This window comes from Alligator mississippiensis, chromosome 2, assembly GCF_030867095.1.
Source record: "Alligator mississippiensis isolate rAllMis1 chromosome 2, rAllMis1, whole genome shotgun sequence".
NCBI lineage: Eukaryota > Metazoa > Chordata > Crocodylia > Alligatoridae > Alligator > Alligator mississippiensis.
In genome coordinates this window covers 287,284,464-287,390,160 of record NC_081825.1, presented here as the reverse complement: position 1 = coordinate 287,390,160, position 105,697 = coordinate 287,284,464, and the positions used below count along the sequence as shown (strand labels likewise).

The window sequence follows — 105,697 nt, the reverse complement described above, 5'->3', positions numbered from 1 at the left end:
CTAGGACCCATGACTTGTGAAGAGAGGCTTCAGGAACTGGGATTTATTTAAATCTGGAGAAGAGAAGACAGAGGGAATTTAATAGCCTCCAACTACCTGAAGGGGAGTTGCAAAGAGGATGGAGCTGGGCTGTTCTCAGTGGTGGCAGATGACAGAACAAGGAGCAATGGTCTCAAGTTGCAGCAAGAGAAGTTATGGTTAGATATTAGGAAAGACTTTCTCATGAGGAGGGCAGTAAAGCACTGGAACAGGTTGCCCAGGGAGGTTGTGGACTCTCCACCCTTGGAGATTTTTAAAGACCTGGCTAAACAAAGCCTTGGCTAGGATGATATCGTTTGGGATGGTCCCGCTTTGAGCAGGGGGTTGAGTTGAGGTAGATGACTTCCTGATGTCCCTTTCAACACTAATTTTCTCTGAGTCAGTGATTTAGTCGACCCATCTTGGACTATTTTTGTATCTACATTATTTTGATCTCAGCAACTTTGACAGAATATTTCTAGGTAATAAAGAGGAAAAAATAGAGGGAGCATGATTATAAAGCTTCACCCAAATTAATGACCTTTCTCTAAAGTCTGACAGGATTCAGGACTTATTTTATAAAGATCTCCTTCCTTGGTACATGCACAGGGTTTAAAGTACAATAAAAAATTGGACACCACTCTGCTGCATTTAAACCCACGGACCATACTTCAATAGTTGGAAATCTATGTACAACTCCACATACTATTGATAGAGTTTTATTTCGCCAATTGGCTAATGTAAGTGGCTTTTCTACAATCTGCTTCATTGCACAGTGGGGTCCCGTGGGGCACAGTGCTTGGATCAGCATTGCACTGTCTGTGCTATTTGGACTTCACTTTGGTGCTATTATTTAGATATATATAAACAGCATTACTCTTTTCTGTAAGCCTTGTGTTGAAGCTTGTAATACATCTCAGCTGTGTCACACAATCTTTGTTTGTAGACCATGTTGACCATTTACTTGGCAGGTTACAACTTGTATACAAATTTTGCAAGTAGGATGCTACCTCTCACAAGGTGCACCTAACCTATCACACCAGCAGTACAGGGCTATTGGGTTTTATTTGGTTTTGATGTACTTCTCTTCATTTACAAAGCAATATTATCTTTATCCTCACCATAGCAAGCAAGTGCTCGCTCCACCTACATGATTGAAATCACTACATTCTAGCTTCAAGTGTTCTCTGAAGTTCTTGGAATTAAAAGACTTTCCTTACAACATCATATTTCTAAACCACTTGTCTATTCTTATAATCATAGAAAGGTAGGGTTGGAAGTGACCTCAGGAAGTCATCTAGCCCAACCCCCTTAGTACACCGATTTCAAGAGACTAGCGGCCACTCACATGCCTGAAAGATTGGTCCCAAACATTTAAAAATTGAGATTTCTTTGCCTGGTTTATGAGAAGGAAGTTAGTATGTTGACTTTTTCCCAATTTTTGAAGTTTATTTTAACATTATCTTTAGATCTTATCAGCTTAATTCAGTATTGGTTTAACATACTATTAACATGAGATCTATATTTACTTTCTGAGTAACCTCAGCAATTTAACACTTTTTTAATGCAATGGGTCAAGATGGTAGCTTAGTAAGAGAACTTACTAATAAACCAATACTGTTTAATCCAACTCATATCAAACTAGGCTTGTAAACTATTAATGACATGCATTAAAACTTTTTTCTGTAACTATAAGAATGTCAGTGAATTGGCACACTAAATTATGTATAAACCAAGATAATGCAATTCTAAGTTTGTGAACTAAGTCACATATTCAACATAGAGTATTAAAGTGAAAAGTCTTTGCATTTGGAAGAGAAAATGGTGGTTTCAACTTGTGTGAATCAAGATCAGATTCCTAGTAAAGTCTGATATATAATGTAGCCTGGGAATGTTCCAACACTAAAGGGCTCAGAAAAGGATCAATGGCACATTGGCTGCATGAGAAGAATGGCAGTAGGAAACAGGAAAATAAGGAGAGATGCTATCTGATGCTTCTGCAAAGACCTTCTGGGTGGCAGAATAACAACCAAAATTAGATAAATACAGCTTTTTTACCTTAGCAGAATTTCTGCATCACACAAATGCACAGTGGGTGTATATATATCCGACATGGTAACTACAATTTGCAAATATAGAGTGTATTTTTGGCATGTGTGCACACACACACTAAAAGTACACCCTGTATTTGCAAATTCTAGTTAGCATGTTGGATACAAGATATTACAAAGCTTTCATATCTAGAAGAGTTATTGCTTTGAACCAGAAAACTATTCATTCCTTAGCTACTGAAAATGAGCAGATCTCCAACCTGTGGTCATTCTGATTGAGTCTTGATAAAACGTGTCATTCATACAAAAGCTCAGTTTACCTAAAGAGTCCCTTAAATGCTCCAGGCAGCAGGCCTAACAGTGAAATTTGAAATGACATATTGGTAAAGAGTAGTACAGAACTGTAAGTAGAAGGCTTTGACTGACAATTTATTGCACTGACACACAACTGCTGTAATTATTACCAAGATGATCAAAAGTATTGCAAAAAAATGCAAAGTGACACAAACATTTTTCCCCCAGAAATTTTATTAGTTTAAACCCAGAAAAGTACAATTAAGTACGAACATTTCCCTTAACAGATTCAGTGCAACAGGAAGCAGTCTGCATGAAGCATGTCCCTCACTGATTCAGTAAGTTATAAATTAACACTCCCCTACCCAACCCTTCCCCTGTTCCAAATTACAACAATAAAGAGGCTTTCCATCCTGGCAGTCCATGTTTATACAAATCAGCCCCTTAGCACTGGAAAGCAAACTATACTGAGATGTGACATGCTAATAGAGGTGTTCATGTTTAAAGTTAGTGCTAAAATAAAAATACTACATATAAAGTTAAATATTTCCAAATCTGTTGTAGGTTTATAATGCACCCCAGCACACCCCTCTTTTTATTAACTGTTCAACTTCTAGTTGTTCAAAACCGGTACTCAGAACGGGCATACTCATCTTCTCTGACCTATGGAGACAACATATAAAAGGAAAGATTAGTTTTTAACTGTGCCACATTTCCATGTAATGGCTGTAGCCTTTCTAAGAGCTTCAGCTGCAGCATCTGGAGTGAGCTTTGACCCAACAGTCAAGACCCTTCTTGTCTAGAGGTGGTTCTGCGCATAAGAATCAAGAGAAAGGTGCTGCATGGTAGAGAGTTAAGGTTATGAGCATCTCTTCAAATCTCAAATATTTTATTTGAAAGCCCTCCCCCCCACCCCCACTACTGACTTCTGAAAAATTAAGTTCTTTTATGTATCATTACCTGCATTGTGAAGATATTAAAAAATACTTGAAAATATTCCATCATGACTACAGGAAAACCTTAAAGGCTTCAAATTTAGATCAAGACTGTCATTCCTCCCACATCCACTCCTTTTATTTTAAAAACTAAGGACACCTATACACATGCTGGACATCTGCTTGCGTTGAAGCAGACTCGATTAATGGAGTCTGCTGGAGCATGTTAATTAATGCACTCCAGCAGCCTCTGGTGTCACATGTATTCAGCATCCCAATGCCTCAAAATGGTGGTGGGAGTGCTTGAAATAAAGCTCACTGAATGAAGTTAAGTTCAAACGTCCCCACCACCATTTTGAAGCGCAGGAGGCTGAATACACATAATGCTGCGGGCACTTTAATTAGAGCAGCTGTCAGAGTCACTCTAATTAAAGTGCCCCCCCACTCCTCCCCACCACGGAGCACATGTATAGACGCCCTAAAGGACAGAAGGTCAGACTCTTCACTGCCCAGAAGCTGGTGTACTCATTTATACCAGCGTGTAAAGCAACCATCTCCAACCTTTTTACGTCAGAGATCACTTTTGGAATTTAAAAGGAACCAAAGATATACCCCCTACCTCTGCCCAGCAGGTAAGTCTGTGGGGAGGGGAAAGGGCTGGGGGACAAATCAAGCCCTAGCCCCCAGCCCTAGCCCCACTCCCTCCTTCACTGCTGGAGCCTTGATCTGCCACCCACTCAACAGGGGTGAGGGAGGAGCAAGCCCTGCGCAGTCGGGGCAGCGCAAGGGATGAAGACACAAGCAGCTCATCCAAGGGGCAGGGGGAGAGGGGAGCGCGCATTCCAGGAGGACCGGGGGGGGGGTGTCCCCAGATCTGCACGCACAGCGGGCTGGGGCCAGAGTGGCACCGGGCTGTTCCCGGCCAGGGTGCTCAAGCCAGGCAGCTGCAGTGGTAGCACTAGGAGCAGGGCCCCGGGGTGGGGGGATGTAGCCCTGGGAACCCCCGGTCCCAGCGCCACCACCAAGCACAGCATGGGCCAGGCCTGGCAGGAACAGCCCAGCACAGCCTTCCAGTCAGCAGCGGCAGCTCGCCCTCCCCATGCCTGCCAGCCCTCCATGTCTTCGGGGGGTGGGGAGGAAGAAGAGGGGAAGGCTGCTCTGGGCTGTTCCTGCCAGGCCTGGCCCATGCTGTGCTCGGTGGTGGTGCTGGGAGTGGAGGTTTGAAGGGGCTAGAGTTCCCTCCCTCCCTGTGGCCCCTCTCCCAGTGCAGCCTGGCTGGGTACAGCCTGGTGCTGCCGCTGCCCTGGCCCTGGCCCCAGCCCTGGCCCACCCCACCCCACATGCAGATCCAGGGGCACAGGCCCCGCCATGCCCTCCCGATGAGCCTGGATGAGCCACTTGCAGCTCCATCCCCCACCCCATCCTGGCCACAACTGTGGGCTGGGCTTTGAGCCCCAAGCCCACTGCACATGCCCCCTGGGCCTCTCCCCCTTCCTTCCCCCACCAACTGACCTGCTGGGCTTGGGGGCAAGGGAGGTGGCGCACGTGCATGCTCAGCCCCCATAGCCCAGGATTCACTTTAAGAGGCTCCAGGATCCACCAGTTGATCCCTATCGACCAGTTGGTGACCACTGATTTAAAAGGGTGTCAACTTCTGCCAGTCCAATGAAATTTCCCACTCACATCCACCAGCAGCCCCGTTCTACATTTGCAGGGGAGTAGAAATCTATCCCAAAACAATGAATTAGGTTTCTGGAGTGGGTGCTTTAATTTTTCACCTCTCTGATCTGGAAGAGAGAGGTCTATTTTGCAGCAGGAGCACACTGTATTGGAGGTGAGAAATAACTGAAGGCATTTTAAACATATTTCTATAATTGGATACCAAACCTCTAAGCATCTGGACAATGCACAGGGTTTTGTTGACTGTTCCTTGGGGAAGATATGCCCAATTTGCTAATTTTGTGAATTAGTGCTAATAGTTTAGAATTCAGATACAGTTTCTGGAAAGCTCATCTTCCACTCACCCATGTCAGCATCTACCATGATAAAGTGATTTTGTGAGGCCATTTACATTTGGGTCTTTTATTATCTAATTGCCAATTTCTAACCAATTTAGAGATAGTCTTCACTTTAAAAAGAGACTTGTAAGTTACATTATTAGCCACAAGAGTTTGGATACCATCAGGGAAGCTTCTCAACTGGTTAAAATGCTACAACACAGATACCGTATTTCTCCAGATCCAAGATGACCCTGAATTTAAGATGACCCCACAATACTTAGATTTTATACATGCAAAATTTATAAAATGTGTTATGAATGATGTGCTCAGGGTCATATAGAAAGTTTGTGTTTCAATAGAAGATTGAATCCAGAATTCCAGAGTACTGTTCAGTGCTTTAAGTATAAAACTTTCTAACAAAAAATATAAAGGCTGATCTAGATGGGTTCCAGAAACCTCAAGCCTTTAAAATACCCTTACCTTCTTTGTCTTCCACTGATCAAAGAAGTTTAGGAGTTCTGAATTGCCTTTAGTCTCTGCCTGTAAATAGAAATATAAAGAGTAAATGCTGTCATGGTGTATGTGCGTGCCCGCATGTGCATGTGTGCGCACACACACTCTTATGAGAAATCAAAAAACTAACACAAACTATTGAAAGCCTGAATGGAATGCTTATTCCTGAATGATGATGCTGGACAACTTTACTTGACAGCAGTTCTGGGAGTGTCAACTTTGAAGCAAAGATTTGCTTTTTTTAAATCAAATACATTTAATTTCATTTAACTTCCCCAACCAAATGCTGTCCGACATTCCAGATGGCTGTGCCACAGCATATATGGCTAGAACTCCACATGCAACATAGCACAGGGCACACTTACAACTTGTAAGGGAGTTCGGCCATCATAACCAGTTTCTTCCATGTCTGCACCAGCCAGATACCAGGCATACAGCCCTTCCACATCGCCATTAGCAGCAAGTCTAGAAAAGGAATGATTAAAGTTAATCTTAAGGATATTCACTATAATGATGCATTCTGTTACCTGAAGGGGAAATTACTGTGAATACTGAAACAAACAACAGGCTCAGCATGGCTTCCAGGGTGGTAGGGAGAGGGAGGGAGATTACAAAAGCTATGAACAGCTGAGCAAACAACATTACTTGATGAATCAGTTCCTTAAATTAATAGGGCTGTACTACAAGCAACTTACACCAGGCTAGTTTCACCCAGTGGGTGTGACTATGACCAAAGGGGAAAGAGACCTGCAGTTTCATATTTCACAACATATTTATCTCATTAAATGAAGTTTAAAGGGGGTTTAGCCCACAGTTGTGTGTCAGGCTTCCATCTGTTCAATACCAGTTTGAGGATCAATGTAGAGAAGAGCAGAGCAGACATACTACCAAAACACTGCACCTTACTGAAGAAGGCTCCAAAGGCTATAGCTAACGTATGTGAAAAAACATTTCCTTTAGCATCAATGTAGCTACACATGATCAGAAATTATGGTGCACTGTTTGTGGTGCTTTTTGGATAGTTTTAAGACAGCTATGTTATTTGGATCTTTGTTAAAGGGTTAGTTATAAAACTCATTGCCACCCCAGCCACCCTGCCCCAGCCATTTTACACGTTCTGAGAATAAAACCTCTGCTAAGGATGGTCTGCATCCACATTTATAGCAAACACCATACAACACAATGAATCAAAAGACAAAGAAGTGGATTAAAACTCTACAGTGTGACCCACTCCAAGAAGTTTCCTGCTGCCTTTTGGTGACCTATCAGGATCTGGGATCTGTAAGCTTTCAGTTTGGACAGCCTTTCTAGTTCTTGTGGTACAAATAAAAAAACCTGGATGAATCCCAGTATCTTGAGTCTGCAGACAGGTTGAAATAGCAGCCGAGCAGCCCAGCCACCTCAAGGGGAGGTCAGTTCTGAAGCCTGACAGTCACCTAGTTGTTGATAGTTTTCACAGAAGAAAAAGGTAGGAAAGGGAGAAGGAAAAGGCTGGTTTATTTAGGTCAGGCTGTGGTACCCTGCCTGTTGCCCTGAATATCACTCTTTGTGAACGTGCAAAGTATGGATGATAGGAAGCACTTTATGCAGTGGAGCTGTTCTGACTGGGAGTGGGGTGGAGAAATGAAGGTGAAATGTCAAGGGCAGGCAGCCAAGAAAGCTTACGGCATGTCAATCCACAGCTGAGTCTGAAACCACTTCATAGAGATTGATAAAATATTTCCAGATACTTATAAAAACATAGCGAAGGCCTCCGACTGCCACAACTGAAAGACGAGTGGGAAGAAAGCTGGAGCAAGGCCATTCTTAACTACAACACATGCTAGTGAGGAGAGTAAGAAGGGGAATGAAGCAAAGGCCTTCCTTGTGTCTATGACTTGTAGGATAGTGTGGGACAGGGTAGAAGAAGAGTCCAGGCCTGTGTTGTGTGTGAGAGTTTAACAGCGGAGCAGGCTGGCATTTTTGAGACTGCAGTTCTACAGAAAGCTCCTTCCCCTTGACAGCTGATCAAGGGGCAGGGCATTTAATATGGAGCTAAGAGAAGAGCCCTTAAATAAAATGCATGAGTCAGCAAAGCAATAGGAAAGTAGGGAAACTAAGTGCTCCAGAAGTGATCCCTCAACAAATGAAAGGTATTTTGTTTAGGAAGACTAGCTTCTTGCCAAACATACAAGGGGAAGCTCCTGGGCTTAAAAACAAAAGCTAGTATATAGGATTTGGTAGTGTAAGAATGATGTTGTAGCTGTGATGGTCCAGAAATTGTGTGAGAGGCAAGTATTTCTTAGGGTGATCTCTTCTATTGGACTAACTTTATCCCAACTACATAGTTGACCCAATAAATTATATCACTCTTAAGAAATTGCTGCCTCTTGCACAGATTCCAAAGCTTCTCAACACCTAGACAAAGTATTGTGTAGCCAGAAGTGGGTTTGTCATTCAGGCACTTGCAAAGTGAAAACCTCTTTCCCCAGGCAGGAGAGCATTCAGAAGTGTAGCCAGAACATCCAGGCAAGTCAGCCAATTCAACGTAGCAACACAAGCAAGAACTGCCGTGCTTGGATACTGTCTGCTTGACATCACCTATTCAGAAAGGGCAGTTCAAAGTTACAATGCCAGGGAGGTTTGAACTATGAAACTGCTTTGAAGTCAGCAAACAAACAAAAATAATGATCTTCAATAACAAATCAGTAATTAAAGTTTGCTGCACATTAGGAAAATATGCATTCTCAGTTTACTCAGTTAAATTGAATTTGAACAATTACCTGCCAAAGAATAAACAGATTTAGCTCATTATAGAAAATTTGCATGTTTGACTACTTACAGTTCACAAATTTTGTTGTTATAAATAATATCAACATGAAAAAAAATTCTCCTTTCAGTTCCAAAAATCACATTAACCAAGTCACAGGATATATACTTGAATGCTTTCATCATAAGCACTAATTATGTGTTTCACATAGTTGAATATATACATATGTTACTGACAGATCTGTTGAAAGACTTTAAAAGTATATCGTATTTCTTTTCATTGTAATATTTGCTTTGTATTTTGTACACAGATTTTAGTATTTATGGCAGCAACCTTAAGTATACATTTAAAAGTCTTGAGGGGTAGTTACTAAAGAACAAATGGATAATTTTCATAGTTCTTTTCACATCAAAGATCAAGGAGTAAAACTAAAAATACAACAATTAAAGTCATAATATAAACAAACCATCCTTCAGCAGTGAGGGTTAAACACATGCCAGCAATGTGCACATGGACATCTTTGCTAAGCTACTGGGACACCTGATACACCTTGCTGGAGGCAGGGAGAACACATGAGAATGGTCATTACATTTTTGCCATTTGGGAAGGAAGAGTAGGGAACAGTTAGGTATTACCAGAATAGCCGTTATCGGAAAAAAAATACTGTGATGACGGAAGAGAAATCGAAGATAGCAGAATAGCGATACAAGTAGGAATGTTAAGTAATATGTGCAGGTTGCACACTAATAGACAAGCATAAACACAGCCCGCCAATCCTGGGGTTTTTCACTGTTTCAAAACACACATTGTGATGACATCAAAATCAGAATGAAGACCATCACATTTCAGCTTGTAAACGCATCAGTGGTTGCAAACAACATTTCCCATGGAGGTGCTGCTGACTTGTCCTGCATAGTGTGGGAAGGCTGAACAGCCTTCAGGCAATTCCTTCCAAACTGTAGGTGATGTTAGGACTTCATTGTTCTCAAGGACTCGCACAGCTCCATCTAGTAACCAGGCCTGTTCACTGTGTGTGCAAAACTACTTGAGTAAAGCAAGATGCTGTAATAACTACTGTATTATCCAGGCAGTGAAGAGATTATGCTTCTCTGTTGGTGAAAAATCTTGATATAAGTTAATAGTTCTGTGCACTACTCAAATAATTCTGTCTAGACTAAATATGATCAATAGGCCTGAATAAAGTCAGTCCCTACATACCTTTTATCTAGGTTTTGTAACCAAGATAACAGATTAAGGCCATAAGAATCTGTGCCATACTGTATTTTTTTTTAAAGATAATCAGGTATTCAGAGCTATGTGTCCACAACAACCATGACCGCAGTTAAAATCTTTGCTCTCCTGAATGTGTTTATAAAAACAAACTTTGAGAGCATCCTTGGATTTCACAATACCTGTGAGAGAGTGAACTTGCTTGCTTGCTCTCCTGCCTTTACTTCAGTTTTGCAGTATGACAACTTATAAACAGTTCACATTTCACTTCAATTTCTAGTGTTGTTTTCTATTTTAGCTTTCTGGTTAAAATCAAACTCCTGACTAAACCAGATCTTGATCAGCAGTTTGCAGAACGAAATCCAAGAATACACCATTATACCTAGCCTCAGCTTTGTTTTCCATAAAGCTAATAATACCTCTGTAGGATAAAAACAGATTCTGAAGATGTTAATAGATAACTGGCAAGATCACATTTCGAAGTGGGAGAATCCACCATTTCAATAATGAAACTTTCTTGCTACACTTTCTAAAATAAAATGAAATATCAAACCTTTAAAAAGGTTGGCTATAAGGCTGAATAATGTCATAGAAATTTACTTGCAAGTAAATTTCTCTCTTCCTGCATAAGAAAATTCTAGTTGATATTCTGCAGCCAAATCCTCCAAGCACTGTCATATCCCAGAGTTAACTAACCGTAAACCTTTTAGCATTTTGACTCATGCCCCATGGGGAAAAGCTAGCTAAGTACAAAGGGTGATAGAAGAAGCCTTGAGCAGCATAAGTAAAGTGCTTCTCTTGTGAAGCAATGGGCTGCTGATCAGGGCGTTTTGACACTTGGTATGTTGTGGAACTGGACTCCATCCCAGCTCCATAAAGGACAGTCGAAGGGACTGGTCACTTAATTCCAGCGTATATTTCTATAGTAATCACAGGCTCTAGATCAGGGTTGGGCTCTAGCCCATGACTATGCTATTTCAGAGCTGCTTCATGCTCTGCTCATATTAGACCATGAATTTTATTCCCCCACCCACCCCTCATTTCTTATGTAGTAACCACACACAAACCCACTCATTCAGCCCCTGCACACATGTACATTACCTTTCAAAAATGTATTGCTGCCATTTGCCTAGCACTATTAAAGCAAATTTAAGATCTCTCAGAAAGCCTTAGGGGTTTATTCAACAGCATATTTAGTAGACATTCAACAGCATATTTAATAGACAGGATATCATGTGATCCAGGGCCAGTTCATATGATATTCCCTAAGCAGTGTGACAAATTGCATGACATTCAGTTTTTGTTTGAGACCGTATGCTCATTTTCTGGAGTTCTGCTCTCAGGCTAGCTAACGAAACAGGTTCTGCAGATGATAGAAAGCTCTAAAAGCAGGGGCAGATTTATTTTTGAAAGAATGTAATTTTCTGAGCCACTTCTAATATTCTTGAAAGGTGAGTTAAAACTAAAAAGCTCTCAATTTGGAAAGTCTTTCTATTCTTTCCATCCCTTGCAGTTCTCTGGGAGGTATGCAGTATAAGCCTATATTGTACGTTTCATCTGTATATTTGTCATGGCAGTAGAGATACTCCACCTAAGTAAAACTCTGTATATAGATGTCCATGAACTGGTAGCTACATGTTGTCAGTGAAGGGCCCTTGATTATGGAATCCACTTCCTCCGTGGGTCTAGAAGAGGCTTAACCTGTAGGCCTTGATGTGCAATGTTTTCTCTTGGGGTTTTGTTGGGTGAGAGCTGAGTTTTTTAATTTGGAGATTGTAGGGAAAGTGGGAAAGAAAGACATGTTACTTTAATAGCAGTAGGTCACAACAGTTCTCAGAGGAACCTACCTGCACATGACCATGTAGGCCCCATGACTTCTTTAGATGATCTATATATGCCTTGAGTTTTATAGGTGTTTTAGAAATGGAACAATAGCATGAAGGAGCAGTGTCTGGGAAGTGTCGATTTGAAGAGGACTTTACATGCTGAAGTTAAGCATGCAGTAAAGTACTATCAGGGATTTGAGCCAGAGTGTTCGAGTTGCAAGACAGAACCCAAATACTTACAGGATCTTGCTGTTCTTCAGAGAAATGCTGTTCTTTCTGTAGTCAAGGATTAAACTGCTCCTCCGTAATATGGAAATTTAAATATAATTCTATTGCTAAGAATATACCTTGTTCCTGTGGATCTAATCTCAAAAAAAAAAAAATCTGCATGCTTTAAAAATACAAACTCACTACAGCCTAATAGAAATGACAATGAATTAGAAAGAGGAAAGATTTTTTTTCAAATCTTACAATTTCTATGATGCTTCCTACTGTACTTGTGGATCTGTGCTGCACTACTACTGTTGTGTCACACAGTCAAGAGTCAGTTTTGTTACTTCACTTTCCTTTTATAATTATTAAATTAAGCACAAACAGAATACAGAATCTGGCTGGCATATACTAACATAGACAAGGCCTGTAACTACAGGATATTAGTCTAAGTGACCTGCTTCTATGAGTGTCACTTCTGAATTCAAGTCAGGTTTACCTGCAAAGCTCTGTTCCAACGTCCTGCAGGTCTTGATTGGAAAGATGAGCTCCAGTGTCGCGCAGTAGCTGAATCACTTTCATATGTCTTTATAAAAGAAGCAAGCAAGTGAAAAAGAAAGAATCATTTTACTGGATATTTTGGAAGAAAACAACAGATCAAAACAAGCAATCTACAACCACTGTCAATCACACAGCAGTTCTCACTTTTGCCCCAAACTAGAACCCTCCTCCCAGCCAGCCAACCACCACCACAAAAATAGAAAGTGAGCCTAATGAATAGACCCCCCAGTTGAAGATGGCAAGCAAGAAGAGACATAAGCTTTTCACTTCATTTAATCATCTTGCATGCAGGTTTTATGAGGATGTAAGACTGTTCCCAAATCCAATACTAACAGACACAAGTTCTTTCAAATCTGTTCTTATACTTCTGCTCCTTATTGCTTCCATTACAGTCTCTTCGCTCTTTGTCAAGACAGCTTTAAGCTACGTTTGCCAGAGGAAGGAGGCCTGAGCCCTGAGGTAAGTGGGAAGCGAGTGGCCTGGAGGCAGCATAAGCAAGAAGGGCAACAGGGGAGGCCTTCTCATTCTTCCTGAGAAAGTATGGCAATTGGCTAGTTACTGCAAATGTCTCTACACAAATGCATGGATCCTGGAAAACAAGCAGGAAGAACTGGAAGTCCTCTCACAGTCACAGAACTATGATACACTTGGAATAACAGACTTGGCGGGATAGCACGTATGACTATTGTTATGGATGGGTATAAAACTGTTCAGGATGGACAGGCAGGATAGAAGAAGAGGAGGAGTTGCTCTGTATGTAAAAGAGCTGTATGATTGCTCAGAATATCAGATGAAGCTGGGGATAGGCCTGCTGAAAGTCACTGAGTTAAGGGACAGCAACAAGGGTGATGTCATGGTGGGCATCTGCTATAAGCCACCACACCAAGAATATCTGATACATGAGGCTTTCTTCAAATAGCTAGCACAAGTTTCCAAATCATGGACCCTGGTACTCATGCAGTGCACAGGCAATCCAGGAAGTTTTTGGAGAGTGTGTCTGAGAGGCCAACTAAGAACCATGCTCTTCTTGACCTGCTGCTCACAAACAGGGAAGAATTGGTGGGGAATGTAGAAGTGAATGGCAACATGTGCAGTAGCAATCATGACGTTACTGAGTTCAGGATCCTAAGGAAAGGAAGGAAGGAGAGCAGCAGCTTGGCTTTGCAGGGGACTCTTAATGAGCTAAAACACAAAAATGAACCTCACAACAAGTCGAAGCTTGGAGAAATGACTAGGGAGGGGTACAAGAGTATTGCTCGGTCATGCAGGGATGAAATCAGAAAAGCCAAAGCACAATTGGACTTGCAGCTAGCAAAGGACATGAAGCATAACAAGAAGGGTTTCTACAGAGATGTCAGCAACAAGAGGAAGACAAGGGAAAGTGTGGGTCCCTTACTGAAAGGGGAACACAACCTAGTGACAAAGGATATGGAAAAGGCTGAAGTATTCAATGTCTTTTTCACCTCAGTCTTCACAGGCAAGGTCAGCTCCCGGACAACTGCACCTGGCAGCACACTTTGGGGAGACGGTAAGCAGCCAGTGGCGAAAGAACAGGTTAAGGACTATTTAGAAAAGGTGGAGGTGTACAGGTACAGATACAATGCACCTGTGGGAAGTAATAATTCCCTTCTATTCGGCACTGGTGAGGCCACATCTGGAGTCCTGTGTCCAGTTCTGGGCCCCCCACTATAGAAAGGATGTGGACAAATTGGAGAGAGTCCAGTGGAGAGCAACAGAAATGGTTTGGGGGCTGGGGGACATGACTTCTGAGGAGAGGCTGAGGGAACTGGGCTTATTTAGTCTGGAGAAGAGAAGACTGGAGAGGGATTTAATAACTGCCTTCCATTACCTGAAGGATGGTTACAAAGACTGTTCTCAGGGGTGGCAGACAACAGAACAAGGAGCAAGGATCTCAAGTTGCAGCAAGGGAAATTTAGGTCAGATATTAGGAAAAACTCTCTCACTGAGAGTGTGGTAAAGAACTCAAACAGGTTACCCAGAGAGCTGTGAAATCTCCATCTTTGAAAGTTTTTAAGCCCTGCATAGACAAAGCCTTGGCTGGGATGATCTAGTTGGGGGTGGCCCTGCTTTGAGGTCCTGAGGTCCCTTCCAAACCTTATTTTCTATTATTCTATGCAAGCACCAACATGCAGAAATGAATAAATAAATCCATCAAACCATTTACTAAAACAACAACAACAACAACAACGGTATTTTTGAGGTATATTTACCAAAACATAGTAATTAGGTTAACATTTTGGTTTTTTCAAGCCTAAATTTTCTCTTACTTTTAAAGTTAGTAATAAGACTTAATGGACTAAAACAAAGGGAAAAGGGAAATGGTCAGACTTCTGAAGTTTCATGAAATTCCATTTATTTTAAATTTGTATTTGAACTGTGGAGAAGCTAAGTGCCAACCTGGGTTCTTCCAAACTGAATGATATCTTCTTTATGACCTCCTACTTCACCTGTGGTGCTTTAGGATGCCTGCATGGTCCTTCCCTTTGAGTGTACTCTTTGGACACTGTCCAATAGATTTCAGATGACCAAACCAGCTCTGTCCCTCAGCCACAGACATGGTTTAACTGAGGCTACTGCAGTGGTTTCTTAAAACATCATTGTTTACACTAGAAAGCTGTGGCAAGGATGCAAAATGTGCTAATGGAGCATGGGTAGGTAATAATAAAAAAAGACTACATCAAAGCGTGTGGAAAAGGTATAACTGTTGGAATATTTCACCCAGTAATGCCTTTCACTTGTGACCTGCAAGATTTGGAACCAAGTTTAAAAACGATGAAAGGGTGTTAATCCACTCTGCCGCCTAACCCCCAGGCCCCAAAGCAGAATTTAAATTTCAGTCAGAGCATGGAGATACCAGTTATACAGAGACAGCTTTACAATGACTATTTCAAGTGGAATTGCTGATACTGTTACTTTCTTGTGTGTGTGTGTGAAGAGGTGGACATAGCAGTGATAGTCTGGAATAAACAAACATGACACTACTCATTAAATACACTGGATTAAAAAAGCAAAAGACTTAGGTATGAAAGTCAGCCCCCTTCAACATTCATTCATCAGCAAAATTACAAGCAAGTTCAAACGTACGTAACATTTCTATCATTTCCATATATTATGTTTTTCTAGGAGATCCCAATATTACTTTCTTGGTTTGGAACTGAACAAGAGGTTAATAAGCTTATCTTCAACTGGAGGAATCAGACCTACTTTATGTTTGGCAAGATGAAGCCCATTTAAAAACATAAACCTCAGAAGGCCTTGATTTCTTGACTTCCTATCCAACACATACATGATGGGATTGTGGTTTGTCTTGGTTTTTTTCCCCAAACCAATTTTGCCTTTCAAAAGATTAAATTCTTCAAGCTTCTCAATGGGGAGTTTGCATTTTTTGCTCTGGAGCAAACAGAAACCTTCATTCCTTTTGTTTCACAGCAGCAAAGCCAGCATAGTCCCTTACTGTAAGTGCATAGTAAGTTTGTTTAGTTATCTCAAATATCTCACTAAGTGAGTCCCTTGAGACATGGCAGGTTACCACCAAGGGTCTCTTGGAAACAGAAAGCATGAAGCAGTGCTGCATTTACTTTTAATTCTATAATGCAATTCATGTCAGAACTATTTAGCCAGTATACAAAGCAATTTGGTAATCATTTAAAATACAATGTTGACATAAGCAAATAAGTGATTAAAGCAGATCTCTTCCACTTACTCAAACCTGAGTTTTGTACAGAACTAAACATAAATAGCATTTATGCCTCCTTTTTGTGACGGCTGCTTTAGAGTATTTTCCATTTCTAACACTCCTAAAAATGGAGTTCTCCACTTGGTATTCAGCATAATGGCATGAAGACCAATGCTCCACTGTGGCATTTTTGCAGTATTAAAAATAACTTAATATAGTGCACATTGGGGAAAATAACCCTAGACCCATGGAGAATTCCTCCCAATAACAGGAACCCAAAGCAGGGTCAGACCATTCCTGCCAATCTCTATGGCTTCTTACTCTCAGTGCTTGCAAAACTCCACCAGACCCATGTGACTTTGCATCTGGATCCTAACAGCACTCTACAAGCAAGTTTGAAAGCACAATTGGAAATGGCTATCAATGGGATCCGCATTCCCCATGCAGCAGAAAGCATTTCCCCGCAAAAACCCACAAACAGGCTCCAGCTTCCCTTCCTTTGGCAGATTTTTAGCCACTTGAGCAGATTCTCTTCTCTAGCCACCTCCTCCTCTAGTGGTAAAAATACAGAGGAATGATCAGCTCCCCTTAGTCTTCTGGGATTTGTGTGTAGTCAACAGTTGCTGCAAGAGGAAATCCCAGCTACCATGCTTTTTTCAGTAGCCTTGGAAGAGTCAGGCAACAGCTGCCAGGGTGTCTGTATAGACTGCCTCAGATCCATATGTATTTCCATATGTATTTCCCGTATCTTGTTCAGAATTTGTAAATGTCTATAACGTCACTAAAACAGTCAGAAACACAAATGTTATGTGTAAAAATGGACTATGGGAAAAAAACTGTTGGAAATGCAAACTTTTATTTCATTGGCTAGCTTTGTTTGGCCAAGTACTTATCAAAGGATTTAAGTGAAGACCCAATTGTTTAAAAAGTTGTTTTTCTACCTTTTCAACAGCTTCATCCCTGGAAATTAATTCTCTTTCATTATCTTTCAAAATTGTAATGCAGTTGCAAGGTAGTTTTAATCAGGAATGAGGGTTTGAAGTTAAATAAAAGGGGGGAAATAAATCAAATACATAATATTATTTTCCCTCCCGGGGACTTCTGGAATAATGCCACTGCTCTTATAAAAGAGGTAGTTTCCCACCAATGAGCACTGTTCACATATTGGCTGAGTATCCTATTTGATAAAAAGAAAAAAATATTAAGGAGAAACAGTCATGTATAATTATTGTATATAATTATAGGAGCAGCATGATACAGTTCACACTTGAGGGCTAATCTGCCTAAAAAAGCAAACTGAGCACCTCGCACATTCCAGTCACTGGACATGAGCAAAATATGTAGGTGCAGCCGGTAAGTCACATATGTTGTTATTCTCATGAAGTCTTAGTACAGTATTGGTTTCTTAAATGTTAAGAAACTTAAACTGTACCCATATTACCACAATTTATGATACTACATGCTTATCTGCATTAACATGATTAAACATTCCAAGAGACTGGTTTCAAGCTCTAAGATACTTAGTGTATATTTTTATCCACATGAAAGACACTTGGTATTTGTTTTTAAAAGTTCAAGTTCAAGGAAATGACTGAATATTTACTCCTCCAGGGCTATTATTAGAGGCTTAATTGATTGGACATTCTTTGTTGCTTAACATTAAGAGACTGAATTTGTTGTGTCATGCAACTATGAAGACACATGTAAAAAGCAAGGGTTTGGGGGTAGGGTTTGGGGGTTTTTTGGTGATATATTTTATTGGACCAACTGTATAGCTGGAGAGATGTTAGACAAGTTTTCGGGCAATAACATGCCCTTCCTCAGGTCACTCTTGTGTCTAAAAGCTTGTCTAAAATTTCTCCTAACTATACAATTGATAAAAAAAAAAGATATGTATAAATAACCCATTTTCTCTCTCACCTATTCCCTAGATCGTCCCAACTACAACAACACTCCAACCCTACTAAAACTTTTCAGCATTTTCAAATTTTTTTTCCCTGAATGACAACAGTACTAGCACCAATAATATGATATGAATATGCAGCAAATACATGCCAGGCATTTCAGCAGGAATATAAATTAATTAATGGACAATAACACTTAAAGAACTGAATTCATAATCTTTCAGACTCAACCCTAGGAGGGGCAGACTCCCACAATTTCCATCAACACCAACTCTGCAGGACGTGGTTTGCAAGTCAGCAACACCTTGTTTAGATGCAGTCGTTATTTCCAAGATTCTGTGTTGCTTTATAGACTCAGGCCCTGACACCATAGACATTTATGCAAATGCACTGACATCAAAGAAATGAATTACACATGCAAAATTAAGGATATGTATAAGTGTTTGCAGGATTGGGGCCTTGGGCTGCACATGTTTCACCACCCATTTAAAAAGACGCAGATACAATGTATATCTCAGCTTGACTGGCTTTCATTTTTTATCCTTGCTTCCTTAGCAACTAAGAAAACTATGATACGATTGGCTGGATTTCTCTCGTTTAGCCTTCACATTGTTGAATCATTATTAATTTCAAGTTCTGAAGTTCTGCACAGCAAACAAATGTCAATGTGATTTAAAGAGCCAAGATCATATTTTAATTTGTGCTTTACCTCAAATCTTAAGGAACCTTTCAAATATCGAGTATTTAAAGACATAGACATAAGAGGTATCTTTCCCCTACTGTAGCCTCAGATATTCTCACATCAGCAAGCTAATATGGTATGTATCCAACTCTTCCTTTGTGATCCATAAACTCAAGATAAAAAGGAAGAGTTTCACACACACACAATATATATGAAACTTTGATTTGAAACATTTTTCATGCCTAGAAAAGGTTTTATTTTTATTAAAAGTATTTTGTTGTTGTTATAAAAGAGCAATCCATAGAGGGCCTAGGAAAATGAAAGACATGCTAATTTTGTTAAAATAATTGTTCTACGTTAATAAAGGTCTCATTACTCCTTACCTAAAATGAGTGAAACTTCAGGTGAGTTGTACAGTATAAGGAAATGTGCATGTATTAGAAGACAGAAAATGGGCATGCAGCAATCTACTTTTCATTGTAAAGCAGCTCAACATTTTAATGTCTATAAAGGACACATTTTAAAAGTTAAGAAAAAATTATTTATGGCAAGAGATTAGTCAAGATACTACTGTGAAGGCAGACTGTTTTGTTTGTCTATGAATATGCTTTTGGCAGAAAATGTGAGCCTTAACCATTTTATTCATGTTAAAAGGGAGAGAGAAAACAACAATTACTATTCTGACATGCATGTTAGGTTAAAAACGTGGAATCAAAGCAATAAGTGATCACTTAAGAGAAGTGATTACCGTACTATGATCATATTCCTATTAAACTAAAACACGTTTCCAGGAAGTGAGATCAATCAATGCAGGGTTCTGTTAAGTTAAAAAAAATCCATTAAAAAAACCCTTGTATTTTGCTATTCTGACCGCAATTTAAAGCAGTGAATAGCTATTTATTTTTAAGGCAGGTCCTTTCTTTTCCCTCTACAACTTAAAACAAAATGTGCCAATTTATGTAGAGTTTTTCTTCACCTTCAGCTGGCAGTTGTTTTATGATCTGAATTAAAGTGTTTTGCAGTACAGAAATCTTTTGGCACATATATAACTCTACACACACACACACACACACACACACACACATCAGTATTAGAGGTAAACTAGCTCAATTAGATTTCTAACATCCAGTGCCAATTAAAACTCAGTATCAAGTGTAAAACATTCACACCAAAGGCCAGAAGCCAACTTTAGAGAGATGATGAAGTGGCATATTTAGCTTTTCCTCTCATTCTCACAAAGGCACAAACTTAAACAAAACCTAACGCTGGCCACCAACCCCTTTTCAGACAGTACAAGGAGCAACAGTCTCAAGCTGCAGCAAGGGAAGTCTAGGTTAGATATTCGGAAAAACTCTCACTAGGAGGGTAGCAAAGCACCGGACCAGGTCACCCAGTGGGGTGGTGGAAGCTCCATCCTTGGAGGTTTTTAAGACCCAGCTAGGCAAAGCTTTGGCTGGGATGAGATAGTTGGGGATGGTCTTGCTTTGAGCAGGGGCTTGGACTAGATGTGACCTCCTGCAGTCCCTTCCAACCCTCATTTTCTATGATTCTAAAAATAGTTAGGATTCAGTTTCCTTTCGTGACTCCCCATTTCAGAATGGGCGTACAGGTTTAAAGCGCTTACAAGTCACAGTAGGAGTCTATCATAGGAGTGGCAATGCAAAGGAATCCAAACAACAAGTTCATGTGAAATTCCTCAGGCAGTAGTTGGGTGTGGTTAAAATGTGCGCGCACGTGTGTGTGTGTGTGTGTGTGTGTGTGTGTGTGTGTGTGTGTGTGTGTGTGTGTGTGTGTGTGTGTGTGTGTGTGATGCAGGTGCCTGATTCACAGAAACATCTAATAGTAGCGTAATAGTCTCTCTGTCGAGCTAGAGCCACTTTTGATTTGCCTTTTTATAAGGTTCTTAAAATGTTTTTTATATCAAAAGGGGAGGGAGAAGTTTTCATAGCTCTAAGATATGGCCAAATATTTAGATGTAGGAACTGTTTAAATGTAACAGTATCATAGTAAATGGCCATGCAGGATACTGAGTCCCAAGTTAGCAGAGAACAGGGTCACTACTGAGCTATGACGCACAGCTCTTGGGGAGACAAAAAGCCTGGAGCCTTTTTGTAGATGTTTTTCCACTGGACTCAGAACAGTCAGAATCTGGGGGTAGCTACAACCAAGCCTGACAGAAGGTCAGGGGGTTGGGGGGAAAACAGACATTCCCTCTCTCTATGAACAGGAATATTTGGGGTGAAAGACAGATTGTTGGCTAGCACTATGGAAAAAAGAGACTTGGGGGTCATCATTGACCACAAGATGAACATGAGCCTGCAATGCGATGTGGCGGCTAGTAAAGCGACCAAAATGCTGGCTTGCATCCATAGATGCTTCTCAAGCAAATCCCGGGACGTCATTCTTCCCCTTGTACTTGGCCTTAGTGAGGCCGCAGCTGGAGTACTGTGTCCAGTTTTGGGCTCCACAATTCAAAAAGGATGTGGAGAAGCTTGAGAGAGTCCAGAGAAGAGCCACGCACATGATCAGGGGTCAGGGAAGCAGACCCTACGATGACAGGCTGAGAGCCCTGGGGCTCTTTAGCCTGGAAAAGCGCAGGCTCAGGGGTGATCTGATGGCCACCTACAAGTTTATCAGGGGTGACCACCAGTATCTGGGGGAACGTTTGTTCACCAGAGCGCCTCAAGGGATGACGAGGTCGAATGGTCACAAACTACTTCAAGACCATTTCAGGCTGGACATAAGGAAGAATTTCTTTACTGTCCAAGCCCCCAAGGTCTGGAACAGCCTGCCACCGGAGGTGGTTCAAGCGCCCACATTGAACACCTTCAAGACAAAACTGGATGCTTATCTTGCTGGGATCCTATGACCCCAGCTGACTTCCTGCCCTTTGGGCAGGGGGCTGGACTCGATGATCTTCCGAGGTCCCTTCCAGCCCTAATGTCTATGAAATCTATGAAATCTATTAAATCTATGAGATGTGCACTTTAAGTGCACTAAAACTCACTGGACTCAAGCAATTTTTTGGGTTTTGCTTTTTAGGGCCAGATTGAAAAATGACAGACTGTCCCTCCAACTCATGCTGCTTTTTAAGCCTCACCTAGGTATGTAGACGAGACACTTGGTACCAACCCTATTGGCGTAGTCTGTTCCTTTGTTCTTGATGGGGATGGGAGGTTAGATACACTCTGCTCCCTACTGCTCTAATTCCTGACTCTGCTTCCTGCCAAAAGAAATATAGCACCTCACCAATTTGGCCAAGATGCACTTTGGTTTTAAAACAAAATAAAAACTTCATTGCCAAAAATGGAGTTCCAAATGAAGCGGCAGATACAAAACAAAAAACAAAACCAAAAAAACCTTACATTACATACCTCCAAAATTCTGTTTTCTGTAGATAAAATCAAATTAGGCAAATCATTTACTTGTCCTTAGAAATAATGGTAATTGCTGTCATTTACACAACTGACCCCTCCTTAAGAATATGGACCCAAACCATTAGCTAGAAGCGACTGAAATCTGAAGCAATATATAAGGTTAGTTCTTTCATACAGATTTGTGTAAAATATTTCCTATACCTGAATTTAACTGCATTCATCAGTGGGGTAGCGCCATATCTGTCTTTAGCATAAACGGTGGCCCCAGACTTCAGTAAATACTCAACTAGTGGCAAGTGACCTTCGCTTGATGCAACGTGAAGTGGAGTTCGGCCATCGTAATCTTCACAGCTCAAGTTTCCATCCTGCAACACAGACATTGCTTGTGCTGATGAAGAGGTAACAGCAACACAATAGAAGCTGGCTGGTTCAGTAGAGAAGAGCAAGTCTTTCTTTTCTCAAGTTTGATAAAAACCACAGTTTCAGCAGGACCAAAACCATTCGTGAATTTGGGATCAACTGGGGCAATTCTGACTGTCTCATTTTGACTATCTCAAAATTAAACATTCTGGGCACTTCTATACTGACTGGACCATGACAGTGGGGAACACCATTGTGAATATACATCCAGCCACTTACTCTCACCCTGCATGTACTGAGTGCACTAATGAGGATACCCAAGGCTGAGAGTGGCAGCAGGCAGGAGTCTCAAAGGGACATCACACCTTTTTCAGCATATGGCATATCTGAAGTAGAGGAAGGTGGGCGGGATGCATTCTCTTAGCAGTTCTCTAGCATTCCCTAGCCCAGCCCAATGCAATGCAGACAGACCTGGCAGTTTTTGTTTTAAGTGTTTTCATTTTGAACTTAACCTACTTTTCAAAATCAAACCACTCAAACTGAACAAAATGTTTCAACTCACCTAAAAAAAAATCCATTCCAAACTGTATATTGTGCTAAAAATAATGGAAAAAAAGTATATAGGTGGGGGGGTTCACTTCCAGCCAACTGCCTTCCCCTCCCTATTACATTTGGGCCAAGCAAGACAAAAATCCATTACTGGCACAACTCTGCATGCAAAATCATGATGGAGTGATGTCCAGTAGTTAGAGAGGAATACAAGCACTTAAAAGATTTATGGACAAGCAACAGCTTTGTAGATCAACATTTTCCAACTCTGGAACTTCTAGAAGGGCTAACAATATCTTACCCTACACTTTCATCAAGAGACATTGATTGTTTCTAATCACTTTCAAGTGCACCTATTAATGCAGTTTGTATTTGATACTTTAAAATAGCTTCTTTAAAAAATGTCAATGTTACCTTTCCTCCTATGGCTTTAAAAGCATCTATGTCACCAATATTAGCTGCAGCACAGGCTAAAGAGGGAATTAATGCATCTCTAATGGCTTCCAACTCCTGAGCAACAAAATAAAATGCAGGTAGCGTCAGTAACTTGTATATCTTGTAATACAACATTAGCATCTCTCCTACTATTAATGTCTACATCACAACAATAGTACACCCAGGTTTACATGTAATTTCTCCATAATAAATGGGAAGCACACTAGTTATTAAGATGATGTTCATGTTCTTTAAGGAAAGGAGTGGTATACACATTTTCCCCAATTTATAAAATCCAATTTATCTACAACTACTTAGGAAATTGCTCCCTTTCCAGTAACACTGGAATAAAATTAACTATCCTACACTATTTGGGACACACATGTTAATTACAGTTTAAATACCTGCAGAATTACATGCCAGTAACTATATCTGAATTCCATACAGTAATTTCCATCCTGTTATCAAGATGTGCTCATTTTAAAACCAAATATTAGTTCCTTGGGAACCATTTCTGGCCTCATTGACTTCAGCAGGATCAAGATTTGGCCAATAAATAACAGGCAATTCTTTCAACACCTTCTAAAATGTTTGCTTTTCAGAGCAATAAGCATATCAAGTCTTAGAAGTTGTGTTTACATAGCACAATGCAGTGGCATGTAGAGATCCTCAAGCTACCTCTGAATGAGCTAGCTCAGGGCTGTCCAACTTGTAGCCAGCAGGGTCCACATGCCCCATGGGTCACACAGATGCCCCCCATCACTGCTGCAATGATACCGGATAGACCCCTGCCCCCCGCTTCTACTACTGCACCATGCACCACGTAGCCATGGCTTCATCCAGAGCTCCCTCTGCTCTGCTACACAACTCCCCCAGGGCAGGCCCAGAATGAAGAAGCCAAAAGAGGGAAGGGGAGCCCAGAGACTCCAGATGCTATAACAGCTGGAGCAACAGGGTAAGCAGGGACTGGATGGGTGCCAAGGGGGTCACATGCAGTTTGCAGGCTACTAGTTGAATAGCCTTGAACTTGCTCATCCACTGGAAGCAGCAGAGCCATAGCTGAGCAATTCTGTACTTTGGGTGATGACAGAACATGGGAAAGTGGCAGCAGCTGGGCTGCCAGCAGTGATGAACATAATTTTCATAATGCAAGAATATACTACATAGACAGAAAAACTGGATTACATTTTTAAAGTTGTTGAGCCACACTTTTGTACAAATAACATTACTAAACTTCTGGTGCATCCTAACCTTGCATCAATGCATTTATAATGCCAATATTGTCTGCATTATTCTAGATCTAGTATGCATTAGAATACTCTGTGGGGCCTTCTAAAACATGATAAGGCGAAAGAGAAACCATAGTTTCTCGCCATGGTGTACACTTGCCAGTTTGGTCTACGAAGTGACAGAAATGCTGTTACAGCTAAAGAGAACTGCACCTTAACATTACAACAAAAGAAAAGGATTGTGTCTCTCACAAATCTAGTGCTTTTCTAAGAAAGAATGAACTAGCTCAGGGCTGTCCAACTTCTAACCAGGTGAGCCCACTTGTCTTGTGGGCCACACTAGCAGGGTCCACATGCCCTATCAAATATCTCCCTGAACTCAGCCTTTGAGAGCACAAGTTAAACATAATAATAAAACCCCAAAAATCTGCAGCATGAAAATATTTCGCTTTGTTCCACTTAGACTTGGGGATAGAGGACAAAACAAAAATTTACAACCTGTGCCGCTCCCTGCTCTCCCTTCCCCTTCCCCCTAAGCGTCAGACTATCAATGCCTCACTTGTCCAATACAGTTCTTGCTCATCTCTGGCAGCATGGTCAGGAAATAAGTATTGCAATCAAAGATGAAAAGAGCCAGAGATCAATGGTTTTGCTCTGTAACCTCTCTTAGGTCTGGGCTACACACAGTTTTTGCATCACTTAAATATTTTGGGAATTGGTTACTTCCTTTCAAAATAATTAAGCCAGTATAATCCCTACTGCATTTAATTATATGCTACACTGCTAATTTAAGCCTTTTAAATAGATGTAATTTCATCCTCAAAAAAACAGTGTAAAAAGTATGTTTAGATGAGCAATAGAATCTTCTCTGGGGCTATCAATCCTTGATTAATCATTCTGAAGATCTTTTCTGTATGACAGCAAAGAGTTTACTAACTCATGTTGTAAAATTATTTTGTCACCAAGAGAACTGTCTTAAACACCTACAGCCAATTTTCTCTGTTATAAATCAACTCTTCTTCAATGCTGGTGTTTTTGAAACCCGACTGCAGAATGATTCCTGTTCCACAAATTCAGAGTGACAGCCTCGAATTTGTCATCAGCTTGTTTTATATCTGACTAACTCCATGTTGCACCCAATCCCCGGTCCTTTTTGTCTTCTTCCCATCCCCATGCATCCTAAGTTGGCCGCATTTTATTATGACCTATATTTATTCACCCTTGAGTACACTGAACCTTCCCTGAGACCAAGCCAAGAGAAGGTCAGAATACTTTGTCTTGTAAGACTCTCCACCAAGTCACGTAATACCATCCTACCTGTGCAATCAGTAGTGACACCTCACGTTTATCAGCGTACAGAATACCCCCCCTCATGCCAGTCATCTGCACCTGTGTATACAATTATGGAATTTTCCTAGTTGTCTCAAACTTTTCAAAGTGTTAGTATATTTGGGCATAGAACATGCACGCAAATTTGATCTTATTTTCTTTCACTTCACAAGAATCAAGCGTGACTTAGTCAGCCTTTTAGACTTTGTGATTGCCTAGAAGTGTGAACCAGGAAATCAAGAGGATGATTTTATAGAAATAAAAAAGAAAAAAAAAGTTAGGGATTTGATTGTGAAATTTTGTACTTCTTGTATTAAAATTTATGTTCCTTTTCATTTTTGCTTTGCAGTGTACCTTGAAGCTGTGCTGTTTGAGTTGAATTTTCTGCTTTGTGAGAGTTCAGTTTAAGCCCTTACCTCTTTGCAGCTTGTAGCTAGAAATTTTGCAAGTACTTGAATAAATTTGCTATTTGTGAGAGAGATCTTGGCTCCTGTGGGTACTACAGTCATTTCTCCTCTCAGATTCTCACCCAGCTTCTGCAAAAATGACCAAGATAAAGCATTATAAAAATTAAGGGGAAAGATAGTTAATGCTTTTAAGGCATGTTTTATTAGCCTAAGTTAGAAAGTTATGGGGAAGTCATAGAAAAGTGCATCAGGATCTGAGGGAACACATGTTCACCAGAGCGCCCCAGGAGATGACAAGGTCCAACGGTCACAAACTCCTGCAAGAGCGTTTTAGGCTGGACATAAGGAAAAGCTTCTTTACTGTCCGAGCCCCCAAGGCCTGGAACAGACTGCCCCCAGAGGTGGTGCAAGCACCTACTCTGGACACTTTCAAGAAACATTTGGACATTTATCTTGCTGGGATCCTTTGACCCCAGCTGACTTCCTGCCCTTTGGGCAGGGGGCTGGACCTGATGATTTTACAAGGTCCCTTCCAGCCCTAATGTCTATGAAATCTATGAAAAACCAAATGGATGAAAATTACTGTTAAAAAAAAAAAAGAAAATTAAAAAAATATCACTTGGTAGAATGGACACATTGATTAAATTCCATAATATTTTCTATAGGCTTTAAGATGCCTATTTGCTTAGCACAGGAAAATCTAAAGGGCAGAACAATATATCTGGAGGGGTGTAGAGGGGAGTGAGGGGAAGTAATATGCATTCATAAGTCAGGATCCCCTAACGTGGTAAGCAGCACCCTTTCTAAATAAAATGGCATATTAAAACTCTGAACAAGAAACTAGCATTAGTAGACAAACAGTGCTTTCGGGAAATGCTCTGCACCGTTCTAAGGTAGTGTCTTTTTCCAGTATTTTAGGAAACTGAAGTTCTAAAGCTCCGACTACAGACAGGCACGTATTTACCCTTAGGTGAACCATGGAAGTCAATGGTTTAACATAAAGCATAAATATAATTATTTGCAAGATGAGGGCATTAGAACTAGTCAGAAGAAAGCAGCAATCACATTTTCTGCTTACACATCTATCCATAACCATTAGAAACAACCTCTTGAACAAACAGCAGGGAAAAAAAATCAAATATATTAAAATCTAGAAACCAGCTTCTATTAAAATTGGAGGAAAGGAGGACCAACGTTGATAATCATTAACAAATCAATTTGGTTTCCTGACTTCAATGACTTTTATAGGCTGTCCCTGTCTTGTCAAGGGTGCTGATAGAACTATAAAGCATTTTGTTGTCTCAATGAGAATTGTGAGAACTGGACAGTGGATGTTTATAAAAGGCAAGGTATGACATTGGAAGAAGAAATGTCTTGGCTTTATCTGCATCTGGGCACATCAAAAAAAAAAGACATCCAAGCACTTATAATAACCATCTGCTGGAAGACAAATTTACGTGCGTCAGAAGTTACACACTTACTGGGTACATGGGAGTTTCCAGAATTTCACAGGCTGACCTAAATTTTATGGTCATGATGCAAGTTTGGAAGAACTGAGATTATTTCATTGGAAGAGAAGATCGAGGGGAATTTGATAAGACATCTTCAAATGCAAAAGGACCCATTATTAGAGAGAGAATGGTGAACAACTGTTCTGGATCCAAAAAGGTAGGACAAGAAGTAGTGGTCTTAAATTGTAACAAGGGAGATTTAGGTTAGATATGAGAAAGAACTTATTAGTTATGCAGGTGATTTAGCATTGAAACAGATTACCTACAGAGATAGTGGGATCTGTTACCATAAAAATTTTAAGTGAAAACATGAAAATGTTTCTCTGGGATGGTTTAGACAGAGATGATCCTACCCTGAGCAAGAGGTTGGATTTAAGGATCTGCTATGGTCCCTCTTCCAGCTCTATTTTTCTATTATTCCAGTTAAAGCAGCCTACCTTCCACAGCTAACCTAGGCAACTGGTACTTGGAGCCACATAGCCACATTAGGCTAACCTAAGGATGATCACTCAAGTAATACAGCCTGGTTTCTCACTGCAAAGTGGTTGGATGCCAGCCTGAGTTATAACCTAACACCCTCAGCTAGGAAGCCAACCCAGGCTTAAAGTACTTACAAGCCCAGGTCAGACATTTTTCTGTGTGAGCAGGGCAACAACTAAAACCTAGAAAAGAACACAAGCTAGCTGTGCATCATGGGCATCCCCAAAGACTGGCCAGGCAGCCAAACTGAAGGGCTTCTGCTAAAATACCATTTCTTTTTACAAAATACAGTTGAAATGACATGTTCATCTGTGGAGTAATGAATGGATTCCCACCGTCTTGGGCACTGCTATTTCTTTAGGAAAGCAGCCACCATATCTTCCACTGTGCTGACCACCGGACATGTTCCTGCAGAGTGCAATGGACTCTTCCTTTAGTAAAAAGGCACTGCCTCTCTTTAGCAAGGACAGATTTATCAAGCAACTGGTAGTTAAAAAGTAATGTTTACTAATAAGCTTGATAGAAGAGAGATAAGGTTGACAGTACTAACATTAAAGATTTCACATACAGATAACTAGTTATCCTCTTCAAAAGTTTGTAAGAAAACAAATTTAAGCTCAGGCTTGGTTTTATCCAATGGGAAAAACAACAAAATTAAAATTAAATCAATGGAACATCTCATGCTTACATCATCCAAAAAACCCCAAACTAATCAGGATTATGACACAATAAACAGCAATTACAATCTGTGCACTCTACAGTTTCCCCAACAAAACCAGATATTTGATACTGGATTATATATTAGAGTAACGGTTATCTGTGCCTATTTCCCAAAAAATTTATGATATTAAGAACTGAAAAAGCATCCAGCATTATACATGTGTTAAGAAATATTTATCAATTACAACAAACACAATAGTCATTCACGTTTAATATGCATACCTAATAAAAACTGTTTTATCTTCTTAAAATTACACCTAAATATTAACACTCAAATCACACACTTTAGTGAAATAAGTAGCAAAATGCCAGCTGCTTCTTTAAAGCTAAAATCTGAAGTATGGGTGAAAACTTTGCTCCACAGAAGTCAGTGGAAGTTTTGATATTGATTCAGGTGGGACTAGGTTTCCATCTCCATTCTCAATTCCAATTCAGGTGTTATTTATTTGGCCCATACATTGAAGCTGGAGGACAAGCTCAATACTGAATTTGTCTGAGGATTTTCCTCCCACCTCAAATATATCAAGAATATCTATTTTCACATTTATAATTATATCATTTGGCATTAAGAAAGATATTGTGATCATTCATGTTAAATTGGTAGAAACAAATGCTCATGGATATGCATTGGAAAAAAAAGATTATTTAATTAGACAGAGGCCAGTAGAGTAAATAGGTGAAAGTTTTATTTATAAAACTCAAATTCCTAAATGCATTAGTTAAATATTTACCTCTCTCTTTTCTTCCCAGCTTATATCAGTTTTGCTCAACACATATGACAGTTTAGCTAGGGCTGCTTCAGGTGTCATATCACTTCCAGGAATTACTCCTACAGCAGTGAGAGTCTGAATAAAAAGAGATTCACCTGAATTAGTGTAATATTCAGAAGCACTAGTGTATGGTATTGGTACACATACATGATTGGAAACTATACAGAATGCAATATCTATTTGAGCGTTGCTGTAGTAACATTTTACTAAAGAACCAACATATATTGGCTAATGGCCATGACTGTCAAATAAACACTTTTACATTTCCATAAATGTATTTGATACCAACACTGGTTTGCAAAGCCTATTTCTTTCCTTATCTTAAAATGAAAAGGTATGGGGTGCATATTTACATAGGTGTTAGGTTACCTCTTAGTGAACAGCTGCCATTATCAGCTTTTCAATCAGTAGCATTTTACAAATTGCCAAGTAGCCTGTTCTCACACAAACATATTTAGCTTTTTATTAGGGGGCATTACCTTGGATGAGTTCCAGCACCGAAGTGTGCTCGGAGTAGGGATGTTTTCATACCCTTCCAAGCTGCATTAGTAGTGTGTGACGGGACATGAGACTAGACTGCATAATGTGCAGAGTTCTGGCAAAACCAAACACAAGCCGCAAGAAGACTGCTTCTCTTTGAAGTTTAATGAATGTTTGAACCAAAGTGAAAACGGAACCAGAACCAACTTGATCCATCTTCGATATGTACATAGAGGCCACTGACCAACGAGCAAGGCAGTGAAGACAAAGGAAGTTTATGTGTTTAATGAATGTTAAAATGGTAAGTAAAAAGGCCAGTGTAATTACTCAGGTTTTTCCAGGACACAGGCTGTTCACTGTGCTTTGCCACACATTATAGTAAGGGTAACTATCCGGCAGAAACGTCTTTACTTCATGCCAGAAATTCTCAGAGAAGCGAAGCAATACAGGGCGCTTATAGACACGCTGCGGGGGGGTGAGGAGAGGGCTTTAATTAGCGAGGCTCCAAAAGCCGTGCTAATTAAAATGCCCAGAGCATCACGTATGTCAGCATTCCCATGCTGAAAAATGGTGCCAGGGATGCTTTAACTAAAGCTCGTATGAGCTTTCAAAGTGCCCCCGCTGCCATTTTTCAGCACAGGGATGCCAATACACGATACTGGAGTGCAGTAATTGCCACGCTCCAGCAGACTCGATTAATCAAATCTGTTCCTACGTGCTGGAATTACGTGCAGCCTTGCTGCATGTGTATAGGAGCCCACATTTTCCAAACAGAATGAAAGATAATATTATTTAGTGAAAAAAATCATGCCCTAACTGTGAAAGCCCCAGACTGATATTTCAAAACACAGGGGAAAATGTACCTCCCCCAACCCTCCACATCTACTGATATCTATAGAGCTATCTGGAAGGTGAGTTTGTCCCAGAGCCAAGGAATACATTAGGGAATGAAAGGAAAAGGGGGTTCTTTAGCTTTCTTCCTCCACACTGTGTGCATCTACACATGCAATTAACACAGAGCAATAAACTCCAGCACAATTCACCCTGGAGTCAGCTGCTCCTGGGCACTGTATCTGCATGTGTGCCTGGGACCACAGCACTTTGAGCCAGGACAGAGCAACCCTGGGTTGGCAGGGGGCCCAGGGGCTTAGCACTGAGCTCTGGGTGGTGGCATTAGTTAGCAGAGGGGCTGGCTAGGGCATGACGGTTAAACATAGTGCCCCTACACTTTAGCATCCTCATGCCCCAGCCAGCCCCAGTCACCACGTATACAGTCGGACCCCCAGTTACATAGTTTCGAGCTATACTGATTCATATAGATATGCTTTATATAATGTGACCATGTTTCAACTTACACAATACCCTGCTTCGCGTTTACACTGTTTGCGGTAGAACAGTTGTTAGTTTGGAGTCAGCTTTCACAGCATTAGCATCACTTGTCATCTCCTCCAAGACTGTCCATCATTTTTGGTTACGTTAACCCCTGAATATTTGTGAAAATGGCGCCAAAGAAAGCCTTTGATGTTATGCCCAAAAGAGCATGTAAGTCTATCACCCTAGCCCAGAAAATAGAAATCCTTGATAAATTAAGAGAAGGCAATAGCGCTGCGTCGATTGCTCGCCAATACAGTTTAAGTGACTCGACTGTGCGTACCATTAAAAAAAGTGAGCAAAAAATCAGAGACTGTGTGAAAACAACAGCCCCTGTGAATCCGAGAGTGTCACTGGTGACTAGAATTCCTCATTTAGATAAGGTTGAGAAACTCCTTAATCTTTGGATCAATGAAATGACCAATACAAAAGGAGCAGTTGTCGATAGCGCAGCAATTAGGGCTAAAGCTTTGTTTCTGTATGAGCACATAGCTGGGAGTAAAGGTTTTAATAAGGCTATTAATTCCATTATTTTGTGTTTAAATATCCTTTTATTATGAAATAATGTTATCAAATCTTGATCCCAGGTCCCTATCCCCCTGTTTTCCATTGACTCAATGCCTCAAGTTACACGGTTTCAACTTACACCGTGTTTTTCAGCAACGTATCCCCCGCGTAACTCAGGGTCTGACTGTACATGCATTTCAGCAGAATAAATTACTCCACCGTAGGATAGTACTGTCCCCAACACAGTATTATCCCATGGTAGAGTTAATTAATTTACTGCTCCCTAATACTAGCACATGTGTAGACGGTGACGCTTTACTGCAAAGCTAACACCATACATTTTGCTCCGGACCCATAATTAACAACAATAATCTTCACAGGTGATGCGCTTGGAGAAATATCCCAAGGTAGAAAAAAGCTCATTTCCTTCCACTATATTAGAGTCGAAGTAGTAGACCATATAGTTAATTAGGTTTCATATTCAAGTTCTGCAAGTTCAAAGATTTTGGTAGCTTTTAGTGTTTAGACTTTACATTGTTTAAAATCCTTCTGTTCAATTATTTTCTTCAGTCTCCACATAGTTCTGCTGCAGTAGTAGAAGAGTATGGATCTCCACAACAATCAAGCTCCTCAATCTTCTAATATTAGCAAAAAACTTTACAGCTCCCAAATAAAAATCCGACTTCTCATTTCAGAAAAGAACCAGGTTTCAATCTTGCAAAGGCTGCTTTCCCAATATTTCCATTTACCCTTCCCCCTACCCATTTCCCAATGATCAGTATATTGGCAATTTAAATTACAACATTTTTTCTGAAGCAAAACTAAAGCTGCATCAACTCTTTTTTTTCCAAGCTATTAAAACAACTGAGCCATACAGTATAAGGCTGAGAGAGTTATGAATACAAGGCATATTATACAAAAGGTTAGCCATTAAACAGTCATGTTAAGTAAGTCAAATGAAGTCACTTCCCCCCTTACTCTCACAATTCAGAGCTCTCACGTAGGTCACAAACTCCAGTCAAGCCAAGACTCATTAGCTCTAATGATGCAGTGTCTAACCTAAGGATTATGAACCTGCACACTGGAAACCTATTAAAAATATTTTGAATTCCTTCAATATCAAGGTATCTCTCTGCAGCTGGATTTTTCCTTAAAAACAGAACAAAACCCACACACACCTTAGCTCCCACCTGCTTTTAGGTCTCCAGAGATCATAGTTTAACGGCCTTCATTCTGCAAGATGTCCCAGTACACAATATATGTGTACATCCCTCTCATTATGAACTTCATTGTCACATGTAGATTAGCCTACTGGGAACGCTGACAGTCAAATAAGGAAAACCATTTAGAACGCTACATGGGTTTGTAAATGTTTTGGCCTTATTTTGTAAATTATTAAAAGTAACGACAAAACTGTATCAGTCAAACATTCCTTTTATGCAAAATCAGAACCAGAATGAGTTTTATTTCCCCTCACCTGTCCAGTTGCATAGACCGGAGTAACAGTTCCTCGTAAGCACTGGGTGCAATTTAAAATCACTACTTTTCGATCTGTTGCTTTCTTCAGTTCTTCCAGCAAATCTTCTCTGTTATTTGGTGCATTACCACTTCCATATGTTTCGAGCACAATGCCCTCAATAGGAGGCTGAAGAAATGCCTTCACCTGTTTAAAGTTTCATATGTCACATAGCTATACCAGTATACAAATTTGATTTAAAACCCCTTTTTGCCTCCCCCTACATATTTAAATTAAGGTATTTTATAAAAATACTAAATTGTTTTTAATGAAGAGCTAAAAGCATAACTAACTTGGATGGCGTGATTGATGGTATTTATGGAGGATGCTTTCACCTGAGTACACATTCTAACCATATTCAAAGCTGTACAAGTATGACAAATGCAATAGCAGAATTCAGGGGAAAAGAAATTGAGGAAGGGTCCAAAACTGGTGCGTGGGAGCCTAATAAAATAATGTGAGAAGCCAAACAAAGGTGGGTACTACTGGGAGCCTGTTAACTAATAATAAGGGTGCAGCTGTGCAAATTATGCAACCGAAAACCAGTTCAATCTCATCTGACACAAGCCTTTCCGTGAAAAGGACGCTGACAAAAAGTGATGCCAGGATTACTAACTTCAGAGTGCTTCCAAACATGTTCCCTCGATCTGAGATATACAGAAGTATATTTAATTAAAATGCTGGGTTATTTTTATTTAAACAGGAATAAGAATCTTATAAAGTGATTCTTCAGGAGATTTTAAAACTTGCCCTTTGTGAATATCATTTCTACAAAATACAAATGGAATTTTCAAAGGAGGCTATGAACACTGAGAGCCTAATTCTTTTAGTATCCCATGGAAAAATAATCACAGATAGATGTACACTATTTTAAAAATAAGCCACATTTAAATTATTTAATTATTTTCACAGAAATGACCTAGGGGATGGGGGGAAGGGAAGGATGAATTATTATTTAAATGCCATTACCAAGGCTATGCTGGTGCATCACAATAAAACATCAAGGGATTACATTTATACTTATCAAATGAATATAGAAATATTTATAAACTGAATGAATAGATTTCTTATTTGGTAAATTTGATCTCTAATAATGAAATCTATCATGTTTAATAGAGATACCTTCTACTCATTCAAAACCCAAAATCCCAATGAAGCCTGAAGGAGTTTTTAAACAAGCGACAATTCTTTTAATCTTGAAGAAAAGAAGTTTACTTCTAGCCAGCTGGAAATGAGGTGGGTACTATATCTTAGTGTGAAAAAGGTGTTTGGTGAAGTTCTTTTCCTAGGAAGATATTTTAGACAACTTAGATATTTCTTTGTTGACCACATACAGCATAATCCCCCATGATGCTAGCTATACAGTAGGAGTTTATTACATGTCTACCACCTCTCTGCCTTTCCATCTGTTCCTATGCACCTAAAAAGGATGCTAATGAAATTGAGGAATGCTGTTTAAACTACCTGATTCAATTTAAGATAGCAATGGCCATGAAAGAAGTAAGAGGTCAGTTTAGGGGAGGTGTGGATATATTAAGCAGTAAAGAACATCACAATAAAGGCACATTCTTCAAAGTGATCCAGAGGCCAACAGTTGGGTCTGATTTATCAATAGGACTCCATATGGGAGCAGGGAGTCACGCTACTGAATCCTGTATCAGGAAGAGAACCTTAAAGAGAAGCCTTAAAACAGCACAATTTTCTCTTTCCAATTCCTTATACTGTGGATTCTTTGCCAAAGGTGTGTGTACACACACACACACACACACACACACACTCTCTCTTTACTGCCTGGCAAAGGAGCATTTTCCAGTCACTGTAGCTTGCAGGTTCTCATCAAGAGTTCAAATGGATCTTGCAGACAATTTATCATCGATTCCAGGACACATGCATTTCAGATTAAAGATGCTTTGAGCATCTTAAAGTTTATGGTATACAAAGAGAATCTTGAAATGCTAGGACAGCCCAGCTATATTACTGACAAAAATGCTTGCCACAGGAGGATGACAACCTAACCAAATCGGGATACCTTGCTCAAGATTCTTTAATTTAAAAAAACACCACATTAAGTCTCCAGTGCACATGAGCCGTTGTAGCACTGCAGCTCTGACACACATGCCAGGGGGCTAAAGGTTTCCAGAAATAAAAACAAGATGCTTACAGCAGCAGCAGTGATGCCCGGAAAGATGCGGAGTAACGCAACATTCGTGTTCATGTTCGTGTGGACTTGAAATTTCTCAGTGGTGTTGGCTCTCCACACTGTTTCCCAGTTAACTGTTAAGAAGACAACTTGTTCAATATTCAAACTTCACAACAACGTATCAGGTATATCTGTAGCGCTTTACACTTCGTTTTTAAAGTTGATGCTGTATGTCATCAGTGGGGCCTTCATACCATATAAACTAAGAGCGAGGGAAGCAAAAGGCCACCCAATCACAGCAATTGTAGTAACTCGGCTCACTTGGTTTAAGATATTTCAATAATACTTGAAAGCCACATTCAGTCCAAGCTCTGTTGTGCTAGATTTTAAGTCCTGAAAACGCCAAACAATTTAAATCCCCAGGAAAAAAAAATATTATTCAGCAGCAATAATAATTTCTACATTATTACCCCTCCAGGGATAATTTATAATAGTTTAGTTTTAGTGACTCAAGACAAGAAATATTAAACTCAAGGGTACCTGTTCAGTTCCAACTAGTGACCAGCATGATCTTCTGTATACCAAATTGACTGAATACATTTGAATGTAATCCTCTGGGAACATAAATTTAAAGAGTTAATTTGGTGGGTATGAAAGGTGTTTGACTATCCAGTTAGGCTCATAACATCACTACTGCACCATGTCATCGCTCTGCTCATTACACCTCCATCTGTTTGCAATGCTCAGAACATTGCAGCCAACAGAAGAGTGTGCAAGCTGAGTGGAAGTGAAATATTTACTTTTCATATATTTTAATAGGAACTTCATTGTTTTGTAATTGAAATGATATCAACACGTGTACTGAAAGTCAAAAAAACCTGCATCGTCTCAAACACGAGATGTGACACAAATTTTGCATGTCATATTAAAGACAGATGTTGTTATTGTTGCCACTAATCATCTCCAGAGTTTATAATGTACTTACTAATGATTAAATAAAATAGCAAGAATTCAATTAACTGCAATTATGCATTTAAAGCCAGAAGCCAGCTGTTTAACTAATAGTTTGTTTGTGTTCCATTATTACAAGCCAAGTCATGCATTATTGATTTCAAAATTTTACCATTCCAGCACAAGAGAGCAATGTCAGTAATTCTGACAACTTGAGGGGAAAAAAAAAGTCTGAATCAAAAGGACTTTGGCATACAGTGGTCCATAGCCTGAGGCATTATATCGCAATGAAAGCAAAGATAATGTTATAAAACTTAGTTCATAATGGAAAACAAATTGTTTCTTTTCATTTTTGGAGAAGTCCCTGAGTTGTATGCGAATGCCATAGCATTTGTTCTTACACAGTACACCTTTCCACTCAGTGCTGTAAAGAATTACTCAGCTCTGAAAACATTCAGCCACTATTCTGATTTTCTGTTAGTAGTTACAGCTGTTTATCTGCTATCCAATGTATGCGGGCAATAGCTCCCCTCCAAACCCACAACAAAACATTTTCCTTCCTTAATGTTAAGACGTGAGTTTCAGGGGGGAAGGGGGGGGGGGATGAATCAAGACACACTATCCATATCTGATATCACCTATGCATATACAGCCTTTATATCATATGATGTGGTATCATCATAACTATTCTGAATATTTCTTTCCTCATCTTCCCCACCCTCCCTGAAAAGTAACAAAAACACTTATTCTCAGCATAAAAGGGCCTCTACATAGGTCCTAACAAAAAAGTGCCTTAAGCACAATGCTTAGGCAGGGGAGGGGAGGGGAGAGGAGAAGAAGGGATTAGATAAACAAATGTCTGTACTCCTACACTGTGAAATAGATTGAATACAACATTCAGGACAAATATAATGCCAAGCAAACCAGCCATACATCAGGAAATGATCTCTACCATGCTGGGAGTATGAGAGCAAGAGGGATTTATGCAGATTTAGGAGAGCGTGCAGAGCAGTAACGTTGCATGGAGGTTGACCAGCACAATTCAGGAGCTCACCCAGCTGGATTTACTACTTGACCAATGTCACAGGCTGTCTTGACTGAAACACACAGAGCAGTGTGAGCATCTGGATTCTTGCAGAAAAATACATATTAGCTTGACACTGGAAACACAGCTTGCTTCTAAGTGGCTTCACAACAGATGGGAATGGATAAAGAGACAGTCTGAAACCCGTACCATAAATAAAAGACTACCCTGAGTATAAAATAGCCCCTCCAATAAATAGATTCTACATATGGAAAAATTATGAATTGTTATAATTTTCCAGATACATAATCTAATTATTGGAGGTTTGCCTTGAATTTGACCCCTTCCCACTGCTACAGCAAGGAAAAAAATCAATCTGGGGAGTCAGGTATCCCTTTGCTCTCTGCTTCACCCCAACTTTTTCCTCTAGCAGCCCCTTCCCCCTCTCCTTACTCTCAGAAACTGCCCTCCCTGGGCACATGGAGCAAAATTAAACAACAGCCTTGAAATTAAATATAGCTACAGCAATTTGCATATAGTACCCATACACTTAGTTTATCCAGAACTGATGCATGTTACCTTTTTATAAAACTGCTGCATGTTTTAGCACAGGTACCCCACAAACATACTTCTGAGAAGCACTTTGGCACCTATTTATATGCAGTACAAACTTTTTTTTAATATATCTTGATCAAAGCCAAATCAGTTACAAATTCAATTGGGCAAAGCCCAATAGTCAAGTTCCAAAATTTAACCGAGCAGAGCTCAATAGCTCAAAGTTCGTGTGTCTCTATTACCATGCAAGTATCCTCTTCCCAGACCCATCAGTCTGGAACTTCAGTTACTCACAAAATCCAGGTAGGCATGCTACATACAAGCCCCAACCTGGAGACCTTGGGGGTCAGATGCCCCCACTATGCATGATATTAGTCCAAAGCCAAAGGCTCACGATTTACCACATACAGGTTTCCCTTGCTTTATGTGGGTTCTGTATGTGTGAATTCGCGCTTATGTGATGACCCTTTTTATACCAAGAATTCTTTATATGCAAGGTAAATTCACTCTTATGCAATGGGTGTGGTGAAAGCCTGCAGTCAGATGCTTTGTGTGGTGCACTGTAGGAGTGACAATCACCAAAATATAGTCTCCTGTGTGGATCTGTGCTCCTCGCTCGTTGTGTGCAACACGTGTTTCTGTAGTTGCCATCCCCATTATGATAGTGCCCTGTGTTTGTGTGTACTGTCTGCAGTTGGTAAGTACCAAAATTGTTTTGTAAAAGTGGTAGAAATGGGTCTGGGGGTTAGTACAGTCGAGATCTTGGAACGTATCCCTATTTGTTACATTGTAAAGTGGGTTCCTTTTATGCGAATTTGAGTCATGTGCCTTTTTCCAGGAATATATGTACAGCATAAAGCGAGGGAAACCTGTAGTTCTTTGCACTGGGTCCCACTAGAGTCAACAGTATTTCAAGCTGTGATGACCCCACAGCTCAGCACTGCTTTGTATGTGTGTGCATTCTAGATACCCCTCCCCCCCCCAAAGATCCATGTACTAATTACATCCCGTTCATGACTAGAAGCAGGTATTCTCGTGAGAAATCCTGAGATGCTCCAAACATTTATACACAGCTGAGGCACAGGGCAACCTGGTCTGCTTCCACCTTATGGAGGGCAGGGCTATACTAATCACATGTGACAGCTGAGAGAGGGGTCCACAGACAGCTTCTGGGTCAACTGTTTGGGGCCCTGTTTTGTGATGTTTGCCAGACATTTAAGGCCAATGAAGAAACAGGAATAATTAGAAATGGGGAAGAAAAAAGAAGGCACAGTTCAGCTATGGAAGTGAAGAGGAAGTCAAAGTGTATGCAATGTAGTGGCTCACCATGACTTAAGTTGGTAGTGAGGGGGACTGTGCTTAATGGACATTATCATATGTTTTATTCAAATGGACCACCCTACAGCATATCAAATGTAGCAATCACTTCTTGGCATTTTGGCTTAGGTCAAGTGTAGCGTATTGTATTTTCTGTAACCTAGTTGCGTTCCCTTCCTCACCCCCATCCCTCTAATGTTAGTCCCTTGTTCAGGCAATTTGTATTTCCCTACTGGCTTTGTCATCTTTTGGGATTCACAATCCTAAACATCTACTAATAAAATTCAACTTGTTCCTACCCAGCAGGAGAAATACTGTGATCATCAGGCCAAGATCACCTTGAATGGTGTTGTGTAGTTAAGGGTCAAGACCTGTCTAATGCACTATGGACAGGTCCCCTCCCTCCCTCCCTCCCACAAGAGTCTGCTATAGCCTCCTAATGGAAAGAACTCAGCTACGTGCTTTATTTTTATGGAGATGGGGGATTTGTCCCTAATTTGCTTCTTTGGCATTTTGGCTAAGGGCAAGCAAGATTCAGGGGCATCTGAACTCCAAAGGCTCCAGACTTGGGGCCTGCACATAGGATGCACGCTTGCCAGTGGTAGTGCCACACAGATTTGAATGACTGAGCTCTGCTCAGCCTACAGAATTCAGAACTGATTTGGCTGATTTGGCCTGAGACACAAAATTAAAAATGTAGCAATTTTGGCACCCAGGGCTAGATGCCAGAGCTGGCTCTGGTCCTCCCAGTGCTGGCCTGGTATTGCAGTACCTCCAGGCCTGGTACCAGTTCCCTCCAGAGGGAACACCCGTTCATTTTTAAGGGCCACACCAAAAATTAAAAAGGTTCCCATAAGCATGTTTGCCCAATGCGGGCCATGTATTTTATAGCCATACTCAGTATTGGCTGCACTTAATCACCTTCACAGTTGGTTTCCATTGCTGAGTAAATGCTGTTTTTGGCAGCAGTTTAATGCTACACAGTGTATTTAGGGGGGTTTCCTTGTATGCGATTCTAGGACAAGGGGCTTCTCCCCCCATGCAAATTAGAAGGAAAAACACCTTGTCTTGTATTCAAGTAAATATGGCAATACTGCTTTTTCACACCAGTAGGACAGCAGAGATTTAGCTGACCTCCAGACACTAAACATTAAAATGGTTCTTGTAAATGCCTAAATGCTATGTAGTTATATGCTTAATGCATTACAGTTACTAACTACACAATTTGTAGGAATAAAAAAATAAAAGTCTGTGACATTGCAGACCAGAAAAGCAGACTTCCAGAAAAAGACTCAATCAGCCATGAGATTAGTGACTTCTGGGCAACTGCAGTGAAGAAAAGAGAGTACTCAAAGCTATAGAGCAGAACATCTGTCTTGCTCTATACCTAGAAGCAATATTTGAAACAGTTAAAGGGAAAAAAAAACCTGCCTAGTTACATGCTACCGCTCTGCTGCTTTGTGCCAATTCTTATTGTCTTTGTTTCAGAAACTGACAGCTCTAACTCCTTTCCTCACAATGCTATGCCAAGTGTAGGAAGCTTAACTCTTGCAGAAAGGCCAGGGGGTGGGGAGGTGCCACAGATTAAAGTAAAATTAACAGCAGAAGGACAGAAAACACTAAATATATATGCGAAACTGCTCAATGTTAATCAAGTCTTAGATGCGCAAGTTAATCTTATCTATATGCTCAGTCACGTCTGTGCAAGTGCTTTACAGAATCTTAGGAGAGTAGCTTTTTTTTTTAAACCAGGGCATGTTTGATTTCCTACGTACATTTGGGTTTGAAAGAAACAAGGAACCCCTTCTGCAATAAGCACCTATGTGAAAGTTGTCAGCATTTATCTCCTCACAAAAAGCTTTTCTCTGGGACGGTGCCCAGACAACGCAATGCATGCAGTCAGCTCTGCATAAATACTATCAGCGCTCCGGGTCTCTCAAAGCTCGATTCCATTCCAGCAAGTCAATTCAAGAGGAAGACTTACTGATGCAAAGTTATCAGTGGTGGAAGGAAGATATGATAGCTAAGAACTGGAGAAGAGGACAGGGTCTTCAGGACAGAAGCAGCATAAATCATTCTCACGTAGGCCAGTAAGCTGTCCTCTCGCAAGCATGCATTGAGGATGTTTTTTCAAGTCTGGTTCACGGGTGTGAAGAGAGGAAGGAGTGGTGGTTTTTGTAAGAAGCACCCACATAACAATAGTTCCAATTTTTAAAAGCAGCCTCACCTATCCTCAGCAGCCATTACTACCAAAGGGACTTTTTAAGCTTCTTTTCCTCTATTCACAGTCAAAAAAAGTTGACTGCCAATACTTCCTTGAGAATTTACCAAACTTAGCTTGAAAAATATCAGTATACTTTTTTTTCTTTAAAGAAACTGGGAAGATAAACTGTGATCATTTATCTTGGCATGAATCAAAAATAAGATATTGCCAAGATTAGATGATTAAGAACAGAGATAATCAGGATGCCTCTGGTGTTTCTTAAAGCTTCTAAGTGTTTTCTGAAGTATACATTATTGAATAATGCTCTGTGTTTACAATCCATGAACAAGATGCATACAAGAAAGTAACATACCCCCAAAGAGATGTCGGTTTTAGACCAAATTAAAAGAGCCCAGACATCTTTCAAAAATCAGCATTATTATGTAGGTCAAGATTCTTGTCAATCCACCCTTTTTACTGCTAATCATAAGTGCAGAGATCAGAATAATATGGTTATCTCTACAAATGCTAGTTTTCCATCTTTCGGTTAATACTATTCTATGCTTTGATCTAGGTTCCAAACCAGAGCTTCATTTGTTCTCAAAGAGGAAAAAAAAAGCATAAATCCTAAGTTTCCATCCATTCTGACTCAGGCAGAATGCCATGCAAAGGTGAAAAACTCATTCAGTGACTTCTTTGAATCCTTTTTGTCACCAAAAACAACACTCAAAGAATGGAAAAAGCATGACTAAGGTTTATGTCCTGTCATTCTGCCAGATGACAAGCCATCTACGTAGCTATAGCATCACCTCAGGATGTGACTCAACTGATGGAGACAGTTTTAAGAAGTGCCAATATAAAAGTAGTATATATTTCAAAGTATATCCACATAGGTGAAAGCATGAGAAAATTCTAGCTTTCTGGGTTCCTATGATAAAATGACTAATTAGCAAAGTTACTGAGCTTCAACACATCAGAACAGGTAACAAGCAACCTGTTCTGACTTGGATGGGTTGTGCTTGCAAAAAGGTTTTACTCCTCTGCATTATGTAAATATGATACAAAACTTATTTTGTAAGAACAATGATCAACAAGCTACTGGTCTTGCCAAGGACAAGGCAAGCCTTTAAAGAGGACGTACACCATTAAAAACAATATTTAAAAATGAGGCAGTTATACTTGTGTCCTGAATGTCCAAAATGACCTGTGGTAAAAATACAGATAAGCTAAAATGTGTGCGATACAAGTACTATACATTTAAGAGCTTAACATTTTTCAAAACTGGTTGCTCAAAATTAAAGACTAAAAACAGAACCATGTTTTCAAAAGATGCCAGGCAGTTGCAACCCTTTTAGACTTTAAAAGGTATCGTGATTTTTAAAAGGGCATGTAATCAGAGGGACTGACAAATGCTTAGCACCTTAGAAAAATCTGGCCATGCTTTCAGGTGTTTAATTTTAAACATCCACGTTTGAAAGCAGCTCATCTGCCTTTGTACGTAAGTACATGCTGAAATCTTTGTTCGGTTTGGGGCCCAAACAATCTGGCTAGCTGATGTTCCACTGCTGAACCTGTCCGACTACAACCCAGGCAGCGGTATTGCAGTTACTATGCAGTTCAATTTAACTGCGAAGAAATGGTTTATTTTGCCATTTGTAGACTTTTAGGTAAGGTACAGACCTTCAAAATGCCCAAGGCAGAATCAATCTAAGTTACATGGTTTTCTGTAAGTGGTGTAGTTTAGATTGGCAGCAAATAGAAAACACGTTCACCCTTTGGTGGGGGGCGCAAATCCTAGACCACGTTCCACCATTTTTAAACCAGTCTGTGTTCACCGAACTTATGTTCTGTTACAGGTATAGATCAGTTTCCAACCACATATACTGGTAAAAGTGTAATGTCTGTACCAGATCTTAACTTGGTGCTTTATATCACTGAGGATCCCGTTTGTTAAAGGGAACGTTTAGAATTACTGAACAAAAAGCATCAAGAATCTCTCTGATTTCAATTCACAGGTGCTAGAAGCTCTCTAAGCTTCATCTAGTCTTTACTAACTTTGGTAGAAAGAGACAAAACTACACATCAGGACGAGGTTAAAGAAATCAGACTAATTCAAGCAGGGTTTTAAAAGCAACAAACTTTTGTTAAGCAATATATATATGACACAATGCAGGTTTAAACTTATTTATTACAAGAGTACAGAAACAGAGACACCTCCCTAAGGAGTGGTGACTGAACTCAAAGTTATGAAATCAAACGAGAAATACAGCTTTTAATGATTGCTAGGCTCCACATACACAGCACCACTTTCTTCTCATCCTTCTCTGAAAAACTACAGGCAAGTCATACCATTATATAAACTACCCCAGCTTTCATTAACATTCAGGGTAAGAGCCAAGGGGTGGGGAGCCTCGACCAGCCTATGGATGGAAGTTCTTAAAGCAGGCAAACAAGATAAAAACACAGCCCCCTTTTTGGCAACATTTCATTATAAGATAACTGATACACGCCTCTTGAAATGACACCATTCCCCCTAAATATTCATTACAAGAATAAACATGCCTGTATTTACAAGAAGTGTAGAAAAAAAACCCAAAAGACACACACCTTAATATGCAGCGTTGGCACTTGCCTTGATGCATCTTGATAACAAAAATAACATGACTTGGGTTTTTACTATGAATAAACAGAATTGCCAAGCAAGACAGTGTAACCAGGATGGTGTTGACTAGCCTCATCATCAGTGGCGTTATTGAGGAAAATGGGGCCAAGAACCTGTCCTCTCAGGTTTTTGTATTGTACCTATTTGCACAGCCCATGCACTTATGTGCCTTTTTTTCTCTGCAGAAGTCTTAGAATTGTGTTAAGAAACATTCAGACACCCTTAAGCTAACAAACCACATGCCAGATGGGCAAAAACTAGCCATAGTAATGAAATGGATTTTTAGCTTCACACTTCTAGGCAACATGGAAGAAGAAAAGTTCTGAAATATGCAGAGACCATCTCCCTGGAGTCATCGTGGTCTATACTTGATGACTAAAAAAATAAAAATAAATAAATAGATGGTTTCCCCCTGTTTGATCTTCAGTTTGCCTTTCCTGTTGCAAGTAGGTCTTTTTCAATCAGTCTACACAGACTTCCCCTCCCTTGCGCACATGGACAGCTCTCTGGAATATTCTCGCCACTGTCACCGCCTCCAGTTGGGATCTAGCTCACTGGATCCAAAACACTGAGGAAATTGGCATATACAGACATTATCCATCTCTGGACTGGGATGAAAGAAAGAGGTTGCTAACAAAGCCTCAAAAAGCTTGCAAGAAATCAGCCAGGAGCACACAGGGAGATATGGCTGAAGGAGTCAGAAGTCATCCAGAAGGACTGATCGGTAGGAGCATGTCCCAAAGGGGAAAAAATGGAAAAGAGCAATGATGACTTCCTGTATTCTGTATCCCTCTCTATGCTATGCTGTGTGCATGTCTACATCAGCAAGAGAGTATATAGTAGGGCTGTGCGAAATTTCAGCAGCCATTTCATTTTGGAGGTGTTTCAGGCTCTTTTGGCACCCGAAACACCAAATCTGAATCGAAATGGCTCAGAAACATCTCCAAAATAAAATGAGGCATCCAAAATGTTTAGGAAAATTCAGAGTTTCAGAGCCAGGCTTGCAGGGAGACAGATGTACACTGCTGCACTGCCGAGTGACTTGGCTCTGCGGGGAGCAGAGATCCGTGCTGCGGGTCTCCTCGCCACCCTGGATCTCTGCTCCCTGCAGAGCCAGGTTGCACGGCAGGGACCAGCACTGCCCTGCCGCATGACCTGGCTCCGTAGGGAGCAGAGATCTGCACGTGGGACTCCTCGCTGCCGCTATCCGCCCCGCATTGCCCTATGCCACCGGGGCAGCTCAGGGCGGGCAGCAGCAGCAAGGAGTCCCCCAGCACGGATCTCTGCTCCCTGCGGAGCCGAGTCACGTGGCAGGAACCAGCAGGCTTGCTCACTGCTCTGTGCTGCTTCCCTGACCCAGGACCCTGCATGACAGGGATCAGAGATCTGCGTGGAGGTCTCCTCGCCTGTATGGAGGGCAGTGGCCCTCCTCCTCCCCTGGACGAGCTGCCCACAGCCGCGTCCTGTTCCCCACTGGGGCTCCAAGCCCTACCCGGTTGGGCAGTAGGGCTGTGTAAAGTTTGCAGCCTATTCAAAACAGATTCAGAGGAGATTCAGCAGAGACAAATCTCCGAAACAGATTCAGACAAAATGAAACAGGACAGTGATCTGAAACACCGAAACAAATCACTGTCTTCTGAAATGGCCAAATCTGAAACTGAATAAAAACACAGCCATTTCGCACAGCCCTAGTATCTTGCTAGTACTCTAACCTCCTACTGTATCTTCTTCTCAGTCTCTACACCAATCAGTTGATGATACTTGGCTCTGGTCCCGTCACATTCCTATACTTCCCATGCCTTTTACTCTACTGCTGGAAGGGAATCACCTACCTTCCCAGTCTCTGTTTCTAGCATCCTCCAGCTCAGCATTTTTTGGCAGAACTGGGTTCTTGGAGGAAAAGTTTTCATAAACTGCTTAATCTCCTTCTGGCATTGGCAAGAGATTGGCTTATAATGCTGAAACAGCAAAATAGTTGGACCCAGCTGCAACCAGGAAGTAGTGAACAGTGACAATATATCCAAGTAATTTAAAAAAGTTAGAGAGATGGGTTTGTCTTGTTTATTTTTAAAAGCCCCATGTGGTTCCTTTTCTCCATGACAGCTTCATATGAGGATTCTTGGTGTGCACTCAAGGAAGATGACCATGTTTCATACAATTTATTCTAGACAGCGTAAAGCTGCACTAGTGTAGCTACTGTCTGTAGGCTGTGAACTATGTTTTTCCAAAATGAAACAATCATTCAATACTGGCACTTCTATCTTGGAAAAACGACACTGTACTAACAGTGCAATCAACTGAAACAGGTAATAACAGGGCACATAATACCATCAGTTTTAAAACTAGAACTCCCCACTCAACTCAATAGGGAGTTCTGCTTAAAAATTAATGGGATAATATGGCCCAAGTAACAGATATTTTATAGTACCAAAATGATCAAGTTAAGTACTCACAAAACAGATCACTCGAGTCCAAGAAAGAATTTATGTTCAGCTTAGTTCTGTTGTTCTTCATTTAGAAAATGAACATTTAGGATCGTCATTATCTAAATTTATGACATTTCAGAGAAAAAAGATCCAAGAGAAAAAGAAAAAGAAAAAAAAAAAAGAACAAAAAAGAAATCTTTCCAATGTACAGGAATAATACAAATGAAAGCTTTCTTGGCAACCTAAGACAGAAAATAGCAGCTCCAGCATTCCAGCAAACGTACAAGTAACTTGTTTGCCTGAGTGAATTTTAACGAAATTGTACTAACAGTAAGCATATTCCCTTTACCTACTAGATATTCTAATGATAGCGGATGTACCATGAGCAGTACCGAGTGTACCTCAGTCCTGAATCAAAACCACCTTTGTATTCCAGTCTTGGAACTATGCAGAATGGCAGTCTTGAAACAGAGTAGAAGGGACCATGATGATACTTGGCTCTGGTCCCGTCACACTCCTATACTTCCCATCTTTATATTTTCCCCCCATAGTGTTTGTTACCATAGTATCTGCAAACACATTAATGGATCTGTCCTTACAACCACCTTCAAAGCTAAGTACAAAGATGCTAACGGACTTCTCAAGACATATATAATGCCTGGGCCAAAGCCATAGAAACAGAATCCAGGCCTGAACCCTGATCTATATTTTATTCTTAACTTATGCAGACATCCTCTAGAGACTAGGCAAAAAAGACATAACTTGCTTTCACGTGCATCTAGGAGAAAATCAGCTATAAAAGGAAAGAAGTTAAAAAGTCAGTACATCCACATCACCTCTATTCCCATTTTATATAATTAAAATATTTAATTCATTGGACGCTGTCATGTAGATACATTTCACAGAAATACAGGGCTAGAAGGAAAGTCATTTAGTCCAACTTGTTGCATGGATGCAGGATCAACTATATCTAGAATGTCCCCAGTAAATATTTGTCTAACCTGCTCAATTTCCAAAAGCTGCTTAAAAGTTAAGATTTATAGCAACCTGTTGGAACCTTAATAGTAAAATGAGGTTCCCCCTCCCAAAAAAAAATTATTTTATCCATAACACAAGCTGACTCTATTACAACATCTTTGAGTACTGGTACAGGTATATTCCTGTAGCTTTTTATTATTAACTATTTTTTTAAAAGGTTCACTCATCCCAATTAAATAAAGTATTAAATAAGTCACGAAGGAAGGACAAGAAAAATGTAAGCTCACCAATATTATCACTGCCCCTTTAAGAGTATTGTAACTAAATCCATTTCTAGTTTTATCCTCAGACTAAGCATCATCCCAGAAGTGCCCCCTTTTGAAAATGATTGATCTTTAGAAAATATCTGTAAGTGCAGACCTGCACAAAAGTCTTACCCAAGCTTAAAATCACTGATTTTTTACATCTGTTACAATTAACATTGAGGCACCTTACAATTAACATTGAGGCACATACAGCAGTGTCAGTATTCACTCCTTTTAAATCACATTCATGTGTAAACTGTTTCACTTGTGTAAGAGCTGATACAATATTGAAATAACTCTAGTAAGCTCTTGCATGTGGTACAAATTATAAGGCTTAAACAATGGTGTTGCTTACTTGTAATATCAACCTCAGCATTTGCAAGTGGAGGCAGGTTAGGTGAGCAAAACGCACTGAAACTCCCCGCATCTACTTTCGTCACCCTATTTCCCCTGTACAGTTTATGGTAAAAGTACAGGCACACCTGCAAAACAAGTAGAGAAACATGTCTCTGTATAAGCCAGTAATGAAAGAATCAATAGATAAGTGCTGGAATTGGCCCTTTTTAGAATATTTTCTAAACTTTTAAAGTAACTTAGAGGGTGGTAGGTTTACAATGCTAATACTTTAAAAAAAAAAAAGTTGACCTGTCTATCATTTACTATGTTATTCCTAAATTCTTAAAGCAAGTTAAATGTTAGTTACCTAATTCCCTCAGGAGGATTACATAACTAGGAGAGAGGGAAGGTTTTGTTTTGATTCACTTTAACTGGAAATAGGTGAAGGGAACAGAGTTCCCTTCACCAACCAAAGGGTTGTCACAAGTATCTGAAATTTAAAGTCTATTAGGCTTCCTGGTGGCCTAGAGAAAAAAAGGCCAAGATTTTCAAAAGTGACTACTGATTTTGGGTGCCTGATCTGAGATACCCAGCAGGGGCCTAATATGCAGAGGGCAAGTGCTCAGAAGCTTCTGAACATGATCAGGCCCTTAAATATGTTTTTAGATTTTTTTTAACAATAACTAGTAATTGAATTCAAATTATAAGTAACTTTGGAAAATTACAGCCAGTAAGTGTCAGTCTTGCCTATATCACGTTGGCAGCACCAATGGACAGGCCAAGTTGGAACAAGAGTAGAAACAAAATTCCCCTCACTCCAGGCATGCTACGCACTGTGCAGGTTAGATGTAAAGGCAGATTAGTGATGCAGTGTAGGAGGGCTTCCCCAGCTGCTGCATATGCTGTCCTTTATTAACATAACAGGCATTTCAAGTTTCTAGGGACATCAAAACCTCCCACCTGTTATCAGTAGTAAGTGCACTTCAAAAGTCTCTTTTTTCCATTTGTTACTTTGAGTCCCAAGCTTGATGTGCAAGGGAAAACGCTTTGATTTCCCATTTAGTGCAGCCAGGATTTCACACACCTAACAATCTTTCCAGAATATACAGGCAACCCCCGCTTCACACTCTTAATTGGTTCCTGAAAAATTGAGCATTAAGTGAAACGAGTGTTAAGTGAAACCGAAACTATTCGATGACCCAGGATGGCGACTGCAATTGTTTTTGATGACCCAAGACGGTGAGCGCGAGCGTTATAACAAAACTCACTGAGTGCTAAGTGAAATCAGGTATCAGTTTCAAATGAGTGTTATAGTGACATAGTGCCAAGTGAAACAGTTAAGCGGGGGTTGCCTGTATTAGGGGCATATGGATAAAATTAAATCTGGCAAAAGGCTGCATGCAGTGTTGTAGTATCTTGTGGGGAGTCTCTTAACCTTGAAAGAGTTCCTTAAGGGGAAAGGGGTGGAGAGATTAAAGCATGTGATTTTATAGCTTAACATATATTTGTAAGGGTGTAAACATTTGGTTGCACACAATTCAAAAAAGTAAAACTGCACCAGAAGTGCCGCAGACACAGACCTCGGGAATGACAAACTGCCCAGCAATCAGCAGCGCTCCAAGCAGGTTAGCTCGGCCGTCATTCCTCAATTCATATATGGGCACCTAAAAAGAAGAGTCTGAAATTAAATCCCTTATCTAACAGAAAGGCCAAACAGCAGAGAGAAAGAGAAGCCAGCTTATGCAATACAAATACACATGAATAATTTATGGCACAATCAAGGCAAATCTCCCATAATATGATTTATGGTGAATAAAATTTACTTTTCATCCAAACTCTTTTCGACTGAAGCAGATGGCGGGATTTCTCCCTCTGAATGTAAAACAGATTTTCATAATAGCTATATTTAAAGACACATCTCATTAAAGAAGTTACTGTTCTCTGATCAAGCAACTGCTTTCAGAAGTGAAGCCTAGTCCACTTGTAAAAGCAGAATAGAATAGAAAGCTACATGCAGAAAGAACAGAAAGTTAGGTCTTCAGTTCCATCAGGGTTTTGAGTAGGAGGGGAGAAAGAAGGTACAGAAAATCAGGATAAGCAAGAGCCTCTCTTCACAGAGAACCACCCAAAATGGCATCAATTCCTAGAACTTTCCTAGCAGGATGAAAGAGTTAAACAGGCAAATTCCCACCAATAGAACAAGATAAGATGAAACACTGAGCTCCGCTAAGTTAAGCAATGCCAACTTCCAGGGCTTTTTAGATTGTTTCCTGGTTAAGAAGGTCACCCCCAGACCTGAGCTCATTTCAACAATGAAGAAGTTAAAAGATCCCTTGCTCTGCTGTTGGGTCACATGCTAGGTCGGCATCCAAACAATAGGACATGAGAAATAGTAAAATCCTGAATATTTTTTATGGTGTCTGCACACTTTAGGGAGAGCGACCTGGATTCTGTTCCTTCCTGGGCAGCATTGGCACATTGGCCTTCTTTACTAAGTTCCAAATGCCAACTAATTACATAAGGGTACCAGGAGTGCACATCAGTGCTAGACCAGGAGGTGAGTTTCATTATCCCCATTTACAGCGGGGGAAGCTGATGCCCAGCAAAGTAAAGTACCTTGTCAAAGATCATTCAGTAGACTAGTAGCAGAGCCAAGAATAGAAGTCAGGTCTTTCAAGACCCAGATCAGCACACCAGGTACTAAATTTCTATGGTCTTTCCAATACAAAGGCAGGGTAGATTCATACCTTATAGACTAACTAAATCAGAAATATATGGCATAAGCTTTCGTAAGCAGAGGGCTTACATCATCTGATGTTTCATCAAAGCTAACACACTCCCATATGAATATATCAAAAGCAATGGGGTTATCAAATAACTACATTATGATTCTGCTTAGGGGCCAAACGGGCTGGGACACACCTTACGTGTTAGATGCTGTACAACCATAAGTAAGATGAGAGCTCCTAAGCCACAGAGCTCACCCGCTAAGAGGCAAGTAGTAACAGGTGAGTTGGTAAAAGACAGTAACAAATTATATGTGCATAATTCCTAGCCAACCAGGAGCAGTAATCATTATTCACTGTCTGCCAGCCACTGTGTCATTATGAGCATAATGACCTGAACCTCTATCACTAGGGATAATGTTAGTTTTTAGGGCTAGCATTAAAACTACATAAATAACCAATTAGTATTCTGTACTACATAAAGCTTATTTGCAAGAAGTTACTAAGAGATAAAAGGTGAAATGTCACAATGCCATTTTTCAAGTAACTTTTGTGACTAGTGCTGCACTTTAAAATTCAAAATAAAGAAACTAGCCTGCTAAAACAACACATCCAATGGTGCAAACATACAGTACAGTCACTTTGCAGTAGGTCCAATCCATAGGTAAATTAATTTAAATAATTTCACCCAGCAGGGTAGGGATGTGGCTAGGCACCCAGAGCAAAGTGGAAGCAGCAACTTCTGGACCAGCACAACTGCAAACATAAATTACTCTTTTTTGCTCCCTTCCCCCCCCACCTCCCCCCTGCCACAAGATGGCATCCAGGGCAGTTGCCCCTGTCCCCATTATACCACTGATTTCACCCTTGGCATTGGGCACTGTCACGTCATTTCCTAACCACTGTTAGATGCTCTATGGAGTATAATCTTTCAGTACTAACAAAGCACAAACACCCTACAGGAATAACCATAAAGTAAAAGAAAAAAAATGGAAAACGTATTGAAGAAATTAAGGCTTTTGTCTCCATAACAGAGATGGGGAATAATCCACATTCAAATATGAGAACAATGCACCCACAACAGCATAAGACAGGATAACAAGTTATAAAAGGAATATAAGGCTTCATGCTTTAGGGCTTACACAAACCGCTATCAGCCTGGGGATAAGAAGATGTTTCTCATATAAATGGGATATTACACAATAGCCAGCTACAGGGTTTCTTGCACCTTCCTCTGAAGCATCTGGTTTCAGCTATAACATATGACTGGGGGTAAAACTGGGCAGAACCTCAGCTGGTAAGAACCGTCAGCTGTCATCGACTTCAAAGAAGCTACAGCAATTCACACCAACTAAGGATCTGCCCCTACATGTCTTATCAGGATGCCATGCACTTTACACATGCGCGCTGGAAAAATTAAGAACAATCATTACCTGAGATCCTGTCAGAACAACAGTTTTACCCAGGTTCTCACACATGAAGGATAAAGCTGATGCTGTATAGGCCATTGTGTCTGTTCCATGAAGGATCACAAAACCGTCATAGTGCTCATAGTATTTCTGAAGATGGAAAGACATTTTTCACATTAAATACAATTAGAATGATCCAAACCAGGTGTGTAGTGCTTTACTTCTACCAATGCGGATGATCATAGCTCCTCCTTTAAAAAATATAATACACACATACACACTTGCCTGTTAAAGATGTCCATGTTTTCATTTTAACATAATTAAGGGTTAATATGGCAATAAGCATAAGATCTAGTAGTTCTAATTATGGAAGAGTCAAAGACAGATTCTTCTTTGTATACATATTAATGCAGCATTTTTTAAACCAGAAGACTGCTAATTAAGAAAAGCTTAGCAATGGCTTTAAACAAGAATGTTAACATATGCAAATTAGTAGTATAGTCTGATTTCTTGTTGAGGCTTTTACGTTAGGGATTACACCATTTACAGGAACAGATTAGGCAAACCAGTGCTATCATAACATACAGAAAAGAGCCTGTTTAATCCTACTGGGAAACAGGCACATTGCCAATGTAAGAGAGCCCTCTTCTGTTCAGAAGTTAGTAAGAGCTGCTGAATCTTGTTTAGCTCTGCACTGGCCACGTTACTGTAAGTCTAAAGTCTCTGGCAAAGTACTTGAAAAAAAACACAATATCATCACCATCGCTCTAGGTCCATAGTTAAGAAAGAACCGAAAGAACTCTCACTAAAAGGGCTATTTGTCATTGCTAATATGGACTGAAAGCATTTGTGCTATGTCTTAGTTGGTCAGATAAAAGGAATCATCTCTGACCTAAGAGTTCTGAACGTCTTTAAAGAGTTAAGGGATTCAACCAGAATGATTTCTGCAAATTATTGTAAAGTCCCTCTCATAACATTTTGATCTGCAGCGGCATGACGTGAAGGCAAATGCACTCCGCACTAGAACCTGCTAGGATTAATGTATCTGCTAACTTTTGGGAAGAAAGGGAGAGCAAATCTCTCCACTATTTTAAGACCTGTGTCTACATAAAATACTTTTTTGTTAATTTTGCCCTCCCCCTCTTTTATTTTATTTTTTTGTTTTGTTTTATTTTTGGTTTCTGCTAGCTTCTGTGCCAGCAGCAGCACAAACCTCAGTGCGAGCATCCTTGTTTGTTTTCATGAAATGAAATCAGATTTTTTAAAATTGTGTTTGTCATGCCAGAAAAAGCAATCATTACTTTAGTTTCTCCTTACATTAACACTCCCCATAACAGACACGCTATCTGTTCCCTCATCTCCAAGTACTCATCAAGGCACCATTGAGCATTACTCTGACTTCAGACAAGCTGTTTGTGGTTCTGCAAAAGCAGAACTTGGAAGGAAACAGAAGTTTTTTTGAAAAGGACTGAAGTATCTTGGGGTACAAAACACCATGTTGTGATGCCAAACTTAGGCTGATGTTTGTACCAAAGGATGCCTTTGACAAGTCATCAGCGTGCCATCACTGTGCCCTGTAAACTGTACATCTAACACTTAACTATGCAGAGAAGATAACATTATACATCTCCACCACGTGGTCCTGTGCAGTCAGTAAGGAAGTTGAAAAGAGATCTGTATATAACTAGGGAAGAGATAGAAGTGACCACCAAGAGATGGAGATCAGATTTGCACAAAGATTTCTGTTAACAGCAGAGACTAAAGTGAATATGAAATTTAAGAGGTCCCTATACAAAGACAAAACTGTGGTGTCAAGTTCCCTTGTGTGCTGGCACCGCTGTTGAAAGAGATCAATTTCTGAAATGCAGAAGCGAATCCCAGAGTGCAAAAGAAAAGTAACAAAGAGTCGGTTGTTCCAGTAAAGAAATTTCTTCAGCCACCTGCTACGCAGCACTGCTTCTGAACCTCCAGGACAAGAAGGATGACCTGTTTCTGCCTGACCTGCAAAGCCAGTGCTCTCGCTGGGAGTTGTAACCACGCACATGTTTTGTGGGCTGGCCCAGAGTGGGACTTCTGATGGTCACCTATTCATTATATGAGCCAATGCCTTAACATTACTTAAGTCACAAATAAATTTGATTCCAACGACAGTGGGGCAGGTGGGGGGGGGATGTAACGTTTCTGTTCTTATCTTGACTAAATCTGTTGTAACAAGGGTTTTTTTCCTGAAAAGTTTCCCCAATATTGCTATAGCTCCCTTGGTGGTAGCGATATTGCAGCCCAACTGCCAGCCACAATTGTCAAGACCAGCTTCGAGTCAGGTTGCACCAGCAAAACTGCCTTCAGCAGAACTTGCAGCATTAACACTGTTGATGGGATTGCACTGGCGCTACCACTATGGTGAAGAAGGGGAGTTTATATACAACTTGCATTGTGACTAGAACGCTGGATTTTCACAAGTTTCGTCTGTCCATCTTTCATCGTGTGATTTCCTACATCTTACACCACTTTCATGCTTCCACTGACTCGTGTGCTGCAGAATTTCTGCCTCCTTAAAAGACAATGCTAGATTTAGATTTGGGGATTGAAGTAGAGAATGGATAACCACACAGACTCACTCAGTTAATACATCTGGCTTTTTGGGTTTCTTGTTTTTGTTTTCTACCTATGTGGAATCCTATACAGTACTGGAAACACAGCTGCAGTAGTATTTTTCACATATTCCAGAAATGAAGCTAATCAGGCTAGTTTCTGTGCCCAAACTAAATGTTCCCTGCCCATTTCACTAATCTGCAGAATTATTACAGATTAATGTCAGACCTCAAAAGAGCATCTTTCATTTAAATCCATTAGAACTTATGATTTTGATCTGCACAGCACCCTTTTAAATGTTAGCAAACCTAATCTAAGAATGTTCTTAAATTTTAAGCTTTAAGACATGTCCAGTTACCAAAGCAAGCACATTATTGTTCTTCAATTAATGGCATAAAATGCATAAGTTAACACATATAAAACTCCTCTTCAGTCATGACTGCACATACACAAACATTAAAATAAACTGTGATATTTTCATGAAGCAAAATCCTCCTGTGACTTATTTGCACAGTCCGTATTTAGGCCATGTGTAGATGAAACGAGGGGCGTGTGCGCACAACATTTTTAAAAGGGCTAAATACTTTTGCACCACTTTAATGGTATTGGCATTTGCACGCCTCGGTGGCATATTGCGCATTCATTCCAGCTGCTGTAGGAAATTTGGCAGCTTAACGCGCCTTAAATGACTTGGGGTGCAGCAAACTCCTCCAAGGAGTTTTAGTTTGCTGCTCCTACAGCCGCGGAGGGAAGCACCAGGCTCCGTGACACTCAGGGGCTCTGCAGGAAGCCTTGCAGCAGCCCAGAAAGGCAGACTCCACCCAAGAAAAGCAGCAAGCCTGATTCCCTCCTGAGCCTGCCTGTCTGCATGAGCTGTGCAGAGGCCCAGTGCTTCCCTCTGCGGTTGCAGTGCCCCCTGGGACCACCTGAGCAGGGTGCCTGCAGGCAGGTGCCGCCTGTGGGAGAACCCACCGCTGCCATGGAGGGAAGCACCAGCCATACCCCATGGGCCCTGCAGCCCAGGGATCGCTCCGCCTGCTGGCAACTTGCCCTCCCTCCCCACTGCCGGAGAGGCAGGTAAGCGCGTGGTATGTGCACGACACAGAGGTTTCAATGACGCTAAATTAAAGCGGTGGGTTTAAACACCCACCGCTTCAGTTTAGGGCCCCCATTTCATCTACACATGCCCTTAGTATGAACCTTTCTGTTCGTGTTTTATAAGAAACAGAACATCTAGAGAACAATATAAGAAAGTGCATAGCACTAAAGATACACAATAGTATAAAGAATGTATTTAAAAATACTTAAATAATATTTAAAATTCTTTTAATCAATGAAACAAAAACAGCAATCTATTATTGAAAGAATAAAAACTAGTCACACGTTGCAGTACCTGAAGATACCTTGCAATTTTAGCCCAATCGTCTGGAGTCATGTTGGAAGAATCAAGCAGTGGTGAAAGTTCCTTAATTGTGTAGACAATTCGTTTATTTTGTTTAGAGAGACTGTCAAGAATAAAAACATGAAAAAAAGTTAACCAAACTACTATGCACTCTCTTCTAGCCTTTCATTGAATAGATTACCAATTATTAGCCTCTTCACTCCATCCCGTAAGAGTCTAATGAACATTGGCATATTAGGATATTCTAATTTCTCTCTCCTTATGCTCTGGTTTTTGCATGTTCTTTCAAAGCATCTGATGAAGTGAGGTTCAGCTCATGAAAGCTTGTGCTTTTACATTTTATTTTATATATAAAATAAGGATCTGCAGGAGAGATTAATAATTTTATATATTAATGGGTGATATAAATAAATAAAAATCACACACACGCTTTGGTTAGCCTGCAAATCTACCCTGCCTTCTACCTGGGATATCAGGGGATGCTAATAGAACCAATTTCAAGGTGTACTTTAAATAGGAGCTCCTGAATTAAAAGTGACCCAAATGTATCTAAAAGGGGCGGGGGGGGGAGCACTTTACAACAAAGAATCTTCTTTACGGTAAAAAGCAAAAAGGACAAAAAGATAAGAACCCACTTCACTGGACTTATCTTGCCAGGATCTACTTTCTAGCCTGAAGACTGGCTTATTAAACTTTAATTCTAAAACTGATTAATATTTTTTAAATCCTCCTAAGGCTGCTGGAAGAAAACCACAAGGCTTCCCAGTGCCTAGGGTGTACTCAGGGCTTTGGAGCAGCATTGAGGACCTTCCTAACCCTAGTTAGAGGCTTAATGCGCTTACGCAAGTACAGCACTACATCTGCCTCATCTCTTCAGCCCCTTATATATAAAAAAGACTCTCTCAGATGGTCTGCATGAGGTCCACAAGACAGAAGAGGGGAATGCCCCCCTACATGCTTTCTTCACAGTCCCTCCCAAATCAAGTTTTCAGAAAGGAAGCTTCTCTCCTGCAGATCCAAATTATTCAAAAAATGAGATACTGCTCCAGCAGAAATCATAGAAATTAGCAGAGAATAGGATGCGATACCCACATAAGACCTCTTCCTGACCTGGCCCTATCTAGGATTAGCTGGGTGGGAAGGCATAAGGATGCAAGAGGAAGTGAACAAGATTATGAAACCAAAAGGAAAGAGGGAGGAAAAAAAATGATGATGGTAAATTTAAAGCTGAGAGCATGGTACTAAAAGCTCCTGAAAGAAACTTCAAATTCAATTATAAGGTTAAACTAGCAAGAACCCCAAACATTTGAAAACATGGACATTCATTTTACTGAGATTCATAAAGTTTCAAGTAGCTTCATAAACAGTAGACGGCCAACATGCAAGAAGCCTGTAGAAACAGAGACCAGAATAGCTTTTGATATCTTCTCTTCCAAGCAGATACATCCATGCTTTCTGCAGCTAGAGATATGAATGGCCATTTGGCTGTGGGTTTGACAGAATTACTGGGTGAAGTTTTAGCTTCTGCCATAAAGCAGATCAGATTACCACTTCTTTTTGGTTTTAATCTACAAACTAATGAATCTGAGAATTTCTTAATAAGCAACTCACTATGAATTTCTGTTTCAGTAAGTTTTTATGGTCTAACAATTGTTACAGATTTAGAAGAGTTAATTATCAGCTGCCACATTTGGCATTCACAAAACTTTTAACAATCTTTGTCTGATAGCACACAAAGATTACAATAAAAATCAGGGACCGTGTTGTGTAAGGTGCGGTATAAAACACCATAGTAAGAGACAGTCCCTGTTCCAAGCAGCTTACAGGTTAGAAAGGCAAACGACGCACAGATGGGAAGAAGGGTAAACAATAACGTGTACTATTCTTGAATATATATTTTAACAATAGAAATATGCCCAAGGAAGAGCCAATTATCTCCAGCTGGCATTGATCCATCATTAATCAACTAATTTCATATAGTCATCACAGCAGAAGTGGGTCTGCATATTTTAATTGCTTATAGCATGAATGTTCAAACAATCTGCCTAATGTTTTTATTCATACATAACTGCCATACCGTAGCTAAGAAATTCATTTTTATATAAGATTTTGCCTTTTTAAATACCATATTTACACACATGCACAAAGGACAAACCAGCACTGTTTGAAAAGGAAACATTTCAGTGCCATTGACAGATGACAAGGTGGTCAGTCATCTCTCTTTCTAGTGGTGGAAACGCCTCCATAAAAACAAATCATTAGGTCACAAAATGGTCCGTTTCAATACACTATGGTTATCACATTGATATACAAAGTCCACAAAATGTTCCCATTTTCTCCTCCCCAAATCTTGCAAAGTTTCTCAACCTTCTACTTTAAATCTTTCTTAAATCATGACAACATAAGAAGGATAACAGCAAATAAAATATTGCTTTGCTTAGTTTTATGAAGCAGCAATCAAATGTGTCAAAAGAACAAAACAGAATTTTTAATTTGCAATCCACTCAGGCCCTTCATCAGATTTCTTTAAAACCACTTGCACTATTTAGTTGATTTTTTTTTTTATTAATTCATATATTTCACATAAAATGCTCTTTCAACCTCAAAAAGCCTATTAATGTGGTTTCACCACTTCAACTCCCTTAAAAGTATCTCTAAATAATTTTTTATTCAATTATAAAGTATTTCAAAAATCACCTACAAGTAAGAGATCCCTTTTTCTTAAAACAGCTTGAATAAAATATCTCTGGGGGGGGGGGAAACCCTGTAAAAAGATCATGTTGACCATAGACTCATTCCACTATTGCCTGCTCTGGATATTTTCAAATGTTTAAGGACTTATGACAAAGATATGACTAAATCTAAAGTCTTGCTTTACTTCCAAGCCTAGATCTCCTATTTTTTCCTCTGAAGATGATTTTCAGTGAACAAGTTCAAATCTCCACTGTTGCAGCAAAACAGCCACAGTTCTATTTACTTTGGACATACTGTGTAAAATACACTCCACTTTCTTTGTGTAATGTAAAATGTTTACAGGGTTGCAGTCATTCATCACAGCTGGGGAACATAACAAATTAGCATATTGCCCTCTAAATAAAACCTATAAGCTTATTAATCATTGCCCAACAGTTAAGAAGCAATGCAGATTAATTATAAAGCCTATCTCTCATTACCATAATATTGCATAAATTTAGGGGAGAAAAACAATTGGCTTTTTTAGGGTTTTTAAGCAGCAGCAGCAGGGAATGTAGAATTAAAGCATGAAGCCAATGTATGGTCGCATTAATTAGCTGCTGCTTCTTCAGACATATGGTGGAGATAATTCACATTATGCTGTATACTGTACCCACAGTTAACACTGATTATATACTAGTACAGTAGCAAATGAGCACCCCAGATGGGCTAAACATACATATGGGAGTAAGGCTAAGCTTTCTAACCTACAATGACTAGGGTGGTTGATTTAAATTATCAAAATTACTTTTGAGAATTACTGACAAGGTAACTGCATTTGGCACCTAGCAGCAATTGTATTATGTGCCACGCAGATCAGTAAGTACACATTATAAGTCAGATCCTATTTCACCTACAGCAGAGGTGTCAAACTCATCCAGCCTCCCGGGCCAGATGAGTGGCATAGGACAGGTCTGTAGGCTGGACTGGCCCCATGGACCTACTCCCCCCTCCTCCCAGTATACCTGATCCAGTGACTGTTCTAGCTGGTCTGGGACCCATGCTGCATGCAGTGCAGACCCCAAAGAAACTGGAACGGGCACCATGTGCAACACAGTTTGAGTAGAGTAGCAGCTGTGCTGCATGTGGTGGCTGCCCCACCCAGACTGTGCCATGTGCAGTGCTCACACCAGCCGCACTGGGGCTGTGACTGCTCCACCCAGACTGGCACCCACGTTGTGTGTATCGCATGCAGCACAGGTCCCAGATCAGCTGGAGGGACACAGCGTGTAGCACATGTCCCAGGGCAGGTGCCATGTGAGGTATAGTCTGACTGGGGGAGCCACAGCATGTGGCGCAGCTGCTTTTCTGGCTGGATCATACTTCACAGTGTCCATTCCAGCCACTCTGGGATCCATGTCGCCTGCAGCATGGGTCCCAAAGTGGCTGGAACAGCTGCTAGATCCAGTATGTTGGGGAAGGGGGGAGATAAGGGGGAGGGGGTCCATGGCCCCATGCCACAAGTGCATACCATTCCCCATGTGGGTCCGGTCAGACTCTGGAGCAGCACCGAGGTCTGGATGGTGGGGCTCAGTGGGCCACATCCAGCCCATGGGCAGTATATTTAGCACCCAGATCTAAGGCGGCAAATGAAATCCTCCTCTACTCTATGCAACTCCCTGAAAAAAAACTTAACACTAGGGGTGGCTGGGTCATCCCTCTCACCACTTTGTGTGGACTTTATCTCAGGGATAATAAAAGGCATGTCACAGATACAGAAGTCTCAACAGCTTTTCAGGGACTCAAGCAAGGTGGAACTGGGGCACATCTGGAAGCCTCTTACATGAAACAGAGATTTGGCATTCTGGTTTCAAAATAATATATTTTGTTAACTCCCAATTTACAAAAAGCCACTGTAGTGATTTATCTTGTGGTATTAAAACACATCAGATAACATTTGTTGAGCTATTATTTACACTGGTGAAATAGCCAAGATAGGACCTGAATAAATCTTATTTTAGTTCATTTTTTCAAATATTAAAAAACTTAATTTTCTTGCAGTGTCCCTCCAGGCAAGAACCTGCTGAAGAATTGCTTGGCCATTTAGAGACATTTATACACAAAGGATTCTTACTTCTTCATGGGGTGGAGGAAACAAAAGTAAATGTGAATATCTCACATCTAATCTCAGATGCTTGTTAGTGAAGTCTCTTTTAACCTAGCGTATGTCTGAACAGCTAAGCAAAGGGCTCAGTCGCGCTTCAGGAAATAAGCTCTCATACCCACTCCTGGCCATGCTCCATTTATATCAAACCTGGAGAGGAGACAGTGAGGATAGTCTGAAGATGCCCCTTGTTTGTAAGTCCTAGGGCTTATTTACTCTCTGAAAAGCTTGGTTGACCCCGAGTTCATTTCACAGGAACACCAGAAGACTTTTCCATGCTAAGGCTTCAGAGTACTCTACAAATGTCTCTAACTAAGCAAGACATTTTTTCATCTCAGCTACTTACGGAAGCACCAGGGTGTCATCTGGAAACTTATGGACTTCATAAAGTCTTGTTTCTTGAGCATATGCAGCATCATGCAGCATCGGCATTTTTTTCAGGGCCTTTACTAACTTGTTAGCCTCAGGAGCAAGTCCTAAAAAACAAACACACAAATAATAGGGAGAAGGCAAAAGGAAGAACCATTGACAAAATATCAGTTTTCCAGTTTTTTCTCTAGTTGATTGCTCTTTGGCTTCTCCATTTTTGCACTGCACTTCCATTTACATCGCAGCACTGATTTAAATCTACACCTACTCCATAAAACACACTCATTTTCTGCACTGATTTAGTTTAAAAGCAATTGCTATCAGTTTCTTCCTTAACATGATCAGAAAGCAGGAAATGAAACAGCACACATATCTGTTTAGAATTCATACGCTTTTAGATCAATTTTAAATTCTAAGAATTGAGTTAAAGATGGTAAACAAATTATACATGAACAAACTTCTCCACAACGATTGCTTTCCTGACATGTACTGGGAACTGGAACACAAGAAAGTCCTGTATGCAATAAAGACCAAACACAATATTGCCCACTTGCTACACAGCAAAGTTTTGAAGCTTTGTTCACATTCTATTGTCTTTAATGCACAAGTACAACTTGACAGCAGAGGCTCCTGGACAGCCCTTGCAACTGTAACATAAAACTGTCTGCTTTAGAGACATGAGCTGAAATTAAACTGTGAGCTTAAATATGAATGGCCAAGTTTAGGCAAGACTGTCTGAATGTCCAGAATTTGGAACACAAAAGTCTGCCCAAGTGGCTGCACAATTAGCTTCTGGGATGCCTGAAATGCAAAAGAAAAGCATACAGGCAATGGAAAGATGGGCAGCCAGGAAACCACAAGAACTAGCAGGGACAAAAAAACCCCCGGAAAATAAAGGGGGGAAAAATAGCTGCACCTGGCGAGGGAAGTTAAAAGACAAAAAGAAAAAGTATTTACGTGTTGGCCAGAAAATAAAGACCAAAGCTACGGGTCGATCATTAAATAGCCGGGGCAAACTCTTAACAGAACATGCAAAGCCAGAGCTACTCCACGGTTTATTTGCCTCAATCTTAACCCAGAAAAATGAGGCTGCAACCAGACAGCTAACAAGGATTATTTGGATAAAGAAAGAGACAAGCTGAAGGATGAAATAACAAAAGAAATAAAGAATTTTGATGGGTCTGAATGAATTCAAGTCAGCAGAGCCCAATGAACTTCATCCTAGGGCACTGAGGAACTGACAGAGGAGACCTCAGAGCCCTTGGCAATAATATTTATGAAGTTCTGGGAAACAAGATCAGTACCAGAGGACAGGAAAAGGGCCAACACAGGGCATCTTTTTAAAAAAAAGCAAAAAGAAGGCTCTGGGGAACGACGGACTGGTTAGCCTCACTTTGATACCTGGGAGGCTACTGGAATATATCACAAGAAAGTCCATTAGTAAGCATCTGGAGAAGGAAGTGCTGATCACAAGCACCCAGCACAGATTTATTAAGAACAAATAGCATGGAAAAAAACTTGATCTCTTCCTTTGATAAACTAACTACTTATGTGCGGATGACCAGAATGCAATGGATAGATTGTTTGTGGACTTCATCACAGGATTATCTGAATAAGGAAGGGGACAAGCTTCTCAAACAAATTGAAGAACTGCAGGTTACACAAAACTACTATAGGGTAGACCAGGGTGGGCAAAATACGGCCTGCAGGCCAGATCTGGCCCGCAGAGGGACTTTGACCAGCCTGGGGCAGGTCCATCAGTCCTGCCTGGCCCAGGCACCGTCCGGCCCAGCCCACGGTGTCCCACTGCCCCTGGGGCTGGGGTGGCTCCATGGCTGGACTCCATGGTGGACTCCGTTTCTAGGCAGCCCAGGTGGTGGCAGCTCCTCCGGTTGCTGCTGACCCCAGCCCTAGAGGAATGAAAAGCTTCTTAAGCAAATTTGTAGGTGATGTGAAACTGGGAAGGACTGCAAACACACTAGAGAACAGGGAGTGCAATTCAGACAGCTCCTGACAGACTGAAAAGCTGGGCTGGAGCTAACAGGGTGAAGTTCAGTGCAGACAAACGCAAGATGCTACACTTCGGCAAGAACAATCAAAAACACAAAAACAAAATGGGTGACACCTGGCTGGATGGCAGCATGGCAGAAGTATCTAGGAGTTTTGGTAGATCACAGACTCAGTATAAGCCTGCAGCATGAGAAAGCTACACAAAAAGCAAACACAGTTTTGGGCTGCATCAACAGAAGCATCAGGTGCAGACATGAGAGATGATAGTGCTTTTTACTCAGTACTGGTTAGGCCTCATCTAAAATACTGTGTGCAGTTCTGGGCTAGACGTTTTAAAAAGGACATGAAGTGACTAGAGGGTCCAGAGGTGGGCAACAATAATTATAAAGGGTTTGGAAGGCAAGCTACCTAAAGAGAGGGTGAAAGGAAATAGGCCTGTTTAGCTGATGGAAAAGGTGCTTAAGAGGAGACGTGACAACAGTCTTCAAATGCCTGAAGGGCTGCCATAAACAAGAGGAAAAACATTTTTTATCTCTTGCAGCAGAGAGTAGGATGTAGACCAGTGGTTGAAGTTGCAGCAGAGTAAGTTCAGACTCAGTATCAGGAAAAACTTCTTCACTGTTACAGGAGCAAGGCAGTGGAATAGACTGCCTGGGGAAGTGATGGAGGTCTTCAAGAAGTTGGACAGCCATTGGTCAGGCATGATCTAGAAGTAGCTCTGTCTACACTATACTATGGGTGCTTCCCATGCTTCTGGGCATTGCTGGTTGGTATAAGGGGCTGGGAAGGAATTGCTGCCCCCCCCCCAAACACACACACACACCCACCTCACCCCACACTGTTGTTGCTACATGTTGCTGGTGGGGGGGAGGTTGCCTTCCTCAGGACCAGTGGGTGTTGGCTGCAGCCAAGACTGGGGTGTGCCAATGCTTCTGCTGGGGCTAAAACCCAGAGGTTCCTGTCTATAGGGTCTTGCTCCTCCACTTGGGGTCAAGAAAAGAATTTTACCCCATGGTCGGATGGATACAGTATGGGGATTTTTTTTTCTAAACTTCCCCTAGCCAGGGGCATGGCCCTCATGCATCTCTTGAGATTATTTTAACAATCCTTGCAGCAGCGGGACATTAGCCACCATAGTCCCCCTGCTTTGCCTACAGCATGTCAAAGTGTCATGCCTTGTGACTGTGAGGCAGAACTGACTGTGTAGTTTTAGAAAAATAAGTTAGAAAAAGATTTGTATAGGATGGTTTGGATAGGGATGATCTTGCCTCTGGCCAAGGGCTAGACTAGCTGACCTCAAGAGGTCCCCTCCGGTCCTATTTTCTTATGATTCCATTATTCCATGCTTCACTATTTATAAATAAGTTTCATTCAAGTTACAATGCAAATGTAAGTCTCTTTAGTGCAATTATTCAATCAACAAACTTCATATGAATAAATCTATTTCAGCTGCCCAGAACTCTTGCTCAGATTGCAAGTCAAGCTCTCAAACACAGTTTTTGGACTAGTGCCAGTTTGCTTTAATTTGGGGCTAACTGATTTCCTTGGGCCAAGCATTCTGTAGAAGAAAGAGGAGGGATTAGAGGCCAAATTATAATTCTGAATTCACAGAATCATAGAAAGTTAAGGTTGGAAGGGACCTCAGGAGGTCATCTAGTCCAACCCCTGCTCAAAGTAGGGCTGACCCCAACTAGATCATCCCAGCTAAAGCTTTGTCTTAGCTGGGTTTTGGAAACCTCCAAACTTCCACCACCTCTCTGGGTAACCTGTTCCAGTGTTTTACTACACTCCTAGTGAGAAAATTCTTCCTAATATGTAACCTAAACTCCCCTTGCTGCAACTTGAGACTGTTGCTCCTTGTTCCGCATCTGCCACCACCAAGAACAGTCCAGCTCCATCCTCTTTATTTATTTATTTTTTTTTACAAATTAAACATTTGTAATTAAATATGAAATGCAGAAATTGAAACCATCTCCCTTATTATTTTTTTCTAATGTACCAAGAGTTGTGTGCATGCTAGGGGAGTGTCAAGCTGCCCCCCATGGCTTGGAGTTTGTACTAACTAATAGAAGGTCTTTAGGAACTTGCTAATCTCTTTTCTGGCTTGCATTAAATAAAGTAGCAGGCCTCTCTTATAAGAAAATTGCCAATTTTCTCACAAGACTGCCCCAGCATTTAACTAGGCTTGTCTGGATTACTGCCAGAGTGCTTTGTTTTACAAAATATACTTAACATGCTTTCAAGCTTCAGGCATTTTGTTTGTTCAATTAAAACCCATGCTTCTCCTATTCAGGAGCTACTGCTCCTAACTTTGTCCCAAATGGCCACTTCTGCTGTGCTGCTGAACAAGACTCATTGTAGCTCTGAAGCACAAGGCACAACTTCAAATGTCTTGGGTGTCCATTTGCTGATTTTTATTTGCTTGGTATCAAGCTGGACCTGGACATAACCAAGCTATTCTCATACTAGTTCATCCCAGATATCTGCACTGACATGGATAACCAAAACACATTCTTAAGTCCTTTGCCCATGTAAGCTCTCATTTTTCTTGCTTTTAAATGGGCTTTCAACAGGTTGACATTTGTGTTATCTTCCAAACTGCACAATTAATAGGTGACCCACTCACCCCGAGTCCTCCCAACTTATTGAAACAAATTTCTACCTTCTCTCTCTCTCTCTCTCTCTCTCTCTCTCTCTCATGGCATAAGACATCAACTTCCAACTCTATGAGTCACACTCTGGTATTATCACTCAACATACAGCTTCCATCTGCCCCATCTGGACATTTGTAAAGACTGCAGCTTTCGATTAAGTGCTGTGCTGTTTGTTGGACACCACATTCAAACAGGGGACTGTCCAAGATGTTCATTTTGTGAAGTGTTGTTTTGAAGCATCCAAAATTGCAATTGGACTTTTGATTTCTACCCTATAGGTCTTGAAGCTCTAAACTCAGATCCTTCTGTACAACCGTTTAAGCACGATGCTTTGATTAGAAAATGGAAGTATGTTTTCATGAGCCAGGCTTTTTGTAAATAGATGTGTTTGAATCAAACCCAACACAATAGGATTCAGTTCAACACAGACAAATGCAGAGTGCTGCACCTAGGGCGTAAAAATATCCAGCACAGTTACTAGCTGGGAAGTGACCCTCTCAGCAGCACAGCAGCAGAAAGGGACCTCCGAATCATAGTGGACTCCAAGATGAACGAGTCATCAGTGTGACAAAATCACCAGCAAAGCTAACCGCACTTTATCATCCATGATAGTTAGTGCAGATACATGACAAATAGTACCAAGGAGGTGATACTTCCTCTATGTGGCATTGGTCAGACCACAATTGAAGTACTGCATCCAGTTTTGGGCGCTGTACTTTAAGAAGGATGTGGATAACCTCCAGAGGGTCCAAAGGAGGACCACTCATATGATTAAGGGTTTGCAGGCCAAGCCCTACGAGGAGAGATTGAGAGACCTGGATCACTTCAGCCTCCGCAAGAGAGGGCTGAGAGGTGATCTTGTGGCCACCTACAAATTCATTAAGGGGGCACAGCAAGGGATCAGAGATGCTCTGTTCACCAGGGCGCCTCTTGGGGTAACAAGGAACAATGGTCACAAACTGATGGAGAGCAGATTTAGGCTAGACATCAGGAAAAACTTCTTCATGGTAAGGGTGGCCAAAATTTGGAATGGGCTTCCAAGGGAGGTGGTGCTCTCCCCTACCTTGGGGGTCTTTAAGAGAAGGCTGAATAGGCATCTGGCTGGGGTCATCGCACCACAGCAGTCTTTCCTGCCTAAGCAGGGGGTTGGACTCGATGATCTGCTGAGGTCCTTTCTGACCCTAGCATCTATGAATCTATTAGAGGGAAGAGGCAAATGCTGAGCGCCCCCCCGCCCCGACACCTCCCACCATTTGCCCTGAAATAATTCTCATCTCAAGTTCCTCTTACAGAGGTATATGGGGAAGGCGCAGGTTATGGCAACTCTATGCACATCTATGTTGAGAAAATTCTCAAGCAGGGTGATGTGGACATGGCTTCAGTTCTAACCTATCAGATGGCACAAAGAGGAGGAATAGGACAGAGAAGCTGTTCCAACCTGTTGCAACACCTTGACCTTTTTGAACTGTGTCTGGTTCTCAGGCAGAAATAATAGGTCACCACTGGTTTGCAGTATAGAACATCAAACCATTAAAGGGAGTTACATTTAGCCCTTGCTGTGCCTTATTATCCTCCTTTTAGATGACAGGTATAGGACAATGGTTGGGACAAGTGACCAAGCACTATGTGATGGTCAGCAAGGGCAAGCTTTCCTAGAAGAGAAAACTGCTGCAGAGAGGAAGCAATGAGAAGTTATGAAGAATCTAGAGGAGACCCAGTGTCTGAAATAACTCTGGGAGTTCCCCATCTCAGAGGGCTGAGGCCCGAATACAAAAGGAAGAGATGGTCATTGAGAAAATAATGGAAGAAGCTCTCCATCCTAGCCAAGGGGAAGGGCCTGGCTCAGGCTACCTGCAGCAAGACACAGGGACAATACCTTCAAGCAGGGCAAAATGGACTGGCAAGGCCCCAGGGGACATCCAGGAGATGCTGGCTCCAAATGAAACATCTAATTTACCTTAGTAAACTAGATGCGAACTCCCCCCCCCCCCCAACCAAATAAACAAGAATCCAAAAGCACTTGTTGCAGAAGCTTGTTTGACTGCAAAAAGGAAAAGGTGAGACAGGATCATGGTCCAACACCAGATTTGTGAAGAGCTAACTACCTTTGAATGCAATCAGCAGTGGCAAAGTCTCAGTTTGTGATGCTTCACCTAATTTAGATGCTTGCAAAGTTTGTCTTGCCCTAAAATAAAGCAGGCGTTCTTGCTCAGGGAAAGCTACAAATCAGCACTGGTTGCAGTCATCAACCTGTGGTCAAACAGAACTTGATAACACAATGCAGGAAAGAAGGCTTGTTTTAAAAAAAATTAAATCTACTGTGGTCAGTCCCTATTTTCTTTACTGCTAAAAGATTTCTACATATCTTGAGATTATCAAAGAGTAAATCTGCTGCTAGAAACAAGTTGAGAATGCAGGTGAACCTGGATATAGTCCTCCAGTACCACTGTGAGAAAGTAAATCAAGCAAAATGAGATTCTATTAATGATTGACATGATGTAGAGCAAAGCTCAAAAACAGACTAAATTCTTATAAAAACAAGTAAACATCTGTCTCCTTAAATCTAGTGTCTTTCAGTTTCCCAGTATCAAAGGATACACACATTATTATTCAGCGTTAGGAGGATGCACTTAAGGAAAGAGAGGAGGAAGTATCCAGAAAGTAGAATGGAAAGATCTCAATGTTTATTATAATTTGTAAGAAAAAGGTCATGTTTAGGCAAACCAGACAGACCCTTAAAAAACCGTAAATCAAAACACAAACACGGAGACTGATGAATTAGGATTAATTAGACTGACCATATCAATACCCTACTCCCCCCTCTCCCCACCCAACAGCCCTCAAGCATCTCTTTCCTTTTCATATCCCCCAGCTAACAGACAGTGAGACAGTCATTGAGACACTAGACTTCAGACCGAGGAGCCCAGGGTGCCTATACACGTGCAGAGACTCTGCGTCCTTGCGCTGTAACTGCAGCGCGTCGGAGAAGACTTGATCAATTGAGTCTGCTGGAGTGAGCCAGTTAGCGTGCTCCAGCCAGCCTCCATGGCTCATGTATCAGCATCCCCACACTTCAAAATGGCACCTGGGCAGCTTTAACTAAAGCTTGTTCAACAAACTTTAAATAAAGTACCCCTGCTGCTATTTTGAAGTGTGGGGACGCTGATACACAAGACACCCTGGGTACTTTAGAGTGGCTCAGAGCTGCTCTAATGAAAGCGCCCCGCTCCTTCCCACCCCCGGAGCACCATAAAAATGCCCCTAGGCTTCTAGGGCCCCAGTCTCGAGCAAGAGCTCTTAGGGCTTCTGGATTCCCTGACTCTAGACCTTGAGAGTCCCTCCGAGAGCCGAGGCTTCAAGGCTGTCGACTCAGTAACAAGAAGCCTGGAAGCCAGAGACCCTAACCCAGAACAATCTGCCTGGGGAAGCCACAGATCTGGGAAGCTCCAGGTTCCTCATCAAGCTTGCCAGGTTCCAACAAAGTCCTGCCTGTTTAAAAAAAAACACCAAACAGTTTCCTTAAAATATTACTGACAGATTGGCATTTTCCCAGTAAAAATCGGCTTCAATCAAGAACTCGAGACTAGCTGTAATCTTATTACTGATACCCACCGTTCACAAAATCTCAAAGTTTCTGGAAACTGCCCAAAATACCTGTGTGAGGAGGAACTATTTGCAAACCCTTTTAACTAGAAGAATACACATCCACCTTTGTTCTACCTTCAAGCTTCTCTCCCAGAATCACTTGTCTTGTATTTGCAACCTCCACTAGCATCTCATCTATGCGCCAGTCTCAAACCTTGACAAAGTGTCTGATCAAGACAAGTTACAGGGACAGCGCCAGTTTTCACCAGCAGACTATAAACAAAAATATAAGTAACATCACAGGTTGCTTTTTATGGATCTGTGAATATAGGTGCTTCATAAAATATGGCTCCTGTAGCTTTGAGGAAGATTGCGGTCTCGAGACACCACACTAACTACAAGCCCAAATCAAGGAACTTTCCTCTCGGTTGAAGAGCTGCTCCCCTGGAGGTGCTAACAGTGCCAAATACCCAGAGCACTGTCCCACGTGACATGAGCCAAGCCATGCCATGCTTCCTTTGCACATGCTAGCTCCTGACCTGGAAGAAGCGCAGTTGTTTTAGTATGGCGCAGCTCCCAAAAAAGCTTGTTGTGCTGCCCTTATGCTATGCTGCTTGTGGTTTGAGAGCCAGCACGGAGAGCTGAGATGGGGCACGGGTCAGCCTGGTGCTGCCTTGCACCATACAGACCTACCCCATCGACCAGGAAGGCAGCACCGAGTGGGATGTCCCAAGAGTGTGTCCCAGGTCCAGTGTCACTCAATACCTTCATTCAAACGCTGGAGAGCAGGACTGAGAACATATCTATTAAACCTGTAGATTATACCAGTCCGGTGACGGGGGGGGGGGGAAGTTTGGGGGAATCTGAGCGCACAGGACTGGAATCCAAAGTGATCTTGACAACTGAGAGAACTGGCCCAGAACAGGTATGACCGGCAGCCTGCGAGGATTTACACAAATCGGGATTCAATTCGGCCAAAAACACTACACTGGGGCGGAAAATAGAGGAGAAGGGGACAACCGGTTAAGCAGCAAGAGTGCAGGAAACCATCCAGGGGCCACCAAGTGATCAGACCCAGCCTCAGGCTGCCACTCGGGCAGAAAATAGAGGAGGGGGACAAGTGGTTAAGCGGCAGGAGCGGAGAAAACCATCCAAGTGACCAGCGCCAGCGCCGGGCTGTCACTGGACACCCCGCGCCCCTGCTCCCGCAGCCAGAGCCAGAGCATCTCTCCATCCCTGCCTCCCTCCGGCGCGCAGCGGAGCAGCGAGGCGCGGAAAGGAAAGCGAAAGGAAAGAGCAGAGCCACGCGGGTGCGGACAGCGCCGGCAGGCAGGGCAGCGGGGCCAGCTGGTGCCCGGCGAGGAGCGAGCCGAGCCGAGCCGAGCCGGGCCGGGCAGCACGTGGGCGCGGGCGGGGAGCCGCTCACCTCCGCTCTCGGCCACCATGCCGATGGTGCCGCCCGTGTTGATGACCAGCACCCGCTCCTCGGCCGCGGCGCCGCGGGGCTCCGGGGACCGGCCCGCCCGCCCGCACGACAGCGCCTTGCCCAGCGCGCGCGGCGCCGCCGCCGCCTCCATCGCCGCCGCCGGGAAACAGCGGCTCCAGGCGCCTCCGCTCCCGCACTGCCCGGACAGCCGTGTGCGGGGTGGGGCAGCGCCGCCCCGGCTCCTCCTCCCTGCTCGCCCGGCCGCGCAGGGATGCTCCTTCCTTTCCCCGTGGCGCGGGACCCCCCCCCCCCCGAAAGTGGGGCTGGAAACCCCTCCTGAGGGCACCCGGTGCAGCCCCTGCCCGAGATCGGCGCCGATGACCCGTAGAAAACTCCCAGGGCGGAGGCGGAGGCGGAGGCGGAGAGGGCACCGGCTGTCCAGGCGGCCCCCGAGTCCGAGAGTCCCGGAGCGCCCTGCGAGCTGGCGCCTTTCTCCCACTCCCCGCCTCTGTTTCCCCCGCTGCAGCTTGAGGCCATCGCTCCCCACCGCCACAAACCCCTCCGTCTTCTCAAGACTGAAAGAATAACCAGTGCCTGAGCACCCTCAGAGTCACACGCGTCCTCGCAATCTCCAACCTCCCTTTCCCCACCGCAGCTTGAAGCTTTTGTCTTAGTAACAGCCACAGGGAAAGGGCCATCTCCTTGCTTCCTGAAATTGCCCTTCAGGTATTTGAAGCCTGCTATCAAATCCCAGCCCCTGCAGTCTTGTCTTCTCTTCTCTTCTCTAGGCTAAACAACCCTGGCTCTTTCAGCTGTTCCTCATAAGTCTTGCTTTGTGGGCTGCTGAGCATTTTGTTGCCCTGCACTGGACTCTTTCCAAGCTATCATCTCAAAAACACTTTTCAGATCGGAGGGCATAGAGATGAACTTGCACTTTGCTGAAAGGAAGTTTCATCACCATAACCGGGCACACTTAAAGTTAAATTCTGTGAGCTTAACATGATCTTTCACTGCTATTCCTGCATCGACTCTAACCTGCGAGGGGCCCTTTGGGTATCAGACGGGGAGGGCGGGGGGCACCAAAAGCACCATTCAGAGGGCTCAAGTGCCTCTATACTAATGGTAGGAGCATGGGGAACAAGCAGGAAGAACTTGCACTCTTGCTTGCAGATAATAACTTGGATTTAGTGGGGCTAACAGAAACCTGGTAGGACCCTACCCATGACTGGGTGGTACACATTGAGGGCTACAGGTTGTACAGAAGGGACAGAGTAGGGAGACAGGTGGGGGTTACTCTGTAAAGGAGCACTATACATCTACCCAAGGCAAAATGGGATCGGGGAGGAGAAAGTTGAGGCATTGTGAGTTAGGATCCATGGAGGTCGAGAGGAAAGGGACTTGGTGGTGGGGGTCTGCTACAGACCACCACACCAAGAGGAAAAGCTAGACGTGGAATTCCTGAGGCATCTCTCAGAGGCCGTACAGTCTAGGGACGTGGTTGTCATTGGGGACCTAAACTACCCTGACATCTGCTGGGAGGAGCAGTCAGCCAAATCCAACCGTTCACGTAGGTTCTTAACCTGCCTGCAGGACCTTCACCTAACGCAGGAGGTATACGGTCCCACTAGGGGGAATGCCTAACTGGACTTGGTGTTGGCGACAGGGGAGGACCTGGTAGGGGAGCTGCAGATTCGTGGTCACCTTGGAGACAGTGACCACCAATCAATCAAATTCACCATACAGCATAGGGTGGGTAAGATAACTCTAGGAGGGTGGAAGTGCCGGACTTCAGGAAGGCTAACTGCAGTGTGCTCAGGAGTCTAGTCAGCGGTGCACTGCAGGAGAAGAGTATTGGTGAGAGGGGAGTCCAGGAAGGGTGGTCATTCCTAAAGGATGTGATCCTTCGGGCACAGAGGGAGACTATCCCAGTACGAGGGAAAAGGGGGAAAGGAGCCAAAAAGCATCCTTGGCTGAACATGGAAATCCAGGGGAGCCTAAGGGCAAAAAAGCAGGCAAGTAGGCAGTGGAAGCAGGGAGAAGCTACCAGGGAGGAGTATACCTACTTGGCCCGCACTTGCAGGGAGCCAGTCAGAAAGGCCAAAGCAACTACAGAGCTGAAGTTGGCAATACAAATTAAAGACAAGAAAAAGTCTTTTAGGTATATAGGGAGTAAAAGGAAGGTGCAGGGCAGGATAGGACCCCAACTGAACAATGAGGAACAATTAGTGACAAAGAGGGGGAACAAGGCTGAGATATTCAATGAGTTTTCTGCCTCAGTGTTCCTGAACACGGCTCAAGATAAGTCTCCCAGTGGGTTCTTAGATGGGCATCAGAGGGACACCAGCCCAACAACTGTCGGCACTGACTTGGTGCAGAGTCACTTGGATGGACTGGATGTGTTCGAGTCAGCATGCCTGGATGAGCTGCATCCGAGGGTACTGAAGGAATTGGCCGGTGTCACAGCAGAACCACTGGCACAGCTGTTTGAGCACTTGTGGCACTCGGGTCAGGTCCCAGAGGACTGGAAAAGGACCAATGTGATCCCTGTTTTCAAGAAGGGGAGGAAGGAGGATCCGAGTAATTATAAGCCAGTCAGGCTCACCTCCATCCTTGGAAAGTTCTTTGCAAAGATTATGAAGGATCATATTTGTGGGAATCCAGGGGGAAAAATAATGCAGCAGGGCAACCAGCATGGATTTGTAGCAGGTAGATCATGCTTGACCAATCCGGTTTCATTTTATGACAGGGTCACAAAATGCTTAGATGCAGAAGTAGAGGTAGATGTCGTTTTCTTGGACTTTAGCAAGGCCTTTGATATGATATCTCGTCATATTCTCATAAATAAATTAAGAAGCTGTGACATAGATGTTTATACGGTTCGGTGGGTGGCAAATTGGCTTAGCGGTCGCACCCAGAGAGTGGTAGTAGATGGGTTGGTATTGACCTGGAAGGATGTGGGTAGTGGGGTCCCGCAGGGTTCGGTCCTTGGACCTGTGCTCTTCAATATCTTCATCAGTGACTTGAATGTGGGTGTCCCAGGGGAGCGGGGGCACCGGGAGACCCCCGCGGCGGCCAAGGGGTCTGCTTACCTCCCGCAGGGCCGGAAGACCCAAAGAAACTCCAAAGCGCCGGCGCGGGCCATCAGCCGGGCGTTTATCCAGCTGTGGCTGAGCGGCGGGGGCGGGGCACACCGGCCGGGAGGAACAAAAGGCGGCCCCGCCGAAGCAGCGGGGCGGCTGGAGGGAGAGAGCAGGAGCGCGGAGCTCCAGCGAGCAGGGGATCAGCCGCCACCCGCGGAGTGCGGGACGCCACCGGATAGAGGCGGAGCAGGCTGCGAGCAGCGCAGCGGAGAGCCCAGACGGGCAGAGACAGGGGGAGAAGTCAGCCCCAGAGGCGGGGCAGCAGCCGGCGGGGAACTCGCCACCCGAGGCAGCGGGAGGCGTAGCAGCTACCCCGAGAGCGGGGCCAGCTGTAGCCGGTGTTGCGGAGCAGGCTGCGAGCAGCGCAGCGGAGAACCCAGAAGGGAAGAGACAGAGGGAGAAGTCACCCCCAGAGGCGGGGCAGCAGCCAGCGGGGAACCCAACACCTGAGGCAGCGTGAGGCGTAGCAGCTACCCTGAGAGCGGGGCCAGCTGTAGCTGGTATTGCAGAGCCGCCGGAGTGGGTAACGGCGGCCGAGACTATTGGGGGAGGCAGAGAGGACGGCTGCCTCCCAAGGAAGGAGGGATCAGGGCAGCACCCTCCAACTGGGTGAGGTATACCCGGCCCGCAGACAGCCTGAAGGGGCTAGGGTGCCCGAGCCGAGAGAGAGGACGAGACGAGGACGGGTGAGAGGCCAGGACAGGAAGACCTGAGGTGGCGTATGGCTGGGGTGTAGGGGAGGACGGAGCCCCGAGAGTACCTGCGAAGAGGCGTGCCGGCACCAGGGGATACCCCAAGGGAAGACCCCCCACTGAGAGAGTTATCAAAGTCGTGGCAGGCGAGTTCTGGGGTCCCCCTTAATACCAGCCGGGGTAAACCCTGGGGCGTACCAACGAAGCTCGGGGGCACAAGATCCCGAGCCCGGGCTAAGGCGGCGTGCGAGCTCCTAATCGAACGGAGGCGGGTACAAAGTGGTGCATTGGCCGGGAACATGGAGGACCCGGACATGGCGGCCTATGCCAGTGCCCAACCCGTGCCGGTGTCTGCACTCGAGGCTATAGGCCAAAACCTACAAGCCCTCACCCAAATTGTGGGCACTCAGCAGCAGATGCTGGGTCAACAACAGGAATGGTTCAGGCAAGGCCAGGCGTCTGTTAGGATGCCGAAAATGACGCAGGAGGATGACCCCGAAGCATATATAGAGGCCTTCGAGCGTCACGCCTTAATGACTAACCTCCCCCAGGAGCACTGGGCCAGTCAGTTGGGAGCCCTAGTGGTCGGAGTGGCACAGGCGGCCTACCGGGCCATCCCGAGAGAGGAGGCCCGGGACTACGATCGGGTCAAGCAAGCCATACTCTATCGGCTGGAACTCAGCCCAGATTATTACCGACACCTGTTCCGGGCTAAGAAGAGGCCTGACGAAAGGCGCCCCCGGGCGCTGCTACAGTTATTGCGGGACCTCCTTGATAAATGGGTGAGCCCAGTGGGGTCGGACCGCCAAGATTTGGCGGATCAGGTTATTTTGGAACAATTCCAGATTGACCTAGATGAAAGAACTCAGCGTTGGGTGCGGCAACACGCCCCGCGGAATTGCGAGGAGGCATTGAAGCTGGCGGAAGCCTATGCGGCCGCAGAAGCAAGTTATCCGAAGGAGCAGAGGAACCAAAAGCCAGCATCACTGCCACTGAGAGAGGCTGGACATCGGCCGGCCCCTATCCGGGGGACAGGTAAAGATACGGTGTGTTTCCGCTGTGGGCAGAGGGGGCACCTCTCACGAGAATGCCCCACGCAACCCACTGCGCAATGGGTCCCGGCTAGTCAACCCAGAGGCTTCCCTGACCGGCGCCGTGGCACGGAAGTGGGAGAGCCTATGGACTGCAGCTACGCTAACTGCGAGGGGAACGCGACGTGGAGCCGCCCAACCGTCAAGGCCTGGGTAGACGGCCGACCTATACGGGCCACTCTGGACTCAGGGTGCGCCCAATCAATGGTAAGGGCCGAGGTGATCCAGGGCCGAGAAGGAAGGGAGGCCCCTCCTGTGACGGTGGCCTGCCTCCATGGGGAGGCCGAACGCGTAAGGCGGCGATGGATACAGCTGCGCGTGATGGAGCACCAAGGGGAGCTACTCGCGGGAGTGGTGCCGAGGCTAGCGTGCGACATGCTACTAGGCCGAGATTGGACACCCCTCTACGACGTGTTGGAGCGAGTGAGGGATGTGGAACGAGCCCGTAAAAAGATGGGGGCCAGCGAAGGGTGGCTAGGAGAGGAAGAAGCGGAGCCGACCAACAGGGAGGGCCCCATAAGCATCGACCTCAACCAGGTTGCCAGTAGCCGACAGTTCCGGGAGGCACAGAGAGATGACCCGGAACTCGAAACCCACTGGAGGCAAGCCCAGGAGGACCGAGGCGAAGCCGCATCACCCAGAGGAGAGCAACCCCAATACGAGGTAAGGAACCACCTACTGTATCGCATACCAGGGCCCAGGAGGGAGGGCCCCGCAGAGGCACAGTTGGTAGTCCCGAGGCAGTTCCGCCGGGTGATCTGGCAACTCGCCCTTGCGAGCCCAGTGGGGGGCCACTTGGGGCGAGATAAAACCCTGGCCAAGGTGGGACGTTGGTTCTTTTGGCCTGGGATCGGAGAAGAAGTGGCCCGTCGGTGTGCAGCCTGTCCGGAATGTCAGAAGACCCGAACGGAGCGCCCTGCCAGGGCCCCTCTCCAACCGATGCCGGTCATAGATACCCCCTTTGCGAGGATAGCCCTAGACATTGTGGGGCCCCTACCCCGCAGTAGTTCTGGCCACCAGTATGTGCTAGTCATGGTGGACTATGCAACACGGTATCCCGAGGCCGTTCCGTTGCGAACCGCCACGGCCCCTCGGGTGGCAGAAGAACTGATAAAATGGGTCGCAAGAATGGGTGTCCCTGAAGAGATCCTGACCGACCAGGGCCGAAATTTCATGTCCGGCGTCATGAAGGTGGCGTGCCAGACTCTGCAAATAAGACAGATACGCACCGCGGTATACCACCCCCAAACCAACGGGCTGGTGGAGCGCCTAAATGGCACCCTGAAGAGGGTATTGAGACGGTGCATTCAGGGAGATCCACGGAAGTGGGACTTGTTGTTGCCGTTGGTCTTGTTCTCTCTCAGGGATACCCCTCAGGACTCCATGAAGTTTTCCCCATTCGAGCTGGTCCTCGGGCATCGCCCGAGGGCATGGCTGCAAGTCCTCCGAGAAGAGTGGGAGCAGGACCCTAGGGGGCTACAGGACCCGGCGGGATATCGCCAGGCTTTCCAGCAAAGGATAAGAACAGCCCAGAATATAGCTCGTGAGAACCTGAGAGACGCCCAGGCACGGCAGAAGGAGAGGTACGACAGCAACACCAAAGAACGGGTCTTCGAACCTGGGCAACGGGTACTAGTGCTGCTGCCCACATCCACTAGCCGGTTCCTGACGCAATGGCAAGGCCCCTTCGAGATTCTCCGGCAAGTTGGGCCTGTGGACTACGAGGTGCACCGGCCCGGCCATCGCCGAGAGAAGCAAATCTTCCATGTAAATTTACTACGAGAATGGAAGGAACCAACGGGCTGGGTAACTTTCGTGGAGACCGAAGGGGAGGATTTGGGGCCCCAAGGGCAGCAGCGAGTGGGGACGCGTTCCGACGAGATACAGCAACTAGTCGGAATAGGGGAAGACCTGTCGGAACTACAGAAGCAAGAAACCCGGAAGGTCATTCAGGAATTCCAGGACGTGTTTTGCATAGAGCCAGGGTGGGCCCATGGAGCCAGGCACATCATTAAGACGCCTCCCGGGGCTATAGTGAGGGAGAAGTGGAGGCCTATACCACATCACTTACGAGACGCCGTGCGGGGAGAGGTGGACTCCATGCTACAGTTGGGGGTGGTGAGGCCTTCCCGAAGCCCTTGGAGAAGCCCACTGGTCCCCGTGCGAAAACCGGACGGGTCACTAAGGCTGTGCGTTGACTATAGAAGGTTAAACGCATTGGCCACCTTTGACGCATTCCCCATGCCCCAGGTAGACGAGTTAATAGAAAAGATCGGAGAGGCCCAATATATATCAACGTTGGATTTGGCCAAAGGCTACTGGCAGATCCCAGTGGCACCAGCCGACCGACCAAAGACGGCCTTCGGCACGCCCTGGGGCCTATATGAGTTTGTCAGAATGCCCTTTGGGTTACATGGGGCGGCAGCGACATTCCAGCGGTTAATGGACCGACTGCTGGCTCCGCACGCAGAATACGCGGCGGCCTACATCGACGACATTATCATATACTCGCCGACCTGGACGCACCACAAGCAAGCGCTCCGGGCCGTGTTGTCAGAGTTAAGGCGGGCCGGAATGACAGCAAATCCGCGGAAATGCGCTTTAGCGAAAAGAGAGACCAAATACCTGGGATTCCTGGTGGGTAGAGGCACTATCAGACCCTTAGCGGATAAAGTTGAAACGGTGCGGAATTTCCCAGCCCCTCAAAATTGCCGTCAGCTCCGATCATTCCTGGGGCGTACCAACTATTACCGAAGGTTCGTGCCCCACTTCTCAGAATTGATGGCTCCCTTGACAGAGGCATTAAAGGGAAGGAAAAATGGGGCGGTGAGGTGGACAGAGCACATGGAGCAGTGCTTCCGGAGATTAAAACAGGCCCTTTGCGAGGAGGTAATAATGCATACTCCTAACTTCGGGAAAACTTTCGTTTTGCAGACGGACGCCTCCGAAACCGCAGTGGGAGCCGTCCTCACGCAGGAGGAAGAAGGAATAGAGAGACCAATAGCATATGCCAGCCGCAAGTTGACACCGGCGGAAAAGAGGTACGCCACGATAGAAAGGGAATGCCTGGCCATTCGGTGGGCCGTGGACCATTTCCGATATTATTTAATGGGCCGAGAATTCAAACTAATAACGGACCACGCCCCGCTCCAATGGCTAAGCACGGCCCGGACCGATAATGCCCGGATCACCCGGTGGGCGTTGGCCCTACAACCTTATAAATTCCAAATAGTGTTCAGGCCTGGGAAATCAAATACCGTGGCGGATTTCCTGTCTAGGTGCAACGGCAGCGACTCGGACGAAACAGCAAAGCCGCAGACGTTCAAGGCAGACAACGGCTCTGGTGTACCCCGGAAAGGTAAAACAAGAACGCCCCAAGGCATCTTGAGGGGGGGGTTGTGTCCCAGGGGAGCGGGGGCACCGGGAGACCCCCGCGGCGGCCAAGGGGTCTGCTTACCTCCCGCAGGGCCAGAAGACCCAAAGAAACTCCACGCGCCGGTGCTGCCGGCACGGGCCATCAGCCGGGCGTTTATCCAGCTGCGGCTGAGCGGCGGGGGCGGGGCACGCCGGCCGGGAGGAACAAAAGGCGGCCCCGCCGAAGCAGCGGGGCTGCTGGAGGGAGAGAGCAGGAGCGCGGAGCTCCAGCGAGCAGGGGATCAGCCGCCACCCGCGGAGTGCGGGACGCCACCGGATAGAGGCGGAGCAGGCTGCGAGCAGCGCAGCGGAGAGCCCAGAGGGGCAGAGACAGGGGGAGCAGTCAGCCCCAGAGGCGGGGCAGCAGCCGGCGGGGAACTCGCCACCCGAGGCAGCGGGAAGCGTAGCAGCTACCCCGAGAGCGGGGCCAGCTGTAGCCGGTGTTGCGGAGCAGGCTGCGAGCAGCGCAGCGGAGAACCCAGAAGGGAAGAGACAGAGGGAGAAGTCACCCCCAGAGGCGGGGCAGCAGCCAGCGGGGAACCCAACACCCGAGGCAGCGTGAGGCGTAGCAGCTACCCTGAGAGCGGGGCCAGCTGTAGCCGGTATTGCGGAGCCGCCGGAGTGGGTAACGGCGGCCGAGACTATTGGGGGAGGCAGAGAGGACGGCTGCCTCCCAAGGAAGGAGGGATCAGGGCAGCACCCTCCAACTGGGTGAGGCATACCCGGCCCGCAGACAGCCTGTAGGGGCTAGGGTGCCCGAGCCGAGAGAGAGGACGAGACGAGGACGGGTGAGAGGCCAGGACAGGAAGACCTGAGGTGGCGTATGGCCGGGGTGTAGGGGAGGACGGAGCCCCGAGAGTACCTGCGAAGAGGCGTGCCAGCACCAGGGGATACCCCAAGGGAAGACCCCCCACTGAGAGAGTCATCAAAGTCGTGGCAGGCGAGTTCTGGGGTCCCCCTTAATACCAGCCGGGGTAAACCCTGGGGCGTACCAACGAAGCTCGGGGGCACAAGATCCCGAGCCCGGGCTAAGGCGGCGTGCGAGCTCCTAATCGAACGGAGGCGGGTACAGTGGGTATGAAGCATACTCTGTCCAAGTTTGTGGATGATACTAAATTGTGGGGTGAAGTGCACACTCTGGAGGGTAGGGAACAATTGCAGGCAGACCTGGACAGGTTAGAAAAGTGGGCAGAACACAATAGGATGCAATACAACAAGAACAAGTGCAGAGTGCTGCAACTAGGGCGCGAAAATATCCAGCACACCTACTGGCTGGGAAGTGACCCTCTCAGCAGCACAGAAGCAGAAAGCGATCTCGGAGTCCTAGTGGACTCCAAGATGAACATGAGTCATCAGTGTGATGAAATCATCAGCAAAGCTAACCGCACTTTATCATCCATCAGCAGATGCATGACAAATAGATCCAAGGAGGCAATACTTCCCCTCTATGTGGTATTGGTTAGACCACAGTTGGAGTACTGCATCCAGTTTTGGGCACCGTACTTCAAGAAGGATGTTGATAGACTCGAGAGGGTCCAGAGGAGAGCCACTTGTATGGTTAGGGGCTTTTCCCCACCTTTCTTAGAGAAAAACTGAAATTAAAGCCTACAAAATTATCAAAAGTGATTTCTTTCACAGATACTCCAAAGTCCCCATTTTTTAAATCTTAAGAACATTTTTGGTTGAAAATGTTATATAGGAGGCCCTCTTGCTTCTAAACTCATGCTTTCATTTAAAAGGGGAATTAGTTCCCTTAGTGAGGTTTGTTTAAAAATGTTCAAAAAGCTTTAGGTAACAACGTACAATCCTATAACCTGCCTAGGACTGACTATTGATATAAGAAGCTACTTGATTATTCAGGACTCGTTACTCAAATCTTTTTTACCAAATGCAGAAAAGCAATAGCTCTACAAAGACTTGGAGAAAAAAGAAAATAACTTCCTTTAATGTCATTTCAAGTTTTACAATTCTCTTCACAAATTATGTTAAAAAAACTACTTTCAGAACTGAAGAAAACTTTCTATATAAAGTGCATGTGTCAAAAGGATGTTAGGACCTATTCGAAGCTGGTCTTCAATTCTTATACAACTCTAACAGAACATAAGGGAAATTTCAGAAAATGGACTGAATAGAAGAAAAAACGTCAAAGCTATCTGTAAAGATGGTCTGAGACACCATCTATGTGCATCAGGCCATGTTTAGAGGCCCAAGAGAAAGTGGTTTAACAAAAGTCCCCATGTTCTGACATGGCTGTAACAAACAGGGTGTGACTGTGACATTTCTTAAGAAACGCAGCTCTCATTTCTCATAGCAGCATCCGGCTCTTTCACAACAGAACAGCTTTCCTACGAAAAACTACCAGCTACCTCCACAGTTTTAAGTGAAATAAATAAACTTCTGACTCAATGTTTTTTTCCTTATGGAAACAGAGGTTTCTAAAGATCCTTCAAATTACTCTTCTCAGTCTTTAACTTTTTAATTTCTGGTGATAAAAATAAATGGCTTTTAAAGAAATGCAGAACTGTAGAACTGTTGGTTCTGAGATGATATCTTTTATTAGACCAACTAAGAAATCGCAAAAAAAATATCTTTTAAAGGAAACTGTGTTCAACCTCAGCTGTAAATGATGCTCTCCCTTGCTTGCTGGGGCTCTGAAAGACGGAGGCTTGACCGCCATGGCAGACTTCAAGCTCAGTTCTTGTGTATCCAGCACAGTAGAGCTGTGTGAAACGGCACTGTTCCATTTCGACTTTTGTTTCGATTCGAAACAGCTGGTCTGGTCCTGTCCGTCGACACAGTTTCACCGTTTTGACCCTGTTTTGCCATTTCACCCATAGAATATAATGGGGAAGGTTGAAACAGCCTATAACTTTGTCATTTCTGGCCTGAATTGGATGAAACTTGCAGGAACGGTAGCCCCTTCTGAGGGCATGACCACAGTGGGGTTAAAACTGCAGGCATACTAGCCCCTGCTGAGGCCACAAAGCCTGCTAAGTTTCAAGGAGATCAGTGCAGAGGCTTGGGGGAACCTGTACCTCAAGCTGTGGACAAGCAAAACTCGTGCCATGGGTGACACTGTGTGTGTTAAGACGCGGCAGGGTGAAAGCTGCAGGCCTGCTAGCCCCTGCTGCAGCCACAAAGCCTGCCAGCTGTCAAGGAAATAGGTGCAGGGGCTTCTGGTTTCTGGGGCCCTGCACCTGTAGCTGCTGACAGACAAAACTCGTGTCATGGGTGCTTGTGGGACTGTGTCTGTCTTGGGGCAGAGGGAGGTGAAAACTGCAGGCCTGCTAGCCCCTGCCATGGCCACGAAGCCTGCTAGCTGTCAAGGACATGGGTGCAGGGGGGGTTCTGGGGCCCTGCACCCCTAGCTGCTCACAGGCAAAACTCGTGACGTGGGTGCTTGTGCAACTGCTGCCTCTCATCAGGCAGCAAGACTGAAGATCCCCCATCACTTGTCACCACACACAAGTAATAATCGACCACAGTATGAACATGAGCTGGCAGTGTGATGCCGTAGCCAGCAGCGCCAACAATCCCCTGGCATGCATCAGTTGATGCATCTCCAGTAAAACCAGCAGAACCATTGCAAAGAAGTGATTCTCCCGCTCTACTCGGCTCTACTCGGCATTGGCGAGACCGCAGCTGGAGTACTGCGTCCAGTTCAGGGCTTCACACTTTAACAAGGACGTGGTAAAGCTTGAGAGAGTCCAGAGAAGGGCTACCCATATGATCAGAAACTTGCATGGCAAGCCATACAGGGAAAGGCTGAGGGACCTGGGATGCTTCAGCCTGAAAAAGAGAAGGCTGAGAGGGGATTTGGTAGCAGCTTACCGCTGCATCAGAAGCCTACATCTAGGGCTCGGTGAGCAACTGTTCACCAGGGCACCCTTGGGGAAAACTAGGAGGAACGGTCACAAACTCCTGGAAGATCGTTTCAGACTCGTTTCAGGCTCAACACTAGGAAAAACTACTTCACAACATGGGTATCCAGACTGTGGAATAAGCAACCTCCAGAGGTGGTGCAATCACCTACCCTGGAAATCTTCAAGAGGAGACTGGACGGTCACCTAGCTGGGATCACCTGACCCCAGTTGTCTTTCCTGCTTGGTGCAGGGGGCTGGACCCAGACTCTGAATCTGAGTGGCTGGAGCCTAAGTCTTAGGAGACATAGCTTTGAAACAGTTCTTCCAGAGACTTCCAAGCAAGCTTGGTCAGGTTCCTCAGCCCCCCTGAGCCTCAGCTAGTGACCTGTAAAATGAAGTAATTACACTTCCCAATTCACAGGAGTGCTGTGAAAATCAGTTCATTAAACAACTGTGAGGTACTATGGCAGGCTTCATGGCCACAGCAGGGGCTAGCAGGCCTGCAGCTTTCACCTCACTGCGCCTTAACACACACAGTGTCACCCATGGCACGAGTTCTGCTTGTCCTCAGCTTGAGGTGCAGTTCCCCCCAAACCCCTGCACCTATCTGCTTGAAACTTGGCAGGCTTTGTGGCCTCAGCAGGGGCCACCATCCCTGTAGTTTTGACCCTGCTGTGGCTTAACATATACACATGACATGAGTTTTGCTTTCAAGACTTTGGGGTGCAGTTCCCCCAATCCTATATCCTCGTAACTTGGCAAGCTTCATGCTCTCAGCAGGGGCTACCATTCCTGCAAGTTTCATCCAAATCAGGCCAGAAATGAAGTTATAGGCTGTGTCAACCTTCCCCATTACAGCCTACGGGCGAAACATTGATACAGGGTGGAAACGGCAAAACGTTTTGACTTGCCACATTTTATTTCAAGGCTGTTTCGACCACATCCGTTTCATTTTGATTTTGCTGTTTCGACCTCAAAACGAGTCGAAACAGCATCGAAACAAAACTGGTGGCGAAATTTCGCACAGCCCTACAACACAGCTATATAGATTGCTCTACACCGCTCTGCACTCCTATAGCAACAACAGCTGCTTGCTTAATCTCCTTTCCTAAGAAAAACTACCAAGAAGCTCCACTGTAACAAGCAAGAATTATAGCTGAGGTCACCTCTCACCTTTCTGAGGAAGGGTGTTCATTCAAAATCACTTCCAGAATCAATTTGCATAGCTCTGAAGAAGAGATCTCAGGCTGTGAATTGGCAGAGATAATTACTTAAGTGGCTGCTCTTAATTGACGACATTAAAAAACACCAGACCAAAGACAGGTCCCCATTGAATCCCACTTGATATCCTCCCAATTGTATGCACTGAGTCATCGATGACCACTTGCTGAACACCATCCAACCAGTTTTGTGTCCCCCTTACAGTGCTTCCATGTCATCTGTATTTTTTCAGCTTGTTAATGGGAAAATTGTGGGAGGCCATGTCAGAAAAGCTGCTAAAGCCAAGATATATCACATCCATTGCTCTCCACAAATCCACAGAGCCTATCACCTTCCCATAAGAGGAAATCAGGTTGGTCAGGCATGACTTGCTCTCGGTAAATCCACGCTGGTTGTTCGTGATGCACCAGCTTCCTCAAAACAGATTCTCTGAGGACCTGCTCTTCTGATTCTTCCCTCTGGTGGAAACAACAGGATATGATATAATGTTCTCTGCCTGTTTCACGCGAATACATTTTCTCCTGTAGACATTTCCTTGCTATTTCTTTTCTGATGCACCAAATGGCAATATGAAATTAGTGTAGTGCTACTATTACAGTCTGTTTGCAGACCTGCATGTTAAGTTACAACAATTTCACATCAGATTTGTTCAGTTTACATGTAAAAAAAATTGGCCATCTCCTCTGCAAAATCACAGCAGCAGGCAAAAAATAAGCAAGGCTATTTTTAACCATTATCTCCAGCTACGAAGAGTACTACTACAGTAAGGACGTGTTTTTCTGTGTACACCCTGAGATCAGGTACGCCCCGAAAGTATTTTAATAGTCGCTTTTCATAGCAGAAACACAAATTTCAGAGGTAGAAAGTCTCATTGGACTGGGTTGCTTCCTATAACTGTAACAAATTAAGAACCTTCCTAGCCCCTGACCTCCCCTTCCTGTTGTGCAAGAGTGTACCTGTCACAAGTGAGCCTATTAGCTGACCTCGAATTAGCAATGACCCAGTCTAAAGTCCAGGTGACTGGGCTTTGTTAACTCTGGACCTTCATGAATCTCCTTTTTTGTAATAAGCTGAGAACATATCTGCTCACAATGTGTCACTCTTCTAACCAATGGCAGAAAGGTGTTTGGTCACTGAGTGGATTTCCTTGAACATCAGGAATAGGTCTAATTTTTGGAATGTGGATTCCTAGTTTAGCCAAGCCAGTTCAGCTATCTCTTGTTCTCATTTCTGGCTGCCCCAAAATAACTCAAATATTGAATCCATATTACTTGCTATTCAGTTATTGATATTTATTATATAAAATAGAGATTTGTAGTATTAAGGATCAATATACAACCATGCCCAACCGTGAGACATGGGAGATGGGTCTGACTTGCAGAAGACAAGAATGCAAAAATCTTCCTAATATTAGACTTCTTCTCGGACACGGAGGCATCACTACCTATTTCTGCACTCTGGGCAGAGCCAGGGGCTAGGGAGGGAGAAAGGGAATGTGGATGCCAAAGTCTTATCTACTGCGATGGGGGGGGAGGGGGCGGGGGGCACCAAAGGCACCATTCAGAGGGCTCAAGTGCCTCTATACTAATGCTAGAAGCATGGGGAACAAGCAGGAAGAACTTGCACTCTTGCTTGCAGATAATAACTTGGATTTAGTGGGGCTAACAGAAACCTGGTAGGACCCTACCCATGACTGGGTGGTACACATTGAGGGCTACAGGTTGTACAGAAGGGACAGAGTAGGGAGGAAAGGGGGCGGGGTTGCTCTCTATGTAAAGGAGCACTATACATCTACCCTAGGCAAAATGGGATCGGGGAGGAGAAAGTTGAGGCATTGTGAGTTAGGATCCATGGAGGTCGAGAGGAAAGGGACTTGGTGGTGGGGGTCTGCTACAGACCCCCACACCAAGAGGAAAAGCTAGATGTGGAATTCCTGAGGCATCTCTCAGAGGCCGTACGGTCTGGGGACGTGGTTGTTATTGGGGACCTAAACTACCCTGACATCTGCTGGGAGGAGCAGTCAGCCAAATCCAACCGTTCACGTAGGTTCTTAACCTGCCTGCAGGACCTTCACCTAACGCAGGAGGTATACGGTCCCACTAGGGGGAATGCCTAACTGGACTTGGTGTTGGCGACAGGGGAGGACCTGGTAGGGGAGCTGCAGATTCGTGGTCACCTTGGAGACAGTGACCACCAATCAATCAAATTCACCATACAGCATAGGGTGGGTAAGATAACTCTAGGAGGATGGAAGTGCTGGACTTCAGGAAGGCTAACTGCAGTGTGCTCAGGAGTCTAGTCAGCGGTGCACTGCAGGAGAAGAGTATTGGTGAGAGGGGAGTCCAGGAAGGGTGGTCATTCCTAAAGGATGTGATCCTTCGGGCACAGAGGGAGACTATCCCAGTACGAGGGAAAAGGGGGAAAGGAGCCAAAAAGCATCCTTGGCTGAACATGGAAATCCAGGGGAGCCTAAGGGCAAAAAAGCAGGCAAGTAGGCAGTGGAAGCAGGGAGAAGCTACCAGGGAGGAGTATACCTACTTGGCCCGCACTTGCAGGGAGCCAGTCAGAAAGGCCAAAGCAACTACAGAGCTGAAGTTGGCAATACAAATTAAAGACAAGAAAAAGTCTTTTAGGTATATAGGGAGTAAAAGGAAGGTGCAGGGCAGGATAGGACCCCAACTGAACAATGAGGAACAATTAGTGACAAAGAGGGGGAACAAGGCTGAGATATTCAATGAGTTTTCTGCCTCAGTGTTCCTGAACACGGCTCAAGATAAGTCTCCCAGTGGGTTCTTAGATGGGCATCAGAGGGACACCAGCCCAACAACTGTCGGCGCTGACTTGGTGCAGAGTCACTTGGATGGACTGGATGTGTTCGAGTCAGCATGCCTGGATGAGCTGCATCCGAGGGTACTGAAGGAATTGGCCGGTGTCACAGCAGAACCACTGGCACAGCTGTTTGAGCACTTGTGGCACTCGGGTCAGGTCCCAGAGGACTGGAAAAGGACCAATGTGATCCCTGTTTTCAAGAAGGGGAGGAAGGAGGATCCGAGTAATTATAAGCCAGTCAGGCTCACCTCCATCCTTGGAAAGTTCTTTGCAAAGATTATGAAGGATCATATTTGTGGGAATCCAGGGGGAAAAATAATGCAGCAGGGCAACCAGCATGGATTTGTAGCAGGTAGATCATGCCTGACCAATCCGGTTTCATTTTATGACAGGGTCACAAAATGCTTAGATGCAGAAGTAGAGGTAGATGTCGTTTTCTTGGACTTTAGCAAGGCCTTTGATATGATATCTCGTCATATTCTCATAAATAAATTAAGAAGCTGTGACATAGATGTTTATACGGTTCGGTGGGTGGCAAATTGGCTTAGCGGTCGCACCCAGAGAGTGGTAGTAGATGGGTTGGTATTGACCTGGAAGGATGTGGGTAGTGGGGTCCCGCAGGGTTCGGTCCTTGGACCTGTGCTCTTCAATATCTTCATCAGTGACTTGAATGTGGGTATGAAGCATACTCTGTCCAAGTTTGTGGATGATACTAAATTGTGGGGTGAAGTGCACACTCTGGAGGGTAGGGAACAATTGCAGGCAGACCTGGACAGGTTAGAAAAGTGGGCAGAACACAATAGGATGCAATACAACAAGAACAAGTGCAGAGTGCTGCAACTAGGGCGCGAAAATATCCAGCACACCTACTGGCTGGGAAGTGACCCTCTCAGCAGCACAGAAGCAGAAAGCGATCTCGGAGTCCTAGTGGACTCCAAGATGAACATGAGTCATCAGTGTGATGAAATCATCAGCAAAGCTAACCGCACTTTATCATCCATCAGCAGATGCATGACAAATAGATCCAAGGAGGCAATACTTCCCCTCTATGTGGTATTGGTTAGACCACAGTTGGAGTACTGCATCCAGTTTTGGGCACCGTACTTCAAGAAGGATGTTGATAGACTCGAGAGGGTCCAGAGGAGAGCCACTTGTATGGTTAGGGGCTTTTCCCCACCTTTCTTAGAGAAAAACTGAAATTAAAGCCTACAAAATTATCAAAAGTGATTTCTTTCACAGATACTCCAAAGTCCCCATTTTTTAAATCTTAAGAACATTTTTGGTTGAAAATGTTATATAGGAGGCCCTCTTGCTTCTAAACTCATGCTTTCATTTAAAAGGGGAATTAGTTCCCTTAGTGAGGTTTGTTTAAAAATGTTCAAAAAGCTTTAGGTAACAACGTACAATCCTATAACCTGCCTAGGACTGACTATTGATATAAGAAGCTACTTGATTATTCAGGACTCGTTACTCAAATCTTTTTTACCAAATGCAGAAAAGCAATAGCTCTACAAAGACTTGGAGAAAAAAGAAAATAACTTCCTTTAATGTCATTTCAAGTTTTACAATTCTCTTCACAAATTATGTTAAAAAAACTACTTTCAGAACTGAAGAAAACTTTCTATATAAAGTGCATGTGTCAAAAGGATGTTAGGACCTATTCGAAGCTGGTCTTCAATTCTTATACAACTCTAACAGAACATAAGGGAAATTTCAGAAAATGGACTGAATAGAAGAAAAAACGTCAAAGCTATCTGTAAAGATGGTCTGAGACACCATCTATGTGCATCAGGCCATGTTTAGAGGCCCAAGAGAAAGTGGTTTAACAAAAGTCCCCATGTTCTGACATGGCTGTAACAAACAGGGTGTGACTGTGACATTTCTTAAGAAACGCAGCTCTCATTTCTCATAGCAGCATCCGGCTCTTTCACAACAGAACAGCTTTCCTACGAAAAACTACCAGCTACCTCCACAGTTTTAAGTGAAATAAATAAACTTCTGACTCAATGTTTTTTTCCTTATGGAAACAGAGGTTTCTAAAGATCCTTCAAATTACTCTTCTCAGTCTTTAACTTTTTAATTTCTGGTGATAAAAATAAATGGCTTTTAAAGAAATGCAGAACTGTAGAACTGTTGGTTCTGAGATGATATCTTTTATTAGACCAACTAAGAAATCGCAAAAAAAATATCTTTTAAAGGAAACTGTGTTCAACCTCAGCTGTAAATGATGCTCTCCCTTGCTTGCTGGGGCTCTGAAAGACGGAGGCTTGACCGCCATGGCAGACTTCAAGCTCAGTTCTTGTGTATCCAGCACAGTAGAGCTGTGTGAAACGGCACTGTTCCATTTCGACTTTTGTTTCGATTCGAAACAGCTGGTCTGGTCCTGTCCGTCGACACAGTTTCACCGTTTTGACCCTGTTTTGCCATTTCACCCATAGAATATAATGGGGAAGGTTGAAACAGCCTATAACTTTGTCATTTCTGGCCTGAATTGGATGAAACTTGCAGGAACGGTAGCCCCTTCTGAGGGCATGACCACAGTGGGGTTAAAACTGCAGGCATACTAGCCCCTGCTGAGGCCACAAAGCCTGCTAAGTTTCAAGGAGATCAGTGCAGAGGCTTGGGGGAACCTGTACCTCAAGCTGTGGACAAGCAAAACTCGTGCCATGGGTGACACTGTGTGTGTTAAGACGCGGCAGGGTGAAAGCTGCAGGCCTGCTAGCCCCTGCTGCAGCCACAAAGCCTGCCAGCTGTCAAGGAAATAGGTGCAGGGGCTTCTGGTTTCTGGGGCCCTGCACCTGTAGCTGCTGACAGACAAAACTCGTGTCATGGGTGCTTGTGGGACTGTGTCTGTCTTGGGGCAGAGGGAGGTGAAAACTGCAGGCCTGCTAGCCCCTGCCATGGCCACGAAGCCTGCTAGCTGTCAAGGACATGGGTGCAGGGGGGGTTCTGGGGCCCTGCACCCCTAGCTGCTCACAGGCAAAACTCGTGACGTGGGTGCTTGTGCAACTGCTGCCTCTCATCAGGCAGCAAGACTGAAGATCCCCCATCACTTGTCACCACACACAAGTAATAATCGACCACAGTATGAACATGAGCTGGCAGTGTGATGCCGTAGCCAGCAGCGCCAACAATCCCCTGGCATGCATCAGTTGATGCATCTCCAGTAAAACCAGCAGAACCATTGCAAAGAAGTGATTCTCCCGCTCTACTCGGCTCTACTCGGCATTGGCGAGACCGCAGCTGGAGTACTGCGTCCAGTTCAGGGCTTCACACTTTAACAAGGACGTGGTAAAGCTTGAGAGAGTCCAGAGAAGGGCTACCCATATGATCAGAAACTTGCATGGCAAGCCATACAGGGAAAGGCTGAGGGACCTGGGATGCTTCAGCCTGAAAAAGAGAAGGCTGAGAGGGGATTTGGTAGCAGCTTACCGCTGCATCAGAAGCCTACATCTAGGGCTCGGTGAGCAACTGTTCACCAGGGCACCCTTGGGGAAAACTAGGAGGAACGGTCACAAACTCCTGGAAGATCGTTTCAGACTCGTTTCAGGCTCAACACTAGGAAAAACTACTTCACAACATGGGTATCCAGACTGTGGAATAAGCAACCTCCAGAGGTGGTGCAATCACCTACCCTGGAAATCTTCAAGAGGAGACTGGACGGTCACCTAGCTGGGATCACCTGACCCCAGTTGTCTTTCCTGCTTGGTGCAGGGGGCTGGACCCAGACTCTGAATCTGAGTGGCTGGAGCCTAAGTCTTAGGAGACATAGCTTTGAAACAGTTCTTCCAGAGACTTCCAAGCAAGCTTGGTCAGGTTCCTCAGCCCCCCTGAGCCTCAGCTAGTGACCTGTAAAATGAAGTAATTACACTTCCCAATTCACAGGAGTGCTGTGAAAATCAGTTCATTAAACAACTGTGAGGTACTATGGCAGGCTTCATGGCCACAGCAGGGGCTAGCAGGCCTGCAGCTTTCACCTCACTGCGCCTTAACACACACAGTGTCACCCATGGCACGAGTTCTGCTTGTCCTCAGCTTGAGGTGCAGTTCCCCCCAAACCCCTGCACCTATCTGCTTGAAACTTGGCAGGCTTTGTGGCCTCAGCAGGGGCCACCATCCCTGTAGTTTTGACCCTGCTGTGGCTTAACATATACACATGACATGAGTTTTGCTTTCAAGACTTTGGGGTGCAGTTCCCCCAATCCTATATCCTCGTAACTTGGCAAGCTTCATGCTCTCAGCAGGGGCTACCATTCCTGCAAGTTTCATCCAAATCAGGCCAGAAATGAAGTTATAGGCTGTGTCAACCTTCCCCATTACAGCCTACGGGCGAAACATTGATACAGGGTGGAAACGGCAAAACGTTTTGACTTGCCACATTTTATTTCAAGGCTGTTTCGACCACATCCGTTTCATTTTGATTTTGCTGTTTCGACCTCAAAACGAGTCGAAACAGCATCGAAACAAAACTGGTGGCGAAATTTCGCACAGCCCTACAACACAGCTATATAGATTGCTCTACACCGCTCTGCACTCCTATAGCAACAACAGCTGCTTGCTTAATCTCCTTTCCTAAGAAAAACTACCAAGAAGCTCCACTGTAACAAGCAAGAATTATAGCTGAGGTCACCTCTCACCTTTCTGAGGAAGGGTGTTCATTCAAAATCACTTCCAGAATCAATTTGCATAGCTCTGAAGAAGAGATCTCAGGCTGTGAATTGGCAGAGATAATTACTTAAGTGGCTGCTCTTAATTGACGACATTAAAAAACACCAGACCAAAGACAGGTCCCCATTGAATCCCACTTGATATCCTCCCAATTGTATGCACTGAGTCATCGATGACCACTTGCTGAACACCATCCAACCAGTTTTGTGTCCCCCTTACAGTGCTTCCATGTCATCTGTATTTTTTCAGCTTGTTAATGGGAAAATTGTGGGAGGCCATGTCAGAAAAGCTGCTAAAGCCAAGATATATCACATCCATTGCTCTCCACAAATCCACAGAGCCTATCACCTTCCCATAAGAGGAAATCAGGTTGGTCAGGCATGACTTGCTCTCGGTAAATCCACGCTGGTTGTTCGTGATGCACCAGCTTCCTCAAAACAGATTCTCTGAGGACCTGCTCTTCTGATTCTTCCCTCTGGTGGAAACAACAGGATATGATATAATGTTCTCTGCCTGTTTCACGCGAATACATTTTCTCCTGTAGACATTTCCTTGCTATTTCTTTTCTGATGCACCAAATGGCAATATGAAATTAGTGTAGTGCTACTATTACAGTCTGTTTGCAGACCTGCATGTTAAGTTACAACAATTTCACATCAGATTTGTTCAGTTTACATGTAAAAAAAATTGGCCATCTCCTCTGCAAAATCACAGCAGCAGGCAAAAAATAAGCAAGGCTATTTTTAACCATTATCTCCAGCTACGAAGAGTACTACTACAGTAAGGACGTGTTTTTCTGTGTACACCCTGAGATCAGGTACGCCCCGAAAGTATTTTAATAGTCGCTTTTCATAGCAGAAACACAAATTTCAGAGGTAGAAAGTCTCATTGGACTGGGTTGCTTCCTATAACTGTAACAAATTAAGAACCTTCCTAGCCCCTGACCTCCCCTTCCTGTTGTGCAAGAGTGTACCTGTCACAAGTGAGCCTATTAGCTGACCTCGAATTAGCAATGACCCAGTCTAAAGTCCAGGTGACTGGGCTTTGTTAACTCTGGACCTTCATGAATCTCCTTTTTTGTAATAAGCTGAGAACATATCTGCTCACAATGTGTCACTCTTCTAACCAATGGCAGAAAGGTGTTTGGTCACTGAGTGGATTTCCTTGAACATCAGGAATAGGTCTAATTTTTGGAATGTGGATTCCTAGTTTAGCCAAGCCAGTTCAGCTATCTCTTGTTCTCATTTCTGGCTGCCCCAAAATAACTCAAATATTGAATCCATATTACTTGCTATTCAGTTATTGATATTTATTATATAAAATAGAGATTTGTAGTATTAAGGATCAATATACAACCATGCCCAACCGTGAGACATGGGAGATGGGTCTGACTTGCAGAAGACAAGAATGCAAAAATCTTCCTAATATTAGACTTCTTCTCGGACACGGAGGCATCACTACCTATTTCTGCACTCTGGGCAGAGCCAGGGGCTAGGGAGGGAGAAAGGGAATGTGGATGCCAAAGTCTTATCTACTGCGATGGGGGGGGAGGGGGCGGGGGGCACCAAAGGCACCATTCAGAGGGCTCAAGTGCCTCTATACTAATGCTAGAAGCATGGGGAACAAGCAGGAAGAACTTGCACTCTTGCTTGCAGATAATAACTTGGATTTAGTGGGGCTAACAGAAACCTGGTAGGACCCTACCCATGACTGGGTGGTACACATTGAGGGCTACAGGTTGTACAGAAGGGACAGAGTAGGGAGGAAAGGGGGCGGGGTTGCTCTCTATGTAAAGGAGCACTATACATCTACCCTAGGCAAAATGGGATCGGGGAGGAGAAAGTTGAGGCATTGTGAGTTAGGATCCATGGAGGTCGAGAGGAAAGGGACTTGGTGGTGGGGGTCTGCTACAGACCCCCACACCAAGAGGAAAAGCTAGATGTGGAATTCCTGAGGCATCTCTCAGAGGCCGTACGGTCTGGGGACGTGGTTGTTATTGGGGACCTAAACTACCCTGACATCTGCTGGGAGGAGCAGTCAGCCAAATCCAACCGTTCACGTAGGTTCTTAACCTGCCTGCAGGACCTTCACCTAACGCAGGAGGTATACGGTCCCACTAGGGGGAATGCCTAACTGGACTTGGTGTTGGCGACAGGGGAGGACCTGGTAGGGGAGCTGCAGATTCGTGGTCACCTTGGAGACAGTGACCACCAATCAATCAAATTCACCATACAGCATAGGGTGGGTAAGATAACTCTAGGAGGATGGAAGTGCTGGACTTCAGGAAGGCTAACTGCAGTGTGCTCAGGAGTCTAGTCAGCGGTGCACTGCAGGAGAAGAGTATTGGTGAGAGGGGAGTCCAGGAAGGGTGGTCATTCCTAAAGGATGTGATCCTTCGGGCACAGAGGGAGACTATCCCAGTACGAGGGAAAAGGGGGAAAGGAGCCAAAAAGCATCCTTGGCTGAACATGGAAATCCAGGGGAGCCTAAGGGCAAAAAAGCAGGCAAGTAGGCAGTGGAAGCAGGGAGAAGCTACCAGGGAGGAGTATACCTACTTGGCCCGCACTTGCAGGGAGCCAGTCAGAAAGGCCAAAGCAACTACAGAGCTGAAGTTGGCAATACAAATTAAAGACAAGAAAAAGTCTTTTAGGTATATAGGGAGTAAAAGGAAGGTGCAGGGCAGGATAGGACCCCAACTGAACAATGAGGAACAATTAGTGACAAAGAGGGGGAACAAGGCTGAGATATTCAATGAGTTTTCTGCCTCAGTGTTCCTGAACACGGCTCAAGATAAGTCTCCCAGTGGGTTCGTAGATGGGCATCAGAGGGACACCAGCCCAACAACTGTCGGCACTGACTTGGTGCAGAGTCACTTGGATGGACTGGATGTGTTCGAGTCAGCATGCCTGGATGAGCTGCATCCGAGGGTACTGAAGGAATTGGCCGGTGTCACAGCAGAACCACTGGCACAGCTGTTTGAGCACTTGTGGCACTCGGGTCAGGTCCCAGAGGACTGGAAAAGGACCAATGTGATCCCTGTTTTCAAGAAGGGGAGGAAGGAGGATCCGAGTAATTATAAGCCAGTCAGGCTCACCTCCATCCTTGGAAAGTTCTTTGCAAAGATTATGAAGGATCATATTTGTGGGAATCCAGGGGGAAAAATAATGCAGCAGGGCAACCAGCATGGATTTGTAGCAGGTAGATCATGCCTGACCAATCCGGTTTCATTTTATGACAGGGTCACAAAATGCTTAGATGCAGAAGTAGAGGTAGATGTCGTTTTCTTGGACTTTAGCAAGGCCTTTGATATGATATCTCGTCATATTCTCATAAATAAATTAAGAAGCTGTGACATAGATGTTTATACGGTTCGGTGGGTGGCAAATTGGCTTAGCGGTCGCACCCAGAGAGTGGTAGTAGATGGGTTGGTATTGACCTGGAAGGATGTGGGTAGTGGGGTCCCGCAGGGTTCGGTCCTTGGACCTGTGCTCTTCAATATCTTCATCAGTGACTTGAATGTGGGTATGAAGCATACTCTGTCCAAGTTTGTGGATGATACTAAATTGTGGGGTGAAGTGCACACTCTGGAGGGTAGGGAACAATTGCAGGCAGACCTGGACAGGTTAGAAAAGTGGGCAGAACACAATAGGATGCAATACAACAAGAACAAGTGCAGAGTGCTGCAACTAGGGCGCGAAAATATCCAGCACACCTACTGGCTGGGAAGTGACCCTCTCAGCAGCACAGAAGCAGAAAGCGATCTCGGAGTCCTAGTGGACTCCAAGATGAACATGAGTCATCAGTGTGATGAAATCATCAGCAAAGCTAACCGCACTTTATCATCCATCAGCAGATGCATGACAAATAGATCCAAGGAGGCAATACTTCCCCTCTATGTGGTATTGGTTAGACCACAGTTGGAGTACTGCATCCAGTTTTGGGCACCGTACTTCAAGAAGGATGTTGATAGACTCGAGAGGGTCCAGAGGAGAGCCACTTGTATGGTTAGGGGCTTTTCCCCACCTTTCTTAGAGAAAAACTGAAATTAAAGCCTACAAAATTATCAAAAGTGATTTCTTTCACAGATACTCCAAAGTCCCCATTTTTTAAATCTTAAGAACATTTTTGGTTGAAAATGTTATATAGGAGGCCCTCTTGCTTCTAAACTCATGCTTTCATTTAAAAGGGGAATTAGTTCCCTTAGTGAGGTTTGTTTAAAAATGTTCAAAAAGCTTTAGGTAACAACGTACAATCCTATAACCTGCCTAGGACTGACTATTGATATAAGAAGCTACTTGATTATTCAGGACTCGTTACTCAAATCTTTTTTACCAAATGCAGAAAAGCAATAGCTCTACAAAGACTTGGAGAAAAAAGAAAATAACTTCCTTTAATGTCATTTCAAGTTTTACAATTCTCTTCACAAATTATGTTAAAAAAACTACTTTCAGAACTGAAGAAAACTTTCTATATAAAGTGCATGTGTCAAAAGGATGTTAGGACCTATTCGAAGCTGGTCTTCAATTCTTATACAACTCTAACAGAACATAAGGGAAATTTCAGAAAATGGACTGAATAGAAGAAAAAACGTCAAAGCTATCTGTAAAGATGGTCTGAGACACCATCTATGTGCATCAGGCCATGTTTAGAGGCCCAAGAGAAAGTGGTTTAACAAAAGTCCCCATGTTCTGACATGGCTGTAACAAACAGGGTGTGACTGTGACATTTCTTAAGAAACGCAGCTCTCATTTCTCATAGCAGCATCCGGCTCTTTCACAACAGAACAGCTTTCCTACGAAAAACTACCAGCTACCTCCACAGTTTTAAGTGAAATAAATAAACTTCTGACTCAATGTTTTTTTCCTTATGGAAACAGAGGTTTCTAAAGATCCTTCAAATTACTCTTCTCAGTCTTTAACTTTTTAATTTCTGGTGATAAAAATAAATGGCTTTTAAAGAAATGCAGAACTGTAGAACTGTTGGTTCTGAGATGATATCTTTTATTAGACCAACTAAGAAATCGCAAAAAAAATATCTTTTAAAGGAAACTGTGTTCAACCTCAGCTGTAAATGATGCTCTCCCTTGCTTGCTGGGGCTCTGAAAGACGGAGGCTTGACCGCCATGGCAGACTTCAAGCTCAGTTCTTGTGTATCCAGCACAGTAGAGCTGTGTGAAACGGCACTGTTCCATTTCGACTTTTGTTTCGATTCGAAACAGCTGGTCTGGTCCTGTCCGTCGACACAGTTTCACCGTTTTGACCCTGTTTTGCCATTTCACCCATAGAATATAATGGGGAAGGTTGAAACAGCCTATAACTTTGTCATTTCTGGCCTGAATTGGATGAAACTTGCAGGAACGGTAGCCCCTTCTGAGGGCATGACCACAGTGGGGTTAAAACTGCAGGCATACTAGCCCCTGCTGAGGCCACAAAGCCTGCTAAGTTTCAAGGAGATCAGTGCAGAGGCTTGGGGGAACCTGTACCTCAAGCTGTGGACAAGCAAAACTCGTGCCATGGGTGACACTGTGTGTGTTAAGACGCGGCAGGGTGAAAGCTGCAGGCCTGCTAGCCCCTGCTGCAGCCACAAAGCCTGCCAGCTGTCAAGGAAATAGGTGCAGGGGCTTCTGGTTTCTGGGGCCCTGCACCTGTAGCTGCTGACAGACAAAACTCGTGTCATGGGTGCTTGTGGGACTGTGTCTGTCTTGGGGCAGAGGGAGGTGAAAACTGCAGGCCTGCTAGCCCCTGCCATGGCCACGAAGCCTGCTAGCTGTCAAGGACATGGGTGCAGGGGGGGTTCTGGGGCCCTGCACCCCTAGCTGCTCACAGGCAAAACTCGTGACGTGGGTGCTTGTGCAACTGCTGCCTCTCATCAGGCAGCAAGACTGAAGATCCCCCATCACTTGTCACCACACACAAGTAATAATCGACCACAGTATGAACATGAGCTGGCAGTGTGATGCCGTAGCCAGCAGCGCCAACAATCCCCTGGCATGCATCAGTTGATGCATCTCCAGTAAAACCAGCAGAACCATTGCAAAGAAGTGATTCTCCCGCTCTACTCGGCTCTACTCGGCATTGGCGAGACCGCAGCTGGAGTACTGCGTCCAGTTCAGGGCTTCACACTTTAACAAGGACGTGGTAAAGCTTGAGAGAGTCCAGAGAAGGGCTACCCATATGATCAGAAACTTGCATGGCAAGCCATACAGGGAAAGGCTGAGGGACCTGGGATGCTTCAGCCTGAAAAAGAGAAGGCTGAGAGGGGATTTGGTAGCAGCTTACCGCTGCATCAGAAGCCTACATCTAGGGCTCGGTGAGCAACTGTTCACCAGGGCACCCTTGGGGAAAACTAGGAGGAACGGTCACAAACTCCTGGAAGATCGTTTCAGACTCGTTTCAGGCTCAACACTAGGAAAAACTACTTCACAACATGGGTATCCAGACTGTGGAATAAGCAACCTCCAGAGGTGGTGCAATCACCTACCCTGGAAATCTTCAAGAGGAGACTGGACGGTCACCTAGCTGGGATCACCTGACCCCAGTTGTCTTTCCTGCTTGGTGCAGGGGGCTGGACCCAGACTCTGAATCTGAGTGGCTGGAGCCTAAGTCTTAGGAGACATAGCTTTGAAACAGTTCTTCCAGAGACTTCCAAGCAAGCTTGGTCAGGTTCCTCAGCCCCCCTGAGCCTCAGCTAGTGACCTGTAAAATGAAGTAATTACACTTCCCAATTCACAGGAGTGCTGTGAAAATCAGTTCATTAAACAACTGTGAGGTACTATGGCAGGCTTCATGGCCACAGCAGGGGCTAGCAGGCCTGCAGCTTTCACCTCACTGCGCCTTAACACACACAGTGTCACCCATGGCACGAGTTCTGCTTGTCCTCAGCTTGAGGTGCAGTTCCCCCCAAACCCCTGCACCTATCTGCTTGAAACTTGGCAGGCTTTGTGGCCTCAGCAGGGGCCACCATCCCTGTAGTTTTGACCCTGCTGTGGCTTAACATATACACATGACATGAGTTTTGCTTTCAAGACTTTGGGGTGCAGTTCCCCCAATCCTATATCCTCGTAACTTGGCAAGCTTCATGCTCTCAGCAGGGGCTACCATTCCTGCAAGTTTCATCCAAATCAGGCCAGAAATGAAGTTATAGGCTGTGTCAACCTTCCCCATTACAGCCTACGGGCGAAACATTGATACAGGGTGGAAACGGCAAAACGTTTTGACTTGCCACATTTTATTTCAAGGCTGTTTCGACCACATCCGTTTCATTTTGATTTTGCTGTTTCGACCTCAAAACGAGTCGAAACAGCATCGAAACAAAACTGGTGGCGAAATTTCGCACAGCCCTACAACACAGCTATATAGATTGCTCTACACCGCTCTGCACTCCTATAGCAACAACAGCTGCTTGCTTAATCTCCTTTCCTAAGAAAAACTACCAAGAAGCTCCACTGTAACAAGCAAGAATTATAGCTGAGGTCACCTCTCACCTTTCTGAGGAAGGGTGTTCATTCAAAATCACTTCCAGAATCAATTTGCATAGCTCTGAAGAAGAGATCTCAGGCTGTGAATTGGCAGAGATAATTACTTAAGTGGCTGCTCTTAATTGACGACATTAAAAAACACCAGACCAAAGACAGGTCCCCATTGAATCCCACTTGATATCCTCCCAATTGTATGCACTGAGTCATCGATGACCACTTGCTGAACACCATCCAACCAGTTTTGTGTCCCCCTTACAGTGCTTCCATGTCATCTGTATTTTTTCAGCTTGTTAATGGGAAAATTGTGGGAGGCCATGTCAGAAAAGCTGCTAAAGCCAAGATATATCACATCCATTGCTCTCCACAAATCCACAGAGCCTATCACCTTCCCATAAGAGGAAATCAGGTTGGTCAGGCATGACTTGCTCTCGGTAAATCCACGCTGGTTGTTCGTGATGCACCAGCTTCCTCAAAACAGATTCTCTGAGGACCTGCTCTTCTGATTCTTCCCTCTGGTGGAAACAACAGGATATGATATAATGTTCTCTGCCTGTTTCACGCGAATACATTTTCTCCTGTAGACATTTCCTTGCTATTTCTTTTCTGATGCACCAAATGGCAATATGAAATTAGTGTAGTGCTACTATTACAGTCTGTTTGCAGACCTGCATGTTAAGTTACAACAATTTCACATCAGATTTGTTCAGTTTACATGTAAAAAAAATTGGCCATCTCCTCTGCAAAATCACAGCAGCAGGCAAAAAATAAGCAAGGCTATTTTTAACCATTATCTCCAGCTACGAAGAGTACTACTACAGTAAGGACGTGTTTTTCTGTGTACACCCTGAGATCAGGTACGCCCCGAAAGTATTTTAATAGTCGCTTTTCATAGCAGAAACACAAATTTCAGAGGTAGAAAGTCTCATTGGACTGGGTTGCTTCCTATAACTGTAACAAATTAAGAACCTTCCTAGCCCCTGACCTCCCCTTCCTGTTGTGCAAGAGTGTACCTGTCACAAGTGAGCCTATTAGCTGACCTCGAATTAGCAATGACCCAGTCTAAAGTCCAGGTGACTGGGCTTTGTTAACTCTGGACCTTCATGAATCTCCTTTTTTGTAATAAGCTGAGAACATATCTGCTCACAATGTGTCACTCTTCTAACCAATGGCAGAAAGGTGTTTGGTCACTGAGTGGATTTCCTTGAACATCAGGAATAGGTCTAATTTTTGGAATGTGGATTCCTAGTTTAGCCAAGCCAGTTCAGCTATCTCTTGTTCTCATTTCTGGCTGCCCCAAAATAACTCAAATATTGAATCCATATTACTTGCTATTCAGTTATTGATATTTATTATATAAAATAGAGATTTGTAGTATTAAGGATCAATATACAACCATGCCCAACCGTGAGACATGGGAGATGGGTCTGACTTGCAGAAGACAAGAATGCAAAAATCTTCCTAATATTAGACTTCTTCTCGGACACGGAGGCATCACTACCTATTTCTGCACTCTGGGCAGAGCCAGGGGCTAGGGAGGGAGAAAGGGAATGTGGATGCCAAAGTCTTATCTACTGCGATGGGGGGGGAGGGGGCGGGGGGCACCAAAGGCACCATTCAGAGGGCTCAAGTGCCTCTATACTAATGCTAGAAGCATGGGGAACAAGCAGGAAGAACTTGCACTCTTGCTTGCAGATAATAACTTGGATTTAGTGGGGCTAACAGAAACCTGGTAGGACCCTACCCATGACTGGGTGGTACACATTGAGGGCTACAGGTTGTACAGAAGGGACAGAGTAGGGAGGAAAGGGGGGCGGGGTTGCTCTCTATGTAAAGGAGCACTATACATCTACCCTAGGCAAAATGGGATCGGGGAGGAGAAAGTTGAGGCATTGTGAGTTAGGATCCATGGAGGTCGAGAGGAAAGGGACTTGGTGGTGGGGGGTCTGCTACAGACCCCCACACCAAGAGGAAAAGCTAGATGTGGAATTCCTGAGGCATCTCTCAGAGGCCGTACGGTCTGGGGACGTGGTTGTTATTGGGGACCTAAACTACCCTGACATCTGCTGGGAGGAGCAGTCAGCCAAATCCAACCGTTCACGTAGGTTCTTAACCTGCCTGCAGGACCTTCACCTAACGCAGGAGGTATACGGTCCCACTAGGGGGAATGCCTAACTGGACTTGGTGTTGGCGACAGGGGAGGACCTGGTAGGGGAGCTGCAGATTCGTGGTCACCTTGGAGACAGTGACCACCAATCAATCAAATTCACCATACAGCATAGGGTGGGTAAGATAACTCTAGGAGGATGGAAGTGCTGGACTTCAGGAAGGCTAACTGCAGTGTGCTCAGGAGTCTAGTCAGCGGTGCACTGCAGGAGAAGAGTATTGGTGAGAGGGGAGTCCAGGAAGGGTGGTCATTCCTAAAGGATGTGATCCTTCGGGCACAGAGGGAGACTATCCCAGTACGAGGGAAAAGGGGGAAAGGAGCCAAAAAGCATCCTTGGCTGAACATGGAAATCCAGGGGAGCCTAAGGGCAAAAAAGCAGGCAAGTAGGCAGTGGAAGCAGGGAGAAGCTACCAGGGAGGAGTATACCTACTTGGCCCGCACTTGCAGGGAGCCAGTCAGAAAGGCCAAAGCAACTACAGAGCTGAAGTTGGCAATACAAATTAAAGACAAGAAAAAGTCTTTTAGGTATATAGGGAGTAAAAGGAAGGTGCAGGGCAGGATAGGACCCCAACTGAACAATGAGGAACAATTAGTGACAAAGAGGGGGAACAAGGCTGAGATATTCAATGAGTTTTCTGCCTCAGTGTTCCTGAACACGGCTCAAGATAAGTCTCCCAGTGGGTTCTTAGATGGGCATCAGAGGGACACCAGCCCAACAACTGTCGGCGCTGACTTGGTGCAGAGTCACTTGGATGGACTGGATGTGTTCGAGTCAGCATGCCTGGATGAGCTGCATCCGAGGGTACTGAAGGAATTGGCCGGTGTCACAGCAGAACCACTGGCACAGCTGTTTGAGCACTTGTGGCACTCGGGTCAGGTCCCAGAGGACTGGAAAAGGACCAATGTGATCCCTGTTTTCAAGAAGGGGAGGAAGGAGGATCCGAGTAATTATAAGCCAGTCAGGCTCACCTCCATCCTTGGAAAGTTCTTTGCAAAGATTATGAAGGATCATATTTGTGGGAATCCAGGGGGAAAAATAATGCAGCAGGGCAACCAGCATGGATTTGTAGCAGGTAGATCATGCCTGACCAATCCGGTTTCATTTTATGACAGGGTCACAAAATGCTTAGATGCAGAAGTAGAGGTAGATGTCGTTTTCTTGGACTTTAGCAAGGCCTTTGATATGATATCTCGTCATATTCTCATAAATAAATTAAGAAGCTGTGACATAGATGTTTATACGGTTCGGTGGGTGGCAAATTGCTTAGCGGTCGCACCCAGAGAGTGGTAGTAGATGGGTTGGTATTGACCTGGAAGGATGTGGGTAGTGGGGTCCCGCAGGGTTCGGTCCTTGGACCTGTGCTCTTCAATATCTTCATCAGTGACTTGAATGTGGGTATGAAGCATACTCTGTCCAAGTTTGTGGATGATACTAAATTGTGGGGTGAAGTGCACACTCTGGAGGGTAGGGAACAATTGCAGGCAGACCTGGACAGGTTAGAAAAGTGGGCAGAACACAATAGGATGCAATACAACAAGAACAAGTGCAGAGTGCTGCAACTAGGGCGCGAAAATATCCAGCACACCTACTGGCTGGGAAGTGACCCTCTCAGCAGCACAGAAGCAGAAAGCGATCTCGGAGTCCTAGTGGACTCCAAGATGAACATGAGTCATCAGTGTGATGAAATCATCAGCAAAGCTAACCGCACTTTATCATCCATCAGCAGATGCATGACAAATAGATCCAAGGAGGCAATACTTCCCCTCTATGTGGTATTGGTTAGACCACAGTTGGAGTACTGCATCCAGTTTTGGGCACCGTACTTCAAGAAGGATGTTGATAGACTCGAGAGGGTCCAGAGGAGAGCCACTTGTATGGTTAGGGGCTTTTCCCCACCTTTCTTAGAGAAAAACTGAAATTAAAGCCTACAAAATTATCAAAAGTGATTTCTTTCACAGATACTCCAAAGTCCCCATTTTTTAAATCTTAAGAACATTTTTGGTTGAAAATGTTATATAGGAGGCCCTCTTGCTTCTAAACTCATGCTTTCATTTAAAAGGGGAATTAGTTCCCTTAGTGAGGTTTGTTTAAAAATGTTCAAAAAGCTTTAGGTAACAACGTACAATCCTATAACCTGCCTAGGACTGACTATTGATATAAGAAGCTACTTGATTATTCAGGACTCGTTACTCAAATCTTTTTTACCAAATGCAGAAAAGCAATAGCTCTACAAAGACTTGGAGAAAAAAGAAAATAACTTCCTTTAATGTCATTTCAAGTTTTACAATTCTCTTCACAAATTATGTTAAAAAAACTACTTTCAGAACTGAAGAAAACTTTCTATATAAAGTGCATGTGTCAAAAGGATGTTAGGACCTATTCGAAGCTGGTCTTCAATTCTTATACAACTCTAACAGAACATAAGGGAAATTTCAGAAAATGGACTGAATAGAAGAAAAAACGTCAAAGCTATCTGTAAAGATGGTCTGAGACACCATCTATGTGCATCAGGCCATGTTTAGAGGCCCAAGAGAAAGTGGTTTAACAAAAGTCCCCATGTTCTGACATGGCTGTAACAAACAGGGTGTGACTGTGACATTTCTTAAGAAACGCAGCTCTCATTTCTCATAGCAGCATCCGGCTCTTTCACAACAGAACAGCTTTCCTACGAAAAACTACCAGCTACCTCCACAGTTTTAAGTGAAATAAATAAACTTCTGACTCAATGTTTTTTTCCTTATGGAAACAGAGGTTTCTAAAGATCCTTCAAATTACTCTTCTCAGTCTTTAACTTTTTAATTTCTGGTGATAAAAATAAATGGCTTTTAAAGAAATGCAGAACTGTAGAACTGTTGGTTCTGAGATGATATCTTTTATTAGACCAACTAAGAAATCGCAAAAAAAAATATCTTTTAAAGGAAACTGTGTTCAACCTCAGCTGTAAATGATGCTCTCCCTTGCTTGCTGGGGCTCTGAAAGACGGAGGCTTGACCGCCATGGCAGACTTCAAGCTCAGTTCTTGTGTATCCAGCACAGTAGAGCTGTGTGAAACGGCACTGTTCCATTTCGACTTTTGTTTCGATTCGAAACAGCTGGTCTGGTCCTGTCCGTCGACACAGTTTCACCGTTTTGACCCTGTTTTGCCATTTCACCCATAGAATATAATGGGGAAGGTTGAAACAGCCTATAACTTTGTCATTTCTGGCCTGAATTGGATGAAACTTGCAGGAACGGTAGCCCCTTCTGAGGGCATGACCACAGTGGGGTTAAAACTGCAGGCATACTAGCCCCTGCTGAGGCCACAAAGCCTGCTAAGTTTCAAGGAGATCAGTGCAGAGGCTTGGGGGAACCTGTACCTCAAGCTGTGGACAAGCAAAACTCGTGCCATGGGTGACACTGTGTGTGTTAAGACGCGGCAGGGTGAAAGCTGCAGGCCTGCTAGCCCCTGCTGCAGCCACAAAGCCTGCCAGCTGTCAAGGAAATAGGTGCAGGGGCTTCTGGTTTCTGGGGCCCTGCACA

The 105,697-nt window shown here is 43.9% G+C and overlaps 1 protein-coding gene across 2 annotated transcripts; it reads right to left on the bottom strand.

Annotated features, from left to right (window-relative positions):
• Positions 1–2,579: 2,579 nt before the first annotated feature.
• On the bottom strand, positions 2,580–71,784 carry ASPG (asparaginase). Of its 2 annotated transcripts, XM_059723276.1 has the most exons (17): positions 71,619–71,784; positions 61,921–62,050; positions 56,729–56,840; positions 52,768–52,893; positions 50,189–50,272; positions 48,628–48,754; positions 35,873–35,985; positions 33,673–33,858; positions 29,799–29,912; positions 26,366–26,485; positions 25,938–26,009; positions 23,371–23,466; positions 22,249–22,412; positions 12,326–12,412; positions 6,177–6,276; positions 5,779–5,838; positions 2,580–3,026 (listed from the first exon to the last, which is right to left on the bottom strand). In XM_059723276.1, exons 1-17 carry the CDS (start codon positions 71,767–71,769, stop codon positions 2,985–2,987), a joined length of 1,884 nt encoding a protein of 627 aa, XP_059579259.1. In that variant the 5' UTR covers positions 71,770–71,784; the 3' UTR covers positions 2,580–2,984. The 2 variants fall into 2 exon arrangements, with proteins under 2 accessions (XP_059579259.1, XP_059579260.1); XM_059723277.1 differs by lacking the exon at positions 25,938–26,009.
• Positions 71,785–105,697: the final 33,913 nt, after the last annotated feature.

What these genes read in the sequence shown, in the direction of transcription:
- ASPG (XM_059723276.1), bottom strand. Translation starts at nt 71,769, where the DNA reads ATGGAGGCGGCGGCGGCGCCGCGCGCGCTGGGCAAGGCGCTGTCGTGC. An exon ending in CGGTCTATGCAACTGGACAG is followed by an intron (nt 29,913 to 33,672) that starts GTGAGGGGAAAT and finishes CTTTTTATTCAG; the next exon opens with ACTCTCACTGCTGTAGGAGT. An exon ending in TTAAAGCCATAGGAGGAAAG is followed by an intron (nt 22,413 to 23,370) that starts GTAACATTGACA and finishes TCTGTGTTGCAG; the next exon opens with GATGGAAACTTGAGCTGTGA.